This window comes from Gymnogyps californianus, chromosome 1, assembly GCF_018139145.2.
Source record: "Gymnogyps californianus isolate 813 chromosome 1, ASM1813914v2, whole genome shotgun sequence".
Classification (NCBI taxonomy): domain Eukaryota; kingdom Metazoa; phylum Chordata; class Aves; order Accipitriformes; family Cathartidae; genus Gymnogyps; species Gymnogyps californianus.
In genome coordinates, this window is record NC_059471.1 from 204,586,014 (window position 1) to 204,689,059 (window position 103,046).

At 37.9% G+C, this 103,046-nt stretch overlaps 1 protein-coding gene across 1 annotated transcript; it reads left to right on the plus strand.

Annotated features, from left to right (window-relative positions):
* The first annotated feature begins 14,300 nt into the window (after positions 1-14,300).
* Positions 14,301-89,519, plus strand: ORC5 (origin recognition complex subunit 5). The gene is made up of 15 exons (XM_050906179.1): positions 14,301-14,360; positions 17,144-17,327; positions 18,902-18,994; positions 22,474-22,671; positions 26,353-26,427; positions 29,154-29,265; positions 29,628-29,758; positions 32,412-32,460; positions 33,022-33,112; positions 35,343-35,395; positions 37,602-37,714; positions 41,353-41,400; positions 49,385-49,495; positions 85,093-85,205; positions 88,933-89,519. Exons 2-15 carry the CDS (start codon positions 17,217-17,219, stop codon positions 88,976-88,978), a joined length of 1,344 nt encoding a protein of 447 aa, XP_050762136.1. The 5' UTR covers positions 14,301-14,360; positions 17,144-17,216; the 3' UTR covers positions 88,979-89,519.
* Positions 89,520-103,046: the final 13,527 nt, after the last annotated feature.

Here is a 103,046-nt window from a genome sequence, read left to right on the forward strand (position 1 = left end):
GGGTAACAGTGGGAGCTCCCAAACGAATTTAATACCAAAGCAATACATCTGAATTTTATTTTAGAGATGCACTAGAAAGCAAAAGTGCTTTCTTGAATGAAAGCCTACTTATGTGATAAAATTCATCTTTATTTAGGAGAACACTCTAACAAAGGCTGAGCAAAGTTCCTTCACTTTTTCTGAGCTGGAGCTGTAGATACAGGTTCCTTGTGTAAGCAGTTAGACTAGATGGAGTCACTATCCCACACAGCCTGGAAGTTGTGAATTGTTCTTAAGGAAATAGTATGTGCTGGTTTCCAAAAGGCTTTTAAGCTTCTGAGGTTACTAAGGAAGGCAGAAAGGCCAAACCAACAGTCTCTACCACAGGAGAATGGGAGAACAGATTACAGACATGAGGAAATTTTATTTTCCTGTTCTGTGGCTGGTGTTTCCTGGTGGCTATGTGTAATGTGTGTCTGTGGGCCCTGAAATGAAGCTGAGCTGGGGGTGCTGCACAGGGATGTTAGGATGCTCTTTAAACCTGTTTTGAATAACTCCATTTCCATTCTCCACCGACACATTTTTGGCAGCTTGTAGGCACTGCCAAGCCCTGCAAAGCACTGAAGTAGGGGTCAGTAGCAGGGGACTTATCTTTACTTTAAATATACAGATTCCCTAACTACTTCTGCTTGCTCCCCCATGGCTTCCTCGATGCTTGTGGAGTTTCAGAGTAGAACTACTACTAAGAAATGGACTCTACCTGGACCAGCTGCTGGCTAACAATTTCACTCCTACCTTGTGATCCATACTAATGTATATTCTGGCTAGCAGCAGCAGGCACGAAGCAGAGCCTCTTTTTCTTTTTAACCTTCTCCTATCTTCTGGGAATATGCAGCTATTTATAATCTTGCCAGATGTTCCAAGGAGGCTTTCTTGCAGCATGTGTTCATCCTCCATCAATAACTTTGCGTGCAGAGTGTGGGATCATCCCTGCAATCTGTACCAAGTTTTCTTATTTCTTGATTTATCTCTTACTGTCATGGAGTCAAGTGTGTTCTTTTAAGCCAGTGCTGTTCATGCAGTGACTGTGAAGGACAGGAGAAGGCTCAGGCTCCCCAGTGCAGTAGCCCATGGTGCCAGGAGTCTAAGCAGCTTCATTTTCACCACTGCAGCACCAGTCCAGCTCCACACGATGCAATGCAAGTAGGAACTTCCCCTTCCCCCATTTTAAAATTAGCTTTTGAAGAAAAAGGCCAGTAAGAAATGGACTGATTGGTATATTACGAGAGGCATCGGCATCTTGGTGCTTCCCAGAAGGTCTCTCCAGTTATCCGTTGCTTGGTGGAATGCCTCAAGCACACAGTTTTGTAATTCAAGTAAAACATGAGGTAGCTTTTTTTAAAACATAAGAAGCAGAGAAGTGGCTCTACTGGTAGGCAAAATGTGTCAGCCGTGCCTTTCAAATATTTCTAAGTGTTGGGTTAGTCAGAAAGTCCACGAAAGATCAAATCATAATTCACATTTTGCATATATGGTCCAGTGATAGGAGATGATTTGGGATGCTTACAATTCAGGGTGCTCAACATGAAACATTTAAGGGACCCGGTGAGTATTAAGACGTTTCTGAGAGTTCAGTTTTCCTAGGATGTCACAGGAAAGTGCCATTTTAATCTTTTTTTTCTTTTTTTTAAATCCAGACCTCAGTGCTGATTATTTGGTGATACCAAAGCACACAGTAATTCAGCACAATTGAGTTATTCTCTCCCCTCAACCAATGTAATACAGCAACGTCACTGGCATACAAGATTAGCAAATTGCCACAGCATTCTTCTTAATTGTATTTTCATTAAAAAATTATAAATTGTGTATAACAAGGTCAGAATTTAAGCTCACTCCTGTGCAGACAGACCACGTTCTCTGGTAGGATTATCACCATGACTGTAATGCCACAGCACTAGCCATGAAGGAGCAAAGATTTTGAAGGACCATAAACAGAGAGGGGTGAGCAAACCTGAAAATAAACTGCATGATAGAAACTTTTAAAACTCCATTAATCAAGATAATTTACCTGTAACAAATATATACTTAATGGAAGTTACTTGTTGCTGATTCGCACAACACCTAAAGGAAGTGGTTATGAAAATCCAAGGTTTCTTCCATATTTTGCTTTGTTGCTGTTGTAAGAATCCAGTGCTTGAAATCAAAGGTGCTGTATAAATAAGTGTAATGAGATGCAGAAAAGGAATCTTGTAAATTCTGTACAACCAAAATCATATAATTGACCATGTGATCAAGTCTCACTGGAGGCTAGAAAGAGCAATTGTATATGATTTGGTTATCATTAAACTTGTAAATCTATCCTTATAAATACTACCATGTGCTAGTATACATTAGTCATATCAAACTGTCAACATAATTCACTAAATGTTTGAAGAAAGCTCTCAGACTCTAAAACAATCAATCAAAAATATAAAGTAACATTTTATTAAGTTACAGCTTTTTAGTTTACTCCTTAGATGGATGAGCTGGACTTATTAATAAACTGAATTGATACTTATTGTGATGTAAATTTGAAAAAATAAAGCTTTGGCAAAATAGTTACCCTGTATTTCATGTCCTGTTGGCCTGAAGGTGTAACAGCATGGAAATCTGCTGTAGGAAGCCCAGAAAGTGAGCTTTCTCCTGTTAGATGATGTACAAGTGCTTTGGTAGCTAACTTCTGTAGTGAGGGTTTAATCTTTGACAATTCTCAGACACAGCAGCACTCACCAAGTTTGGAGACACAGGCACTGGGGACAATTCTTTGCTGGGAACATCAAGTCACTGGCTACATGTACCACTGCAGAGCATAAAGGTGAGACAGATAGCCCTTCCCCCACTGTTATCCCCTTTCAGAAAGATGATAATATTACAGCTTTCTTCTGTGAAAATGACTGAGATGTCTCTCATCAACTCTGTCTGAATCACACTTGCACCTCTTGTTTGATTATTCCAGATTTAGTGTTTTCTAGGTCAAGGCCACTGCCACCATCTAAGCTGTCACCAAAATGAGTTGTATCTTCAATTATAGAAACACATGGGATATCACACCTTTTGTCCATATTTGTCGTGGAAATGTTGTCAAGATTTAGTCCATTCTTACATGTTTCATTTCACCCTGAACTCTAGAAGAAAACCAGCATACTTCATGATATAATAACAGCATTGCTGGATGGCTTGCCACTCCTTTGCTCTAGAACCAGCATTCCTGTTTCTGGGACATATTTTTGTTAAAGAGTGTTACAAACTGTTTTACTAGATGTCAAGGATATATCCATATCTATCACAGCAACTCCTACACATTCTTGTTTCTCATTTGATGCTCGCATCTCCAGGACTCTCCATCACATCACTGCTCTCCGCCCAGCATTTGCACTCGGTGAGCTCCCACTTTCTGCCTCCAAATATTCTTGCCTGCTACTCCCCAGAGTCCCTCTGGTCTCCTCCTTCACGGCCCATTGCTGCCATACATGCTGTTACCCTCTGGGCCATTGTGCTATTCCTAATTCAGCCAGTAATTTGCACATTAGAATATATGTAGTAGGCGTAGCAGACCATAGGATGTCTGCCACAGCTATACATCTTTTGCAGGAGGATGGAGAAGGGAAAAGCAGCAAAGATATCTCTAATTACTAACTCCCACTGGAAGTAACAAAAACATACCAAGCGTGTGAAATAAATACACAAAGCTTCTGGAGTATTTTGTGAACATGCGACAACCCACCAGGACATATGTGAGGTCTGCAGCGCTGGGCATTTCTTCCATGCCTGGACTGAAGAATCACTGATGCAGCTGGGTTTTATTTGCTGTGGCAGTCTTGGTAACAATGACAACTTAAAAATGAACAACTTCGACATACCAGTTTCTGAATTATGCTGGGTTGGAGTAGAGGTCAGCATTCTCTTTTCAGCCATAGCTGTATTTTGATCAAGACACATTCAATATCATGACTTGATTCATAAATAATTGATGCTGCTGTTACACCGTTTTGCCTTTGATCTTTTCAGAATGAAACAGAATTCAACACATGCAGTGTCTTGAGACACGTAAACAAATAAAACTGAGGTATCAGCAGAATACCTATTGACACAAAGGCAGGGTTTGGCAGCTTCACTAGTTTCACAGAGAAAAGAGTTACTGTACTCTGGAAGTTTGAAATCATCAGTTGAAATGTCCTCAAATGAAAACTGTTTTTACTCATAGTTGAGAGAATTCTTCTTGATAGAGTATCAGCAGACTTTTTTTTCTCTTAAATCTTCTCATCTTCTCTACTGAATACAAATTTGGCTCCTACCTCTAATCTAGCTCAGCAATACTCTCTCTCTTCAAGTCAGTCCTCTTTTGTATGAAAGTAGAAATCACAGCCTCTCTCTCTCAATCAGTCCTCGGAGACCAAAAGTCATGCTGAGCTAAAAGTGTCTAAACCAGAGTTCTTAGCCTGCCTGGACTCTCCCTCTCTTTCTTGACTTTCTGTGGGCAACATCTCCATCCCACTGGTCACTTGTAACCCAGCCACCATCGTGGATCTCTTTATTCTGAAATGATGTCTCTGTTCAGCACAGGACTTTTGCATATATAGCCCATCACCACACACACATCTCCTCACTCTTTAACAGGAAATGTTGCCTGCATCTCTGATCAGCTTACGGTGTGATCATGGTGTCAACCAACATTGTCCTTCCAATCAAGATCACCTACACTTAAAAAGGTTTTTATACATCTTCTTAAATACCAGCAGAGCTATCTCTTTCCAATTCCTTCCTTAACATTGCCTTTTGTTACAATATATACCAAGGAAAAGAAAAAAAAAATGGCAATAATTAGGCTTCCGCTACGCTATGATTATGGCTTATTCTGGTGATCAACCTGATCTGTCTCCAGTCTGTCTGTCTCCAGTCTTTTGGACTGCAACCTCACACATACACATAGGAACAGAATATATAGGTCATAATTATGAAGTATGTGATCATTCCTTGGAATGAAATAATACTATACAAAGATCCTGGCGGATGGTGGAGGAGAGTCATCAAAACTAGCCTGTTGATTGTGAACTTCTCGCATGAAGCTGTAAATTAAGGGGCCAACAACTGCTGGACCTACAGATGGGGAATACCAAACAGAAGCTTGAGGGTGGAATATGATGCTTAGTGTATGATATCAGTGAAATACTGCATGTGGTTTCAGAATTGATTTTTAAATACTCAGTTTTAACTATTAAAAGAATAACAAGCAAAAATACTGTTTGCATGTCACAAGCACAGGGTATACCTGACTACGAGACCATACTAGTAAGTAAAGAGAAGAAAAAACATTTCTAAGTGCAGAAATTCTCAAAGGCAGCACAGATTTTTCTTTAGATAAAAGCTGAGTATAGGTTGTATAGGTTAAATGCTAGAATGTTTTGAGAAAAACTACGGTTGTTATTGACAAAGTAGCTGAAAGACATGAAGAAGAAAAAGGTCAGTCCTACACGGTCATTTATTGCCACCCAAAGGGTACTGTAAGGAAAAAAATCTGTATCTACCGAAGTTCGTACAGCTTTTCTCCCCAAATCATGTGTTATTTATTGTAGTTGAAAGAAACCACAACATGCTAGTGATAAATGCAATGAAAGATCTACTACCTAAAACTATCTTGCATTCCTTTGCTTGTCACTCGCCAAACAGACACCTTTTTATTAATATAGTGAATTAGAAATGGGAGATTATTACATTATGACTGTTAGTCTTACTGGTTAATTGCTTTCGTTTTGCAAGTACATTATTTCAGCTCAGTACAAACAGCAAATCAATTTTTTGCTAACTGTCATTAGCACTAATCAATAATGAATTAGGATTATTAAAAATTGTTAGCACAGAATTTTTCTTCTCTGCATGTATTTAAATGCCAAATTTATTTTGCTGAGAGGTTGGCATAAGACTGAGACAGCTGCATGGCCATGCAAAATAAGCTGAAGAAGAAGTTCAAGCTGAGAAGTAGATAGGATTTCTTATTAGTCTCAGTAAGCAGTCTATCTGCCCAGGGTGAAATTTAGCTGCATTTTTACCTTTATAGATTAAAATTGTGATATTAAAGTTTAGTCCACAAATGGGATGACTCAGTTGCTGCTTCCTCCTGCAGCCTCGATATTTAGTTGATTTTCTGTTTAAAGATTACATTTGTTTTCAATTCTACATTGACAAACATGCATTGGGATCTCTCTCTCATAATTTACTGGGAGCTAGCAAAAAAACTCCACAGGAATGAAGTTGAGCATGATATTGCTGTCACTATGAAACAGCAACGGACTCAACCGCTTTTAAAATAATACCAAGCCCAGATAAAAGGAAACCAGCTCACAATGAATGTTTCAGCAGTTACATGCCCAATTTCAAGGAAAGGAAAACCCTCCCAACAGATTATGCTCCCTGGGAATGTGAATCCTGCATCACAGATGATGTCATGGGAGAAAAAAAAAACACTTTAAAGTTTCTAGGACGTCATGTCCCAGCACAGAATACTCTCTAACTGGGGTAAAGCTGTAAGCCAAGGCTGTTAGCAGACTCTCTTTAGGGTACCTCAGGACATGGACAAAGATAAATGCACTGTGAGTTACTTCTTGGCACTATGGGGAGTTTAATATAAGCGAAAGCAACTTCAGGTTTACTTTAATTTACACTGGGATCTAGAAAGCTCCTGTATAAGCCTACAACTGAGGAAATGCAGTTGAAGTAGAATTAATGATGGAATTAATGAAGGTGTTAATGGGTCTCTAACAAAGTGTCTGTGTAAACTGCCCATGGTGGTACCCCGGTTAAAACCACACGATTCAGTCCATGTGGCTGTGCAGCCCTTATCTTGCCCCAGCACAGCTACCTGTAGCTGGACTGGAGTAGTAATGACCAAATGCCATGGTTTTGGTTCAGATGACCCATGAGAAATTGGGATTACAGATTTTGCATATTAGAAATGCATATAGAGTAACATTAGTCGTTAGCTACTCTCCCTACCTGGATCTGCATATTTAGTTTTGGTTAATTACTTGTTAATCGAGGTGCCTTATGCTGCTGTCACTGCACTGAATAGCCACATCTACAGCTTACAGCCTGTCTTTGTATGTAACGCAGCACTCTCGCATTTTTCCTGTTCCAGTAAACAGTGATGTGAGCTGCATTGCATCACACTGAGGGGTTGCATCATCCCACATATATGGCTACATCAAGCATATCCTCACACGATACTCAGATTCTCTCTCTCTCTCGTGGTTCAGCTTTCACACGTTACATTTCTAGCAACTTCAAACATTAAAACAATGTGGGAAGCTATCTTAATCAACTGTGAATGGATGGTTTTCCTTTACCATGATGTGATACCTTGTTAATATTTCCTCTACCAGATTAGTAGGAGAACACGCGTGGAGTCATGTTGACTATGTTTAGAGAAACTTGGCAAACATTGCTGCATTTCACAGCAGAAACTTTGGAAATCCCATCAGTGAGCTATATAGACCAGAAAGGCTTGGAGATGTTGGTTACCACCCTAACTTCTGCCACAGAGCAAAAAGTATTGCAGTGTTGTGAGAGGGGAACATCTCCGAACATGGCAATCTGTTCAGATGCAGTTTTGCTTTGAGGCTTCCCTGGTGCATGATGGGGTACAAACTGGAAGTGGAATGTTTCCTTTGGCTGGAGCATTCCTGCTTGTTTTCGATAAACTTCTACATAGCTACTACCGTAGAAACAGAAATTCTCCTATAGATATATTTGAAATTGGCAAGTGGATACAAACCCAAAGTTGGCAGGAACGTCTGGACTGACGGAGACACTCACGCATGTATATAACACAAACCAGGATCATAAGGCGAGCTGTTATTAGGAAATTGTATTGCCTATCTATCTGTGACACCAAACTGCTGAGCAATGTGTCTTCACTTCTCATTCCACTGACGGGCACATGGCTAAGCGCTTTAGTACAGATTTTGGAGCACTGATTTTCCCTGGGTAGTTGCATACTATGATATTTTAGGAAGTAAGAAAAGGAAGGCATTACAAATAATGTCATGAAATGGAACATCGCTTTAATTTACGACTCATTAATGTGCAGATGTATGCCTAGTCTTTTGAAACTTTGCAATGAAAATTATAACAAAATAGAATTGGGGAAATAAGAAAGCATGAAGACTCACTTCCAACTTCACAGGTTAGCTGAGAGAAATATTTTCTTTTCTGAACTACAGATACTATATTTAGGTAGCCTTGATTAGGCTGCTTAGTGGCAGACACAGAAGAGCAAAAGTCTTTCCACCTAAAAGTGACTGCACTTTTTTCAATGCTTTCCCCCTGAGTCTGTCACTATCCTGTGAAAAACCAAATAGCATTACTTGAAAATTCCACCCAGTCCTGACCCTATCCAGGCTCCTGCAGGGACAAGAAAGTTGTTGGGGTTGTTCCGCCTGGAGAAGAGAAGGCTCCGGGCAGACCTTATTGCAGCCTTTCAGTACTTAAAGGGGGCTTATAAGAAAGATGGGGACAGAGTTTTTAGTAGGGCCTCTTGCGATAGGACAAGGATTTAAACTAAAAGAGGGTAGATTCAGACTAGATATAAGGAAGACATTTTTTACGATGAGGGTGGTGAAACACTGGCACAGGTTGCCCAGAGAGGTGGTAGATGCCCCATCCCTGGAAACATTCAAGGTCAGGTCAGACGGGGCTCTGAGCAACCTGATCTAGTTGAAGATGCCCCTGCTCATTGCAGAGGGGTTGGACTAGATGACCTTTAAAGGTCTCTTCCGACCCAATCCATTCTATGATTCTATGATTGTGTGATAAGAAACAGTTTCCAGTTTGATTCCAGTAGAAAATAGTTTTGTATATTGAAACATGTAAATAAAAGGTTGATTCACCTGAGAATAAATATTATGAACATAAGATATTTCTAACAGATAACTAGAGAAATACCTAGATGCTTGCTGGTGATTTGTTTAAATTTTGCATGCCATAAATCTATGCTTTTTACTGAATTCTGAAAGAGGATTGGTAAGTCACTAACACATCAGATACCATCTCACAAACAAAAGTTCATTTTTCTGAAGCGCACACACAAATGCCAGTTATGGAAAGTCATTAATTCCAAACTCAGATGCCTACTTAATTCAGTCTACGTTCAGGCATTTAGGCAAGTAAACCAAGAATATCCATGTGGAACTAACTTCAGCTAGAAGTGGTGTCACTTTGGTATGACTTTCACAATCTGAATGTATAATGATAAATAAAAGGTTTTGGTTACATATGTGTCGTGACATCCATCTCCATTGGTCCTCTTGGTTTATAAAAAGTATAATGTAGCTTACAAAAACTCAGCAATTTTGTATGCAAAAATGATACGCTCTTGGTAAAGCTTTCTCTGTGAGGAGTATGTACATTACTGCAAGCTGCTACATACCTCCTTAAAGAAATACACATTCTACTTAATACACTAATTTAATGGAAGTGGTTGGTGCTACGATATAATTTTCCCAGAAAAATAAATTGGAAAATAAACAGTGCCTAGAATTAATGGAAATGTAACTAAACATTAAACTATCTCCAGTATGAATTGATGTTGTTTATTGGAAGTTTGAGGAAAAATATTTATCTTATCTTCTTCACCTTTAACAGATTGCTCCCCTTGGGGCCTAAATTCTAAGCTAACTGTTATGATACTATGCAACAGATTTGTCTGAGCAACCAGCTGAAATTTTAGCAGTATTTGGCTATGATGATATATTTATCAAATCTCATTTGGAGATCTGAAACTCTAGATGGTTCATCAAAAATTTGTCTGCACAATTCTCTGCATTAGATACTATGGGAGTATTTAATCCATAGAATTACTGTTTTTCATATTAATGAGTTATAAATGAGGGCTTAATTACTACTAATTGCTTGAAAATCCACTGTCGGTGATTATAATCACTAACGATTAGATTGTTAAACATTCATCTTTGTCTATCTTTAGCAAACTTAACGAGAAATTATGGATCAGATCCTCAGTTTCTGATTCTACTGCTAAGTGCCAGTGGAAGAGAACCTCTGCTCACTACTGGCGTTACCCCCGGCACTGACACAGGGGTGAGTGGGAGGCAGCAAAAGATGTGAAGGGAATGTATTGCACTCCTGCAATCCACAGCCCACAGAATTGTCTCCAGGGACTATTTATCCTGGTGTAACTGAATCTTTTAGTCCAAATCTTCTATTACAAAGCCTAACTACCCTTGATCTTCCTTGTTTCAGTATCAGGAGAATGAGGGGTTGATGCTTTGAAGGCACCTAACAACTTCTTGCAGTTAGAAGTGCAATGTGGGCTCACACATAGATTTATCTACCTCTGTATGATTTCAACTGACATTAAGTAATAACTGTTAGGCTTCTGGTGGGCATTTAAAATATGTTCAAACTGCTTCGTTAGGCACTTGACCACCTTTTTACAGCTGGTGCCTACAGCTACTTTCCCCAGAATGGCCAGCAGCAGAGTACGTGTACTTCAGACAGACCGAAGTTATCTGGTCCGACATACTTTTGCCCTTCAAATGTTCTTTTAGTATGTATTTAATTATGCATTTTTTAAATAACACACTTGCAAAATGATACCAATTGGAATGACAGGTTTCTATCTGGATAAACATTAAGGAGTTTGCTTTTATTAGTGTATTTTACTGAAGTTTGTGTTCCTCTATTGCAGTATTGTACTTAAAATATTTATTTGCTCTGTTATAACATTGTCATTTAGTTTAAGCAGCTCTTCACCCCTTTGGCGTCTACTCTTCAACGAGGCTCAAATCCCGCCCTTATTTAAGATGTGTCAGATAGATAGCCATTAGCAGATAAAGCTGAAACCATTTCAGAAGTTATTGCAGATATCTTTTCTCTTTCATTATTTAAGGTTAGTTCCTCTATCACAGTGTGTACAATGAACCACTTCAGATATCTTCATCCACTTCGAAGAAAGATCACCCAGTTTCTATTTTAAATAATCTCTTCCTGGGAATTTAAGTTAAATGGATGACTTGTGTAAAGGTAGATGATGACACTATCCTTTCCACTGGCGTGGCCGAGAGAGCTGTATCATCCAACAAGGCAGGAAATGTGGTTGCAGTAATTTCTTAAACCACCTCAATGATGCTTTCAAAAGAACATCTTTCCAGAGCAATAATTTCTTATCTTCCTGCTCTTCGTCAGAGCCCTTTTCTGCACCTCTGTCAGCTTGAATTGACTTTTTTGAATAGGAATAGACTGCTAAGTAATAATCCAGATGCAGTCTCAATAGCATCCTGCACAACGGCATCTCTGGTAAAATGTATCTTGGAAAGACTGAGAGAAATACAAAATTAAATACTGCACATATTCTATATACATAATTCTCTCTCTCTAGTTCTACATAGAATATGTTCTATACACAGTTCTATGTATATATGTATATATAGAATTACATATATAAATTGAAGAACCTAATCCTGTAATTCACTCAAGCATGTTTGTAAATTCATGGAATGAGGAATCCCAGTGATTTGAATGAAATTAGTGTATATTCTATAATTAACATTTTTTGCTGAAATGGAGTTATGGATAAGAAAACTTAAGTGAAAATTAATCACTTCTTGTACTGAAAATCAGTTTGATAAACAAAAAGTATTAATATAAATTATCTGACCATGAACACAATGAGAAAAGATTCTCTCCTGCTGTTATATGCAAGTTTCAAACCTCAGTTTACTATTTGCATTCTCATTTTGAATATATTTTATATTGTAAGCAACTGATAGTCAGAATAAAAGCTTATCTTTATATTAAGAAAGCTTAGTATAAATTAAGAAAACATTTAAAGCTGTGCAGAAATGCATATTCAGTAACAATATCAATGAAAAATGTGGTCCATGAAAGATGTAAACTGAAACAAAATTATTATGCTACACATAACCAGCTAGATACTTAGGCATGAATCCTATCTCTAGCAACTGCTACTTAAGAGTTTTGACCTCACACTTACTAAATTTAAGCAGTTTTACTGGGAAGTAGAGACTTCCTGTAGGAATATATGGACGCTGATAGGCCTGAGAAACTGGACAGAACTGTTCAACAGTCTCTGTAACAGTCTTTCATCTGCACATACAGGAGTCCAGGATACTGTATTACTTTCTTCAGGTAGGTCCTGCAAAAACATAACATTATAGTCCCACCATTTCAATCAATACACATATTCTTAATAATTTTAAGTTATTAAAGCTATACAGATACATGTTTTCATTATTTACCTCATGATAATAATGGTGCCACTTTGGATTAATAAAAAGCATTATTACTGGGTATTTTGTTTGAATTTCAGACTAAAGGCTAAATGAGATGGTAGTGGTGGTCCCACTTAGTTAATAAGCAGGCTTTTGGAAAGGAGGCTGCAATCACTGAAGTAACTATTTCTTTGGTTTGGTTTAATTTCAGCTGGACTGGTTCCCTGAGCTAGCTCTCTGCATAACCACCCAAATCCTAGGACCAGAAAATGAGTGGAAGTGGAGGTGGAAGAGGCAGAGTGAGACTGTCCTCTTTGAGGCAATATGGACTTACGTTGTGTTGAAGTGACCCCGGGAGGGACTGCAGCCTGAACCATCAATGCTCCTACAGAATCACTAAAGTGAAAACTACTTGTTTAAAGGCTGATCTCCCATTTTAGGATCCTTGCTCAACTCAAAGCCAAATTTCAGATGTGCTCAGTAGTAATCCAGAGAAGATGCAAATTCTGAACATCAGTAAGAACTGCTTCCAAAGTATTTCATTTCAGCTCCCACACAAGGTATACAAATGTGGACTTTCTGAGACTCCTTGCAGTTATTATATTTGTTTTTTTCTGAAACATGGCCTATCTGTACGGACAGGAATCTGCCCCAACACATTCCATGGTTTCAAGAGCTAGAAAAAAGTATTTCACTCTGTTGGGAAGCATATGCCTTGATGTGACGCTTTAAAACATAACTATTATTCCAAATTAAGATTTTTTAACAAGCAAAGAAGTGGACTGAATTAGTAATACTACAGCTTTTGCCCACATATATACAAATCCAGTAACATTAAAACTAATTTTGTATTATTATGCTTTGGCAAAACTGTGATAAATAACAGGCCATTTAAAAAAGCAAGACTGTACACAAATTGGTATATATAACCATAAATCAGAATCAGTTGCATCTTTTTCTACTTCTCTTTTCCTGATTCCATTCAGGATGGTTTTGGTCCATTAATTTACTATATATATCTATAGATCTGAAATTCTGTTCAGGCCAAGCTATGATGATTGTGCATGCACAGGTATATATACAAAAAACTGACTGTTAAAAAGAAATCATGCTTGATTTACACAAGCTTTATTTACTTATTTAACGTTTCATCCAGCTTAGACTACGGAGGGAGAGTACCACTTTAGCTTTCATAACCCAGTATGCAGTTGTCATATTTACCCCTGTAATACAATGTGCAATGTTTATGCATAATATAAATTTAACTGTAATTTGAACATATTGTGCATTTTTAGAGTGCTGTCTGCAAAGCTTGACTGGAGCAGAGACTCCACAGCCATGCCTCTCAGCTGTGTTCTGTATTAACATATGTAAGTTACATGCACAATTTCATGATGATTTTCTTTTAGTCTCTTCTCTATTTGTAACATTTATTTTCCAGGTGTGAAGAGATGATGGACGTAATGCCTCCAGACCCCTCCTGTGACTGATGCTGCTGTCCCCTCACAGGATGCACCCTGAAGCTGACCCTCAACTCTGTGTAACCAGCTACCAGAGACACCACACACTCATCTGTCTGCCTGTAAAGGAGGTGACTGGAGTTAAACTAATACCACAACCACGTACACACCCACAACTTCCTTCTGACTCTACGCCCCAGGTCTAGGCCTGACCCCTCGACACCAGCACCGCTCTCCTCCCCAGTGACACAAGTTTCCTACATTAACCCTAACACCCTCCTCTCCCTGACGGAACTGCTGCCAAGCAGCTTCTAACACATGACTCCAAAGACACCTGTGTCCAGGGACATGCGCTATACACGGCTCTGCCAGCGGGATAAGACACTGCCTCACCGCTACGACTCCCGGACCGCCCACCCACTACAGAGCGGCCGGCAACCTCTCCTCACAACCTTCCCGCCCTTTCCCGCGTCGCCAGACGCAAACTAGGGGCAGCGAGCTTCACGTCGCTACTGCGCATGCGTGCGGGATGCGCACCTGCGCAGTGTCCGGGGAAGGCGGGGCTGGGTGATGGTGTGCGCATGTGCAGAAGGCGGCCGCGGGAGCCGGCGCGCGGACGACGTGGGTGTGGGAAGCCGGGGTGAGCCGCCGGGCGGAGCGGACCGGAGCTGAGCGGTGGGGCTGGCCCGGCCCGGCCCGGGGACGGGGGTGGCTAGTTTCTGGCGCTAGGGGAGGGGGAGACCTGCTCCGCTGCGTTCCGGTTGGGAATCGGTGTGGGGCCGCGCGTGGGGGTGAGGGCGCGGGGTCCCGGCCGCCTCCCGCCCGGCCTGCCGGGGTCAGAGCTGCCCCCTGGGCCGCGGCCCACCCTCAGCCTCACAGACGCGTGGCTGAAGGAGCCCGTAGCCCGGGCTCCGCGGAGCGCGTCCGCGCTGCGGAGGCCGGGGGTCGTCATTTCCCCTCAGCCAGGGCACGCCTGTGCCGGCGGTGTCCTTGTGGGGCAAGGGTGCTTGTAGGGCCTGAGGGGAAGCAGAACGGTATGAGTCCCTTCAGTTCTGTCAAATTCCGTGATAAAGTGTAGAAAAACATGTCAAGTGTAGGTATTTTAGGACCAGTGAACTGAGAGAAGTCCTCCTAAATCATCAAATCCAGCCATGAAATTTAACTTGTTGTGCTTTTGGTATCCTTACCTGGACTCAGCTGGAAATTAAGTGCTTTTTCTCCCTCCTGATCTGTCTGAAGTCACATATACAACCTCCGTACAACCTTCCCCAGTCAGGAACATCCTGAATTCAAGCTTTGGCTGATGCTAGTCCTTGTGTCAGCATTGCCATTTAATCTAAATTAATTGTTTTGTGAACATGTTGGTCTAAACATCCTTTCTCTTGTGAACTCTAGGATGGGATCCCGTTGAAGATTAAGACACCTACATATAGTCAGTAGAGATGTAGGTTTTCATCCAGTAGCTTAAATGTGTTTAGTGTAAGTTGACATGTGCTAGGATGTTTGAGAAGCAAATAGGGGTGGCATATACGATGTGATCAACAGGCAATTCATGCTTTTCTGGAGTGCATTTGGGCAGCAGGGTGGAGAAGCTGAAGTACCTTATGGCCTTAGATATGTTAGGACACTGAGTCAAGCCCTGTTCTCATATAGTCAGTGGAGCAAGAGAGCTGTCTTTTTTTCTTAAATCCACACAAACTTTTCAGCCTTTTCTAAAAGTCTTTCCCTCCTTGTTTGTCCTCTGTTTTGGAGGCTAATGTCTAAATTTTTTTTCTATTTTTATTTATTCCCAGCTCATTTTTAGAGGGCAACCTTAATCGAGCTACTCAATTTTTTGTATCTTCATTCCATTTTGAATAGATATCTGAACAGATACGGTGGACAGGTGGGCAGACTGATAAAATGGGCCAAGGCTATTTGTATGGTTGTCTGTATGGGAAATAATTTGCCTGATACATATGATTATGCATTTGTTTTTTTGGTAGCTGCATTATTTTGATTTCTCATACTTACTATGTGATTGACTTGTTTATTTTTTGGGTTGCTTCAGACCTACAGTTTCTTGGTATCTAACTGTAGTCCTTGTTAGGTGTGATATGATTACTTAAAACTATGTGTAATTTGAAGTGCTGAATTTCATTATATTGGTATTACTTCTGTTATTGGGGTTATCCTTTTTTTCCTCATTAATTCCACTTGTTTTTCTATTGATGATTCTACAATCCCAGTTTTTACTTCAGAAAACACTGAAGGCGAAGTGTAAAAATAAAAGAAAAAAATCTTTTCTCAAACGTGTTTATGGAAATACTTAATAGAGATTGGTCCCAAAATGAACCCTATTAAGTATTTCCATAAATAAATTTGTATTTATGAACCTCCTTGTAGCCCAATAGCTCCCCTGTCAGTGCAACCCAATATTGCTTTTTTTTCTTCAGAACGGTTTGTTTTCCATTTCCCATGCTATTTCTGATCTCCTTCTGCTAACCTAATCTTTTCTCATGTGGCATTGTACTTATGCACAACATAACATATTTGGCTGTAAATACTTACATTTAAATGTGTTTGGAGTGCTTTGTTTTTTATCTTTGTCTTGATAACTTACAGATAGTCCTATTTGCTGATGAGATATCTTTACTGCGCTACCTAAATTTCCAAACTTTCTTTTTGGGTGTCAAGTTATGTTACATTTGACAAAGTCAGAATCCAGCTCTTGAGGTTACTTCAGTTCTCTCTCTGCATGTTGTCCTTGTCACTACAGACAAATGTACCATCTTTCCAGCAGTTTTAGAAGCTGCAGTCAAAGTAGTATCTTTGAGGTGTTTTTCCATATTCTGTCACTAAAATCCAGCCTTTCCAGTGTTTGGACAATCAAGACCCTCAGTCTTCCTTGACTGGTCCTTGTCTAAAAGGTAGACTGTAATTAATATTACAGCTTTATCTAACTCGTTTGGGCTCCTACTATTTTTAAGGACTATTTCCAATCTTTACCATCAGCTGGGTTTTCTTCATATGCCTCTGCTGCTTTTAAGCTGTGGTAAGCGTTCCTGTTAACATCTGAAGAGCTATTCTTTTGTCATCCTCATCTTTCCTTATGCCCTACCTCTTCTGTTACTTGTAAATCCTAGTTTATTGGCTGTATTTCTCCAGTTAACTAAACTATGACAATTCTTTGTTATATTGATTTGCTCATACCCTGTATGCCTTTCCCTTTTTATTTGATTTTTTTTGATTCTGTCTGGTTTGAAAATGTCTGTATAATGCCTTACATAGTAAAGTCCAATTGTGATGAAGTCTCTTATGTCTGTCATAATTATACTATTATCCTGAGCTAGAAAGTCTGTTTAGATTTTATGTCAATTCCTGTTCATTTTCCTTCTTTATGTATATGACAGAAAAAGATAATTAAAACATTTTATTTTCCAGATCACTTTAGTTCTTGTGTCTGTACCTCAAATGGGACATGCATGTTTAGGTGACTAACTACAGGAACTTCAAAATGCCTAATCTTGAACATCCAGCGTACCCAGCAGCTACACTGCTTCATCTGGAAAGTTTGGTGCCTTGTCGAGAATCCCAAGTGTCCATGTTGCTGTCAATATTTGGAGAGGTAGTGCTTTTTATATTGTACATTTGAATAGAACAAAGAAGTTCTGCTGTCTCAGAGGGGAGAGTAGAATTTTAAGGGCATTTTTGTGATGTCATTATGAACATACTTTGGTTGTCTCTGTTGTGGGGTTTTTTTTGTTACCTATCTTTAACATTAGCATTTGGCCGATAGGTTCTAGTAAGTTTGAAGGCTGAAAGCTGTTTTGCAGCTGGAAGGACCCAAACAAACTTACAGCTGTTTGTGCCTTGCTGTCTCTGAAGCCTGGTTTCTCCATGACTCTGTTCCATCTTTGCCAGTTAGTACCAGGAAGTAAGTCTGTCTTCTTCCCTGGTCTAAAGTTCTGGGTCTTTTTTTTTTCAGTGGCAGTGTAGAAATTCTGTTTGGTTTTGACCTGTTAATCTAATATCTGCATGCCTGAATTCTAAGTACATGGAATTGGTCTGATTCTTAGTAGTTCTGTTGCTGTCCATAAGATTTGGAAATCACTGGCTTGTTAATTGATTCTGTTACTGCTTGGCAAAGCTGTGGTAAAAAGTAATGGAGGTTTCTATCTGCAAACTTAAAAGCAGTTGATATATCCATTTACATTCAATTAACAAAATGGAAATTAGTATCTGTTTCTGGTTCTGCCTTTAATTATAGATAATAATAATTACATCCAATTACAGCCTTTAAGTTTTACGTATTTATTACAAGTATAGTGGCAACAAGTCATCTTAAAAAAATAGATACTTAAACTATCGTTAAATATGCAGGTTAGAGTATCTGCATATCTTGCACAAGAGCGCCTTCATCTTGGTTTAATTGAATAAAATTGTTTTTCATAAAAAGCATTTGTTAAATTTATTTTTGTATTCATTTTTTAAGTCAGTGTACAAGATTCTTAGAAATGAGAAAAAACCAAAAATAAATACCTGTTCAGAAGGAAATAAAAAGAACAAGTTAATTATTCTCCTTGCATCTTAAAAAAAGTAATCCATGAAATACGCAGCATCCGTACCATTAAATAAGTAGAAGTATTATATCAAGTATTGCCTTGTGAGAGAAGAGTGAGCTCCTTTACCATCTCCTCCACCAAACCATTTAATTCTTTTCTGTTTGGTGCTAATGGAAAGAAAAGCAGTTTGTAATGTTTGCAGAACTTAGGACAATGTAAAGCTTGCAATTTGTGCTTGCCAAGATTTTGTTTCAGTTAGTTAACTAATTTGAATTAAGAGCCCACTGCTTTTCTCCCTTGGTGTGTGGTTTTGTTGTTTGGTTTGTTTTGGGGTTTTTTTTGTTTGTTTTGTTTTTCCCATGAAAAATGTATCATATCCTCACGTTATAGCAGTTTCACTGGTAGCTTTATGTGATACTTGATTCTTGGGACTTATCCTCCCAGCATTTCAGTGAAGATGAAACATAAAACTTGATCACGTTGATTCCATAATAATTGCCGTATTTTATATTTAATGCCTGAATTTAAAAGATAACTTTTCTTTTGGAGGGAAACTTCATTGATAAATCTTTTATCTGTTGAATGAAAAAGAAGAATGGGAACAACAACAACTTTTTTTCCTTCCCCCCTCTCCCAGCGTCAGCAGTTTAGTTTTCCATCCATCTTTATCTACGGACATACATCTAGTGGAAAGACCTATGTGATGCAAACTCTTCTAAACACCTTACAGGTAAGAATGTTCACAATGGATATTGAATTTAGAATTTATTTGTAACAGATGGTCCCTCAAACTAGCTTCTACTTTCTCAAAATGGTTTGTTTCCTCAGCCATTTCTGCCTTTTTGGTTCTTCTCCGCTTACGGTGTGATGAATGCATTGCTCTTCTCACTAGTGCACTTAGGATAAAATGAAGTCATACATACTGAGATATAATATAAATCATAATAACTTTTCTAAGGAAGTTTAAAAAGAAAAAAAGGAGCCAAATTTTGTTCAGTTCTCCAAAAGGGACTTAACCTGAAATAGCGCCAGTGATGAGTAAGTGCTCTTATGATGATTCCAGTTCAATCTGAGAGTCACTTATAGAACACCTTTTTTGAATCTTCTAGCAATTCTCCTTTAAACTAATTTTACTTGTATATGAAGAGAGTGAGAGAGTATATGAAGAACAATGAGAAGAGTTTGCAGTAGTGGAATTTTGTTTTATTTGTTTTGTGTTAACAAACTCATTTTAATTATAGTCAGTTGGATGTGTATGATCTATTTAAATGTCAGCCTAAGAGCTTAAAGTTAGTAAAATTGTTAAAACCATTCAAAGCAAACATACAAGCTATACATGTTTGCTGAAAAAAAAGAGTCTGAAATGGTGAAAAACACTGGCTGAATACCAGACAACTGCCATTCTTTCTGATACCAATAGTAGTTTTTGCAGACTCGAGGTGAATTCATTGCAGCAAATTCTGTTAGTTCCAGTCGGCCCTCTTGTAGAAGCAGGAAAATCTGTCTTTCACTTTGAAAAAGAAACAATGCAGGAGTTCTAAAATGTTGGAGCAATGTTGCATAGGAACAACTGATTTAATTCCTGAACAATAAATGATTATTGTTTTGCTTAATGAATCAGCTCTAAGTGGGAGAAAGTGTATTGATAGCCCTTTTTAGTGTTATATTTTCAGAACCTGTTTGAAAATATGAATTTTGTGCACTTTAATTTATTCTACATCCTCCAAACACAGCTTGATATGCATCATAAGTTGAAAACCCCAAGAAACAGGATGCCGTTCACAGTTTCTAATATAATAAAATTAATTCTCCAGGTGTGTTTGTGTTTACTGAGCTTGGCATTGCCAGGTCTTTTGCTGGTGGGATGGATCTTATTCTCCCATGCCAGTACTGTTGCTGTTTCCTCCTGTATGACCGTCACTTTCATAAATGTTAGGACTATATGTTCTTTTTCAGCTTCGCCATCTAACATAAAGTTCCTTTGGATTCCTGCTCTTAGAAAACAGTGTAGGAGTAAGTAAGAAGTAGGTCAAGGAGGACTGATAAGACAGATGTTGTTGGAATACGTGAAGTGGAAACTACTGAGAATTCATTGTACAGTTTTGAATTTGGAGCCTTACATTTCTAGGAAGCTGGGACTACAAACTCTGTTCCCCTCAACAGTTAAGGAAAAAAACCAGTGCTGTCCACTGGGAGATGAGCTGTGTCCTTGATGATTAATATTGGAGTTGCTATATGTTACTAACCTGAAGTAGGAACTTTGTCAGGAATGGGCTTAATTCAATTGCAAGGACTGCAGACAGAGAAACCTACTCTTTGAACGTCATGTGAGAATCTGAACTACATAGAAGTAGTGGGTCATTGTGGCTGAATGCATGTTTCTGACAAAAATAGTTGTATTGAAGAATGACGTAGAGAGGTATGGCCTTCAGTCCATTGCAGTCCCTCTCTGGTCAGTGCTGGCAGAAGACCTTTAAGTACTAGGTTCTTGCCACTTTTGTGGACCTTCTTTTTCTGCTAGCAAATGTGTGTTTTCATGCTAGTTTTATTCCTTGTTCTAATTTTTCCCAAAACAGGTTTTAAAGTCCTCCTAAGTTGAAGGGTGTCATCACAGAAATTGCTGTCTAAACCTGTTGGTGCCTATGTTTTTGTCAGTTACATACTTCAGGGATTTAAATCCAATGACAGGTGCCTACTTCATGCCTAAACCATAAATTTCCACTCGTGTGTTCTCATAGCCCTGATACTTCAGGCTTGTCCAGAGTGCATTTATCACATATCTGCAGGAATGGTTTTTATGCAAAACAGAGTGATCTTGTCCCTTTCATTAAAAATTCTACAGAGGGAGAAAGGTGGAAGACAGCGGTCATGATACTCTTTCATGCAGTAACCTTTCGTGCAATGCTCCTGACACTGTGCCACCCACTTGCGACATGTCCAAAGATGTGGCCAGACCCTGGAAAGGAATAGGATTTAAGCAGCAACTCTTTCTACAGGACTTCCTATTGCCAAGTATAGGTGTCTCCTACATAATGTGGTGTTGTGAATCACATCTGAGGCACCCGGCTTTCGTTCTGCTATGGAGGTGCAACATTTTGAATAGATACTTTTGGAGATGTAGCCCCTTTCTTTTAATAGTGTTCAAAATCATAAGAAAGTTTTTTATTACACACTGTTTGAGTGGATTGCCAGCATATACCCACACTTTCCCACATCTGCTGAATCATATGCCATATATTGTATTTTAAGTAGAAAGACTGGAATGAAGTACTTAGATTTTTTTATTTTTTTTGTTATACACACACACGTTCCTGTATCAGAAGTTTAATTTTGCAAGTAATGCATATGTATCCCAATGACTAATGTTTTCCAGAGGTTTTAATGTTCACTGTAAAAAAGAGCATATGCCTTACCAGAGAGTATAGAGCTATGCAAATAATCTATTTCTTAAAAATAGAGTTGCTAGAAAATTACCTTTTTTGCCTTACGTAGGTTTGAATACTGGTACTATTTTGTAGTCTGTAGTGTCTTCTATTTATAGACAAATGACCGTAACTTCAATATTACTAAATTGGTACTTAGAAGTACATTTTATCGTTTGCCATAAAATGTATCTCGTACTCTGTTTTTTCACATGCTCTTTGCTCTGAAAAGATCTGGTTTTCTAAAAATGTTCTGCACAAGCAGGCTGATTACATGTGTCTGTTATAGAAGCTTACACTTTATCATTTGTATGCAGTGAATGCCAAAAACATTCAGAGTAATTTTGGGGCGTGTGCTCCTAGATTACTTTCTTTGTAATAAAAGTTTGAGAAGTTCATGTTATCCAGACACTGTGATTTGTAATGGACTATTTTATGATACTGTAATGTGTTACAATTGTCTAGCTTTTCTTTGATCTAAATGCTATTTAGTTTTGTTTTTGCGTATTGCTCACAATTTTTAAACATAGTTAGACGATACACTGTATGTTTCGTATGAGGATTCATCAGATCTCTCTTCACTTTGTGGTATATAATATTTTGACTAGGTACATAAGTAATCATTCTTTTTTGGCAAGGTTTTTTGGTTTATGCTTTATATTCTGTTGCCAGGGTGTGGTTTCTTTCATTGTCTCATCTGGAAGGGAAAAGTGATTTTGGAGTATTTACACTGAAAAAGCTGAACAGTTGTATCTTTTTTTTTTTTTTTTTTTTTTACCCTCTTCAGCTTCCTTATGTGTTTGTGAACTGCGTGGAATACTTTACTTCACGACTTCTTTTAGAAGAAATTCTCATCCAGTTGCAAAGCTGTTCTTCTGAGACAGAACAGACTTCTCATGTGCCTTGTGATACTTTCAATGACTTTATACGTCTGTTTAAACAAGCTGTTGCGAGTCGAGAGCTTCAAGATCAAACGTTATATGTTGTAAGTAATTGAATTTTAGTGTTCCAGTTTCATTTAGGTTAAGAGGATGTGAGTAATTGTTATCAATAATTTGTATGTGAAATATGTGCATTATAGATTAGTTTTCACAAAATTTCCCTGTGGACCTAATTCAGAATCTGTTGATACTGTTTAGATTCTTTCTGTTGGTTTACTGGCTTTAGATGAGGTTCTGTATTTTTTGTGGTTTTAGAACTTTTTGTACGCAAAAACTGCATAGCATAACTAATAATGAACATAAATTATGCTGCATAGTTAAATTAGGTATGTAATAATATTACAGAATTTTAAATATAGGGAGCCTGTATTTGTTTTATAATTAGGAAGTCATGCTTATCTGTTTCCTTGTGAAGATAGCTTCACAAATGAGAAAGCATAGATGGGAAGCAGGGCAGAAGTGAATTATGGAGCATGCAGATGACAAGAATTGGTTGGCTAGAATAGGTTCAAGTTAGAAGTTATATTAAGGAACTAAAATGCATAATACCCTCTGTAAAAGCGCTGTTGAGATCTTACATCTTCAACTACACTTGTGGCCCTCAGAGACAAGAACTGTAGTTTTAAAATTAAGATGGAAAAATAGACTGCAATGAAAAATTTGATGATATATTCAAGTGGAATAAATAGGCAGACCTCAGGAAAAAAAATAATCAGAATTTAGATCAGAGGAATGATTGAATCAATGTAGTACTAGAACGCTAGGTTTTGGTGTGGGGTGGGTGGTTTTTTTTTTTTTCCCCCTCTGATAATCCTAACTACATAAAGGAGTCAAAATTTGCAGACATCTGTAACAGCATTTATTGTGCCAAGAGATGAACATAGAAACAAATTTCAGGCATACAAGAGGTCTGAAGAAAGGACGTAGACGGCTCAAAACTACTGTTTTTTCTGGCTCTCACTTGGTTGAACAAAATCTTTTATCTTAAAAATATGAATGCCATAGTATTAGTGATGTGTAACTGTATGTATGCATTGTGGACCTGCAAAAGACATGGACTGAAATTTCAGCCCAGCAGTAGGAATTCAGGGTTTTTTTAAAAGAGGTCAAATTGATTGTGTAAGAAAACATGAAAGTAGTTCAAGATTGAAAGCTTAATGACCCGGGGTAATCACTCTGTATTTCTCACAGCAATCAACAGGCATACTGCTTTGTTTTTTTGCAGTCAAACAAGACATTCATAATTACACTTAACATCCTTAATTCTGTTTCACAGGTTATAGTTAAATAAGTTTTATTTCTATTTAAAAATACTTAACCACTGAGTTAAATAAGTTCATATTATGTTTAGTGGAAACAGTACTATCTCATAGTTCCCTACAGCTCATGAGGTTAATAAATTTGTCGTCTTAAAAACTGAATGAATAAAAAATGTACCAGTACTTACAATATATGAGAAGTTATACATAGATAGTTCATTTTGATTTAACGTCACAAAAGTGGTATTGGCATCCTTCAACAATTCCGTAAGAACAAAATTTAGCACTAAAATAACCTTTAGGGAATTTCACAAAATATTTTATATAGTAAAATTTTACTTTCAGATTAATATTTGAATTAAAAATCTGTTCTACATCAGTAAAGAATGCTTCATGTGTTATATGAAAATTAGTATCACTCAGAAAAATAGAAAGTTCTTGAACAACGGTTATAGAAAGCAAACCATTAAATACTTAGAAAGGTTCAATTGTATCCTGTAAATAGTTGCTGAATCAGAAGAATTAAGTATTAAATTAGTATTTCAGTTCCGTTCTGCATGGGAACAGACAGGAATGGGGGAAATCAATTCATGTATATTAACCTGTGTCATCTGGATTTATTGTAGAGTGGTTTAAATTGAGACTGATGGAAGACGAGCATGCTGGTAACATAAACTGTCAAAGCTAATTTATTCTATTTCATTTTGATAGTAATAATGTAATATTTCAGCCCAATTAACTCAGAGCAAATTAAGATAAATGTTTACTTTCAAGCAAAGGATTCTAAATGTTTCTCTTAACCCAAGCATGGGTGCTGAATGCTTGTGATTACTTGTGAGAAATGAATTTATTCATTCTAACTACCTGAAAAATTGGAACTGATATAACTTGTAGTCATTCATACATTTACAATATTTAGCACTTTACAGAAGTAACAAGCTGCTGTTTTTCATTTAAGTCAGCAGACAGTTCTAAAATGTATAGTTTTTAAAAAAAGCTGAAGGGTGACAAATCTATATTAAAATTAAAGAGTAAGGCATGCATTTATAGGCCTGTGGGTAGGCTGTTTTTGTGAACCACTTGACATATTCCACAAGCCAGGGTCACAGTATATTTTATCTGCTGTAAATAGAAACTCTAGTTTGTTTCTCACTTAACTAAAAACTAAGATCTACTTAGGTCAAGACCTTAAAGCTTTGTGTTCAATAGCTGCGTGTCACTGGGTCCAATAAGCGGTATTTTATTAGTAAAAATATGTAGCCTCTGTTTGGTCAGTAATGTAAAGGAGTCTTCATCCCTGAAGTCATTTGTTATATTAACCAAATGCAGATATCAATATAAAATCATATGCTATATTGTAGTTTTAAATAAATTCCCAAGAAGCATGAGCTATTGTTGCAGAGATACTGCTCTTTCAGTTTTTTGTCCTGTACGGTGTAATTTTGAAATACCGTTTTCATAAAATGTTTCTTGGTTGTCCACATAAAATTCTTTTTCTTACTGTGGGCAACAGAAATGATAGATGTCTTAATGTTTTGGTGTGGGGAGGAAATGTAAAAGGATAGAAAAATATAATTTTCCAGGGACCTATAGTTTCTCTTTCAACAGCAGTAATTCAGAAGAAGTAATGAACTTCAGAATTTAGATTTATGTTGTGAGTAATAAATAAAACACAAAAGAAATGTGTTCCTATTCTCTTTTTTCATTCCTGTCAAGATTTTAAGTGTACTGGGAATATGATTTTTTTTGCCAAAGGATAGCCATGCATGTTTTCATGCTCCTATTTGTTTTCCTCTAGGCTCCAAAATACGTTAGTTGTTTAGATGAAGTGTTTCCTCTTTAAGCTGTACATATGCTACGTATGTGTTAGTGCTGTGCCAGGTTTGCGTACAATACAATAAATTCTGTAAATTTCTAGGGTGCAAACTATGGCAAGAAAAATTTCCCTCAGAATTCAGTTGTGTGAATTCTAGATGATAGTTAACTTTTTGAAAATATCAGCTCTTATTTCTGAAAAATAATTTCATACTGGGAAAAGATAGCTCTCCTACAGTAAGCACGTTGATATGGTACTGCAGTACTACACATAATCTTTTAATATAAGAAGAATTTTAGACAAAAACTGAGATTTCAATGGTTGTTAATTATATCATGGCTTTGTCAGTGATATTCTTGACTGGTATACTTATGTTTTAATTCTTGCTGCCATAAGGCATGAGAATGTTGCTTGTCTGGGGATTGTATCTGTTTTTTTAGATGGCAGAGCTGCTTGGGCTTCCTGGAAGCACACCTGAAGCAATAATCTCTCCGATGTTGCTTGTTTAAGGGGTCTTGATACTTAAGTGGTTTCTGCTGTCTAAGAGCCATTGGTAAAATGAGTTTCTAGCAGCTAAGAATTAATTTTAAGTCCATGTGAGAATGGAAGGTGACACTGTCTATATAATAATATCATTGTTTTGTTAAAAGGTACTGGATAGAGCAGAGCAGCTGAGGGAAATGGAAGCAAACATCCTGCCAGCGTTTCTTAGGCTTCAAGAGTTGGTAAGTGTCTGGAAAAAAATTAACGTATGTTTCCTGCATAGTGAAAGTAACCTAGTGTGGTATCTGTCCATCTAGGCTCATAGATCAAGATAAGTGATTCTTTAGATGAGAAAAGTTGCAAAATTAATCCCCCCCCCCCCCCCCCCCCCCCCCCCCCCCCCCCCCCCCCCCCCAATAATCAAGTGGCAATGGTCAAAACTAGAAACCAAACCAGAATTTAAACATTGGCAGGTTTTTCTTGCACTCTTAATTTTTTTTTTTTTAAATTCTGTTTAATAATATGTTGTTTTACGATATCTGATCTGTTGTAGATTCTTTAGTGGCTGGTGTCAGATACATAGCTGTCTTTTCTAGAATATTTTTGTTTTTAAGAAGAATGTGGCATTTTTCTACTCTTCATTTAAAGTTTTGTAATAATTGCAGAAAAAAATTTCAGGCAGACTGTAATCTATAAGGAGAAGCTTCAACAGAGCTCCTGTTGGCTTAGTACAAATAAATAAAACAAACTCCTTTTAGAGTTTGTCAGATGTTTGTGTGGGAATCCAAAGTCTGCTTCTGAGTCAGCTGCTGATTCAGAGAACTCAACCACATTGAGTGAATTCAGCATCGGAAGCATGAATTTGCAACTCAGGAAACGTTTGTCTTCCTCAAGTTTCTCCCATGTGAAACTTCACAGCGTTGCATGGTGGTTGGCTTGAGGATGGTCAGTAGACCACCAGCTATTTAATTGTGGCTGAAGCTGCACAGCTCAGCAGCTGCAAATGTGCTTTATGATGGCAGAGAGTTTTTACACTTCTACTGGAATTGTGCCACAGTATGTTTCTGACTGGAGTAAACCACTGTATCTTTCCCTCTCTCACTTCTGAAGTATCAAAGCTTATGCCTTGGAATGAGGAAAAATGGTGCATTCTCTGAAAAGAAACTGAAGACAAAACCAGAAGATGGTGGTACTTTGAAATATCTAAATAGCTGAAATTATACTTGTTATCTCAAGACTTTTGTGTGATACTCTTAATTTTCTGGTGACATTGATTTCTCTATTTACTGAATGAAGACAGATTCACAGCTGTGTTCTTAATCCTGGCAGCTGGTGCATTTTCTGGCTCTTTTTGTCTGCCTGTGTTCTGGATTTCACTGTGCCTGAAGCAGAAACAACCTGTCTGACAGAGAAACGAGGAAAACTTAGGCCTATGATTGCTGTTCAGGGACTAAAAAAACATAGGCTAAGACTTAAATATGCTAGAGAAACACCCTCAAATTCAAAAGTAGCCTCCAAATAAGTTTGTCAGCTTTTCTGAATGCTGAGATTCCAGTTGCTTAAATTCTGGATTCTGGACTGAGGCTTTCTAAAACTGTTGTGCGGCTGATGTTGCAGAGAGATGTTGTTGGAGCAAATCTACTGTATCACTTCCTTTCCTGGAGTGAAAGGAGACAAGAAACTTCATTAGTGGTGAAAGATTTCATGGGACTGGGGGATTGTTGGCGAAGAATGGGTCACAGGATGCTTGATTTCTGTGAAGATTATGGTGGGAAGTACTTAAGTTTTTCATATTGGAATGTCTGTCAGGAAGTGAACTGAAAATACCTTAGTACTTTTCTCAGCTAAAATACTAGGAAATCGGGGAGAGGAACGCAATTGAAAGAAATCTTCAGAAAGATGCTCTCTCATTAAAAGAAAAATGTTCCATAAAAATAGAGAAAGAAGAAACGGTAAAGAATTATGGGTGGATGCCACTTTGGCAAGATGTGGGAAGAATAAATAAAAGAAGATTCTCCCTGAATTTCAGGGAAGGGGAATAGCATTTAAACTTTTCTTTCAAGTCATTCACAGCTCATATTAAGCATTGTCAATTCAGTCAGGTTACTTCCTTCTATTTTCTTGAGGTGCCTTGATAGTTTTGAAATGTCTTTCTTGAAGAACCATATTTAAAAGGGTCTTTTGTTATGCAGAATTTTTAGTATGGTTACAAAAACCTTGCAGAAAGGAATAATGACACATCATCTTCACAGATAGTTAGCTTCATATTATAAAGGTGATATATTGAAGGGTGACCAAAATAAGGAATATTTTTTTTTAATATGAAGTGTTTTGTTATCTATTGACCAAAACATCAAACTCAAGGCAAGTATATTGTCAATAAAAACTTGGTTAAAAAGAATATGTTACTATGTACAGCCATTGTTGGTAACTAGTAAAACAGTTGGTAAGAGTATACAGTTAGTACTATGTTTTTGTTTTGCAGTGGTTTTTGTTTGTTTTCAAAGACCAGCTTACCCTTAAAATAAAGTACTAGATAGCTTGGTTTCAGAAAGCACTGAGCTTTCTTTCGCTTTTTAACTCTTCCTGTTTGTTCTGAAAGTCTGGGTTTAATTACCAAAGTAAAATGCTGTCTTAATTTTGGGAGTAAGGGATGGAATCTACTTGGTATTGTCTAGTACCAGAGCTCTATCACCCCACAAAGCTTACAAGTCAGTGAAATGAGAAGGGATGCAGAGAAATCTCATGTAATTATGAAAATCTGCAAATGTATGAGCTTCTTGATTAGGCCAGCTGAAGCTTTATTACTATGCTAGTAATTTGTATTGAACTGTAAATTTGTGGAACAGAAAAGTCACAGTAATTGTTCTCATTGATATTGTAACATGCAGTGTTATTTTTTTTTTCTTTCTCTGCCTATCTGTCACTCACTCTCTCTTCCCCTCCCCCCTGCCCCTTCCCTGTGCAGACGGACAGAAATGTGACAGTTGTCCTGCTCAGTGAAATAGTATGGGAACTGTTCCGTCCGAATATTGGATGCTTTGAGCCATTCACCTTGTATTTTCCCGATTACAGCATAGGTAAACTAATTCTTTAACCTGCTTTTCAGGGATCGAATAATACTTTGTCAAACAACAACCAAATTTTTTTTCCGTGTTTATCAGTATGCCTTTTACAGAATCTGGAATATGTAATAGCTACTGGAATGTAAAAGTCTATATTCACACAACCTCTAAAAGACTGGTCTTCTTCCACTTGCCGAAACATCTCAAACTAACATTTTGGTTCCATTGTATTTACTGGCTCTTTTAATCAGTGTAGTTCTTGGTGGATTTTGGTTTTTTCAGTGACGATTATAGTTTGTTTTTCCACTTAACTTGTAAAATGTGGTCAGTTTATTAAGTTAGCTTTAAATAAGCAAAACTTATTTTTGTTTAAACAGGACACCTGCAGAAGATCTTGTCTCAGAATCATCCCCCAGAATATTCTGCGGATTTCTATGCTGCATATATCAATATTCTGCTTGGTGTCTTCTACATGGTCTGTAGGGACCTGAAAGAACTTCAGCATCTGGTGAGATGAGCTCCTTTAGAGTTGTTGTTTTGTTTTGGGGTGGTTTTTGCCAAATGAGCTTTGAAAGTCTAGATATATTGTTGAGTATGGACAAAAAGAAAATCATACAGTCGTAGAATAGTTTGGGTTGGAAGGGACCTTTAAAGGTCATCTAGTCCAACCTCCCTGCAACGAGCAGGGACATCTTCAACTAGATCAGGTTGCTCAGAGCCCCGTCTGACCTGACCTTGAATGTTTCCAGGGATGGGGCACCTACCCCCTCTCTGGGCAACCTGTGCCAGTGTTTCACCACCCTCATCGTAAAAAATGTCTTCCTTATATCTAGTCTAAATCTACCCTTTTAAGAAAGTGTTAGCTCAAAATGCAGTTTCCCTAAAAATCCATAACAAAGGTTGCAATTGTTTTGGTGGCTGTAAAAGGTTTCCATTGCTATGTGGTTTTCTGGTCAGAGGCAACAAAAGCTGCACTAATGAGATGCCCATCTGTGTGTGGTTCACCCAGCCTAGAACTTCTGTTGGGATTTTTGAGCTCGAGCCGTTCCTCAATATCAGAGAGTGACTGAGAAGACTAGGCTACCAATTTTCACCTGTTGGGATAAGGAGATAAATGTGATGAAACCTTTTATGCCTCCTCATAAGTATAGTAGAAGCAATTGCTGCAACTGCAGCAGTTTTTGAGGGACAACTCCATTACAGACTTGGTTAATGATTTCTTTTTTTTTTTTTTTTTTTTTTTTTGGAATTCAGTCAGGGGAAGTAATAGTTATGATTTTACTCTTTCAAGCAGTGATAGGCCTCGCTGTGCTTCTTTTCTCTTCAAGTTCTTTTTACGTGTGGTTATGTGACTTTGCTCTTATTGCTACCTTCTTACTCGTGTGGACTTCTGTAATCCCTAAATAGCCTTCTGTTGTATTCGTTTCCTGGACTATGCAGTGGAATGCCAAACAGTTGCTGTCAACATTTGAAGGAATAACTTCAATTACATGGTCTCAGCATGTCCAACCTCAACTTGCCACCCAGCATCCTTCAACTTTATGGGAAATTTAACTTAAAATTTGAAACATTTTCCTATATTATTTAGGAGTGTAAAATTTTCACTTGATTTGCCTCCTACAGAGGATTTTAAGGTAACTAAGCTGCTACAAGCCAGATGTTACACAGTTTTACAGAAACATAGCATATTAATTTGACTCAAAGGCCTAGAGAAGCAAGGATTGACATAAATGTTTTCAATGTCTGTCTTTTGGAATTAAGAATAAAATAAGTAAGTCAAAGTTCCTGCAATATAGTCGTGCCTGAGGGAACAAAATTACATTGAAGATATTTGGAAAAAGGAGTTTTAACCATATATCAGTTGAAGAATGTAATAGCAAACAAACTGACAGAAGAAAAATAAAAATTACTTGACAGTGACCTTTGCATAAGAAAAGCTGAATAGCAATAACAATTATTAGCTCATCAGATTATTATTTAAATAACTATACTGTGTACAAGGAAATTTTACAAGTTTGAAGTGATCAGTGGTTATGGCCAGTGAACTAATCAGTGCTAGTGAGATGATCTGAATGTTCTGCCTGCATTTCCATCAGGAAAATGTAGCTAAACTTCTGAGGAACTTATCTGTTAACTATACAGGTTTTATATTTAAATGAGATTGCTGAAATCTGATGGAGACACAAATAGAAACTAGGGTCGCAGTTCTTCTAGATGTGTATTTGAGTGGCTCTGCTTATCAGAATAATTTCATTAGCTTTAGATGCACTGTTTGTGTGTGGGGGCAATACCAACATTCTGAAAAGATTTATGTAATTGGACCCTAAATTGTTTTTGTGCTTGACAAGTCTCTTCTGTAGAAGGTAATGACAGACACATACAACTGTCTGTAGGCTTCTGAACAGCTCCATAGTGTCTGATATAGACTCTAAATGTGTGTGTTGTTATGCATGAGTATTAATAATACATCCTGGAATTATATTAGATTTATATGTGAAAGTTATTGCATTGAGTTCTGTATACTAGCACAGAGGTGCTAGTAGGACAAAAGGAGAATTAAATGTGAGGATTGTTATTTTACAAAATTGTGTGATATTGATTTAACCATTTTAGTAAAAGATCTAGATTACAACCTTGTCAAAAATCTCTCAATCTTACCTTAGGCAAAAGGAGTTTGTTTGACTATGGAATGTGTTAGCAGGGCTTTTTTTTTTTTATTATTTTTAATTATTTAAATAATTTCTCCCTCTGTGTGTGTGTAAGTATGCGTGGCCTACTTTTGAACATGCTGAACTGCTCCTGGAATGGAAAGTTTTATCTGAAAATGAAAGGAGTAAAAAAAGTTCATGAAAACATTTTTATTGCATTTATAATGTTTAGTTACTATGTTATTTAAAAAAAAAAAGCAACCCCTGACTACAGTAAACAGATTTTGCTAAGATCAAAACCAAGTAACCTGTGATAGATTACTTCTGTTTGTATTTTAATCTACAGAAATGTTGTGATGTTTTTCAGTATGTTTGGAAGCAAGCGGCATAATTATTGACTGAAAAATGATTCATTGGTTTTGCAAAGTAATGAATTACACTGCTTGTTATATTCTGTAGCTAGATCAAATATATAGTACCTTTTTAATATGTTGTACTTTTTACTTTCTGTAGGCAGCGCTCAATTTTTCTAAATACTGTGAACCAGTGGTCAGAGGAGAAGGTAAGCTTCTGTCTTTAATTTGAGCAGCTGTATGAGAGTGCAGGTACCCTCCTGCGGGTGTTGTGGAGGACTTTGCTTTGATCCTGATTGTTTTGTGACCATTTCTCTGGTCACAACAGCATTGCTTATTCCAGTTGCACCCAGTAGGCAGCATTTGCAGCAGAAGCAGTAGATGACATTTGTTGGTGGTGTTTTACGGAAATAAGATGGAAATACCGTGAAAACTTGCTTCCCCCCTATAAATCTTTCTCCTCACTCAAGCACCAGGACTTCTGCAAAGTAGTGAGATAAGTCATTTCTCTGTCAAGGCTAAGAGGAGAAAATGAGAGCAGAGGTTCTGCCGAACTGTCCCAGAACATCTCAGAATAACCACAGAGAAACAGCCTTGTGTGGTAGCATGTGCTTGCAAATGGATGATGGTGCATCATTCTAATACAGCATTTCAGAGTCAGGGTGTTAGACTTACTATGTCATGTCTGTGACCTGTTCAGGTGTCAGAGACAAGAGTTTTAGCGTTGTGTGAGTTAAACGTTTAACAGAGTTGATTCTGGCTTGGTGCAGCAAATGAACGTGACACCCGCAAACTCTGGAAAAATATTGAACCTCATTTGAAGAAGGCAATGCAGACTGTTTATCTCCGGGAAATATCCAGGTAATTTGCGGGGCGAGGGCTTGTTTGTTTTGTTGATGTTGCTGTTTTTAACAAGCTTCCTCTCTGAATATTTACTGTTTCAATTACATTTTATGGCTAGTGTTTCTTTTTTGCTAGATAGAATCTTTTTTTCTCTTTAACGTGCATTTCTTTCTTGCCATATAATGTTAGAAATAGGGTACCTCGGGAGGAAATTTTCAAACAAAATGGTGTTTGTAGCATATAAAATAATGAATAAACAAAGCAATGCCAGCAGGTTGTGTTCTCTTTTTCACTGATGGTCATGGAGATAGATCCATTTTCTGTCATGTGTGAAATTGCCAAGCATGGGAATCCATCACCAGAATATACAGGCACAGTTTAAAACACACTTGTAAAGTTGACTTGGCAGATCCTCACTGTACCAAGGATGCATGCAAGCCTCAAAATTCTTATGAGACGTTACAGATTTTCAACATCTGTGTTCCTGAGCTTTGTTTAGTAGAGCTAGGTTTGTACGTTTACTGTGCTTTCTGACCAGTTATTTTCTTGTCCAATGGCAAAATTTTCCCTATATGCGATTACTATTTTTGACAGCATTAAAAGCTGGTGTCAGCTAATGGGCTGAGTTTCTCTTGGTATGGTTTTAGATTCCTTATTTATTTCTTAAGTTGCCAGACTGCTAGAAAAAAGATGGTGGTGTTCATTTTTAATGGTAATAACTGGCTCAGATTTAATGTCTTCTGCATCTTTAAGATGAGTGATTCTGATGTTACGCCATGTAAAGAGAGATAATTCAGTAGTGTTTGATTTCTTTATTTTGATATAATGATTTCTTTCCTTTGAATGTCATGGAGGCCACAGAGTATTCTGGTAACTGAACCTGGGTGTGTAGTAGAAGTCTTTGCTAAATGTTTTGGGAAAGTGATTGTTCCTTCAAAAAGAGAATAGATTTTACTCCGTATGAGCTAGACTTCACTGTACGATGAGGCATTATTCTATTTGCCTCAAATATGTATTTATACTCAGTATTGAACTTTATTACACAGTCTGCTCAGGATCTTCTAGTCTTTTTACATTGTGTAATTGCCTACTCTAATTAGGGTATAATATAATATTATGATATAAAATAGCTTATGAATTGTTTCCAAATATCTAGATTACCCTCTTCACGGTTTTCTTTGATTATAAATTTGAGCTTTACTGGGTTTTTTATTATGAATTTCAGCTTTCTGCATAATAGTTCTAGGATTTACCTCTGTGTACCAGTAAATGCTTGAGGAATTAAAATGACCGTAACAGTTTTTTCTGGCCACAGAACTGTAATTACTCTGGGCTTTTCTTCAAGTTTTAAGTTATAGCAATAGACCTTTGCTGTCAGCTGTTGTGCTACCTGAACTGAGATGAAAATGACACTTTTTTTTTTCTACCTGTAAAATAGACATTGGATAAAAACTTTGCTCATTGATAATTTGGTTGATCATTCATTATAATTTGAGTATTACATCAGCTCTCATTAAACTGTTTTCATAAGTTTTATGGCTTATGGCTGATAAACCCTGTTCATAAAGATCTTTAAAAAACAAAACAAACAAAAAAAGCACGGTGCTTTAACAAACCTGTTTTTTTAATTCCCTTGTGGTATACAAAATGATCTAAAATCATGACATTTCTGACAATGTTGTTCCTTAAGGGAAGTTTTAAAGTGAAATTTTTTGCTATTGTTTAGGAAAACACCAAACTACTTGCAGATGTCTTTCACTGACAAAATGTTCCATCTTGATGTCTTCGAAGTTTTTCAGTGAAGAATGAATATTGCTTTGTTTTTTACTTAGACTTCAAAATTACGTTATGAAGTAATTATAGGATTGTTCTCACTAGCATAAACAGTTATTAAGCAGATAAAAAGAAATCAAAACTACCAATGTTTTTACTTTTTATCCAATTCTGCATTGTTTTTGAAATTTAGAACACTATTGATATTTGCTTACTGGTGGTAGTTGGATGGAAAGAAATTGATATTTTATGATTAGGTTGTACTCACTTTTACACCTTAATATAAGATTACTTTCTGCAGTTTTATTGAAACTTATGTGCAAGGTAGTAAGACTTGGTATTTTTAATTATTCTCTTACTAAATGTATCCTAGCCAGTGTCTTGAAATCAAAATATACATGTACCAAGCAGGTAGTTTTCTCTAAAAGACTAACAAATACTTTGTCTTTATATACTTGCGTTATCTGTCTTTTAGCTCACAGTGGGAGCGCTTACAGCGTGAGGATGGAGAACCTGGGCAGTTGAAAGGTATTGGATACAGTAACTCTGTAGGGGCTTGTAATGTGAAATGTGTACTTTTCAGTTTGACTTGGTTGTTATCTGAGAACATGTGAATGAAATTATATAGACGAGGCTACATATTAGCATTGAGTTCCAGTTCAGGATAATCATGTTTTTTGAGAAGGTGTTCTACAAAGGACTGTTACTATTTTTTTCCCCCTAGCATATATCCTGGGAGTAATCTTTCTTAAGGTCCTTTGTGGGTAAAAGCAGATTTCTTTAATTCGGTATTTCTTATGTGAGAATGGATGAGGAATGGGCTGACCCCTGATGGTCAAACCTCTGTGTGCCAACTGGCAGAATTGTCTTAGTGGGGAGAAAGGAATCTTATACCTGGTGTATTACACTGGATTAGCACATTCCTAAACAAAACAGCTGTCCTGTGTCCTGATTTCTTGGCAAAGAGAAATGTCAGAATCGCAAGAATTCTTTCTGTTCTTTCCTTGGAGGAGTACAGCTTTGTTGATTTTGTACTTTAGACAGGCTTGAAAGTCGAATCTCAATATATCTGTCGGCCTTCATTTACAATTTAGGAAAGAATACTAAAACATTTTCCTGGTGATGTCAGTTGGTCATGGTCTTTTGACCAGTTTGTAGTTTGGGAACACTTTTTCCATATTATTTATCATGACAAATAATTTCTTCTTTAGATAGTAGGTAAATAGCCACATATTTTAAAATTGTCTTAAGATAATTGCAATCTTCAGACTGTTTCCTATATCTGCTGTATGATCAGTAATTTTTCGACATTGTTGACCAAAGGAGTTTGATTCAAAGTGTTCTCATTAAACTACCTCCTTCCGTGCCCAGATGGTCATTAAATACTTTTGCACCTGACAACCCCAAAAAGGGAGACTTTATTTAAAATGCATTTTCTAGGATTTTTAGGTATATGTTGTAGGAAAAATTGTCTTGTTGGTAAACAGTATTTGATAATAACATTCTTAAAAAGCAATTATAATAAATTATACTGTGGATGTAAATAAGCAAATAGGTTAGTGCATGATGCAATATTGGCAGACCAGAAGAATGGAGTAGAAACAGATTTCTGTATTAAACTAAATTGTCTATATTTAAGGATTTATTTGATGTTGCATTTTGTAATTAACATGCAATACAAAACAATCTCTTGATTGTAAATGAAACTAAAACTGCTGTCCTTTTGTGCCCACATGAGAGGAAATTATTACTAGCTATCATCTAGGATGCTTCTCATCACACTGGGGGCTCTGAATCGTAACTTTTCAAGATGTTTAATTCCTCGATCTTTATTTGCTGATATTTGTGGATTAAAGCATAAGGGTACACATATTTCACAGAACAAAAAACCGTTGAAGTGAAAACCTGTAAGCAAAGAAGGCACAAGAGAGACCCTGTAGTGGTCTCCATAGTTAGACAACTGATGAAGTAAGGTGGTTTGATCATCCTATTCATATGCATAAGCAACTATGGTGACAAGAGAGGGGGAATGTAAAGGAAAAAAATACAAAGTAAAAGTAAAAAGAGGGAAAGAAAATACTCAATAGACTGTAGTTCTTGTGTGTTTTAATGTGTGAGACTTTAATCTTAATGAAGTATACATGTAGCAGGCTAGGTCAACTGGATCAAGTTTAAAATTTTGAAAACATTTTCTGTAGGAAATAAAGCAGTGGCTAAAAATTGTGAGATGCTGAACTGTTTCTCGGCACTGCTTCTTTCTCCACCATGCCAGCCCCGTTCCTGGCTGAGCTGTCTGGCACAGTCTGGAGCAGCTTGAAGGTTGGATCTTGAAGAAAAGCTTTGCTGTGGTATTTAAATACATCTCTTCATCTTCCCTGTTTGCCAGAAAAATTACCTTAAATGAAAGTAGCCTGGAATTTTTTACTGTTTTTTTTTTTTTTTTTAAGGGAGATCACACCGTAGTCATTTATGAATCTCTGATGCTTCAAATACAGTTCCTGAGATGAGTCCATAAAGAGTTCAGAATGTTAGTTTTGTTTAGCTTCATGCCATTCCTTGGCCCTTCACTGATTTTAGGTCTGTGATAATGGGGTTGAGAAAATAGCCATATTCATTTAGTTACAGGAGTAGAGAAAGAGAGAAGGAAAAGAAGAATGCAAACAAGTCTAATTTGAAGTTTGTGGATGTTCAGAGTCCGTTTCGGTGACTCATAAACTGTTTGTTTATTTTGTAGGACTTTCTGCACATACACATGTGGAACTTCCTTATTACTCAAAATTTCTTCTAATAGCTGCTTACCTTGCCTCCTACAATCCTGTTAGGACAGATAAGAGGTTCTTTCTTAAGGTAATGAGATTTTTTTTTTTCTTAGTGCTGCTTACTGGATTCCTGCATACTGAATTTCCTAGTTTAAAACTCTTCAACCATTCGTTTTGAGCTCTGTTTCTGTGTGTGGTTCATTTGATTTGATCAGAAGTTTTTCTGTAGATCACATATTGTGATTGGTAATGATCACTTATTATTACCATTATTAATTGTCTAATAGTCATTATTAGTGTGTAATAAACCCAACTTCCTCTTCATCTCAAAATGTGTGTAACTGTTATAGCACAGGTATTGTGCTTTGCTTTGGTAAGTTGATATATGTTTTGTAAAGATTTTAGTAGAGTGCCTGCAGTGTCCTTAGGTATAAGCCACCCTTAAGTTTCCGGAGTAAGATACAAACCACAGCTGTGTTAGCCTTTAATGAGGTAAAATGACATAGTGCATTGTTAACTTATTTATACAATTTTAAGCTTCTGAAACAGAAACATACAAACAGTGGCTTTTGCAGAAGATGTGATTCCATTAGCTGGCACATGTTGTGTTGAAATGACGGTAATGCATTTAGGATGAGTGTATTAATCCTCACTGCCAAATCATGGGCTAAACCCCATTTTCTGTAAGTTCTTGCCATGTACAGGTTGAAATTTTTTTTTTTTCTTCTTTTTTTCTTTGGGCTATGTTGTGGTCATGCTGCAAACAAATGCTGTGGTGCCCTAGATTGTAGTCTGTCTCTTTCTTACGCAGGATCTTCATGCTCCTCAAGCCTGCTTCATTGCATTGTTTTTGAGGTCTTAATTTGACAAAATGTAGGCAGAAAGACAGATATCAGAAAAGTGATTGAGCAATTATGCTTTATATGCGTATTACCAACTTCAAGGTTTTCTACATTATTACAGTATGTATTAATATATGCATGTGTGTATAAATGCATGGTATTCATGATAGATAGGTGTGAACAATTGAAGAAAATGAGAGCAAGACAAATTTGTAAAAATATGCTTGTTTTCTTCTTCCCTCTTGAAAAAAAATTGTAGATACATGTTTTGAGAAGTTACTGCAGTTCCTAGTGATGATATACTAGCATGTTTTTAGTTTAAATATGGGGTTTGTGTTTCTGGTATGATCTTGCATTGAAAGCTGTAGGTGTTTCACCCTTCTGTCTAGTTCTTTCCTGAGAAGAGTGGAGGATTACTTGTAGTAAGTGCAGGTTGACAAGTTTTCTTTATGGGCAACCTTTGTTCTTTTCACTTGGCCAAAGCAATTTCTTTGTAAGAAATTTATTTGCTGAAGAAGTGTTTTGGCCCAGATTTTTCCGTATCAGTCCTGGAACTCAAAGAAACAGGAAAGCTTAGAAGAGTCAAGTCAGTAAAGCATGTTATCAAAAAGTGCCACATCTTTCTTGATTGTGTTTACTGAACAACCTTCTCATTTTTTTCCTTTCTCCTTTTTTAGTATCTCTGAAGTTAGTTTCCACTCTTGCACATGAACCCTACTAAACTTTTGTACAATAAACATGAGCTTCTAAGTTTCTTGAAGCAGGGACTGTGAACGTATTTCAATCAGTGATGTTAAGTATTTTTCCCAAGAATTGGTGAAGCAGGAGAAGTTACCATTCCTGGTACGTGTATCATCTGATAGCAGTTAGCCCTTCATCAGGTGCTAAGGTGCATTTCAGAAATAGCTGCATCTGAAAGGCCGGCCAAACCAACACTTTTGGGGGGGTGTTCAAGTTGTGTGTTTTTATGAGTCATGTGGACTGTGAAAATAGAATATGGTTTTATCAGGTTTGTGATGAGATTCAGAGTACATTACAGACAAGTATCTTCTGGAGTGATTTAACTAAGGACTGCTAGACAGCAAAAAGGATGCAAACAAAAGGATGGTCATAGAGCTGCTAATCTGCACTACTGATATAGGTGCTAGGCTATACTACAGCTAAAGATAAAGTCACAGTTTGTGGCATCCTGGAATGCTAACAGCCTCATAAAGCAATAAAGTAATAATTGACAGCGCTGCTATTAGCTATGTGAAAATTCAAGAGCTTTACAGTACACTGAGAGAAAAATATGAAGTTGGTTTTGAAAGGTAGTCTTTAAAACAAAAAAGAATAGTAATCTATATGAAGTCTTCATTTTATCATTTTAATAGAAAACAGGATTAAAACTAACTGAAAATTAGCTCTGAATTTCATATGTTTCTTTGTGCTTGCACAGAAACAGGGCACCTGCTCACTTACTTTGAAACACTTTTGATATAACTTAAATACACCATATGGAGATCCCAGCATAACCTTTAAAATTCATGAATGCAGTTTGTTGTGATCCATCACTAGCATGCTCTGTAACCTCAGGCTTGATCACTTCCCCCTCCAAAAGGTCTCTGTTATCACTGCAGTCTTCTTTTCAAAGGCATGATAAAAAGTTTACTTTGCTGTCTCTACGTATGTGTGATATGTATTAATTGAAAGAACTAATTTGTTTTAGTCTGGCAAATTATGTAAAGGAAACTTAAAGCCCTGTCTAATATTAAGCTCTTCAGAAGTCAGTCAAGAAGAGCCACAGTTACTGAGTTCGTCTTGACATGGCTGAGTACTGAGGTCCACAAATACTAAGTACAAGATTTTAAACATTATAATGAAAACAGAATTCCTTCATTTGAGATATTTTTTCCTTGATTCACTGAGCATGCTTAAAAGGTATACTTATTAATAAGGTATACTCCTCAAGGCTGTGGAAAAACTCATCAGGTGATATTTTGAGAAATAGCACTTACAAGTATAATATTCTTTAAATACAGTTATCTCTGCATTAATTTTACATCATTTACACATGTCATCCTTCATGTCTTTGTCTTTTTGGGTTTTTTTGGTTGGTTTTTTTTTTTTCCTATTCATTTGTTACATCTTGTTTGCTATATTTCTGTCCTTGTCTTGCCCTCACATTTTCAGTTGAGATTCAAGAACACTTTATTATTTTCTTTGGACGGTCCTTCCTTTCTTAAGGCTGCTTTAAAGCTGTGCCTCTTTAAATGATGTTCTTCCCCCCCTCTCTTTCTGTTTGTTGTTTAGCTCCTGCACCTTGAACTATCTTTGTATTATATTGATTTAATTCCTGGTTGTCATTCTGCCAACTTGTGTACCATCCAAATTTGAAAATGGAGCAGACAAAAGGTGAAAATTCAGATGGATTTTATGCATGGATACATTTAAATAATGAAGTGGCCATCATTTAAACTTCTCTGGAAAGAGAAAGAAATGAAACATCTGTCTCTTTCATTGGATGATTGAGGATAGGAGGAGGATGGTGGCATGAAGTCGTATTAAAAACAAATTTTTACTGCCTCTTCTCATCAGTCCCTGATTAGATCAGGAAAAAAACTTATGCATGTCACCAAAAAATATTAGTGTGTTGTTTTTTGGCTTTGCACTGCTTGGAACACAGTGAAGCAAGAAGTAAGGCCTGATTTTAGGGCTTCTAGTAAGAAGGATTGCTGGTAACATCAGCGAGAAATACTGGAGGTGTAGTAAAGAAGCAGACCCAGACTAGCGTACTACCATATGTAGCGTACAATTCTTTGTTGACTGTTTTGATTCTGTCTTTGCTATAGAAGGAGCATAAAATAATTTACATATAATATTTGCTCTTGTCTGTTGTTTACAGCATCATGGGAAAATTAGAAAGACCAACTTTATGAAGAAACATGAAAAGGTATGTATTTTATCTTTCTAACATACAACAAATATTTTCTTTCTACTGTACTGCTGGTTTTGTATTTTCTTTTGCCTCATTGTTTACTGTAGAAACAAAAGAACTGCATAAATAACAATTACTGGTGCATTTGTTTCATATAATACAAATTTCTGTATGATACGCACATTTTTATTTCATTGAAATTTAACTGTAGCATAAATTTGTCTCCTAGAGCCATATTTTTGTGTATAACAAAATGTGCTTAATAAAGCTAGTTAAAGGACATCATACATGGAAGAGCCAGATATCAGAATTTCTCTCAAAGATTTTAGAGTAATAGGTGGTTAGCAGTTTTGAAAGTCAAGTCACTTTAATTCCCAGTGATGCAGTCAGGTATAAGAGCTTAAGATTGTGTGTTGAGGCTTGGAAACTTTGCACTCCTGTCTGTTGTTTAGGATTCCATCAGACTATTAACTAACCTTTTCATAGTTATAAATAGCTAAATATCATCAATTTCAGTGGAGCTATACCAGTTTTTACTGGCAGAGGCTTGATATGCTAGGAAAAGCAAATATCTATACGCATATTTATAACTGTAATGTAAAAAGAGAAATCAAATTTTAACATTTGTGACTTGTTGACTTATTTTTAAACAAATTCATAAATGAAGAGCAGTGCAGACAGCACTAAATCCCTGCCGAAACAATCATTATATCCTTTTCTTCTCTATACTACAGGCAGTGTGAGCAATATGAGAAAAATTTTAATATGATACTTAGCCTAATAATCCTTTGCTTCTGATCCTTCCTATAGCCTTTACCCTAATTTTTCTCCTGCCCCTGCAGGAGAACAGAGTCCTTGGCTATCCAAAGACTTTTTTCTGAGTTCTATTATTTCTGTAGGGGCACAGTTTTTGCATGTGAAAGTGTAAGTGAGCATGGTTTTACTTCAACAGTGCAGTGTCTCGCACTGCTAGGTAGATATTTATGTAAATTTAAGAATTGTGAAGTCTCTGAATGCATGTGTCCTGTACACGTAGACCTCGTGTGTTTTGTCCCTGGCATGTGAACTTCTGAGAACTTCCAGAGCATTTAATTATTTTCAGGACTGCTATATTCTTGAAATACCTCCATGTCTTAACTAGTTGATAAATAATTCTCAGGTGTGGTGGGTTGACCCTGGCTAGATGCCAGGTGCCCACCAAAGCCGCTCTATCACTCCCCCTCCTCAGCTGGACAGGGGAGAGAAAATATAACGAAAGGCTCATGGGTCGAGATAAGGACAGGGAGATTACTTCACCAATTACTGTCATGGGCAAAACAGACTCGACTTGGGGAAAAATTAGTTTAATTTATTACTAGTCAAATCAGAGCAGGATAATGAGAAATAAAACCAAATCTTAAAACACCTTCCCCCCACCCCTCCCTTCTTCCCAGGCTTAACTTTACTCCTTATTTTCTCTGCCTCCTCCCCCCCGAGCGGCGCAGGGGGACAGGGAATGGGGGTTTGCGTCAGTTCATCACACGTTGTTTCTGCCGCTCCTTCCTCCTCAGGGGGAGGGCTCCTCACACTCTTCCCCTGCTCCAGCATGGGGTCCCTCTCACGGGAGACAGTCCTTCACAAACTTCTCCAACGTGAGTCCTTCCCACGGGCTACAGTTCTTCATGAACTGCTCCAGCACGGGTCCCATCCACAGGGTGCAGTCCTTCAGGAACAGACTGCTCCAGCGTGGGTCCCCCACGGGGTCACAAGCCCTGCCAGCAAACCTGCTTCAGCGTGGGCTCCTCTCTCCACGGGACCACGGGTCCGTAGGTCCTGCCAGGAGCCTGCTCCAGCGCGGGCTTCCCACAGGGTCACAGCCTCCTTCGGGCATCCACCTGCTCCGGCGTGGGGTCCCCCGTGGGCTGCAGGTGGATATCTGCTCCACCGTGGACCTCCATGGGCTGCAGGGGGACAGCCTGCCTCACCATGGTCTTCCCCACGGGCTGCAGGGGAATCGCTCTCTGCTCCGGTGCCTGGAGCACCTCCTGCCCCTCCTTCTTCACTGACCTTGGTGTCTGCAGAGTTGTTTCTCTCACATCTTCTCACTCCGCTCTCTCTGGCTGCAACTCCAACTCCCCTGTAACTTTTTTTCCCTTTCTTAAATATGTTATCCCAGAGGCGCTACCACTGTTGCTGATTGGCTCGGCCTTGGCCAGCGGCGGGTCTGTCTTGGAGCTGGCTGGCATTGGCTCTATCGGACATGGGGGAAGCTTCTAGCAGCTTCTCACAGAAGCCACCCCTGTAGCCCCCCTGCTACCAAAACCTTGCCACGCAAACCCAATACATCAGGAGAAGGAATAATTATTGTATCTTAGACCAAAATGTTCTTCTTTCCTTGCATCCTCTGCAGGAAAGGTGTTTTGTTTTATTCTGTCTTGGCAATAGATTTCCAACTTGGATGATGAGATGGGAACAGCTAGGAATGTAAAAGAAATGGGAAAATAGAGATTTGATGAAGAAATACCAAGGTCATGATCACCTTAACTGTACTGTAGAGCTTGTTCTCTTGTGTCATTGTTTATGTTAAATGGACTTGTATCTGAGTTCACTACTTAGTGTTCAGAAGTACCTGCATTAACGATAAATTGGTTTTCATTTTACTATTCTTCCTGCAGCAAACTAAATGCTACTGAGTAGGTACAAAAACAGAACAGAAGGAGGTACTAAGGAAAGAACTGTGAGGGTAACTCAAACAAATGTAAACAAATGTAATGTAAACAAAATTAATGGTCAAAAAGATGAGTAAGATTTCAGTTACTTTTTTTACTTTAATTAGATTAATTCTAATTTTGTAGACTTTACATTTACCCTACAACCTAAGCATTGACCTGATATTCTGAAAGCATGATTAGACATGTGTGCAGTTAAAGAAGCTTGGTTTGTTGTCCAGCTGTAACAAGTAACTTGTATAATCAGGAAAGACTTCTAAGACTGCAAATGATCTAATTCTTGCACCTCTTTGTTGTATTAAAAATTAGTATTACTTTGAAGAGAATTAGAACTTCATAATCCTAGTAAATATAGTTAACAGAAAATAACTCGAGTTGACAGTGTTACATTAAACTGATTGCATGCAAGAAACAGGAGTGTGTCTTAGGGATTAATGACTAGGACGGGAACTTTGTGGCATTTCAAGTGTACCTTTGCTTCTAGTTACAGAGCCCTGATTCTCTGCTTATGTGTTGCTTTATAGTTTACAGGTAGGGACCCTTTCGCGGTAAGTATTGATGCCAGAAACTGCAACTGCTTGTAGGTCAGAGCACAGTCCGGTTTTGAAAGTTTTTGAGGCATGGTAGCTGTGATAGTGGGGAACAGGACTGCAGGTCCTAAGAGGGTCTTCCAGACCTATGTTCCTTTTACTATACTGTAACCTTTATAAATATTTGCACAGAGATAGAATCACCCAGATGTAAACTTCTATCTTTTGGTACTATGAGTCTATAGTGAGGGAAACTGAAATATAGGGATAAAGGATTACATATGTAGTGTTATAAATAAAGGCCCATTTGCTTCAGTTGGTGTGACAGCTTATATCAATATACCTTCCCTCAGAGAAGCTTGTCTAAAGACTGATTTACAGATCAGATTCACCTAACTCCAAGTGCGTGCTTGCATCTAAGCTAGTGTCTTTTTATAGACAGTGCAGAGCTAGCTGATGCAGTCATTGGAGTGTAGGGTGTGATTCGTCTTATACTAAAGTAGGTTCTACATTCAGTCAGATGAATTGCACCATAAACTGTATTGATTAGATTTCTACTGGCTATAATGGGAACTTAGGAAACTAGTTTGGCTGTACATACCTACTTGGCAGGAAGCTAACATTAGATGAAATAAATCCTTCCTTAAAAGTTTAGGTACAGCCAGGCTAAGAATCTGTTTCTTGATTCTTGACTCTGTTCAGTACAGAGGCCGTGGTTTTTTTAATTAGAAAAGGTACATCTTGTGAATGAGGGGAAAAAAATGACTTTATTATTCTACTAATTGCCTTGTTGCTCATAACAGCAGAACTTGTTGGGTTTCTTTGCACGGTTGCCCTGCAACAATGTTTTTCCAGTTCAGTGACAAGTGAGAGATCTTCCTAGTGATGCTATTTTTGCAGGAGTGTGCTTTTTCAGATGTCAGACCGTCAGAAGATCAAATGTGTTGGTGTGGGTTTTTTTATTGGAAAAGAGTTTGTATAGTATATCTGCTTCAACTTCAGTCTAGGATTTGTTTTGTATCAGAATTTCTAGCTTACAACTGAAGATGCTTCATTCGTATAGCAACCAGGGAAGTTCAGAAATGCTTTCTGCTAAAAAAAAGTGAGAAGTATAGTTCTGTCTTTATATGCTAAAAAGATTGACAATTCAGCCAACTGAGGTTAAGGACTTTCTTCCTTTTGTGCAGGTGATTTAGTTTGGGTTAAGCTTTTACTCTTTAAAGAGTGCTTTTGGTTCTCATTCTTGTTCGTGAAAGTTTGGAATGTGAATACATGGCTCGCAGTTGTGGGACAGTGAAAGACTTAGGCCAGTTAAACAGTGGGAACGTGAAACTGACACTGTAGATAAAAAGCACAAGCACAGATAGTCCCAACTGGGGAAAGGTCTTTTTTGAACCATTAGACGAGTGTATTGCCAAGGTGGAAAGATGATAGAGGACACATAGAGTTAATTTGATGACTGTAAAACTTTCTGAAGAGGTTTTCTGAATGTGGAAGGTATCTTAGTTTTTAAGTGAGCTGAGGGGTCCTTTGGATTTTTATAAATACTATTCTATGTAGTATTCTGCCTTAGCTCCTTGCAGAAGATTTGTAAAAATCTTTTTCTTTACTATGTTCTGTTTGGAGGAATTTCTAAACCATTCCTATTCTTCCAGGAATTTATTTCTGTCAAAGAAATAAAAATGGAGTGCTGCATCTAGAAGTTATGCTCTCTTAGAATTAACTCTTCTGGCTTTTCCAGAAGAAAGCATTTCTCTCAAATAATTTGAAAGTTCAAAACACTATTCGCTCTAAGCAGAGAGCTGATAATATTAAGAGCAAGAAACTTGCGAAGTAACTAACTGTATACTAAACGAAACTTCAGGGATTACTGTATGCTAATTGTGCTTGCTAGCTGCTTGGAGTGCGCACATTTTAATTACTATATGTTTGTTGACTTTTTCTGTTGATAATAAAGAATATGCTTCACAGAACTGGCATGTTTAGAAGCAGAAGGGCAGGGGATTGTACAATTCATAACTTACACCATACCTGCATTCTGACTGAGAGTGCCGTGCTGAAGTTTTGACTATGTTTCCATTATTTTTCACACTGCTTTCTTCATTAGCCAAGAGGTAGCTCTGGGGACACCTCCTGGATTTGAAAAGCTAAAACATATATTGGAAATATCTTTTTGTTTTGCTGAAGAAATGAGTGGTTGTGTTTCACTGATAACTAACGCCACAGAGGTGCTGGTGGTACATTTGAGAGGTGTTCTTTCCCAGAAGCATTTTGAAACAAACTTCCTTTTGAAATTCCTCTTTAATCTTGGCTGCTCTGCTAGTAAGAATAAATCAATGTACACTGCAAAAAAGGAAACTGGATGTCAAAGTAGAGAGAATGAAATACAAACTCAAAAGGAAACAAGTATTTCCCTTGTCAGAACTTTTGACAGTCTGGGTCATTAATCTCTGTAATCCTAACAACGCTGCCTGAGTTGTAATACTACCCAGTTCTGCCCTATGAACTGTACTTCTCCTTTTTGTAAAATTGGTTATTTTAAAAATATTTAACATTGAAAAATTAGGAACTCATATTTCTGTGAATTCAATTGAATTTGATGTTACTACATACAATAACCTGTAATGCCTAAAATGTCCATCAGTGTCAGCTGAGGTGTGCAGATGATGTGTACGGTGCAAAAGAAGGATAAGGGACAGAATAACTCTGTAAATGCAAAGTTGAGTAAATATGCTGTGTTCTGATAACATAGTTTGTCTGTAGCTGGCAGGTAGCTCTTTATACAGCAGCTCTTACCAGCAAAGGAGCTGACCTTGGGCTCAGCCAGCTGAACTCTTATTTTAGCCAGCTAAACTCGTGGGAGGCAGATGTACTCTGGGCCCTCACACTCAGCAGTCTTTGGGCTGCATCTTGAATACTCTGTCCAGTTTTGCCCCCCTCCAGTACAAGACGCACATCAATAAACAGGAACAAGTTCACCAGAGAGGTATCAAAATGGTCAGAGGCTGGAGCACTTGCCCTGCAAGGAGAGGCTGAGGGAACTGCAGTTGTTCAAGCTGGAGAAGGGAGGCCTAAAAGCAGCCTGTCCTGTACCTGCAAGGAGATCATCAAGACTATATGATACAATGGTGGATAGTTAGAGAGTGAGAAACAATGAGTGTAAGCTGAAACGAGATGTTTATACTGGATATAAGGAAAACCTTTTTCCTTATGAGGACAGCCAGGCAGTGACACTGGTTTCCCAGAGAGGTGGTGCAGTCTCTGTCCTTGGAAGTTTCCACGACTGGACTGGTAAAGTCCTGAGCAGTCTGGCCTGGCCGCCTAGCTGACCCTGCTCTGACAGGAGGGCTTTCACTAGAGACCTCCTAAGGTCCCTTCCAGCTGGAATTATCCTGTGATTGAGTGTATTTTAAGAAAGTAGAAATATAGTAGTAAAGGCATTTCCTGTGTAAAACAGTAAGTTGAAGTGTTCTCATTTCTAATTTCCTGATCAAAAATGTTTTCTTTGGTTTTGGTATCAAAATGGTAACATTTTCATTGTGGTATAAAGTAAGCAAAAGAAAAAATGAGAACTAAAAAGTTAAAATCAGCCAAAATATAAAAAAACTCAGCAATTTTGTTTGAAAAAAGATAAGAGGTTAATACATTTTATTCCTGCAGAGATAGTTGATCGAATTTTTTTAAAAATTGGTTTTAGAAAGTGAAATTCACAGAAGAGCTGAGGTGGGCGAGGACTTCTGGTCTAGGCCAACCCTCCTGCTCAAGCAGGGTCACCTAGAGCAGGTTGCTCAGGACCATGCCCAGTTGGGTTTGAGTATCTCCAAGGATGGAGACTCCACAACCTGCCTTGGGCAATAAGTTGTAGTGTTTAACAGCCCTCGGGTAAAAAAGTTTTTTTCCTATGTTTAAATATAATTTCCTGTATTACAGTTGGTGCCCATTGCCAAGTTACTCTACTCATGTTCTAGACCATAAGGCTGTTTATATTAGAGTAGTTTAGTGTGGCATTTAAGATGCGGAACTCTTGTTATGACTTTGCACCTCTGTGAGAGGAAGAGAAAAGGCTCTGGCTAAAGTGATTCAAAGAAAGTGGATACATTGATGCTTTAGCAGAGTCTTCTCTTTTTATGCTTTTTCAAAATGCAAATGCTAGTAAAATATTTGTCTTCAGTAAGCAAAACACACAAAAATATACTTAAAAGTTGTTTGGTTTTATAGATTTGTAAAAACTATTGTTCTGTTATGTGCAGTTTTTTGTAGGTCATCGTGGATTATAGACTGGCTGTAGACAACAGAATAAATCTAAACCTTTAAATTTTTTCACTAGCTAGAAATTCTGTGTGCTTTTAAGAAGCCTAACTTGTCTTACTGTTGATAAACTTTGAAGAAAACTATGTGCACCTTGAGAATGCCATAAAATGTAGTCTTTCCTTTTTAATCCTTAGATTGGGCAAGGTAATTTAATAGGACAAGTAAATCTATAAATCTAGTGACAGGAAATGTGGTGTCAGATCCTCTGTTAAAGATGTTCCTATTTATTGTGCAGTTTGAACTCTTGCCATGGTAAACAGAGCTCTATGTCTATATCTTTATCTTGATCAATAAGCATGTATTCAGTGTTTTCCATAATATGTAAGTAGGCTGTATGAAAGACTACTGTGAATTATAGTGCCTCCCCAGAGACTAAAAAGATGTGAGAATAACATCTTGTAGTACTCCAGGAAAGATCTATTGGATTGAAAAATCTTGTTTCTGTTGCAGACCAGCAATCACCTCCTTGGGCCAAAGCCATTTCCCCTGGACAGATTGTTAGCAATATTATATAGTATTGTGGACAACAGAGTTGCTCCAACTGCAAATATATTTTCCCAGGTGAGTGTGTACTTACTTTATTTCCTTTTTACTGTCTGGAATTTTTGAAAAGGTTTTACATTGTTTTTTGTAAGTCATCATTCTAATTAAATGTAATGAGAAAATAACCACAACAGTAATTTAAGTTGAAGGCTTAGAGTAATATTTATCTGTATTACTAGCTCTGAATTCAAGACTTTATCTGTGTAATGGTCTGAAACCTTCTAATAGTGAACTTTTTCCTGATCCTGGACTGTGATCTGTGTTGATTAGTTCCTTGGCTTCTCATTGAACTCTGTTAGCCTGTTTTGCATTTCAAGTTAAGTGTATAAATGTTCACTGTCCTATGGCCAAAATTAGTCACCTTGTAATGCATGTTACAAAAATGTAGTGGCGAAGAAGGAGCAGAGGGAAGAATAAGGTATTTGCAGGTGAAAGGTGTTTGCTGTGATACATGTATCTTATGTTTAGTGTTTTTCATTTGGACCAACTTTAAGAGTCTTGTAGAGGAGAGTCAGTATCCCGTTTCACTAGATGGCAGCGTAACTATAGAATTGAGTGGAATTAAGTAAGTCTGGAGGTTTCTCTAGAGCTCTGGGTTTGTCAAGTGTAAACACCTATTCTGTATAAGTAAGGAGTTTTCTATTGTCAACTTGATTCTTAGATCTTTCATGTCCACCTTAGAAGATCTCAGTTTCTTTCCTGCTTTCCAGTTGTGCTTAACTTTTACTTACAGAAATATTTTCTACCTTTCCTTCTTACGTCTCAAATTTAGCCAAGGATTATTTAAATCTGATGTCTGTATTCATGTAAAGTTCTGGGAAACATATGCTCAAGATACCTAAACAATTTTGCTACTGCTTTAATCATCGCTGTTCAGTGTTCACACAAACGTTTGGCAAAATTCATCTCCCAGCTTTGTAGAATAACCAACCATAAATATACATGTTGTAAAATCAGGCAATAGAGAAGCTAGAGAATTGTAGTACTTTATTCAGTGTTATGTGAATATCTTTGTTAACAGTGGTGGGGACCCAGGTGCTTTACAGATGCAGTAGGCAACTTACACCTTCACATAATGTTTTCTCTCAAGCTCCTTTAGTTAAAGGTTATTATATGAGCTGAGGCATGAGAAATTATTAGACAACCACCTCAAAAATCTGTTAAGACAAGCATTTACTTTTTTGTAACTGAATGAGTGATTTTTCAGCTTACAGTCTGTACCCCTTGAGAGGTCAATGGATTAGCTTTCAGAGGTGTTCACGAAGTGGCTGAAAAAGTCAAATTTAGACACGTTTATGCATCCTACACTTGTTTCTTGCCTTTCTTCTGTCATCTCACGGTACCTCAGGAATTCACTGTGCTTTCAGAAGGAACCTTAACTATGTGAGTATTTCAAAGCTACATGAAGTTTCCTATGGGCAAATGCCGTATGAAGGGACACCAAAGGTTGTTGAAGCAGGCAGTTTCTGACCAGACTTTGGATGATGGCTGCAGCATTGTAGCTACTTATAGCAACTTTGGAGTACAAAGAACACAGGGACCTTAGTGTTCATAAAAAATGCATAAATTTGGCCAGCTATATCTGTTCACTTTTTTTTTTTTCTGGCTAGTGTCAGATGTAGCCTGAGATAATTGCTTTTTTATGAATGTTGTGTTGATTCTTTAATTCGCTATACTCTGAAGTCTCTTGATCAAGTCTGTCAGTCAAGGTGTTGGTCACACCCCTTTCCTTACAGGATGCTGGTTTTGTGTTTTGCTCTAGGTAGTGCATTTTGTGATTTAAGACACGAAGTGTTGAAGCTGAAACTCAGAATACTGAGGCAGAAGGCGGTTGTCTTGTTTAATGATGTTAGTTTATCAACAATGATTGATCTAGGTTTAGTTCAGTAAGAAATGGAGTCTTATGAGACTGTTATAGAAACTCAGAAGAAAGTAAGATACAATCCAAGTAAAGTTCAGATTGGTTTCATTTGTGCTCTAAGTCTACTGATGATCCACCACATAGGTACTTCTTGTTTTAAGCCTTTCTTTCTCTCTGCCTTTCTTTCTTTCTCTCTGCCCGCTTTTCTTCAAGCGTTTGAAGACACTGTCACTGTGATCTTTCAACAAAATTTAATTTTTAAGATGGAAAGAGTGCGATCTTTAAGGCACAAGATGAAGGAACAGGCAAGAAGCAAAACAATTGACTGTCCAACTGCAACTATGAAATTTAGAGCTTTGCCTGAACTTTGCCAGTCTCAAGGAGCAAATTTCAGTTTAATTCATTCAAGTAATGTGAAAGGGAATGATGATAAGACTGGGAGCACTACGTAGTAAAATTTGTGTGTAGGGTGTTAGCTGTATATTCTCTTATTTTTGGCTATCAAAACCATCTTGGTATACTTACAATGTGAATGTATTATATAACAGAGTTTTACAGTGTATTTTCAAAATAAATATATCTGCATATTTAACATGCATTCCAGATGAGAGAACAAATGTCATTATTTCAATGCACAGTTAAGTAGTACTGAAGACATAGTTTGTACATGGAGTGTAATTCCCCCTTAGCCTAAATTGCAGAACGAAAAAATTCGGATAAATGCTTCATCGAAATTTAGAGTGTACGCTAGATGGCAGTGTTATCAAAGAATAGCTGTAATTATTTTTCTGAATATGTGCAGATTAAGCTTTGAAGATACAAAAAGCTTGTATTAAATCTTAATTGGGTTAGGGCAAAGAAGTTGAAATTAAATCTGTTTATACAAAACCAAAATTTTATAAATTATTTTTAATATCTATAATTATGAAAACAAAGTTTACATTAAATTTTAATTAAAAGTTATTGAAATGTCTAATGTAAAGTAACATAAAATACAACAGAATTTAAAATATATTTTGGGAGTAGTTTAATCTAGGCATAATATTTAATTGCATTTTTTTTTCTTGAATAGTTTAAAACAATTTATATTCCACTGATTTTTGCCATTAGTTATTCTGTAAATATATTTTTCAAATAAAGTAAATATTTAGGAGCTGGGTTATCCTTAGCAGTATCGATACATTTTACTGTTAGATACCACAAGCTTTTATTTTCTTGTTTGTGTGTACAGCATGGAAATCATTCTTGAATTGTGCAGAAGTTTAAAATGTTTTAAATCAAATATTTGGCTTCTTAACTGATTCAACATTAATTTTATGTGCTTTTTAATTTGTAAACTGAAAGGCTGCACATGAACGAAATACTTATTAATTCTCCCCATGTACTGTCAGAAAATAGCATGCCTTGGCTTTAAAGTTGATCAACAATCTCAGTCAAGATTCAAGAAGGACTAGCAGCTGCTTTAAGATCTGTCATGTTGCTGATTTCATATTTCTTATTGCTTCTTGTTTCTGTGCATAATTTCTATTCACATGAAAATTCTGGTTATTAGCTTTTCAAAAATGAAACTTTTATGCTAATAAGCAGCAAAATTTCAATTTTCTGCTTAATGCTAGGTTTTATTGAAAATGTTTTATTTTTGCTAAATAGAATTTCAACTTAAAATTTGAATCTTAATCTAACTTTTGCCTTTTAATGCTAATTAGTCCTTAAAATGGTCTCATACTTTTTTCAAACAAAAAGTTAACATGTTCTTTTCAGAAGTGTGATCTTTGCAATTGATATGAGACTAAGTTTTTCCTGCTGTAACTTCTTGTTGTAATTGGGTTACATGAGAAAGAATTGGGCTCATTCATTTTGGTTTTCCTCTAACTAGTACAGGGGAGTAGCACCAGGGAAAAAAACCAAACATGCAAATTTCCACTTCTGCAAATGAAAATTGTTTCAGTTACCCCCTTAAAAGTTGAAATTTCTCTCGTTTTTGTGCTATTTTACATTAAATTTTCACACATCTCATGAGGTTGATTGAGAGGAAGTTAAAGTAAGATTTTTTTTTTTTTTTTATTTTAGACTATTGATGTCAGTACATATGTGAATATAGGTCTATATTCACTTGAGAAGTTTTCAGTGCTCCTTTTCCTCCAGAATATTCACTGTTTTTCTTAGTAGTTCTAATTTGTCATGATACTGGTTTTTAACACATTGTATGTTACTGTAATATGTCACTGAATTTGTTTGAATTTATTTGCTTGGTTTTTAAACCAAGAGATAACAGAGGTTAAAGCACTGTTGATTTCTGCAACCATTTCAGAGGACAAGATCTTTAAATGTTTTTCTTCAGATGCACTTTTGTGTAATAATTTAACAGATTGAAGATGATATTGCCACCACCACTGGGCAGTTACGTTCTGTGCCTGGGACAGAACTTGCACAGTTGATGTTCTGGTTGGATATATGGCTAGGTCGAGCACGTAGCTGAAGTATTTTAAAAGATAAAACATTATTTTTAATGGTGAAAAAATGCAAATGTACTTTCATACAATGCTAAAAACAGTGCAAGTATGGGGTATGCAATCTGCATCCTACAACAACAGATAAGTCAGAGGGTTTCCTTACCTAGGTACAGCAGTTGATGCTTTTTCAGGCTTAGGGAACAACCAGGAGTATGATTTGTGTGTCCACGTGGACCCACTGTGCAGAATATGAAATGTGCATTGTGTCCAAGGGGAATTATTACAGAATGGAGGGATACAAAGAAACTTTATAATGCTTACCGCAAGTGCATTTTGCAAAGATTCCAAGAGTCTACTCAGTTCTGGTTTGTAGAAGAGTAGTATTTCATTTTAGGTTTCCCACATTTAGACAGAAATATAACATTATTCTCTTTACAAAAATGTGCCTTACTATAGGACACATGAGTGAATTTATGCACAAAATGTTGTGCAAGAATTATCAGCACCGATTTAAATTAAATCAGCTCATTTTACATTGAAGGGGACAAGGGCTGCTAATTTCATATCACAACCAGTAAGCAAGTAGGTATTTTTATTGTTATAGTTATGGTTTACCATTATGGTTTACAAGCCAAAATTAACCAATACTTTTTCCTCTACCAAAATTATTTTTCAATTACTTCTTCAAATCAATTCAGTTCTCCTGACCATTTTTCATTTTCTAGACATTTTATCTTGCTTCTGCTTTCAAGTGAAATATGCTTTTCATAAAGAATATTGACTAGATCTACTTGTAGTTTTGAGCTACAATGTTACCTATATTAGGTAAAATGGAATTAAACCTTTTGTCTTGCATACTTTTGTATATTTTATTCCTGTTAATACATCCCTGAATGTTTGGAAAGACATCTGTCAGAGGTGTGATAACTTCTCAGAATATACTAATAGCTGAAAGTTGCTGAATAGGTAACTGATCAGTAACTTCAGTTCCATTTGCATTTTCACTCTAATGCATTAAAGTTAGACTGTTAGGTCATCTTAAAGTTTGGTCTCGTATTTACATTCAGAATCAGGTTTGGTTTTTCTGTTACTCATTGTATTCAGCGAATATTTTCAGGTAGTTGTATAGTTAGAATTCACTTCTGATTATAGCGCATTTGGAAACATGTCTATAAAAGCTGTATCTCTGTGGGTATATGGTGACACATCAGGTATCTTACACGTCATAGTCTACATCTCATTTATTAGACATTTCTTATCTGTTTGATACTGGATCTAAGAAAAGCATCTGAATTTCCCCAAGAGTACCACAAATTCCTAAAACTAATGTAGTTATAAATGTGTAAGAATTTGGAATGAAGGTTAACAAAATTTTCCAATCTGGCAAAACAATAAACAGCATTGGAGATTGTTGGCCACAGAGCAAGAGCTTTTTATCTGAAGTTAGAATAAGTCTGCAGATACGAGATTTAGCGTAGTGTGTTAAGTGCCAGTATGGTATGAGTCTACGAGAAATACACAAAACTGCTGATGTACATAGCATGCTTCCAGCTGGAGGGAGCCAGAGGAATGTAATTTCCTTTAATCAAAGGGGGAAAAAAAAAAGTACACTTTCCTGGAGCGTAAAAATCTGAGAGGTTTATTTTCTTTTTGTCTTGCTTTCTTGTCTGCCTTACATGGATAGATTAAGGAATAGCTAGTATTATATATGTAAACTGGAACAGCATGTGGCAATTTACCTGCAAGATTTCTTTGTCCCTGTTGTGTTAGAAGCATACTTTATATCTTGCCTTTTCAGATGAGAATTTGATATTTAAACTGCCCTTTTTTGCAAATTGCCCACTATGGTAAAATTCTGATTGCAAGAGTGGAAAGATGTCTGGTTTTGTTATCTACTTATTTGGTGAAGGGTTTGCTTTTATTATGACATAGCCTTTCGGGACACCAGATACCCACATCAAAATTGTAGTACTGACTCTGTTAGTGCATTATGTTAGATCCCCTTGATGTAGCAACTTTAATAAAGAGGAATGCTGTCAACTGAACAGTGTTTTCAAATGGAAAACACTGTAATTGCTTCTACAAGCTCAGATTGTGTTAATGTTTGAAAATACTAAGTTTTCCATTCTACACTTGACAGCTCTTGGCAGAATGAGAATTATTCATTTTTGCTAGATCAGCTGTTCCTGTATTGTGTTCCAACTTTCCTTGCTGTTGCAGGGACTGCTCATAGGAACACTTTACAACTGGCCTGACTAGCGTGTTTAACATTAATAGAATACTCTCCATTGAAAAGTGAGTTTCCAGAGAAAAAAGTCTGGTTAAAAATTTGTGTTGTGCTCCGCTATTCCCTAAGAGGCCTTATTACAAAGCAGAACGAAGATGAGTGGGAGCCTCTTTTATTTTAGACTGTGTGAAAAATACAGAACATGCTCTTGTACTCGTTATATGTCTGTAAATAGAATTTTTTTTTTTTGTGATTAGTCTTTTTGAAAACAAGTAAAATGCTGGAAAAATGAAAGTTCCTGCTGATTCTGCTTTTTCTTCTCTGAAACCACTTTTCTTTGTTTCCCCTTTACTGTGAAAGTTCTGAAGTGTTGTGCTTGTCTTTTTTCTGGATAAGCAGGTAGAGTGAGTGCTAAAATTTTACCTGAAATAATTGAGAAGTTTGTAGCAAATGTTAGCTACGTAAGTGTGTGGGATGACATCTTGGTAGAATATATTTCTGTCCTGTTCTCAGATGAGCTTAGCATTCAAAATTTCATGATTGAAGTTCGTATTGCAGTGAGATTTCTTGTTTTCTTGTTGAATGTTTAAAAAACAAAAAAAGGTTTTTAATCTCATAGATAATATTGTAAGCTGATTCAAGACATAATTACAGTATAGCATGCATCTGAATTTGGAGAATGTCTTACTTTGCTTTATACACCCATTAGGCAGTACTGAGCAGCAGTACCTCAAAATTAGGTAGAGACTCGAATAGTTGTATACAAAAATGTCAATATATTTGAATATTTTATATGTTGTTAAAATGTTGAATTATTGAGTATTAAGTAGTGAACATTCAGAAGTGAGATGATTGTAAAAGTTAGTGTCTCTTGGAGTTGATTGTGTCTGTAGATTTTCTTAAATTTTGTTTCTGGGATATAAACAAACATACTCTCATATATTTCCCTATTTTTATAACTTCCTGAGTTCTAGACTTAAATTACAAGAGAGGATGTCATCAGCGTCTGCTTCTGCCCTGTTGATCTAATCTGCAAATGACTGTTTGCATTTCACTGTCCTCCTCTTGCTTCAGAGGAAAGTACATGAAATTACACAGCTTAATCCAGTCTGGCCACAGGAGTTGTCATCCCCAGAATGGTCCTGCTATAATTTCTTGCAGGGGGGGAGCATTTACTTTTACAAAAAAATGGAACTAGATGGAAAAGGTCTTAAAAGCTTCTTTTTTCTTTTTTTTTTCTTTTCTTTTTTCTTCATGAAAACTGTTAAGATTTATGGTATACCTCTCTATCTAGTCCATCAGAAGACCTTTGCTTCATAGCCTCTCAATGACAGGAATGATCGAATATAAACTGGAAACTCTGGGGTTATCTCATTCTCATTACTGGTCCAAATAAATTTCCCCTCCTCTTTCAGTGTAAGTGAAGATACATAGATACATCTTGCCAGCACAGAATATTTGTTAGTCTTATATAAGGTCATATAGAACATTCATACGCAATTTGTATATCCTCTGTAGATTTATTGTCCAAATGGGTTTGTAATGCAACCTTTTGATCCTGTGACTTCATGATTGCCCATACCTAAAGGATTTTTTAAATTGTTAGAACAGCTTACTTAGAGGTTGGCAAATTTGTAGCTGCATTTTTTTTATAAGTTTATATTATTACTGTTGTATTTGATCCTAATGCTTATATTCTTTTATAGGTGTGTTATGCATCAGACACACTTTATTTTGCTGAATCTGTCTATTGATTTGAAAGCGCAGTAAACTATTGATCAGTACTTGGTTGATTTTCAGTAGGTTTGGGAAGATTGTGATAAGAGGTAATAAATAACTTATTTTCTCATTTTCTGTTATTGGTCACTGGACTAATCCGGCAGAAATTCATGAGCTGAAATGGGAACTTAATGTGATGCACAGCATGGTGACATAGGTTAGCACTTTAGCACTGACTATGGCAGCTTGAGAGAGCCTGCTGTTAAGCAAAAGGAAAGGAGAAAGCATTACTTACTTTTAACTAAATAGCAGACTATTTTTTTTTTTAAGTCTCAGCATGGCTGTGAATAAAAATATTCTTAGTTCAAGTAGTACTTTCTAATTAAAATTGTGAAGAAACTAATAGACTTGATTCCTTCCAATTTTACTTGATACAGAAAAGATCTTTTAGAAAAACTAATTATGTTTGAGCTATGTTATGTTGTTTGACCTAGTTTGAATTTGTTTTCATTTTTGGGGGTATACTGTTAATACAGTTTTACAATCTCTTGGGAGGCTTTCTTAATCAAATTCTATTCTGTTCTATTTGAATTCTTCCTTTTCAGTAATTTAAGGTAGAAAACTTCCCTTATTTCTGCGAAGAGCTTCTGGTAATAGTGCCCAGCTTGGCACTTAATCTATGTCTTAAAAACATTTAATGTATTTAAGAAGACAAATTGTTGTGAATTATTGAAAACCAGTTTTATGGAAGAAGTTTTGGTTATGACAAGGGAAAGGCTATTGAGAGGGAGGGAGCGAGGACTTCAGATGAGATTATCAGGAAGAGAAAGGGAATTCCTAAATTTGTTCTGTCTTTTATCTAGAAATATTGACTCATTTCAAAACTTTCTTGCTATTTAATCTTAGTTTTTTATTTCAGTAGCATCTCTCTAAGAATTTGGAGACTCATATAAAGCAGTAAGTAGCTATATGTTAAGGCTTTCTAAAGTTGATTTACAATAAATTTGTACTTCTCAAATATAATCAAATAAAAAATGTGATTTTGAGGTAGGTATGCAAGTTTGCTACAGTAGTGATGAAGAGTTTTATATACTCTGTGAATCTGTTAACAACTTTCACAAACAATTCTTGTGGCCCTGTGAACTTAATGTTATATATTCCTTTGTGCCCTTCACAGGTCTTAGATCGCGTGCTATATAACATAGGGAATGTGTTGCATCAACCAACAGTTTCTTTAACTTCTGTTCTCTCAGCGCATTATTTGTAAACAGTATTTGAAGCTTAAAATTTTAACTTATCTCTGAAAATGTGTTAGTGTATAAAAGAAGTAAATATGAATACATGAAAGACGAAACAGTTTCTCTCCTTCCAAACTCTGTCCTTTCCATCCCTTTCTTTACATACTTATTTAGAAATTGGTTTCATGTACTTAATGGAAGGAGCATCATTTACTACTCCAGGAACAAATTCACACTGTGTTCACATCAAGCAGTTGCAGCTGAAGCTTGTTTGTGATTTGCCTTCCAGATTAAAAAAAAAAAATTCTTCACTGTGGTACATGAACTCCTATTGTTTGGAGATAAATAATCGGCTCATCCCCTCTTTAGGGAAGAACAAAGAACATAATAGTACATCTGGTTCATCTGTTAAGACAGCAAAGATTAATTAAGCAAGTACTGCACAACCTCTCTTGATAAAATATATATCTAAAAACAGCCTGTATATAATAAGTTTTTTAATCACTTTGCTTTAACCGTTCACTGTATGCACATAATCTTTTCCAGAATCACCAGCTATTCATAGAAATAAGTTAGGACACAATACTAAGATAAGGTAAATCAGAGAATTAGGGTAGAGTTCATTAGTTCTCTTGCAAATCTCTTGATTTAAGATGCTATGACTAGGAAGATAGATGACTAGAAAGAACCTGTTGAGCCCCCAGGTGACATCGTTAACACTCTTCGTAAATTTTATCTGTCTCTTTCTTAAAAATAACTTGGCTGGTTTCTCTGACAACTTGGATCACAACCTGTTTGGGGGAATGAACCATCTCTTTATTGAGCATTTGTATAGAATCTGGTTCAGTGAAATACAATTTCACAACTAGAACTAGCCCTTGTGGTCAAATAGTTACATTGAGTGTCCCCGTTTCTTCACTTCCCTGGTGACTAGAACTGAGGTCTAATTCCAGGTTTAAGACTACTCAAGGCCAATTTTACCTACTTTACTTTTTGCTGCCATTGTCTTTTAGCCTCAATAGCCTTCCTTGTTCCGGGATGGTTACTTCAGCAGGGTTGTAAGGACACAGATATCCTGTCAAGATCTTAATTTTGCAAGCCTTGACTTATTAAATATGTCTTTTACTTCCCTGCACATACAGTAATTAATATGATTGCAACTTCAGTAATAGCACAAAAGATGGTTCAGAATCAGTGGTCAAAGAGTTGGCTATAATTTTATGTTCTTTTTACTGATATGCTGCTTGGACTAGTTCTGATGTGGTCCCTGTTCTCCTCTCCCTGCCTAACATGCTCTTACATCTCCCTATCTAGACTATGTTCTCTTTAGGTACTTACACCCCACCTGTCACTTCCATACAGGTGACTTTGCTGTATCACATGTGAAATAAATTTGTAGCATTGTATCTGTACCAGGGACCCCTTCCAGTTTTTGATATGGTTGGAAAGTACCGAGGCTTTGTCCATGTACAGTGTTAGAGCACAAGGTAGCAAAACGGTACATTAAAGAATACGTTGGATCACTTTGGTGAACACTTGTACTGTTTCTGCTCTGCCAGCTGCAGTCAGTTTTAGCTACTGACTTTCTACTTGACATCCCTCCTCCCCCGAAGACCCTCTGCTTCCTGTGTTCATTTGATAGGGGATAGTGGGGCTTGTCACAGTATCTTGGATAAAAGAAGCAGCTGCATTACAGTTAATTTGAAAGAGAGGATTTCAAAATATGAAGCTTGTTGACAAAAGAATGCCTCTTGATAGATGAGGAATAGTTAAGAATTGACATAATCTCTCTTCTCCATCTATGGAAATGAAAACTGGAAAATATTTGGGGGGAGCAGTGCGGAAAATTGATAGTAGGGTATGAGTAAATCTCACTTATTAAAAGTTTGTATTATTAGTAAACATTGCAAATATTGCTTATTTAAAGTATGAAGAGTGACAGAATAGGCTGAAGCACATTCTATAGTAGCTCAGACTTGGAAAAGCTTGATTCAGAAAAGTATGTTTTTAGAAAAAATCCATGTGATTTGGCTAATTGACAGATGAATCTGCCATGAAGTTGATTATTATTATTATTTCAAAGGTTGAAAATGGTGCTGAATATCTGAACATGCATTAGGTGCTGCACAAGGTCTCTGTCCTTACCACCTTACGATCTAATTTCTCACATGAGGTGAAGGAGGGCATATGACAGAAGAAATAATGTGATTATTTTGCATGAGATTGGTTCCAGCTATATATAAATGTCTGCACAGTAAAAGTATATCTGAGCTAGTCACTTGGTGTGCTTTTCTGATTAATGGAGAGAAATAGGCATGCAGAGAACATCATCCCATGCACCCTGATGTAGACATGAGCATCTAAAACCACTCTGTTTATGAAAAGTTTTAAAATCTATGTTAGGTTACAGTGAACCATGTCCTGATGTACTGATTTTGCTCCATCCACTAGAAGTGGAGTCCAGATAGCCTCAGATGCAAATATTTACCTTGTAGCTATCTAAAGCTATTCTATCCTGAAGGACTAAAAAGTCTTTTCTCAGTAGTTATTCTTCATATTGACGAAAAGGTGTTTTCTCAGTAATTACTCTGAATTGCTTGTAAAACAAACAGAAAAACCCACCATCAAATATCCCTTCTTGGATGTCATATTCCTTGTCAAAACGTTTGCAGAATAAGGGAAATAATTGATTTATATACCTTCCCACTCGTTCCTCCTGCGGATTAAGTTGGCCAGTTATGCTGCATTGTATACTTGGGAAGAGCATGCCCAGGGTTGCATTGCGTGGCTGGCAAGCTGGTGTTGGCCTTCCCGTCTCTTTTTGCTGCTTTTGACTTATTCCTGAGAACAAGTGCTGAAACCCTGTCTTTTCAATGACAAGGTTTTCCTGGTAGAAACTTATTTTGCAGAATTCTGTGATGATGATCTGTCATTTTACATCCTTGAAATTGCAATGTGAACCATACGTCTTTGAACCATATTTCAATAACAGCAACTGCAGAACAGCTCAGTGTCTTGTGGAAAATGCTCCGAGAGTGATCTGTTTCCACATGAGAGCGCCAAATATGTCAAGAAAGGTAGGATCTTCTACCTTTGTTGTTTTGAAATATGAAGAGGCAAGGTATAACCTCTGCAAGTGGAATTCATAGAAGGATTACAAAAAAATGAAAGGCCACTCAGTTATTTAAATTTCAGGAAGTGTTTTAGAGGTAAAATTTGAAAACACGACTTAGCTTATTCAGAGTGGATTTTTGGGTACAGCTGAAGAACTGAAATTAAAATTGAAATATTTGAAGACAGATCTAGTTTGGATGAGCAGATGCTGATCTGTAAGTGTGTTTCATTAACATGTGATGGGGCAACTTTAACTTCATTCAGATGAACATCCATTACCCTGCTGTTATCCATGTAGAGAAAGGTCTTAAAAAAAGTTTAAAAAAAAAAAAAAAAATCCCAGTACCAAAAATTCTGTATTTTAATCTTCAAATTATTGTCTTGTTCTCTAACTAATATTTATTTCTGAATATGATTATATATTTATATATGTTGCCATTTCTAACAGGGCATGATGCTAGGTCTCTATAGCAATTCACGTAGAACATGGAAAGGTATCTTTCAGTGTGCATGTTTTTACATACATTTTTTTTTTTCCTGCCTGCTCACCTTCCATAAATGTTTCTTGAAATATAATACAAATGAAGAGTGGGAAATTCATCATTCTTTTATGAAAGTATTAAAACATTCCAGTATGAGGAATAGAATATACAGGCAGAACATCTGTGTCTTCTGAAGGGTTCTGAGTTCAGGCTCTGGTAGTGAGTTTAAAAAAATAGGAGGGGTGGTAGCTGGAGTATTTATTAAAAGGCATAGATAGAGAAGATGAAGACCCAGGTTGATCTAGTTTAATAATTGAAGAGTGCTGGATATGTTGTAGACCATCTGTGACCTACATAAAATGAACAAGAGGGCATTCCATGTTCTAGATATCTGGGCAAGAAATATGAGAGAGGACACCAAAAGATTAACTAACCAATCATATACATAAAAAAAAAAATTATTATAGTTCATACAGAGAGTAAACAGATTGACTTAAGAGATTACCACACAGACATGAGAAGAAAACTGAAGATTGTTGTTACAAAATGATCTTTTCCAACCTTTTTTATTTATTACTGGCATATGGCCTAGGAAGACTTTTTGCAACAGATATTTTCTGGCTTGGAGTAGCCTCTAATGGATGTATAACAGTGATGGTGTAGAGAAAAGCTTTTTAATAATTTGTGTGACTGTAGTGCTTGTGAAAGATGCTAGACTGACAGTCTAGAAGACTGGGAGACTGAAGTAATCTGTTCTGGTTCACTGAACAGGTATAGCAGGGGCATCAATGGCATAATCTCTCTGTATTGCTTTTTAATTGTATCCTGAAAAATCTGTCTTTTGTTTTTAGCTGACTGCCTATTAGTTAATAGTGACAGAGGCTTGCCATTTAACTTCATCCTGGATACTTAGCTCTCACAAATGAGCTTTTGACATAGCTAAGCTTTTTGTTCAAATTATCAACTTGTATCATAAAATGCAATGGGCTACCAGTAGACGTAGTGAAGGGGGAAGGATGACTAAATGGGAACACGTGGTGACTGAGTGACTGGAGCTGTTGCATGGTAGGCTGGTCTGCCGGTCAACACGTGCTTGGCCTGCTTTTTTCCTTCCCTCCCAGACAAAGCAAAAAGCATTGAGACCTCACTGGTTTTAACCTTGTTGTAGGTATTTCATGGGACTAGCCTGGGGAGTGCTATTTGACCACTTAATTTAGCATGTTTTCTGTGCAGCCGTGACCAGAACCAGATCACTTCTTAATGACTGGGAGAAATAAAGAGGTACAGGTGGAAAGTTAGCACGGCAGTATCTCCCTAGCAGAAAAGAAGTCTCCTTTTATTACTTCTATGATTAGATTAACACCTACTCAAACCAATATCTTATTCTCATCTCCCATACCAAAAACAGCCCGAATTTTAGTTCTGCTCGATGCCTGGAATTCACTTCAGTGAGCCAGGCTGCTGTCTGATGAGAGTGAAGCCGTTTCAGTCTGGCTCAGGTGAGGCTTTTGTAACTTTACATTGTGCTTAGGCACTCGTGATAGCTCGGTGTGTTGGAGTGGTCAGGAAGAAAGGTAGCAGACGTGATAGGAATCATCAATATGATAGGAGACAAAAAATAATGCTTGAAGTCTTGATTTATTTTTCTTATTAGTGAAAGTGTTTATGCAGATACTAAAAAAGACAAATACAAAGAAAAAAGGTTAATTATCTGTACTCCAAAAACCAAAGGTGTTTCAGACTGATTGCGCAAAGTTGATGGTGCCTAAAACCTGGAAAAACAGAGCCAAATGTAAAAATGAGTAACGTAAACAATTTGAATTTATTAGGCACTTATGCTTATCATACTTTTAATAAGCTAAAATGCTTGTCTCTAGTGCAGGTAATTTTACTTTTTTCTGTGATTGTTTGGCATGAACAGAGGAGAGATTTGAGCCTGATGTTTTATTTAAAAAAAAAAAAAACAAACAAAAAAAACCCCCCAAACCATGAAAACCTACACACATCAGTGAAAAGTCAGAATAAAGTGGTAAATTCAAGCTAGCATGTTGAAGTGGAAATGACCTGAAATAAAGCTGTTCAGAGAAAGGAAAATAATTGGAAAGCAGTAACACTTAAAAGAAGATGTAGGCATGAAGAGTGGTAAAAATTAAAGGCTAGAAGGGAATGACTTGTGAAGAAAGATTAAAGGAAATGAACACATGTAATTATTACTTATAGCTATCTGTGTGCTTGGTGATGTTCAGATGAAGAGAGATGATCCTTACACTAATTTGGCTAAATAGCTACCAGCGGATGATGAAAATGTCTGAAAGTATTTATAGGCTTCAAGTGCCAAGAAAGGATTCATTTAGAGGAGTCCAAAGAGGTCTAAGTAGGAGTAATGAAATAAGATGAGGGGAATCTTAGCTTTGAATACTGTAAAAAAAAAAAACAAACCCCTTTCTGTTGGAGATGTTAAAGTGTGTAATAGTCTCCCCTGAAGTTTTAGTGGAATGCACCACTGCTTGAGCTGTTGAAAATGATAGTGGACAAAGCATTCAGACATAAACTGGAGGAAAGAATTCTGTGTTGGAGGGAGGAGAGTGAAGATGGCTTAATAGATATTTTCCATCTCTAATTTCTATGATCTCACATGTTATAAATTGACAAAATAAGACTCATGGTACACTAGTGAAACACAATTTATGTAAATTTGCTTTAGAATAGGCATTAACCTTGATCCTTACTTCAATTCTGCATTAAGCCTTGCCTTTGATACAGTAATCTTAATTAAAACTGAATATTTCATGATTTAACTCCCTCTGCCTCATGAGCAGAACAATACTCTTATCTGTATTACCTATAAAAGTGCTATCCATATTAAAGTATCTGTGGCATCAGATGATAGGCTTGCCTTGGGTCATATTCATATGAATAAAAGTACTGAAACACAGGGGTTTAATTTGTTTAAAAATAATTAACTCATATTTTACAACGAAAAGTTAAAAAGCTGGTTAAACAACTTTTCCTGCATGTTGAATTAGGAAATGTTGTACTAATAAATACCATATTCTTCTGGGGAAAAAAAAAATAAACCTGCATGAATGAGGGAAAAAAGTAAGTATTGGCAGATGTGATGTGTGTCAAGTGTGTCATCATGTAACTGTCAATCACTGTCATCTTCATAATACTTTTAACTGGATTTACTTAGGTAGTAAGAGAAAAGCTGCTCGTTTTGATGTTAAATCCTAATATGTTTTAAATAGGAAGAGGCAGGAATTGGAAACAAGGGACATAAAAGTTTGCCCATGTATACTTCATCTTCTGGGGTTTTTGTTTTTGTTTTTTAACATTTATTTGTTTTGTAGCAATGTTAGAACAAACAAGCACTGTTCTGGAGAAATACTGGAACTCGCCCTACACTCCAGACACATGCTCACGCGCATACATGCAAGACGCATCCTTAATATAGGAGTACTCTGTAGTTGAAGTCACTGACACAGTACAGGCATCTTCAGGTTGCCCACTGCTTATAAATGGAGACAGTTTGAAAATTACACTTTCCAGCTTCTGAAAAGATGTGCAAATATTTGTCTTAGTTATTTTGTAATAATTTAATTTTTTTAATTGTATCTATAGATTGTTTAATATGTAATCATAGTTGAGTACATTATATGAAATGACACACAGGCATTGACCCGATCAACTTTATAACTGATTGATAGGCCAGGACACTTTGATCACTGTAGGAATCTACAGTAAAAGTTCAAGGAAAGAGGATGTGATATGAAGTGACAATACTTAATAAATATATTAAAAAAATACACAACTTAGTCTTAAACTGTAGAAGGCAGGCAAACATTTGAGTATCCATCTGGAAAGCCATTTAATTTGTGTTGAAATAGGCCATCTTTTTCTGAAATTCTTTAATTCTTTGTTGAATTTAAGGTGACAGACTTAATGCTTCAGATAAAAATGCAGCTGTGATAAATCCTGATGTCTGGATTACATCTTTATTGAGTAGCTGACTTTAGTGATAATTTCACTTGTGTCACTGGAATCTTTGGTTATGTCAAGTATTTGGATGACCCAATGTAAGTCACCAGTGTTTTTCTTCCAAATATAAGTCTAACCTCTTGGTTAAATAAGATTTGCCAGTTACTTTCATCAGTACTTGAGATACTTTTTTTTTTTTTTCATAGTCTCAGCTTTTTCTTTGTCAGATCTAAATACCGAGTTGCAGCTGTGGTAAGCTGGACATCCATAAACATAACATATATACTGCTATGTTTACTTCCCATTCTGAGCACAAGGAATGTAGCAGTGCATATTTATTGTGAATAATGGTCATATGATCGAAATGGTAGAAAGTGTATTTTTGGGCACTGCTGCCTTCCTGTTAGTCCATTACATTATTGGATTCTCCTCTTACAGAGAACCTGGGGAACAAATTTGGAAAGTTGAATACATTTATTTGTTGGAGGAAAAAAAACGGAAAGTGAATAGTTGTTAATACCATATTACATCTGTAGTCCTGCCATTAGATCTTTATAGGAGAATTGTAACACCTGATCGCACTGAAGAACATGAAACTCTCCTGTTTCGTAGCACCATTCCATGCTTTGTGCCTGTATCATCTGGGGCATTCTCAAATACAGCATTTAACAGTTACGAAGAATGTGGGAATTACCGGTGCTGTGTGCGTCCCTAGCACCAGAGGATGTAATGTGGCTGGTTCCAGGGAGCCCTAAGGGTTAAACGCAGTTAAGCCTTTCCCCAGCTTTCTGGGAACCTGGCAGTGGCTTTCTTTCAGTTGCTTTGTAATGGGAGGAACAATACCTGAATTCAGCCTTGGGTCGTGGTGGAGAGGGGGAAGGATTCAGGTTATAGTGTCAGAGGCAGCAGTTGCACTCCGGCAGTACCAGCAAGTGCTTCACCCTATGGCTGAAAAAAGTGGAGTGTTAACAAGGCAAGTCTCAGATAAGACCATATGTATGTAGGGTTTTGTTGTTTTTTAATCCATTTCTCTCTGCTTGTGGTTTTCTTTTTAGTTAAATTAATGATGCTGTTTTGAATAGGCTGCATTCTGCCACTGGGAACTGTAACTCAGGCTCTGGCTGGTGATGAGCCAGCCTAAAAGCAGGGCGACACATTTTTTTGTGGATTGCACTCAGGCAGAAGTGCAAGAGTCTTGTCACTTGAAGAAAATAAGCATTTAGAGACTAAAAGCTAAGCCCTGAACCTAGATAACGATGATGACTATCCTCTGAAAAATCTTACAGTGAGGTATCATTTCATTAGTCAACTGAATGGAAATTACATTTCTGAATTAATAACTAACAGTTTATTTGTGAAGCAGATGATCCTGCATACATTAATAGCTACTGACTGTATTTCATCCTTGATTTCTTCAACAAGCTACTACTCTTAAAGACCACCTGGAAGGTTTGGTCAGAGGAGGCTGCATGGGAATCTCATGCTTGTTTCAGTTTTCTAGATTTTCTTCTTTCTTTTAAAGAAGGATTTAGTTTATATCTTAAAAAAACAAAAACAAAAAAACCCCCAAAAAACAAACAAACAAAAAACCCACCGCAAACCAAACTTGAAATAAAGGATAAACATGTCAGCGTTTAGTTACTGAGTTGTACATTCCTCCACATCCAAACATTGTTTTGTGTGGAGCATGGAAGTACTGCATAAGTTGTTGAGGATAACTCTGATAAGGCTGCCCCGCCCAAGTAGTTAATATGTTTGAATGTGATGATCTTGAGCATGTACCTTATATTCACAGTATCTGCTTTTCAGAGTGCTACTTCATTTCTTGAGTATCTTCTAGCTTGGTTTCCTAAGGAAACAAACTCAATCGCGTATCTGTCAGTTCTTTCACCCTGTTTATATCCTTCACACCTTTTTTTTAGCTTACCTAGTGCTGGCTGAAATTGACAGAAAGGCACAAGTTTCAAAGATACTCTCTTACAAATCTAATGAAAATTGGTGTCCATGTTCATACCCTCTCTTCAGAAGACTCTTTAGCACGTGCACAGGTTGGGTTTTTTTGTTTGACTTGGTGCTGGCCATTTAGCAAGGACCTAACCAAGACCCAGGCACAGGGTGTGGAGCATCTTCTGCTGAGAAGTGGGAGAGCAGGAGGAGCAGAAGGTGCGTGGAGTGTAAAGACATGTAATGAGCAACTGGAAGGAGTTGCTGGTCTACTCAACGCTGGTGAGTATCACAGCTGGAGTATTGTGTCCAATTCTGGGCTCCCCAGTACGAGACAGACATGGACATACTGGAGAGAGTCCACTGAAAGGCCACGAAGATGATGAAGAGACTGGAGCATCTCTCCTATGAGGAAAAGCTGAGAGAGCTGGGACTGTTCAGCCTGGAGAGGAGAAGGCTCAGGGGGATCTCATCAATGTATATAAATACCTGAAGGGAGTGTGCAACAAGAACAGAGCCAGGCTCTTTCCAGTGGTGCCCAGTGACAGGACCAGAGGCAACGGGCACACACTGAAACACAGGAGGTGCTGTCTGAACATCAGGAAACACTTTCTTACTATGAGGGTGACCGAGCGCTGGCACAGGTTGCACAGAGCAGTGGTGGAGTTTCCATCCTTGGAGGTATTCAGAAGCCATCTGGACATGGTCCTGGACAGCCTGCTCTAGGTGGCCCTGCTCGAGCAGGGGGGTTGGACCAGATGACCTCCAGAGGTCCCTGCCAACCTCAACCACTCAGTGATTCTGAATTGTGAGGGGGTTAGAAGTAGCTGAGGTTGTAAGAGACATGGGCAGAGGGGCGTTTGCGTTGGGAAAGGTTTATGGATAAAAGTATTCCTCACAAAACAATTTCTTATTTAGGTCTATTTAAATATTAAACATTTAATCACTTATGTTTAATCATGTTAAGCATTTTTAATATACTGAAGTTCTATACCCCAGAATTTACAGCTTTTGTATAAAGCAAAATTCAAAGAAGGCTTTGTGGAGAGCTTCTGGCCAGAGAGGCTACTATTTCAGATACTGTCCCAGTCGATGATTTGTATTTTTTGTAACATGCTAATGCTTTTATAAACTTGTTTTAAGTCAGATTATAAGGCTTTCAGAACATACCACTGCAGAAAAATGTTGCTTTATAGTTATATAGGAATGGTTTTACTTCTAATGGCATTAGTTTTTTATGAAGTAACAGCTTTATCATCCATTTCAGGCAAAAAATGTGGTTATTGTTCCTCTCTTTGAGGATACAGTACTTGAATGGTCATGATTAATTTGAAATATAACAAGCTTTAAATAAAACTTTTCAACTAGCACGTGGGCTAAGCTTTTCTGTGAGCAACAAGCCAAGCCATGCATACACAGGAAAAATAAACTGCAGCATGATGACTTTTGTTGGGTGAATTTGTCCTTATCGTTTAGTTGCTTGTTAAATACTTTATATGTCCAGCTAATTCCCAAATGGTCACTTACTTTCTGTTCTTTTAAAAAAAAAAAAAAGTCTCCACTGCCTCTGTGTGAATTGTGCTTGAACTGGGAAATAAAAAGTGTCCATACAAAAAGTACTGTGAAATGCAAAACCTAAATTATTGTAGAAGGAGACAGTATTTATATCTCTGCTACAGTTACAACACTCTTGGGACTTAACTGTTCAACTGCTGTATGGGAAACATACATCTCTAGTGGTTTTGGTTTTATGTTTCTTAAGGTGAAAACCAGCTAGTTGATGTTTATGAAGTGAAATCCTGGTATTGCTTGTTGAGGGCTTTGGGGGAAGAGAGAAGGCAACTAAGAGTAGCCTTTTTTTTATATGGAATTGTAAGTTTTACCCGTTCAACTACTGGAATTATATTTTCATTTTCTTTAAGAGCTTCATAGGGAAGTATTAAATATGTCTGGTAGTATATGTGTGTGTGTGTATTTATGCAGGACATACCATTACAGTCTATATTTCAGAAAGAATTCTGTATCAAGGCAAGTTGTATTTGGGTGGTTTGGAGAGTTCCAGCTCCATGAAGACAGCTTGCTGAATTAAGATTTTGCACAGCCTCTATTGTATGTGTGCATGAATGTGTGTACACGTAAATTGTTCCTAGTAACTGAAGAAATCTACCAAGAAATAGCCAAAATTAGATGCGTTCTTTGTTGCTGAAGTTGGATGAGAGTAGTTTTGTTTCTACTCTTGAAGTTGTTTAGGATTGTAAATAAACCAAAAAAAGTGAGGAAGGTCTGTGGCAAATGAGATCATCTTTTTAAACAGCACTTCCAAGTGCTGATAAAACCATGAATTTTATGTATCCCAAACACATTGTTTTGGCTATCCTCTAACTGTGAACACAAGATTAAATTCATTCTTTAACATTTTATATCAGGCAGATCCACTGCAAATGAAGTAAAAAGATCAAAACTGGAGGTAAAATAAGAATAATTTATCCAACTGATATGTACATGTGATTAGTTTTATCTCATAAACTGCAGGATAATACTGTTGTTTTCTGTAAAATACAGCTTTGTGGAAATCATTGCCTGCTTTGCTAGGAATGTGATTTTTGTGACATAGTCGCATAAATATGTTTGTTGATATCTCTAAGTATCTACATGCTATTTTATTTTTCTTTGAGAAAACTGAGTTTTGTTGTACATATTCACTACTTGAAAAACCTCCCCCACTACTTCCAAAATGTCAAAGCCGAGCACAGGGATTTAGCTATACAACTTCTATTGAGATTAATTGGATTTGTATGGCTAAATCCATGCAGTTCTTCTGAAAATATTACGGTCCCTTGTATATAAAATATAACAATATGTTCACAACCGTAATATCACAAAGAATATTTGGACAGAACAGTAAAATCAGGTTTAATTTATGTTTAGAGATGAATAACTTTTGGTTTACTATAAATGTAAGGGTTCCTGTTTAAGTATACTGAGTGAATACTAAGCATGTGCTGTGCTTGCCTTAGGGCTTCATTTTTTTTAAATGCGTGAGGCATTTACATAGGAGTCTTCTGTACTTAACTCAGGAGGGGGAAGAGCATTTCTGATTCATTAATCCCTTTTTCTTTTTGTAATTAACTGGGCCCTTCACATCATGCACTCAAGAGGTGTAAAATATACAAAGAAGTGGGAGGGACAAGCAAAATGATGCCTGGCTTGCTATAAGGTATAAATTCAAAATCTATTTCTCTTTGCAAGAAGAAAAATAGCAAGGGGAAAAAGGGCAGCACTAAATTTGCTGCATGTGCTTGCATGATATGCAGGTTTGGGATAATTATTTTCTCTCTTGTTCAAGAAAGTGAGTTGTTACCATGGTAGCATTCATATTGCACAATTTCTCTGTTATAAAATAAATTGAGAACAGTTTTAGAGACAGAAAAGTCTTTGTATGAACACTTGTTCTTTTTTTTTTTCTTTTTTTTTTTAAGTGCAAAATTTTGTCTTGGAAATGCAGTTCCTGAGGTTAGGGTCTTAAAATTATTCTTGAGATGACGAAGTCTCGGTACACTTTCCAGATAAAATCAGTCAAGTTTTAACGATATGTAGTGCTTCTGCAGGACAAGATGTGCAAGGACAGAGATAGCTTTGGGAGTTTGGTTTTGAACACTGGTTAAGTTGGAGGAGATCTGCACTGCTACTTTCCAGAATGTTACTTCTGGTAGTAAAACTGAATACAGCCATTAAGAGGGTGCAGGCTGCCAGACACCTCAGAGGAATAGTCTGCATATTCTGATCCAATAACTAACTCCTGGCAGTAATCACCTTGCCTGTGTTCTGTGGACACATATGTTGTCTTGAACAAGATGTGTTGAGAACTTCTTGAAAAGCAGGTCTGAGTCTTCAGTGGCAGAAAGGGAAAGGCCCCCAGGGTAAGTGTTTTCAACCAGAGCATACCCTAGATGACATTTTGGTCTCTGCTGCTTGAGCTTCTCTTGCTGAGGAATAGCAGGCTTATAACAACACTTCCGGATCAGCTGGTTCTTTGATACCATTTTTTTTAACATTTATTGACTGCAATGCAGATTATGCTATGGACACTGTAAAATATACTTGAGCAATACTTCTGGAATCTCTTCAGTAAGCAGAAACAGAAGATAGCCATGGGAGTTACTTATCCATTATGTAAAGCTTATGTGACAGGCCTCCAAGGAGGTGGAAGAGTGTTCAGGATATAGCACAGTTGATTGGAATGACAAGTAGCTTTTCATCAGACCCTAGTAATGTCTTTGCCAAATCATAACTGCTTCCCCTCTGTTTCTTCAGTTTTGTTTTTCTTCTGTGTTTTCTCACTAAAGTAGGCAATAGCCCTCTTAGTAGGAGAGTGACCATCTTTCATCCATGAGATCAAAAGACCTCGTTGACTGCTGGATTCTTTCCTGCTTTTTTGCACCTTTCCATTGATCTCTTGTATGGATTTTTCAGTTTGGTGATCAGTATAGTACTTTTGGGGGGATTAAGCCTTTTTATGGTGATTCAATTTTAACATTCAAAAAATTCAGGTTTATAATTGCTGAGTTATTACAGAAAAGTCTTGACACAATGTTTATTCAAAAAATACAGTGACTATCACAACCATCAACTGCAAAAATAAACAAACATGGAAACCTGAGAAATTATGTTTCTTGATTGCATTGTATTCCACTGAAACTAAAATAGGATACCTTGTGTAGGTTCTTTTAGGCTTTTAATCCATTCCTGAATTACGTGGGAATTGCCTTGTGCAGCACATTACTATTTTAGACTCTGTTGCTCCATGAATGATTTGTGATGATGTAGGAGCCATATGGTCAATGTTTACTAACTACACAAATTTTAACTCAATGTATATAGCAAGGTGTTTTTAGGAATCTATGGAGGGGTTGTGTATTTGAATGTTTCTGTCCATCTAAATGGTATTATGCTTGAATGCCGTAAAAGCAGGAGAAATACCAATTGGCTGCGTACTGTTCCTAAGCAATACTTCCCTTTTGCAGGTATTTAAATGGAACACATACATAGTCACTGCTCCAAAAAGCAAAACAATCCCCATGGATTTCTTGAAGTATAATAATATTTGATACAAAATTTCTCTCTTCCCTCATTCCCACCTGACCATTCCCTTCCCGCATATCCTTTGTCTACAGATACAGTGCAGTTAAATTCACTGACCAGCGTCATTGATGGGTGTGCCAGCACACTGGTTCACTAGTTCATTGATTGCCTTGGTTGGCTGCTAACTTTTTTACCCAACACATGTGCTTGCCAAACATGTGAGTGTCAGAAGCTTTTTTTTTTCCAGGTTAGAAAAGTGAAGTGATACATGGTGTAACTAGCAGAATTTCACAGTTGCGTTAAAGGGTGATGGAAACTGCATAAAAAACAGTGTTGTGTTTGAAGAACAGGGTTTTTTCCTTTCCAATTAATTGCTGACAGATGATGTTTCATGCTGACAGATGATGTTTCATGCTCTTTACCTGATAAAACCAAGTATAACTGAATAAAAGATGGAAAACTGGTAGTTATGACCGCTTTGCAGGATCATCTATGCAAGAGGTATAAAGATATTTATAGATATCTTTTGCAGTTGCATCTAACGTATTTAATGGGCCATTGAACCTGAATTTTTAATATTTCATGACTTATCAATTCATGGATGACTGAAAGCTTTACTTTCTGTAGAAAGACTAACAAAAATGGATGTTATAAATTTATAGCCTCTATTGTAGCATACCTAAACTTAAATTATAGATTTTTTTTTTTTAAATAAGAACAAAATTTCTCACTGTAGGTTACAACCATCAGCTTTGTGCTGTTACAGTAGGGTTTGTTTCATTGGTTTTCAAGCAACTAGAGGGGTCAATTGACTTCCTGAGTGACAGTCTTCATCCTAGTCTTTTTCTTGCTCCTGGCAGGACCAAAATGCTGTAGATTCATTGATTCAGAGTAGAATATTCTCCTTGAGGGCAAGTATTTGGTTTCCTGGCATGCTCAGGGAGGGGAGATTCCAGATCTGCCCATTTCCCACCGCTGAGAAGAGCGACTTTGCAGACTCCTCTCTTCCCTTGTGCTGCGTGGTGACAGTTGGCCAACCTGGAACTTGCATTCATCCTTGGTGTTTTGTCTGTTCTTCTTAAGGGTACCTGTGAACAAAGGTACAGGAGTATGTTAAACTTAAATGTCCTGATTTTGTTAGGGAAGATTTTGACCAGAAGTGTAACCATTCCTCTCAACTGCTGTTGTATAAGAGCTTTGTTTGTGACTGTTGGTTTGTCCAGGATCCAACATCACGTATCAAATCAAATTCTAATTACTGTCTTATATGAAAGTAAATCAGATTTTTTTTTATTTCCCCTGTTTGATGGCATAAAACCTAGTGTGACTCAATGCTGTATATGCAGCTGTTGCTGAGAGCTAGACAGTATTGTTGTTTCTAGTTTCTTAGTGTTTATGTGCAGCCTTATAATACATTTCTCCTCCGATGTGTTGAATAGGTGCATTAATGTCACAATTCAACAATCTTTTTAGCTCTGGTTTGACAAGAACAACATGAAACGTCATATTTCAGCAGGTCAGATCCATATGTGTGAACAATTTCATACCTAATTACTGAAGTCCCTGAAATGAAGATTACCAGGAGCCAGTTATGTATGTTGGGAAACTTCTCTTGCTTACAATTTTATTCTACTCTTTCCTAAACATTGTTTGCCGGTCCTTTGAAGGGACAGCATATTGGGCCAGGAGGGATCTTTGTTTCGTACCAGTATGATGTACTTATGTACTTTAGTGATTAATACAAGTTGTTTCTATTTTTATTTTTGTTCCTATTTATTCCTATTATGGAACCATTAAAATGTGCAGAGTTTTATGTAGTCACAATGAATATGGTGTTGATTGCAGTCTTCTGCAATGCTTCTCGTGAGCAGTTGGGATGCAGCATGGTACTGTGGAGAGTCTGTAAAGATTTGGTTTAGTAATCTCAAGATACAAAATAAATGTATCTTTAAATTGTCATTTTTTTAGAGCAGACTCCCACTCCAGACTACAGACTACAGTGTATTTTACCATTTGTCTAGCCTTGTGCTTAAAATGTCTGATTTTTGTATTTCAGAAGTATTTGGGTCAAATCTTCCTGGAGTGGTTGTTTTAATTAAAAATTCTTAATATCTTGTTTCTTTACACAAGATTTGGATCAATATTTTTTTAACACTTAATTATCATAATAATCCAAAAATAGACTGCAGTTAAGACACATTGAAAATCTTTTTCTTTCTTGGAGAAAGCAAGGTAGTTTAGTCTTAGAAGATACTCCCAAACATCTGATTATGAGAAATCTCCTTTAATTTCATGATTTCTGCTCATGGCATATACAGAATACTGATTTTTGTCCTCAGGACAGGTTAGAAATCCTAATTGCTTTAATTATTTTTGAATACAAAATTATATTTGCAAACAAAACTCCTTCATATAGCAGTAGAAGGCTAGTAACTCCGTGCACACAGTTCTATATTTTACTGAGATAGCATTAAAAATTTAGGGGCCTTCTGTAAATGTATCAAGTCCTATCAGTATCACAGATACTTGGTAGTATTTTTAAGGTTACTTTTTTCTGTTCTTGATAGAACTTGTCTTGCAATATCTAGAAATGCTGCCACTGTGGGACAGAAGTGTTATAAGTGACGGACAAAAAAACAGGTGAAAATTTCTAGATTTGGGGATTTAAGATTATATGCTTGGTCAGTTGCACAAAGGTTTGCTTCTGGAAAACAATCTTTGTGTTGCCTTCCTCATCTTCTAAGAAACACTTGGAACCTGAGACCTCTGATGCAGAAATGAATCAGGGGGTGGCAGAAGGGTACTTCTGTTGGCTGCCTATTGCCTCTGCCTTGAAAAAGAGCCAGCCTTTGTCTGGTGTCCACTTTATGAAGCTACCTGACTTAAGTAATCAAATTAACTGTAAACATAATTCCCCAAGTGTTTCTTTGACCATCTGTTACCATCTTCAGTTGCTGTGATTTTAAAGTATGAAATAGAAAGGCAAGTACTTTTGAATTATCTGTCTATAACTCATATCTGTAGTCCTTCTGCTTAGGAGTGCCTTTCCCATGTCGTTGTGGAGTAAATTAGATGCATGCACCTCCAGCAGGTTGCAAGTACATTCACGTTTTGGAGGATCAAAATAAACTCCCCCGTTATCAGTTCCAGGAGTCTTAAGAAATTTCTGGAAAGATTTCCAAATATATCCTCAGGTACAGAAAATAATTTGATCCTCTCAGAAAATACCACGTTAAGCAAATTTATAGCATGCCTTTCAGGGCATTACGAAGTACTTTAATTGATCCTCAAAGTGAGGGAACTGACTCAGAAATACTAATTTATCCATGCATCACTCTGTAGAGCTTTTTATACTTTTTTTTAAAATTGATGAGCAGAGTGAGGCAAAGATTGTTGTGAATTGCCTTTTATTTTCCTTTTTCTCCTTAGGCAAATTGATTAATGCTAAAGTAAATGTGCTAAGAGAAAAAAGGAGCTTTTTTTCTAATTTATATATTGAATAAAAATAATGAAGAGAAAGCAAATTCATTAATACGTTGAAAAATTCCTTTAATAATAGTTCCAAAATGAATAAATTATTGAACTGCTTTTAAAAAGTGATGTTACTGTAACAGTGAGTGAGTGGGCAGGGCTAATCTGTGCAAGTGCTTTTGAGATACTGAGTTTTCCAGAAGATGGTGGGGGAAGCTGGATTTTCATAATTTTTTTTTTTTTTTTTTAAAGACTGCAGACTATGGAGAGAATACGGTAAGTAATAGTGAGAGCGCCCTTGCAGAGACCCAAGAGAAGGGTAAAGGGGAAACACAAAGTGGTAGGATGTAGAAGATGCAGATGATATACTTTACCTTTGGTGAATGCATTATAACAGCCACATTCAGACCAAAAGTGGGTTTACCCACTGTTTTACTTCTTACAAGACAGTAAAACTGTCTGACTACTTCCGATTAATATCAGACATGCAGGAAAAATACAAGACCGGCAAACAGAGGATGAGTTTAGTCTGGTATATGTTACAGTTTCTTGTTACCTGTGGCTTAAATGCTTGCCACGGAGTTGATGTTCTTTGCGTTTAGCAGCTTGTGGTTCTATTTCCTTCCATGAATGTGTCCAGTTGCTTTCTTAACTCCATAAAAGCCTCTACCACCGCACTGAATTTTCAGTGGCAAAGTGTGTCACAGATTAACTGCAAATTTGGATGAAGAAATACCTCCTCCTGGGTTTCTTGTTTGCTTTTTTAAATTGCCTTTTTAGTTTCCTGGGATGTTTCCTGGATATTGTTTCAGTGTCCCCATTTTAAAAAGTTGCGGATTTTTTTGTAAAGCACTGGGTTTTGGAAGAGGAGATGTGAGGACTAAAGATAATGAGAAAGTACAGAGGAGAGTTGAAAGGATGCTGTGCTGAGGAGTCAAGATTTGCAGCTAGTCAGAGTCACTGAATAAAAAAACCCTAGAAGACAGACTGCTAATTGAAGAGAGCAGATTCTAAAATATTAATATGAATTCTAGGGCAAGGTGAGGAAGTGTCTCCTCGAAGGAAGGAAATACATTTGCTTCACTTGAGATTGAAAAGAAGAGGCACAAGGAAGCCAATTGCAGGAGAACGTGCTAGAAATAAGGCAGCTTCTAGTATGCAGAAAGGTGTTCGTGGTCTGAAAGACAGGAGAGGGTGGGATGGTGCAGAAAGGGAGGAGGGGAAAAGGAAAAAGGCAAAAGGTTCGCACTTATGCCTTGAATAAGTCTATGAAATTGGCAACACTTTTTGTCAAATATTTGGTGTAAACAGGACACAAAAAGTAAGACTAAGTGGTAGAAGACAGAAGTGGTGAACACTGATTATATAGTGGGGAAAATACCATATGAGCATTCTTATGACCTGTATAGTGGAAAAGGAAAGAGTTTTTCAGTGTAGAATTCAAGGTTGTATGCCTTGGGCTTAGTAAACTTTTTTGCTATGAAGATGTGCAAGAAATATCTTGAAGGTGGTGAGTATGGTACAAACTGAATGGGTTTAACAGCGTGAAAGTCAAGGTTATATACTTGAGGGTCTTCTAAAAACAGAGGGATTGTCTTTTAGAAAGTGAAGGAAAAGGAGGAAGTTTTGGGTGTTTTAATAAATGACTGAGCCACCAATATGATGAAGCTTTGAAAAAGCCAAAAGGGTCACTTGTTTAAATCTGTAAATCACATAAATTTGCCTTGAGTGAAGTCAGAGGAGACAGTGAAGACAGAGATGCAGAGTAACAAATACAAAAAGATTGCATTAAAATGTAAGAGTGTATTCAAATAAATAGGTCTTGAATAAAATTACTTAGGAAACTGAAGCGAGTTTTCATATCTGTATATCAATAAGATTCTGGAAAAGTCTCTATGGGAGTCATTGTGTTGGAGGGAAAAAAATTCTTGTTTTTATGATTAAAATTTAGTGCATTCATGAAAAAGATGGTATGACATGATGGCTTCAGTCACACAGACTGATCTCAATCCAGTAAATTCTTTATTGTACTCAAGACTGAAAGTAGGCACGTTGCATGATAATTCTTAGGGGACAATGTGATACAAATCTCCTTCCCTGCCAGGCTGTCAAGAGTGCTTCCTAGTAGCAGCTAAACATTCCTGACATCATGATAGAACAAACATTTTAAAATCCTTAAATTGGTATAAAAATAAAAGAAAAAAAGATCTGTTAGCCTAAGCAACATCAGTTTTTAAAGGAAAAATGGTAGCAGTAGTAGTCAGTTGATTTCCTTCCCCACACACCCCCCTGCCCTGTAGTAATTAAACATTTAGTCAACATAATGCTGTCACATCTGGAATTTGTCAACAGATTTATGTCTTGAAAGTTTGTTCAAGTTAGTAATTAGTGTTAAATTCTGTTTGACCCAATCTGATGAAGTCTTCTGGTAAAGTGTTGTCAACGCATTGATGAGATATGCAGAAATTACTTAAAAATTGGGAAGTGTGGTGTATACTACTACAGATAAAGAAATAACACACAAGGTCCTGGAGAGTCAACAGTGAGCGTACAACAAATAGTGAAGTTAATATTTATGTGAGAGAAATGCAAAAAATAACTAATACGGGACAAAGAAAGACACCAAACGCAAACATTCATAGAAGAAAAAGGCTTGCAAAGCAGACTGGGTCACTATGTTTGCCGTGCGCTGTAGCATCCGATACGGCCACCTATGTGTGTGTTACCAAAGTGAGGGGCGTAGAGTGCTGTCTGTGGAGCACCACTGGGGCTGTGGCTGGGATACCCCTGTCTGTTGGTGGCTCTGTTAATGTCAAAACCATTTTGGCTGCATTCATAAGATAGTTTAAAAAAGAGTTGGATTAATTTAAGCTGAGAAAAAGGTAAAATATCTAGCTGAAGCATATAGTAATGAATGCTTTAACTGCACACTGGAAGGCCATAAGCAATTGGAGGGGTGCCCCTTCTGTTGTATTTTTTTCATGCATTAAAAGCTTTGCACAAAACATAATTCAGAATCAAAACCTGATTGTTAAAGTCTAAGTGTTCAGAAAAGTGTTGATTTATTTTTAATAATTTTTATAAAAACAGTTTTGATCAATTGCTGGCTTAAATATATATAATTGTAATGTTTTATTGTTACCTTTCTGTATGGGCTTTTCTAACAAGGCTGACATACTGAGCATACTCTAGCTATAATTTTGATTGAAATCATTTTGAGCAGATTTTTTTTTATGCTCACATCATTTGTACTAGGGTCATTGAATTTAACTCCAGGAGACTATTGCAGCAGTCATTTTGACTGAAATGTGTTTTCTAAATGGCATCTGGTTTTCAAACTGTCTTGTTGCATAGCAGTGGTTTTAGCATGTGCGTGAATGTAACCCTTGGCAATGGTAGGTTTCGAACAAGTGCAGGGAGCTGCATGTTTGCTTTGAGAGCCATGTGATGATGGTACTGCAAAGTGCATAAATTTTAATATGACTGTGAAAGAATATAGTACTGTTGTCTGATGGTACTGAATAAGGAAAGTTCTTAATTTCTTGATAGGTTTGAGGTTCAGACTCAAAAAGCTGTGGGTGAAAGTAAGCCAGACTGAAGAGGTACAATTAACATTGCGTCTTGGGAAAGATAATTGAAGATTATAGACCGTGGAGATGAAAAATACCTCGCAGATCATCTAGTATGTCTCTGCCAGTTTGAAATTGTTCCTCCTAGTGTCTTTCATTAATATTTTTCTAGTCCAGTTTAAAATGTACCACTTGGTGAGATTTCAATCACATCTCTGAGGAAACAGCTTTTTTTTCTTCTTTTTTTTTCCTAATAGCATCATTTTCTCTGTTTAGTTTTATCCTATGGATTTGAGATGTCACACACTTTGTCCAGACTCTTTTCTGTGATAGTCAGTCATTGCTTACCCAAACTAACCATGTGTTTCTCTGTATCTTGAGTCCTAATTCTGCTCATGTTTTACACCTCCGCTAATGTTTTCTGGTTTCTCGTGGTGTCCTCGGGAAGAGCCTGGTCTTTCTCAGCAGACAGCCCTCACTTCTGGAATCCTTCTCGCTTCCACGCAGCCATGTGCTGACAAAGCCGGTCTTTGTGTCTGCTTGGGGAATGATGCAAGGCCCATCTGTTAGTCCAGGCTGATAGGAGAAAAGCAGCTTTTAAGGATGGCTTGTGGATTGCTTGTTTTTTCCAGAGGTTTCAATGTCCATATTTGACCAGTGAATCTCCAGAAGCAATCTGAGCAGTCATTTCCTACTGGCAACAAATCTCTGCCATGCTTTTATGATTATTCCCGCCTTGCATCCAAGCTTTCAGCAGCAGGTTTCTCAGACAAATATATTTCAAAGAAAACTCAGTCATGGCTTATTTTTAAACATATCAGATACACCTCTTCCTTCACATATTTCAGATCAGTAACTTCAGATTTTCTTGTTATTCCTGTAGAAAATTCCATTTACTTATTAACTTTTGCTAGTATTAAATCATTACCAGATCTAACTTTAATTTTATGCATAGCTTTAGAATATTTCTTCCAACTGTAATTTCTTTTGTTCAAAAGATTCTCAATAAATATTCTTTCTTATGTCACCCACACAGTTTTTCTGGCTTATTTCTAGTCTGTTCTTGCCAGATGTTTTTTCCCAAGCTTTTGTGATAATGAAATGGAGCCACTGTACCCATGGTATTAAAAGAAAAAAAAGCTTTGAAAAGTTTGTTTGTTTGGGTTTTTTTTGCTAAGAAGTGCAATTAGTTTGACATTGCATTCATATTTTTCCCAGCTGTGTTTCAAACTTTTGACGTATCTTCACTTAAGAACAGATTGCCTCCAAAGTTTTACAACACCTGAACTTTTGGAGTAGTAACATTTTTTCAGTGCTTAAGTTATAGGTGACACTTGGACCTTAAGAGTTAACAGAACATGAAAATTGGTGATTTAAAAAATTTTGCTACAAATACACTGTCTTAAACCCAGTTCATTCCACTGTATCCTGCTTTACCAGGTGAATACCCTAAGCAGGCACAGAGAGAGAGACTGTTTATATGAATGCAATTTTGTGCAAAATAGCTCAGCTCCAGAAGCAGTTAGAATGAAGGTTAGATCTGATAATGATTTAATACCATTCAAAGCTTTATCTTCCTTCCTCCACTACCCCCACCCCAGTTAGACATTCAGTAAAGAGGTGCTCAAACCTCTTGTGTCGGGAGGGAATTGAACATTCTGTGTCCTAGAAGACTTCTTAAACATTTGGTTAAGACAATCGTCTTATTTTTATTAATTGGGTCTAGACAGATAGGTTCAGCACAAAGTATTTGAGGAACTTAATAATTCCACATCTACCGCAATTGAATCTTTTCTTCTAACAAAGCAATTTATTGCAAAAAATACGTATGTTGCCCAATTCTGTGGCTGCCATCAGCAGGAGAATCCTGCTATGTTGTATAAAGCAGGAAAAAAATGAAGAAGTCATTGCTTTGGGGTGACAGAACTCTCTTGCTGTTTTCGAGTCTCCCTGAACCCGTTGAAAAAGCTGTGCAAACAGAGCTCCAAGCTGCTGCCCCCTCAGCATGTAGGCTTTTGGATTTGTCCTTCGGAGATCTCTGCCTTTCTCCATGTACAGGCTAGGCATATGTAACTAGGTTTTGAATTCTGCTCCAAAGACTCACAAGTTAGGTATTTTAGCTTCTAACATTTGGCTGTCTGTAGGGGAGCTGGTCACTCTTTACTCCCCTTAGATATATGTCTCTTTGTCTCTACTGAGCCTCTTTGGAGATAAAACTGTTTCTTACCTGCATGAATTGAAAATAGTAGTTCTCTCTACTTCTGTCTTTTTAAGGAATCTCAGGATCAGGACTCACTGTTTCAGCGCTCGCTTCCCTGTGATGGCATTTTTATTAAGCTGAATAAGTAGAGGATTTTGAAAGAAATGAGTAAAGGGTTGCAATTTGCTAAGTAAGTTTGTGTTACTCTGATCAATAGCTTCATCTTGTTAATATTGTATATTGAGACTTTAGAGTTAATGTCTTAAGTCAAAAGCATTAATGAAACTTAGTGTCTAGTCTGACGCCATTTCAGATTTATCCAATCAGCCCTAAGTAAGGTATTTTATGTTGCCAACCTTATGTTACATATATAGCATTTGGTGCTAGTTGGAAAAGAAAATGGTTACAATTTGTTGTTGAAGTATTGCTGGAGCATTTGTAATGCAGCAGCAAGGTCACTTTTACATCCCACATAAAACTGAGATGGGTCCAGCTCCAAACTATCTAGGCTTTTGCTGTGCTCATTGGGAGCTTTTAGGAGCCTCCTGCCATTCCTTCATTGGTGATTTCTGAACGTGAGGCCAGCTGCAAGTATGTATTGCAGAAGTGATTCTCCAGTAATGGTGCACGGGGGTGTAAAATAGCAATTGTTGCAGCAGATTACTCCATAATGCTTCTTCACTGACTGAAGAAGGACTTTGTTGAATGAAGAATGTAGAAAAATGTGCTCTTAAACTCATGAGTATTTTAAGAAAATAAATACCTAACAAGTTTGAGGTTGACCCCAATTCAGTGATATGTTCAAAGTGCTTCATGGACTGGATTTTGAGCCATTTACCAATACTCTACTCTACTGTGATTTATAGACCTAAATTAAGTAAATGGAATTTGTCTTTGTGAATATGGATGGGCCAGTATTCCTTAACCAAACTCCAAAGACTTTGCAGAATGATGGCATCCAAACTATTGTTGTCTAATGCCATATAAAAGAAAGTTAAGCACAGGCTGTTATAAAAATTGCCTCATTCTTGGTGACCATAATTTTTTCTATTCTTCACAGGTAGGTGTCATTTTTTTATATTATGTCCACTTAAGGGAAAACTTTAATAATTATTCCTACCTCCTGCAAGCACTTTCACAAATTTGAAGACCAAGTTCACTTTCAGCAAAAGTGGGGTTATTACTGAGTTAGGAATTTTTTTTTTTTGATTGATACTGGTAAGAACTTGCTGCTGCTTTTTATAGCAATGTGCTTCCTTGAAGGTTTGAACTGACACTTTCTTTCCTGATACATTTATTCTTCAGAAATTCCTTACTATGCTATTATCATTACACAGAGGTAGGTCATGGTTGGCTGGTGTTTTTTGAAGAGTAGAGCTGTGGTCAGATACCAGTTCTTCATAAAATGTAACCTTGTTGCCTTGAATTGTCAGTGGCATCTATAGCAAAGGCCAGGGAAATTTTTTCTTGTTTTCTGCTTTTACCTCTTTCTTCCCCCTGCGAGGTGGGAGGAGGTAGGGAGACAATGGAATCACCACAGCATTTTTTCCTAACTGGGGCAGAACAGACTGGCTGCACTCAACGGTGACATCCCACGACTGCACTTTAGTGATACCACGATCATAATTTGGAGGAACGAAGATAGTGAAAAATATGCTGGTACATTGCTATTTTGGTAAAATAATCAATAGCTCTGTCAAGACACTGTATGCATGTTTGTAGTCAAATTTACCTCCTTTCTGGCCCTGCTCTTTTTAAGCACACACTCTTCCAGCCTTTCCTTTCCAACCTTCAAATTCTTTTTTGTCTGGAGTGATACATCCATCTGTTCAAAACATGGTATGAGCTGGCACAGGAATATCCAACTTAGAGTGTGAAAGTTCAAGAGGAGGTCTTCGGGTATAAAGGAAAGAGAATCAAAGTCTCTCCTGGTTGTCAGGCAGAGATTTGGAAAATGTGCAGCTCATGCCTATTATTCCTGTTCCCCACATTGCCTTTCCCTCTCTGATCAGAACTCCAGGATAACTCTTGATATGAAAGATGAAGGGTTTAGCCTGTGCGTCTCACTGCCTGTGCTGAAAATGTAATGGTGAAAATGTGTATATGTTCCTGGCTTTGCTAGCTGCAGAACTATGTGAAAATCAGTGAGCAAGTATGAGTGACTTTCCGGAGAAATATGGGAATGATGCCAAATGGAAGAAGAAAAAAAAATAAAATTGGCCACTGCTATTCATGTTAGCAAAAATGACTAACATTACTAATGTCTCTTGTTCGTAGATCACCTCTCTTGTGACTCTCCAGCTGTTATCCATGGTTGGCCATAATGACCAGCTCGATGGACCACGATATAAATGTACTGTATCTCTGGACTTCATCAGAGCTGTTGCCCGGTGAGCCTATTAGAGATCGTTTACTGTTGTATGTGCTGACTTGAAAGAGACTTCAAACCCATTATTTGCTCAGTCTGTAGCTCTCTGCAGACCAGAATAGAAATCTATGGATGTTTTCTAAGAATGAGTGAATGAGTCGTCTTATTTATGAGAAGTGTTGAACTTGAGGTAAGTATAGTCCAATCCTGTTTTGAAAAAAAGTTGTTACAGTGGCAGTATGTGTTACAGTAACATACTGTCTTTGTGCTTAATAAAGGTCAAGGACTTCATGTGAAAATACTGCTCTAAAAGGTCAGTCCATTTCATTACCAAAAGGCACATTATGGTATTTGAATCTGAAATGATATTTAGTTCTTAACAGTGTTTGTTGTACATACGGTATAAAAACCACATAGGTTATAAGAATTCTTCCACATAGTCTATCTTGTGTGATCTGTAGTTGATACAAACTAATTCAATAAATGAATGCAGGTGCCTCAATGGCTCTGTTCATTCAGAGCCTTCAGTCTTGGAGTCTGAGAACAGTTCCAGGTCCATCAGGAGAGATGACGATAAATTACAGACAGAAATGCATGCAATACATAGGCAACAATCAAGCCTATGTCCCATTTTTATGAAATGCCAACAGCATTACCTCACACCTGTTGCTGCAGCCAGCTTATTAGCAGGTCTTGGATAAAGAGTCTATAGCCAGAACAGAGCCCAGAAATGACATGTGGCGAAAAGGAGGAGAACCGTTCTCAAGGCCAGCTCTTCTCTGTAATGTGGGACTTCAGAGGAACCTGTGGTCTAGACTGTATCCCATAACCTCAGTGCATATGTTGCTCTCCTGAGCTATTAAATGTCCAATAGCCTTGTCACTAAACCCCACAGACACACTAATTTCAATTTGCAGTTGGACAGGCTGTAGAATGAAACTTCATCTGGTTCAGGCCTGGCTGGACCACACTGCCAGTCTGTCCACGGCTTCACTATGTCAGTTTGCTATTCCTAGCAATAAAGTCACTTGTGAATGATGCCCTGAAAAAGCTCCCACTGGTACCAAGTACAGCAGACCATCTGCTCAGCAACATGGATCATTGTGTATACAAATGTCCCCAAGTTCTTGTCTCTGCTCTAACTCCTACGGTGAATACAGAGACCAGTTCATAAACACTGTACCGACTATGAAGGTCCTTGAATTAAGGTACTTGAAACGACGGCCCTTTCCTTGCAACTTTAACATCCTTAGAAGTTTCATTGACTCCATTAAAGTTGCTGGAAGGTAGAGATGGCCAGAAAACAGGACCAAAACTTGTGCTGTGTAGCTCATGCTTACCAGAGAAAGTAGTTGTCGGAGATGCTATCACTTCAAACCTCAGTGCACGGTATAGTGCTTTGGCTTGCTTCCTTTAGGTCAGATATGTGTACATATCTATATATCTATATATCTATATATATAGATATATAGATATCTATCTATCTATCTATCTATCTCCTGACAGACTTTTCCTACATGTTATGAGGAAGAAAGCAGTTCTTCCCCCCCCGCCCCCCCCCCCCCCCCCCCCCCCCCCCCCCCCCCCCCAGTAGTTTGGAAGTGTTTTTATGCTGCCTAGATAGGGCCATTTAAATGACCTGACGATTTTAAAGTTGGCCTGTTCTACTTTTCTCCTGTTCCCTCTTTTTTATTTTTCCCCCCCTTGCTTTGTTCCTTTGTTACACTTTTTATTAAGTATCTTTTCCAGCCCACAGTCTTTGTTAAATCTTTAAGGAGGATGATCCATAAAGATACAAGGTTTCATGAACCCATGATAAATTGACTTCCCCCTTGTCTTGATGGGGCTAGCTACAGGGAGAAGGCATGATCTTCTGTGCTTTAAGAAATTTAATTTTCTAGCTGTGCTATAGTCTTGCAGCTGCCTGTAGTTTTTAACTGCTTGTGGGAGAGGTTATATTTATTGCAGAGAAGGAACAACTATGCCATTTCAACCAAAATACACATCAAGTAAGCAGCCCATCTCCTGATTCTTTTTTCTCTGTTACTGTAATAGTACTAAAATAAGTTTGTTAGTCACTAAAATCTTCAGATACCTCAATCTTGTTACTGTCTCAGCCTTGCTACTCTAGCATATTTCCTAATGGAAGGCTGAAGAGTGCAATGAGCGGGACAGAAAATGATGCTCTCTCCCTCCCCTCCCCACCCCTATTCAAGCTGTTCAGATTGTCATTTCATTTTCTGTGTTTTTTAAGCAAAAGTGAAGTTTCCATTTTTAAAAAAAAACAAAAGCCACCTGTTTTTGGAAAAGAGTAAGAAACTTGTGTCTCTTCCTGGTGGCTTTCAGTGTGATGACCGCTGGCCATGCACAGTCTCTGTCTTTAGTACCACAGAACCTCATGTCTGGCTCTATTCTGTTGCATATATTCAGTCTTTGCAGAGATATTCCCATGCGTTTTATGACGTAGTATTTACACATTTAGCTGAAGGTAAGGTTAGACGTTTCTTTGTTAGAAATTTTTAATTTCTGTTTCAAAAATTTCAGACCTAAGTTCGTAATTTTTTTGCAGCTGAAGTAGGGATCTTTTAATGTTTGTTGAGTGTAATGGGTCTTTTCATACAGTCTCTAATGAACCCAGTTGTTATGACAGGACGATTGTGTTTCATTTAGTTGATAAGGTCAGCATTTGTTAAGAGTGTGTGATTTTGTTTCTGTGGAAAGCCTTGTAACTAAAGCACTTTTCTTGAGTGACACAAAGTCATGTGAGTCTAATAGTGGCATTTAATTTCTTTAATTTTGTCACTGGATTATTAAGTAGACTCAAACACAGTATTTCTTGTTATGTGTCTTGGGGATTTTTGAACTTTTTCTCTGCCCAATATGAAGTTTTATAGAAACTTTTTGAAAAGTGGGTTACAGGATGATGCGTGAACACAGAATATTAAATGATTGTAGTCTAACAAATAAGACATTCAGCCAGTTAATCTAACTTAGCATTGTGAGTGGTTATTTTTGCATCATTGAATACTTTTAAAAAAAAACTTTTAATTTTATACTTGTCATTATATGCAGTAATTTGCGTTATTTATTCAAACAGTAAACCCCAAAGTCTGAGTGTTAGATTGTATAGCAGAATGAGTTTAGAGACAAAAAAATAATTATATGTTTTATTCTACTGCTGTTTCATTATGCCTTCCATTAAAGTACAAAAGTATACATTAAAATCTTCTATCCTATTGAGTGGCATTCTTGGATTTTTCAAATTTAGCTATGAACATGGGTCAACTAGTGTCAAGACTGAAAGAACGCAGACTGCAAATGAGTACAGATGAAGGAGTTACGTAGTACATGCTAAAACAGGTGGTTTGGAAGATGAACAAAACATTCAATAGCATAAAAGATTGCTGCTTTGCATCACCAACTAGAGTATCGTGTTTACCATATGAAAATATAATCTTACTAACTTTGATACATTTTTACTGCCTAATGATCGAAATAAGAATCTTCCAGTTTTTACTAGAAAGCTGCTTTATTTCTTCTTTAGAATCTTACAAAGTTTAAATAATCAGAAGACAGGTACTGTAAATAACACTAGAAGTTAAAAATTCATTCATCCTTGATTGCATTTTTGTTGGGGATATTGCTTGATTTTGATTGTGCAGAATGTCCTGCGTGTGCTGTCTCCAAACAGGTTAAAGTCTTAGCACTGTTAAGACGATTGCTCTAATATACTGTGTTTTTGTTTATAGGACCGTGAACTTCGACATAATAAAGTACTTGTACGATTTCTTGTGAAAACAAGCTTCACAACCATATGGACACTGTGACAATGACTAAGGCAAGCTGTGTTCATCTCTCTACTTAGCTGGCCAGAAAGAAGAGTATTTTGGCTCTTTTGGATTTGTTCAAACAGGTGCTGGCCCAGCATGGAACCTTATGAAAATACTCTGATTGGTCTGGGTGGATCTGAGCAGAGGACTATTTACCAGGGACCCTGGCGTATTTGGAAGCAATGTGTTAATTATAAACAGCAGGGTTTGAGCACAATCTGTTCTACTCTTAATGATGTTATCTTAACACTGAAATTGCCTGAAACCCATTTACTTAGGACTGCATTTTGCTCTATGAACTCTCCCCAGTGCTTTGAACATGGCAGCAGCCCTTGTTTGTATGCCCAGTCTTTTCACTTCCTCTCCACGGGAATCTTTGCAATTGCCTGCCAAAGCAGGTTTTCCTGAGGCCACCATTTTAGGAGAGTGGAGTAGCAAAATACAATAAACATAAGAACATATTTAAAATCAAGCTGGTATAAATCCTTCTTTCTCTTCAGTTGTATGTAGGCAGACTGTTACACTGTTATATGGAGATCACGATGATAGAAAACTCCCAACTAATCACCATACTGTCTTTTTTCAGACCATTCATAAATGTTGACTATGAATCTATTCTTACAAAGCTTTATTTTAAAAAATCATAGATTCTTAAAGTTCTATCCTAATGTCAAACTTGAAAAGTTTTATTTTTGTTTAAACATTTTATAGTCCTTTTACGCTCATCCAGTTATATTAAGTCCTAATTATAATGCTGTTCAGAATGAACGTACTTTAGGATACACACTGTGTAATGGCTTTTGTAACAGTATCTGTCCTGTAGAGGAGGATGGCACAGCTGCCTTTCCATCAGAAAGGGAGAAATTCAACAGGTGACAGAGTATTCCTGCAGCAGCTCCCCAAAAGAGGCAGAATAGTGAATAATCAATGTGGTGCTATAACATAAAACTTTAGCTTTGGAAATATGTGATGGAATACAGTACAGCTACATTTGTGTCCAGTTTACAAGTAGAGGATTCCCAACTGCCGCTACCTTTGTGGGGTATTAAAATCCTCTGGTCCAGTTCAGGATTACTGTTTTCATGAACCTGTCACCCTCTTGAAAACTCCAGGTCCCACAGCCTGTTACTCAGATGTTTTGCTCCTGAATGCTGGCCTTTGACTGTTTGACAGTACAAGACTGTGCCATGTCCGATGTTGACCATTATGGTTCTTTCCAAGGAAAAAATCATCATTTCCGCACCCCCGCCCCCCCTTGCTTTGATATTGGAGATGAACATGTAGCTTTTTCTTCCACCAACCCCCCCCAAATGTGGGTGTGTAGCCAGGCTTCTGGATTCAGACCCAAATGAACGAGTTCCAGGTGAATCTAAGCAACAAAAGCATCTTTCTGGCCAAGCTGTTGCTTCCCCCCTCAGGAGAGTGTGAAAGGGCAGCAATGAGTCATCTCCGTGATCCCTTTTCCTTCCTACCGCTGAGCTGAATCAAACCCTGCACCTGTCCATGAGGTGGCAACATTTGTCACACTTACTGAAGTGCTTGGATGCAAATACATCACCTGTTTCAAAACGTTTACTACCTGCTTTTGTTTTTACTAATAAAAATGTACATAAGGTGAACTTTGGGCTAAACTTTACAGCTTCTTCCCCTTTTGGAGCTAGTGCTGGGCTGAGCTCAGCTCTTGTGAATCTCCTGTATGACTACCTAGGGCTGAAAGTTGGAGAAGAAAGGAGGTTTGAGGTGTTCATATGTAAACTAGTCCATGTAAAGCAACAGCAATACATCATAGGTTTTTGTGACATCTGATCTGGATTAGAATTTGATAAATGAAACATGATGGGACTGATACTAATTTATTAAGTGCTACAACTCTTGAGTCACAAAATTTCAAAAACTCTGCAGCCAACCTTGTTTACAGCTTTCAGCAAAGTGGGGCCGGGCAGTACTTGTGCCCTGACAGCTTGTGAAGCTCCCACTTAGTGGATTTTTACCAGTTGGCTTAGTACACGGCCATTTCAGGAGTATTTCTAATGCTGCTTGTGATGGGGGTTGACGAGATGAGATGCAAATTCAAAGGTTTCAAACAGAAAAAGAAGAACCAAGCATAATGGTCTTTTGCTCTAGTATAATAGCAGGTTGGCCCAAGCTCAATATTGTAGGGTTAAATTAATTCCAGAATCTTAGTTTTCAACAGGATGGATCCATAAACACACATAGTTACTTGTAACAGTACTTAATGAAATACACTGTATTACTTGTTTTAATTTTATATTCAATTGGTTATTAGAAATGAGCTCATAAATATGGATAAGTGATTTTTCTTTTCACTGTTGCCATAACTTTTCTAGAAAGAGATCAAGACCAGAACCAGTTCAAGACTTAATTGCCTATAGCTGCTAGACAGGCAGTATAGATGGAAAGGACTAAATATACCATATTTCAGAACTGATGTTTAGTATATGTCTTGGCAATCTTTGAATGAGGAACGAAATCAGTCATGTAAGTTCTGGTTTATGTTGCAGCTGGAAAAACATCCCTTTTGCATTGTGTCAAATGTGCTCCCTTGGTTGCTCCACCTTTTCAGTAACCCTGTCACTCCCACATAGCAGACCAGACCCTCAAAACTACCCAGCCTCAAATTTGGAGCACAAAGTATAGAAGACATGAAATAAGGGTCTTCGAAAATAAGCACTGAGAAAACTTGGTGCTGCTTATATTTTTTTCAATGTAATTTCTTCCATACTAGCCTGATGATCATTTCCAGTGTAAATCCAAAGGATGAGGATACAAATTTTTGTGGAATGTAGTTAATTTGACTAAAATGAGGTTAACTGGAGAAGGAGTAGTAACTGAGGATCCGTTAGACAGAACCGCTGTCCTTACATTGAATGCACTTTTGTGACCTTTTTGAAAGACTCCTATCAGTGATATAAAATTTAAAGCTGAATCAGCAGAGTATGAGAATGAACAAGGTGACTGAAGTGCGGATGAGTGATGTAGGCTATAACTATGCTGATGATGAATAGTAGGATTTATTCTGACAAACTAGAAATATTTCTATATATCCATGTCAATGAGTTTATAAATTACTGCTGAGTTTTTTACTAGGTACCCTGGCAATACTCTGTTCTGAGACCCTGTTTTCATGGATGAGGTGTGGCCTCCTTTAGCCTCCCCGGGGCCAGGATTTCACCCCTTCTACAGGCGGTTTTAAGAACTGTGCAAACAATGCAGAGCAAGACAGTTGTTTGACTAATCAGAAATCTCTCAGTACTTTAGTGCAGCAGTATGTATTTAAAAAAATACCAGAGAATTTTTTCATAATTCCTGAGTCACAAAGCATTATAATACTGTAAAAATTACAAACTTATAGTGCCTGTCTCCAACGGCTGATCCAAACATCAACAGGAGCTGGGGCTTGTTCTTACAAGAAGAAAGTAATGGAGAAAGAAATGCAGCTATCATCAGCTGCAAAGAAATTAGTGCCCTTGAATAGCTCTGACTTCATCAACAGCTGCATTTTCATGCATTTAACATGGAAATTTTCTTTTTTAAAAGGGCTTGCAAGGGTGCATCCACATGTAATACAGGAGGAGATTTACTCTTTTTTGACAGTGCTTTACGTTACTCTGGTTCTCCCAGAACCTGCTGCTTCTACCATAATGATCCCCCCCAGCTATTGTGTCCGGTTTTGTACAAGTTAAAGAAGTATATTGGTTATTTGAGCACTTTCTAAGTTCTGGTGCTTCTATACACCATGATTTACACATGTGAGAATACATCCATTTTTACCATTGGTTGAATTTTTCCAGTACTATACCAAGTAGTTTTGCCAGGACCATTCAGGTGCTATCTGCTCCCCTCGTAACTGGAACTGCCAGCCATGCCAGGAGAATAGTGTGAAGGACAGGATTCCCAGCAGGAATGTAGGAGACATTACATGTCTGTGACCTGTGAGCAAAATGTACACAGTTGAGTATCCCAGGATTAGATATTCCCGCTCTACTTGGGTTGGCAGAGATGGCAGGGAAGAGTGAGAAACAGCAGATTCTTGAGGGTTGCCTGGAGGTCAGCATACTGTGTGTTTTAGTCAGCCCAGATAATTTTGAAACAGAAGATTTACTCCATCCAGGAGTAAATGCTAACTGAGGTGACAGTAACCTGCAGTTTTCTCAACGTCAGAATGGCATAACTTACAAAAGAGCCTTATCATTGCTGGTAAATATGCATTGGAATAAAGACAAAACTTGATTAGCAAGTCTAATTGTACACAATACCAAATTTTTATGTGTTCGTAGATACTGGAGTGGCTCCACTAGAATATTGAATGGGAGATTAATAGCAAAAACTGTGGTTTTTATCTCAGCTTCCATGTGACATGTCTTGTACTCTAAACAGGCAGATTCATATAAACTGTACAATACTCAGATAGAGGTAAACATGGAGTAAGCTCAGTTTTACTTTTTGATTCTTTATTTTTGTGTGTGTTTATTAAAACCATTAAAAAAATAAATCTGAAAACAATACAGAAATCATTTGTGTATGCCGGCAGAGTTGAAACTGCAGAAGGACAACCCTTATCATGAAGATTGCCTGAAAACTATACTTAGGGATGTCTTTAAAAAGCAACTGCTCAATGGCAGTGTCCATGCTAGAACAGAAAGCTGAAAAACATCATACTGGTTGTTACTGAACATTAGCAATATATCAGCCATGTATTGGAATAACCAAGTGTCTAGGCTTCTAATATCAGGAAGCTTAGAAGTACGGCATTAAAGTAAGACCAAGACTGTCAAGCAGCCTGTGACCAGCGGTGTTTCCATGCTGTTGAAGTTGAACGAGTGAATGACTATCTGTAAGCAAGGTGGTCTTGGAGTGAGAATGTGAGGTACAAAGTACCACAGGTAGATGTAATGTTTGAAGTGTTGTAGTGTGTTGTACTTCCAGCACCTCCTCCTCCGTCAGTGACCAATACCCCTTTTTTCCAAAGCAGCAGAAGTATCCCTAACTCTTCCTTTCATTTGGTTCAAACACTGTTTTTGAATGGACAGGTACTTTGTTTGGTTACAGATCGTTGCCGCTGGTGTTGCGGTTGCCGAAAAGGATTTGTCGTACAGCTCTTCCAAGGGAGTTACCATCACCAGACAGCAAAGTACTGAAAGAAAATACATGTTCACTGCCTACCGCTTGGGTACAGCTGTGCGACTCTAGTGTGGAAAGGGGCTGGACTTTCCTTTGAGATGAAGTGGGGATGAACTTGCTCTTTTGATGCCTTTGATGTTTTGAAGTATCCAGAACTCTACCAGACTTCTGTCTTCCCTTCTTTTTCTTCTTGTACCCTCCCACTACAATTCTGCATATTTTTTGAAATGGCTCTTGTAGAGAGCTGCTCTACAAGCACAGCCAGCTCCTGGGGTTTACGTCTCGGAAGGGATCTCCCACGAGCTAGCAGAGCAGGAAGGCTGCTGTGGGCTGCCTGTCTCCCCCTTGGCGCAGGTGTGCGTTGCTCAAGTAACCTGTTGCCACATACTGTCTTCTGTCCTGCCAGCACTTGTTTGGATATTCAGGGGGGGTCTGTTGGGTACTCGAAGGCAGGTGTTCAGCTTCGGCAAGGTTGTTTTCCAAATCCTCATTAAATATGTTGGACCATGAATGCTGTATAGCCAGTCATCTTGTTCTTGGTGTTTGTTTTTCATATCTGTTTGAATTTGATGAAATGCTGATGAAAAGGCAATGTCAATGACAGACCTGGTGTAGTGGATGTGATTTCTCATAAGCAACACAGCAAAGGTGCAGTTTTGCCTAAATTCATTCAGCACGTATGTTCTGTTTTCCTGGCACATAAAGATTTTCTACAGAACAGGATTTCTAATATGCAAATACTTTCCTTTCTGCAGTCGATTCTTGCTCAGGGAAATATGTGCTGCTTGTTATTTCATGTACTTTGTTCAGATATTTGAGTTCAGAGGAATAAAATAGGACCAGTAGGGCTGGGAAACAGAGCTTCACTAGCAGGCTGTTCTGAACCCTATGCGTTGGCAGTTCAGCAGCTGAGCGCTTCCTCTGTCTTCACATAAGTAATGAGGACTTTCACACAGGTACCTCCTAAATCCTGGGGTCAGAGAATAGTTGGAAAGAGAGAATAGCAAAGAGTAAGGTACGTAACCTCTCATTAAGACAACCTTGCCAGATGAGGGAGCACGTTTCTACAAAATTCAGCAAAAGAAGAAAGTACCCAAGAGACAGTGATGGAGAGGAAAGTTGTTTACCACTCTGGTGGCAAAAGTCTTGATTATATTCTTGCTGTTTTCATTGTTTCTTTTTAGTTAAAGAGTTTTTACAGTATTTATGATGGTGCTGTTTCTCCCTCTCCCCCATTTCCATCAGTACAATCCCAGCTCCTTTTTTTCTTCCTACCCCATTGCACCCAGTGCACTGAAAGTTCCCAGCTGCGCCAGTAATTTGTGCGGGGAAGCAAGTGCCCTGTGCAGTCTGTGATGCTGCCCTGGACGCCAGCCCGGGTGTAGGCATCGCAGAGCAACTCTGCTGCCTAACTTCAGCAGCAGAGAGCGATTGTTTCACCTTGCAGGCTGTAGGATCTTCAGCAACAACCCTGAAAAAGAAAGACGTGATGTTGTCGTGGTTTAACCCCAGCCAGCAACTCAGCACCACGCAGCCGCTTCCCCCTCCCCCCTCCCAGTGGGGTGGGGAGGAGGAAAGAGGGGAAAAAAAGTAAAACTCGTGGGTTGAGATAACAGTTTAATAACTAAAGTAAAATATAATACTAACAATAGTAATAATGAAATATAATAATAATAATAGTAATGAAAAGGAATATAACAAAAAAGGAGGGGGAGGAAGGGAAAAAAAAAAACAACCAACCAAACAAAAAACCACCAGTGATGCACGATGCAATTGCTCACCACCCGCTGACCGATGCCCAGTTAGTTCCCGAGCCACGATCCGCGCCGCTTGGCCAACTCCCCCCTGTTTATATACTGGGCATGACGTTCCATGGTATGGAATACCCCTTTGGCTAGTTCAGGTCAGCTGCCCTGGCTCTGCTCCCTCCCAGCTCCTTGCACACCTGCTTGCTGGCAGAGCATGGGGAACTGAAAAGTCCTTGGCTTAAGATAAGCGCTACTTAGCAACAACTAAAACATCAGCGTGTTATTGACACCATTCTCACCCTAAATCCAAAACCCAGCGCTGTACCAGCTACTAAGAAGAAAGTTAACTGTCCCAGCTGAAACCAGGACAGATGTGAATAAGCGAAATATCTGCAAGGGGGGCAAATGGTGTTACTCGCATGCAATTACAGCAGTTCCTGAATTCCAGCTGCATGGCTGGATACCCATCCCATTTTCTTACAGTTACATTTTCTATGCCATTTTTGATTATTCCTTAAGGATGCAAAACATTAGAAACAACAAATAGCTGGGAGTCCTGCTTGAACTTCTGAGAGCAGTGTCATGTTGAGATTTGGGAATGTCAGGGAAAATGAGAAGAACAACCAAAGACAAGTACACGGTTTCTCCGCCGATGTAAACAAACCCATGGCTCCTGGCTCCCGGGGAGGGGAGCTTCCTCTCCTATCAACACGGGCTCTTTCACTTGACTTAGCCTGGGTTTGGGGCATGTGCAGGAACCTTAAATAGCTTCTAAAATGCCCCTCTTCACTTCAAGCAAGATAGAACATACCTGGAGCTATTGCTAAAGAGACATGTTTACGTATCCTGAGCATGTTGTTTTCTAATGGCTTAGAAGCCTTTGAACAAAATCTCATCTAATTTCAAGAGTGGGGGGTTTCTTCTAGTTGATTGTAGGAAAAGTAAATATGATGCTTGTGCAAATAGTTACAGTTACTTTCTGCAAAGTTTTGTTCTCAACAATACCTCTGTCGTTCACCATCCACATTTAAAATGAAAGCAGACTGGTTTGGGGTTTTTGTTTTTGATTAGATTGACTGTGGACATAACCTGGCTCTACACTTGGTTCCACTTTTCTTTTTGCTCCTCCCGATCTAATCTTAAATACTTCCTCCAAAGCACAGAAGTGACAGAACTTTTCATTGAAACAATCACATTTTTTATGTCAGCATCACAAGAGAAAACATTGGCTTTAGTTTTCAGTTATATAATTAACCAGATTTTGCTAAAATTCCTTTACCCTCAAAATGGAAACTAGTATTGCAGCCATAGCCACTATAGAAAAATTGAGCTGAAACTGTTCATCTGTGGCAAAATTCTGAGTAGCTAGAGTTTTTATCATGAAAAAACCAAATAATTGTCATTATAGTCACTGGTACTCATGCCAGCAATAACTGAAGAGCAAGTATTTTAAACTAGCTGTTATCTGTGTATCCAAGTACTCTTCTGTGCAGTTATAAATACTTTTGGTGGTAGCCTTTTACTTTCTCCTGTGCACCACCTTCTTTGAAAATCAGACCCCTGAAGGGACTGAAGCTGATTCCTCTGATTCATTTGGGATGTATTTGCAGAAATAAATTAATCTCTTCACTAAAATAAAAAGCAGGGAAGCAGGGGATTAGACTGGAAATTCAAACTGCTCTGTAGTGAGTAGTCTGTGATGACTATAAGCTTTCCTATGACTTGGAAGCCTTCACACTATAGGAGGCAAAAGTCCTGATTTCAGAAAGACACCTAAATATGTGGTGGGTTTATCTTTTCCTAGGATGGCACAACTTCATGAATTTTTGGTGCGGAAGGCAATTAAGTGTGTGAGTATGGACAGCTGTTTTCCATCAGTAGCTAGAGAATAGCTCATCCATCAGAAAAGACGGCGCGCTCCCTGCATGTTCACAGCCAAAAAAGATGTGGAGATACTGGAGGAAGTCAGGTGATACTGAGTATGATCTGCTGTTTCCTTCTCAGTTTCCTTTCCTGGGAAAGTGAGGATGGTGATAGAGCACAGTAAGATCATGAATATCAAATGATACTCTTGGTAAGGCATGGATGATGATGATCCAAGGTCTGTGACTGCAAGCTGCCTTTAGAGCTGTTGCAGTCTCCTTTGGGGATGTCATCTTTGATGCTTCCCAAAATATTGAACCAGTCAGAGGAGAGAGAGAGGACACTTTTTCCTGCCCTCGTGCCAAGACGCTGCTGTTGTGCTTTCAGCTAAGAAGGACGAGAAGTCTGTGGAGCAGAAGACCTGGACTTACGGGTTTGGTCACGGGGATCCAGAATGGTTACATGGATCACTGTGTGGAACAGATCTACTCTTCATTCAGCTTGTTTAAATCACACAAGAGAACCAGTCTCAACAGGGATCAGGCTAATCCTTTTTACTGTTTGTGTCAAACAGTCCTCGCTCATTAAAAACTGGAATTTCTTTTTGCATGAAACGAGTAAGTCAGCATAGGCTGCTTACCCAGTTCCAGCTCCGGCTGCTGAGAAAGTCATTCTTTTCTTTTATTTTTAGTAGGTTAAGGAACATCATTTTTATGCTAACCTTTTTTCTTTTGAATTCTTTTCTACAGATGCCTTCCAGAAATCTTTGGATGTTCGATATGTTACTATAGATATATAGTAAAATTTTGACAGCTTTCTTATTGCTCAAAACCTGCAGTTCCCTGCAGAGACCTTTTCTTCACTGTAGCCTTATTGCCAAGTTGTCAGAGCATTAATTAAACTAGAAGAATAAGGCATTGCATGTCATTTCCTATACTGGATGCCTTCATGTCAGGGACATATCTCCATGGCAAGAACCTGTATCTAAACAAAAAATAAGCCTGGCAACAGTACAAAAGCTCATGCAGGCTTTTAAGTGAAAAATGTGGCAAAAGAAAATATGGAATTTAAAGCAAAGTATTTCTAGGGAAAATGAAGAGTTTGCTGAATACTTCATTCCTTAAGCACAAATGTAATTATTTCATTTGGCTACTATGCGTATTCCAATGTTATTTTTAATCTCCATATTTTAGATATTTATTTGCTTAAACCATAAAAGGTTTCTCATTCTAAAAACCCTCATTCATTATAGGTAGACTGAATGTTCCTTAGCGGGATTACAGATTCTCTGTGTGAGCACATAAAATTGTGTATAATAAAACTTTATTCCATATAAACTGCTAATAATTTGCATACGTTTCATTTTGCTGCATGGATCAAAATGTCTTCTTTTCATATATTATACATCACCTCTCAATTTTATGTACATTTACTCTGCTGTTTAGAAGCCAAAAAATACAGCACAAATGTTGATGCTTTTCCTGCAATAAAATGAATAGATGCTTAAACTATAATTGCAATCCGCCGCTTGCTAACCCCGCAGGCAGAGCCACAGCGTTAGAGAAACAGGAGTATTTTTCATTCTTTCTCACATTTTCAGGGCTGTGGTTCTTTATGACTCTTCACAAAACAAATTTGACCATTCACTGCCAAGTTAAAAGAAAAACAAGAAATATTTTCAAGAGCTGGAAAGAAAAAATTGTGGGGACTATAAGATGAAGAGATGATATGTGGAGGATAAAACTGTCATGGGCACACAGGAGTCTTCCCTTTCTTCTTGCCATGTACAGAGCAGTTCCTGATAGGTTACATACAGAGACTTTCTGTGAAGGAGGAATACTTCAACTGGTTGTACCTGGTTGTGCCACCGATGCTTGGGACAAGCAGAGGGACAGAGGGACATCCATCACAGGTTTCGTCACAGCCCCGGCCAGAGCACGTGGGTGTAAGCTTCTGTGCTGCCGAATAGAAAAGGGACCTGGAGAGCACTGGTTGTAGCTTCCCCTTCAGCCAAATATGGGAGCACCGGCAGCATCTCAACATGTCACTTGAAACATTTGCAAGCTTAAAAGATCCTTGCCGTTGTGAGGAAGCTAGTTTAACTTGATGCTGCATGGCTGCTCTCTACGAGCAACCTTCAGTCCTCTAGGAGCTCCTTGCCCAAGGTGGGCAACGTGGCCAGAGGTTTTGGCGTCTCCGGTGTGACTGTGTTGTTGTAGACAGGCAGATGCAATGGCTGCGCTGCCAGGAGCTGCCTGTGGCAGCATATGCAGCACGTTCCCCTTCTCTCAGTGTCTTGACTGACTGTCGCTGGTATTTCGGATGCATGTGCACAAGCACGGTGTGGGTGCCAGTCTCGGAGTTACACTTCAGCAGAGCAGTTTCACACTTGCGCTACTTCTGATCCTGCACAAACTCTTCCCCGATAAATCCTGTAAGATGGTTCTCGTGACGCCTGGCTGGCTGTTTGCTGGGGAGTCAGTGCCCAGGCGTTTTGCATCTCAGGCAGCCTCTGAGGCTGTACCTGGAAGCCCAGCAGTGACCGGAGCATGTCCCCAAGACTTGGGGCCATCCCTGAAGGCGTGGGTGAGAGGTCTCCTCCTTCAGCTCGAAGGGTCACTCCTTCGGACAGTCTAGGGTAGTCTGGAGCTCAAGCGAGTGCTGGGCACCCCAGGTCAGAGAGGGAAAGTTAAAGTGCTGCCATGTTTGGCCATGCTCATGTCTCCTCTTAAGTATCAGAGTGACACCATGAACCTCCTGCTTAGAAGAGGCCGCGTTGTCAGCACAGCTTCTGCCACGGGGCGAGCTTCCCTGTGCCTGTCCGCAGCGCTGCGTCTGCCAGCAAGATGCACGGGGGGCTTGTGGTGTGTCGCTGCGGAGAGCTCACCTCTGCCTGGGGCAAGGGACAGCACTGAGATGTCTCCCACAACAGCGGCGAGGCTTGATGTCCTCCCTGGTTCCCTCCCCACCATCCCCTCCACTAAAGCATCCTCACCATTACTCAAGCAATTGGATTCCTCCTCTTTTAAAAAAAAAAAAAAAAAAAAAAAAAAGTCTCTAAAAATTATTCTTTAAAATTTTCTGATGAATAGCATTAATCCCCTAAGAGAGGAACACTCTAGATTGCTTAGCTGCAAACATCTTTTATTCATGAGCAGCATACGCCATACATTCACTCCCTCACTCAAGTCTCAGGCATTATTTCAGGCAGAAGAAAGCACATCTTTAGCATCGTAGGCTTTTGAACAATCAGAAAATGTATAATGAAGTGGCAACACCTCTCAGAGGCAATAACCTACTGAAATATTACAAGCCTTTATAGTCAGTGGGCATTTTAAAGCCTTAACTTGTAACCAACATAACTTTGTTATTAAACGATTACTTTTATGTACACACTCGGAGCTCTCTGTACTTTTCCAAAGGATGATGAAGTGCCATCCTTACATTTTAGGTGCTGTAGAACTTTTCTCCTTCCCCCTATGTGTATGGGGTGAATCCTAAATGATAAACTGCGTCAGTCTGAGGGTTGCTTTTTCTCACAAACTGCTTTGTTTTGAACTTGCTAGGCCCTTAACATAATTTGCCCCAGCGCATCCCGTAACTCCCTTTCCCTTTGTTTGCTTCGAGTCCCAAGGAGAGGCATACACAAGTTTTTAAGTCTGCTGCAAGCTTATAATCTGCAATTTCCCCTCTCAGGTCTCTTTTTAAAAACACAGGTGAAATAGAAAGCCTGGGGGTGTGCAAAAGTTGGTCTCTTCAATCAATTTTACACATTTCTTTGTGAAGAAATGAAGAAACAGCACAGGTGAAAAGTCTGTAGGAAAACCTGCTGCTTCAGCCTAACTTCCCGGGGTCAGCTACTAAGCGTATTTGGCCATCGGGAGAATTAATTCATTGTTGCTGGAATTTTAGCTTTGATTTCTCATTATAAGTTTTTAAAATTCTGAGGATTAACAGCATTTGAGGGGCAGATCCAAAGACTTTGTCTGACTCCAGTGGGTTTTGGACGGGGCTCTAGATACACCTGAGGTTAATGATAGGAGAGCCCACCTCTGCATCTTGATCCCTGGAAATGGAATTGACCTTCTCACAGCTCATTTAGGCATAAGTCTATATAAATATACCTTAATGTTTGACCCCAATCATCTCCTTTGCATGCCCTCGTTCAGTTGGCGTGTGAATAATATGGCCTCCTGTCAGCAAAAGGAGACAAGATATTTGCTCAAATGTTCATAGTCAGCAGCCCAGCAGAGATGGCTCCAGCTGAGGCTCTCACTGGGGCAGGCTGGAAAGCTCGAACCGGCTGCGCAGAGCTGAGCAAAGCTGTCTGCTTTTCACCTTTGGTACTCAGTTGCCATTACTCCAACTTTTACATTTAGCAGTACTTTCACAGCTGTATTGTTTTTGAAGGTGGTGTTTCTCTTCCAGCTATAGTTTCTCCATCAAGGGTAAGCCAACCTCTTGTGCCCAACAAATGCAGTTTTCACTCCTTCTGGTGAAGGAACACAAGAGAAGGGCTCAGATGAGAGCTGTGCTAATAAATACACAGTGCCTGGGGCAGTACCGGCTCTTTTGGGCACCCACAGGCTCGGCACTCCTGGTCCTCACGGGCTGTGCAAGGCTGGAGAGCAAAGGCCCAGCTGAGCATCTCCAAGCCTCCACCGTTCCCCACCATAAAAGGGCTCAGTCCCACAAGACTTGGTGAGTTATCTCCCCTTGCCAATGGATCTGCTCCCCTCTCCCCCCAGCCGCCCTGTGCCGTGTGCTTCCACCATTTGCTTTGTGCCAGTTCTGGAGCTGGTCTCACCCCACTGTGAGGCAAAAACTAACTAACTCAGCTAAAAAAACTGAGAGTTTTTTGCCATGTCTCCAGAATGGGCGGGGAGGGACAGGGAAGGGTGCGCTTGGGTAGCCACAAGCCATTAGGAGCAGCTCAGCTGCCCCCCAAAACGCACCCTAAATATATGCAGCCCCTACTGTTTCGCTGTAGACAGATGTTCCTTGCATTTGGCCAGTGGCACAGCTTGCACTCTTCCAGCCAGTGTCTGTAGATGGATGCTGTTTAAGAAATACTATTTAAAATGAATTATCCTCTTAGTCTTGCAAAGGAGTGACTCTGTAGTCAGGCTTGGGCTATCTTCTTAAGGAGTTGTGGACAAGCTTATGCTGTAGCTATACATACGACATTGCTAAACAGAGAACACCAAAGTTATTGAACCTGCCCTTTTCATGAGCTTTAAATTCATTGTCAACTTTTTTTTTTAAATCAGGCTCTAATCT

What these genes read in the sequence shown, in the direction of transcription:
- ORC5 (XM_050906179.1), top strand. Translation starts at nt 17,217, where the DNA reads ATGCCTAATCTTGAACATCCAGCGTACCCAGCAGCTACACTGCTTCAT. An exon ending in ACCAGTGGTCAGAGGAGAAG is followed by an intron (nt 32,461 to 33,021) that starts GTAAGCTTCTGT and finishes GGCTTGGTGCAG; the next exon opens with CAAATGAACGTGACACCCGC. An exon ending in ATAAGAGGTTCTTTCTTAAG is followed by an intron (nt 37,715 to 41,352) that starts GTAATGAGATTT and finishes TGTTGTTTACAG; the next exon opens with CATCATGGGAAAATTAGAAA.